At 38.6% G+C, this 121,896-nt stretch overlaps 2 protein-coding genes and 1 long non-coding RNA gene across 5 annotated transcripts; 2 read left to right on the top strand and 1 right to left on the bottom strand.

The window, feature by feature from the left end:
* Window positions 1–1,162: 1,162 nt before the first annotated feature.
* LOC117234347 (transmembrane 7 superfamily member 3-like) lies at window positions 1,163–20,295 on the bottom strand. 2 transcript variants are annotated; one of them, XM_033495455.1, is made up of 8 exons: window positions 19,997–20,295; window positions 7,420–7,758; window positions 5,408–5,676; window positions 4,186–4,357; window positions 3,817–3,957; window positions 3,217–3,366; window positions 2,056–2,316; window positions 1,163–1,725 (listed from the first exon to the last, which is right to left on the bottom strand). In XM_033495455.1, exons 2-8 carry the CDS (start codon window positions 7,712–7,714, stop codon window positions 1,616–1,618), a joined length of 1,398 nt encoding a protein of 465 aa, XP_033351346.1. In that variant the 5' UTR covers window positions 7,715–7,758; window positions 19,997–20,295; the 3' UTR covers window positions 1,163–1,615. The 2 variants fall into 2 exon arrangements, with proteins under 2 accessions (XP_033351346.1, XP_033351345.1); XM_033495454.1 differs by lacking the exon at window positions 19,997–20,295 and adding an exon at window positions 8,843–9,065 and having other exon boundaries at window positions 1,472–1,725.
* On the top strand, window positions 9,117–85,667 carry LOC117234346 (ankyrin repeat and SAM domain-containing protein 1A-like). 2 transcript variants are annotated; one of them, XM_033495452.1, is made up of 18 exons: window positions 9,117–9,244; window positions 9,310–9,425; window positions 21,641–21,721; window positions 22,192–22,348; window positions 23,259–23,404; window positions 23,703–23,825; window positions 31,569–31,795; window positions 32,508–32,724; window positions 36,546–36,822; window positions 38,725–39,408; window positions 44,852–45,026; window positions 74,561–74,875; window positions 75,145–75,272; window positions 75,541–75,918; window positions 78,746–79,057; window positions 80,110–80,268; window positions 80,643–80,780; window positions 81,141–85,667. In XM_033495452.1, exons 2-18 carry the CDS (start codon window positions 9,322–9,324, stop codon window positions 81,741–81,743), a joined length of 4,224 nt encoding a protein of 1,407 aa, XP_033351343.1. In that variant the 5' UTR covers window positions 9,117–9,244; window positions 9,310–9,321; the 3' UTR covers window positions 81,744–85,667. The 2 variants fall into 2 exon arrangements, with proteins under 2 accessions (XP_033351343.1, XP_033351344.1); XM_033495453.1 differs by lacking the exon at window positions 9,117–9,244 and having other exon boundaries at window positions 9,287–9,425; window positions 78,749–79,057.
* On the top strand, window positions 24,168–26,959 carry LOC117234348. The gene is made up of 2 exons (XR_004493504.1): window positions 24,168–25,920; window positions 26,569–26,959. It is a non-coding gene; the product is annotated as an uncharacterized LOC117234348 (long non-coding RNA).
* Window positions 85,668–121,896: the final 36,229 nt, after the last annotated feature.

The raw sequence follows: 121,896 nt of genomic DNA, 5'->3' as shown, positions 1-121,896 counted from the left end.
CGCCACTCCTCGTGATTATTATTTGCAGGTTTTATAAAATGATCGGTGTCTATGATGAACTTTTTCTTTTTTGCTACGATGATGATTTATCTTTCCTTTTTCTTTTTTCTTTTTCCCGTTTTTACACTATGTCAGAGCGATGCCTCTATTTTGACGAACAACAGCGTGTGTTTCGAAAGACTCTCGCGAGATTTGTATGGACACAGTGGACGACAAGAAACAGTACCACAGAATAGCTTCTTTGAGATACGACGACTTCATTGCTCCAGCAGATTGGTTCGTTAAACGTTTTTCTGTTGTTCCTTCGAAAAGAAAAAAGAAACGTTTGGTGAACGATATTACGTAACACGAGGATAACGTTAATGCTTTTTAAGAACGCGGATCGCGTGGATGCAACGAAATGGAATTTTGCGCAAATTCTTAACACCACTTTGTTCGTTGTTTTAATAAACTGCATGTTTGAAGAAGCAAGTTGCATTTCGTTGGAGTTACTTTAAAATTACGATGTGATCGAGCTTCGATGATTCTTTCGATACCGAAACTTCGTAGTCCGAGCAGTGACGCGGAAGTGGCCACGCAGTTTTCTTATTATCTGTAATAATAATACTGATAACGAATACAGTGTATGAGTATTAACAAATTTATTAACGAGAATAATATATTATTGCGACAGTAATCTACGTAAGTGTTGTGAATAATGGAGATAATATTGTTGCTGTGATTACCTTTAAGATTGTAAGTAGTAGGATATAGAACCACTGTTAGGTGTCACTGTCTCGATTCAATAAATGTTATTTCATTTTAATGACAACGCAAGTCATCTGCATTCGTTCAGTAACACCATAAACCTTCCACTGTTGTCCTTTGAACCTGATCCTTCCTAGTGTTTGTACTCTGAGTGTATGAATTATGTCTTAGAGCTTGAAGATTTTAGAGAGCAATTTTAAAATTCAAAATTATATCATATTGCAAAAAATTGCTTTCTTATCTGCATTTTTACCGTTTCCTTGAACATTTTAAGAATAAAAGTTGCCACAGTTATTCGTTATATCACGTGTTTTTAAATAAACTTCTGATTTCTGATAAATTTCTTTCTAAATTTCCGATAAACTTCTGAGTTGACTTCTGATAAAGCAAAACAATTGTTATTTATTTGTTATTTATATAAATGCCATTCTTCGTCACTCGTAATAAATAACATTTTATTTATTAAGGGCTATAATAACATTTATTTGACAGATGAAGGAAACAAAGGGTGTAAGTGTTACTTCAGAACGTTCATTTTGTCTGAATGTTTAAGTATGTATTGTACGTCGTATTTACTCTTCAAAATAAATATATGGTTATATTGTTAATAAAACAAACACCAAGTATATTTATATAAACGTACTTATTATTATATACCATTATTTAGTAATGATTATATCACATAAGCTATTAACAGTAAGTTACATTTCATTTAAATCACAATAACGCGATATAAAAATTCGTTTGAAATTTATTTCGTATATAAATTTTGTATATGGAACATTGCAAAGTTGATTGGCCTTGTTACATTATATATGTATATATATGTCTATGGCTATAAACCTAATTTTCGGTTTTTTTTAAATGTTCAGCGAAGTAATGGAGTTCTTTCCGCCAGATCTAGTACACCTAGTTTGCACCATTGCTTCCAGATGCGATATAGCACCAAACATGACCAGAATATGATCAGGGCTATATCTGAAACGGTAGCATATTGCTTGAAAAATTTCTATGAAATAACTACTATTTTCACTAATTTAAAGATCAGTTTAAGTATCTCAGTTAAGTATCTCAAATTTCTATTGATTGCTCAACATTTCTAAAAGAATATATAATATCGAGTGTGGCAAGTTGCAAATGGTTAACGATTAAAGCATAATATAATATATAAGTATACTTTTCAAAAGTTAACAAGTTATTTGCGATATTGATAATCGAAAGTGATATTGAGCAAACAATAGAATTTGAACAGAGTGTAATTACTCTCAAGTAATGAACAGTAAGGTATAAATATATAAAACGTGATACCATTAGCTTCAGATGGTGGTCGGACTGCGGCTGAATTGAAACCCTCGACGGTTATCCTTCTTATGATATTTATTACAATATATTTCAGAGCAGAGCCAGTCCAATAATCAAATGGCAGGATTACCATGAAGGACGCGATTATGGAACACGTGATGACAAAGCCAAATTGAAATATTATAGTCATGATCAAACTCACACTAAGGGCCAAGGTCATGAACAGCGACCAAAATATCCAGTCGTTTTGCAGAATTATAAACGAATCTGGAAAAGCATCGAAACGTAAACATCATTATATAACTCACCTATTTTTGCAAAAGTAGTTCACGAATCCCATTTCCAAACGCCTATCGTTATCGTTATTATATAGAAACACTTCAAAAGATAAAAAAAACAAGACCTTTACCGTTGTAACCATATCTTCACGCTAATTACATAAACCACGGAGAATGTAATCAAACTATGCCAAAGACGAACACGGTGAACAGAGAGAGGGTGACCAAGTCGATCATCTGTCGACAGGGTAAATCGGGACCGATGCTCCGTGCAGTTACGCATGCATAGACCGTGTAATCTAAATAGGTCCCGGAGCTAAATAAATACAAGGGACACAATTAGGTAAATGCGAATCTTTCAAGCTGGTTAGATCGGTTCGTGGGAGTTCGCGCAGGGAGTTGGTCTATGTGTGAGCTTTTCTCTACGTGATGATTTTTATCGTGTAAGTGTCTATGCGTGTGTATGCGATAGTGATGGAGGATGGTTATGGTGAGAAAGGTAGGAGGTAACGCGAATGCCCGCCACTGCTGCATAGGGGGATTCGGCAGACGAAGTTTCCACATGAGCGAACAACATTGATAAAAGCTACAGGGGGACTCTCTGACTATGCTTCATCCCTTCGCCAAACTCCAACTAACTTCGGGGGCGGTGAGCTCTCCCTTTCTCTCTCTCCCTCTCTCTCTCCATCTCTCTTTCAGCCTCTCACCCCCTTTTCTTTTCGCGTTACTCCTCTCGCCCGCTTTTAAGCCGGCGATTCATTATTTTCCTATAATTTACTACACTCCTTGTGATCTTTCCTCGAACGGCGTGCACGGATACGGCATTTATTTCCGGATACGTTTACCGGCCTTTCGTTTGGAAATGGATTTCCGGGAACCTCTTCCGTACCCGGGGACAGAAAGTAAGCGATACACGCGAAGAGGAAGCCCAGCGTCATGTTAAACATTAACCCGCTAAAGACAATTGGGAGGTACGACAGGCACAGCAACCAGAATATCGTGAAACACAGGCCTATTCCCATGGCGATTAAAATATCCCCTGCAACATACGGAATACGATCGTTACATATTAGATGAACTTGTTACATTTGGATATTGATTATTGTAGAATGCAATTCTCTGTATCGCAGAATCGGATTGTGGACAAAGGAATTTCGTTACGTAAATTTAATAAGAGAAAAACCTTATACTTTCGTCATTTCTGACGGCGTATTATTTTTAGTTTTCCCTGTACTTAATCGACATAAAAATATAGTAGATGTGTAACTAATATTGTTTATAATCCTTGTATTTTTTATTGTCATCTTTTACTGAATTTTTTAAGATCTTTATTACTTTGTGAAGCGATGTATGTATAATTATTAACATGGTAGTTCTGCAAAGTTTTCATCAAACAAAAATAATAATATCATTTGCTTATCGTTGGAAAATAGAAAGCAGGAGTTCGAAGGAAAGTCGAATGATGTATTATGTTATTGTTAATACATACCCACTGCAGCGTAACCAATCACGGTTCCAGTGAAAAATACCGGCAGTGCCATATCGGCTTTAAGGTGATGGTGCCCGAAGCATATCGATAACAATCCGACGAAGAAACAGAAAGCGCAGACGATCTTGGAAAGTAAATTGGCTGGAAGAAAGCATCAAATATAATGATTATTTCTCGCGATATTAACAATAATCTTTATATGTGAAAAGCACAAAAGAAAACATGACAAGTTAAACGATTTTCTTCGTAAAACTACTATTTGATTAATTACAAAATACACCTTTTTAGGCATCAAGTGACATTAATATTAAAACATAGACTTATCATGTTTTATTCATGTGACTTTTGTATGCGTAATAAAATACGTACGTAAAACGTCACAGGAGGCCGGATCGATTGTGGGATGACAGGCGTATGAAAATGATGGCACGTAGGCCGCGGAATATTTCCCATAAGTAGCCAGTGCGACGTAAACGGAGCCAACTCCGGTGTACGCGCTGAACACTCGCCTTATCGGAGAGGAAATCACCGGATTCACTACCTATTGGACAAAATTTTTTTCACATTAGAATTGTAAGCCTCGATTTACATGCATTCATTTGATATCTGAAAATGTTTGAATATATTACGCGAGTGCACGTTTGATTAATTATGTACATGAAATTGTTATCAATAATAATAATTTAATATCATGTTTCATTGTTACTTTTGGCATACAATGTTGGATTAATCAACTAATTAATGATTAATCAAAAGTATACTTTATTTGTAAGTGTAATTACAACAGTATTATAATAAAATTGTATAATTCTGTTTAACGATTTAATAAAACTATTTTGAACCTTTAATTGTACTTCGTCCTTTAAATCGACTAACTTTTGCATACATGTTTTGCGTGGATAGTTAAAGTAATTGTTAAAAATTAAAGTGTTCAGTTAATCAAAACGAATACCGTTCATCGAAGGAAAAATTATTTTTCTTCCTAATCTAGTATTCAAGATGGCAGTTATTTACAATTCGACCAGTGGAATAAACATGTTTTCGAAGGTTTGAAAGTAAATTTCGCTCAAACATATTACAGCAACCGAATGAATTAATCGGATCGTTAAATTGACAGTTGGGCATGAATTTTTGCTGTTGCTGTGTCGTTAATCATAAAAAAGTCCAGATTCTTCTTGCACATAATTTTTATGCAGTTAACCGTCATTATCCTCTTAGAAGAAAAGTACATCACTAAACTTTTCTCTATGAATAAATTAAAGAATGAATAAAAAGGAAACATTGAAAAAATAAGAATCAAAAAGAGATTTCTGAAAACTAACAACTTTCATATGTAAGTCACAAAAATGTTGGCAATAAATAAACCCTTGACACCACTGATAATATCGAATATGCTACATAGAATTAATTTCCAATCTGATTACAACTTAAACATAATTTATTCCTGATTAAATATTATTTATTCCATCAATACAATATAACCAAACCCTAGAATCAAATTGAACAACACTTCCATATTTGCAGTTTCAGAAATATATGCAATATAATAAATAAATCACTGAATAGAAGTTGAAAATCTTCCAGTAAGTACCTTTACTCCGTTTTCCTTAATATCCGTAACAGTCAGCATGCGTGTGATAGCCGTAAAATAACTATTGATACTGAAGTCCTGCTCATTCAGGAATATCTGATACATCTCGACTTCCACAGGATTTTTTTCGCAAGTGAGCTTTGCGCTGTCGTTCAACGGTACCGAGGCGGGTTGCACGTCGACGATCACCATCGTGTCGAGTGTCTGCACGCTCGCGTACGGCGCGATCTCTGTATTGAATTCCATGTTGCATCCACCCGGTATGGGTGCTGCGGAGAGAACAATGAACTGATGGACAGGATTGATCGTTCTTTGCAATGGGAAATTTATTATCGAACCCGCTTCGTGTCTGTATACGAAACGGAACAGACGACGATATACAGGCTGGGCCGTTAACTATTATCACTTTAGAGGTCGCGATTGCAGGAAATACGTTCCACCAACTTTAGATCATGCCATATCAGATAGTTGGAGTTGTTAGAAATGGTATTCAAAATGTTTTAAGTGTAGGAAAAATCGGTGCATCTGGTTTTAACGATTCTAATTACATCTTTTAATTTTTGTGTATGTAAAGTCTATGAAGATAAATATGTTTTATATTCATATATTTAATATATTAATTTTCCTTAGATGCCACTTAATTTTACTAAAGTATTTTATCTTCGATATGCGAAGAAACATTATTTCTATTAATATGTACTATGTTATTTGTAGTATCTGGGTCTCGCATATAATTTTCAATTCATGTGGAGATGTTAAGGAGTAACAAAGATTACACAGGTGTTCTCACATGCTATAATCCGATCTTTTTTAATAAGGTGAATATCATTTCATCATATTATGCAAGTAAACCTATAGGAATTTCATGAGAGAAATTTCTTTATACATTGGCTACGAGAAAAATATATCAGATAATAAAATTAGGATAAATTTCACAGCCCGTATAATATTAAATGCTGAAACATGAAAATATCACAAAGTAGTCAACAATTAATAAAAAGAAAATGCCAAATTGGAATCTACTTAATACAACTGTACTACATAGGATATCAAGTACATCAGGATAAAATAACGCGAGGTGTGAGGGTCGCTTTTATCGAATACGTTCCTTTCTTTGTGACGTGATACTCTATAGACGAGTACGAGGACTAAGGAGTGTAGAGTCATTGAAAGCCATTTTTAATCTCTTTGTATCGCACCAGTGTGGTGCACGTACTGATGATGTGCGAATTGTGACCACTCGCGAAGAAAATAATGGGTATGATGCTAACAATAAGGATCATAGGACATCGACAGGTCGCTATTTCGACAAGAGCAGATTTTTAAGTATATTTACATGGAATTCGGAGTTGTAAATATAACATACAAGGATTAACAAATGTTATTATTTGGATATTTTGTAAAATAGGATTAATAATCAGGCATGCAGCGAGAGTATAAAAGAATTTTAAAGCAGAATTGACGTTTCTTTTGAAAAAAGTCTTTATTAATGAATATTGAAATTTTTCTTCCTTTGATTTGTTGAATTAATTTTTAATATTTTATACAAATATTTCTAGGTAAAGGTGTTTTAATGTTACGACAATAGTAAATTGGTCACCCTGTATATCGTTTTATATTGCTCGAAACGTCGAGTTTACAGTGTTATATCTGAACCAGTAGTTTATAACATGATCCCTACTACGTATTATCGATTCTCGTTCAGTTCTATGTTATAAATGTATATTAGGTTGTCCCAAAAGTTTATTTCGTTTTATAAGGAAATAATTGACGCACGATATTTTTAATTTTATGTAATTTTATTGAATTATATATGACCTATTTTGTTTTACTACTATATCTATTATTTCCTTATAAAACGAAAGAAACTTTTGGAACAACCTAATACTTGAAATTTGATTTGCGTAACAATGAATATTACGTATGTTAAGCTTTAAGGATTTGTAATATAGGGAACAATAGAACAATAGTTCTTATCGACAAGTTTATGCGTTACAAGCGATGGTACTCACCTTTATTGTGGTAAGCAACAACAGCGAGTAGACCATTAACGTCGTGGACATTATCGTTTTTCACGAATAGTTGCGTTACTATGTTCTTGGTTAGCCTAGAGAAAAGGCCAATGTTTGATCCAAATACGCTTTTGTTTGAAATTTTATTAAGATAATCTTTATCATAAGACAGCGTGACATTGTGTTGGTAGGTATGAATTTGAAAGATAACGAAAGAAGCGTTGGAGGAAATGTTGATTATATTAAATGTTGCATTGCTACTGGCTTTGATAGATACTTGTCTCATGTATGGCATAGAATCATGAAGATTAGTTAAATTCACCTGTAACACACTTCCATCTGTAAAATGTATCATACATTATATTTACATTTCTTCACTAGTTCTTCGTAGCAATGATTTGTTATGTTACGTTGAAACAATTCTATAGAATCCTATTTCCAAGAGAAACAAATTATAATATTATTCTGATTTAGATTTTGTTTCTACATACGATGAATAGAAGCTCATTTCTCTTGCAATAGTTTTGATATTCTTACGTGTTTTGCTTATATCAGATAGCAATTGGGATGACAAAAACTTTTGTGTATATCTATTAGTGAAATTAGTACAATATCATATAAATGCTAAACAAGCTTATTGGTCATATCGATATATGTGTGTGTGTGTGTTTGATTATTAAGCAAATGTTTTTTCAAAAACTATAATGGTTTGATTATCTCTAAGTATAACTGTATTTATCACTTTCTAAACATAAGTATACTTAGTTTCTTATCGCATTGTATTGATGAAAGATGATAAATATATCTAAAATATTCAGCTACATTTAAAAATAAACATGATAGTATAAAAATTAGAGTAAATGTATGTAAAAAGTATCTCCAAGTAAAAATACTTTTATTACAATCTCACTTTCATTCTTCTTTCTTACTTCAACTCTTTTATCTTATCTTACATTTACAATTTCTATTCTTTTATTTCTATATACTATTATTCATATATTGTTCTATCTTATTGTTCTATTTAAATAATTTTTCACAATAAATAGAAAGTACAATTAAAAAACAATCTTTAACAACTTAATCTATACACACAACATACTTTTTAACTAACTTAACTTATTCCATTATAGTTTCGTATCTCCCCCCGACAACAAAAAATTTAATATTCCAGATAAGTATTATTAATAACCCCGTATTTACATCAACATAAAAGGTTATGCTGTACGAAAACAATCTAAAATTCCTTTATCTCTAAATGTCCTGTTTACCGAAGAATATAAACACGATCGACGAAATTAATTCGTTTCATGTTTGAAATCGTTTTAACAGCGTTTAACGATGAAAGTTTTCAGCCAGCTGAAGAATTACGTACGAAAAAGATCATCAAGACGCGCTATTGTACTTTGAGGTTATGTGTGCTTACCAGTGAGAGATAGTGTATCTGATGGTTTTTCCCTAGCTAAGCTGCCAATGGTGAGTAACAGAAAGATTAACAGCTCTCCGACAAAAGTGCGGTTCATGTCGATCAGAGTTACGAGCCGCGTGACACACTTATTCGATTAAATTGCCGCAAAGCCGAGTCGGCGTGAAGCCACGGAAAATCAGTACGGCGCAACAGCTGGTACTTGACAGTCGGCTACATGCCTGAGCACGGTATACTTCGAGTCTCGGCTACCGTCGTTCTATCTTGCTCTCGAATAGCCAATCATAGTCTGCCCGAGTACTTTCTTCTCTCTCGCGCTACCGTGTGTCGCGGTTATTTCGCGAAGTGACCGCAAGGTGGCGACACAGTCGGCCCAAGATGGCCACGCTGGATCAATGAAACGCGAGTAATCATAGTAAAAACAGAAATTGACAAGTGTGCAAGTGAACACCAGACTTTGATTACAGTGTAAATGGACCATGGGGAAGGACCAGGAGCTGCTGGAGGCAGCGAGAAGCGGAAATGTCACCGTGGTCGAGAAGATTTTGGGTCAACGAGCGAAGAGGAGTGGTCCACTGGCAAGGTGGGTGTCACCGTACCAGACTTTGCTTTTCCTTGCTTCTTTTCCCGTTTATGCATTCTATAACGTGTTTTACGCGATACCTTTGATTTCGTATACACCGTATTGCCTCAATTATATGAAAAATTGCCCCGATGTCTGTCAATTCATCGAGAGATTAGTGTTACGTGTCCACGTTCTTTTCGAATTGCAGCTACTGATCATTCGTGCTTCGATGATAAAGTGTTTATACGGTATTGACTGTACATCCGATTGTTTCCTTTCATCTGATCCTTCGAGCACTTCCGTGTTTGCTCAATTAATTGAGTACAGATAACTGTGTTTTGGGCATAAACGGATGTGGACGAGTCATTACTCGTACCGGTACCTGCGTTAAATTACCTACGCTCGATTGATCGCTGCATTTTTCCAATTAATTCCGACAGTTTGCCAGAGAGAAACTCGTGGAGCGTGTCCCGCCGTTTGTACCGTTAATACCGGGAATCTGTTCCGTTCGATAGTTTTCATATTAATTAAGCGAACGAACCTTATTGCAACCAACGGTGCTGTATTGTTATTATTATCTTTTTCCCCTTCCTCTTTTTTCATTTTTTTTAACATTGTAATTATCTTCTACACGTCTTTCACCGATAGTGTGATATATTTTTAATAGACGACCAATTTCGTGTCTCATGGTCCGTAATTGGAATCACTGTGCGTGTTTTATAAAAACTGCAATAGCCGTCGTTCGAATACGAATTCCCGTATCCTCCGGGCTACCTTTTTACCGCGCAACGCTTAATAATCCAGCATTTTCCCTGTAACATATTATACAATCGCCGCGTGGAACTAAACGCGGGCATCATAATTTTACCGAGCGTAATCAGTTTTGCTCTGAATATCTGTAGAGTAGAATAATGCTCCCGTATGCGCGTGTTACCCACGTTATTGTCCAGTGATTATTCATGATTTCACCGTGACCATGAATCACCCTGCCGACGCGTTTGCTGTGTGTACGACGATACATGCCAAGATGCGTTACGATATGGACGCACAACCCTGAGTTCACTAACAATTATTAAAATTCGTATCGAACGTTTTAGCGGCTAGATGCGCAATTCCTTTAACGTTCCATTTAAGGAGAGCTTGTTGTTACTTTACGCGGTAACAGTTAATTAAATTAACGAGTTAAAACCGACGAGAAAACGAAAGATCGATCTGTGTTTCTGAGTCTGGAAGTACGTGACTACGTTTCCTCGCGACTTATCGGATCCTGCTACTTTCTATTTATGGGAGCAGATAAACAGGCTTATTTGGGTACTCATTTATTTTCAAGGGTCAATGATAACCTCGTCGCGATAGATCGGTGAAGATGGCGCGACTGAGCTCGAATATTTTTGTCCTTATTCTGTGATGTCTAAGGAAATAACCTTTGTGAACCTTGCTCCGTGGTTGCGTTAATTGGATTTAGAAATTAATAGGAGATATACTGAAAAAGTAACATGGAAAACTGCTTTTCTAATATTAGACAGTTATGTTAGATAAATATTCGAAAAAACAATCTGTGCAGTCGATAGTAGATAAAATAAAGCAAAAAAGAGCTTATATTAGATAAACAAGTACAGATAATGGTATATATGGTATATATGTGTTTGTGAAGGAATGTGGACGTTTAAAAAATTAATAATTTGAACTAGTAATATTATTTTGAATTATACTTCTTTAAATAGAACAGGTTGTAATATACTATATCAAATATATAATTCTATTTACACAAAATTTCCTAAACTCAAATAAATTTAATTTCTTTTATTATCGGTTTTGAAAAATATATATACGATTTTTCTACAATATAACGTTGGCAAGCATTTCTCTAAGAGACTAATGCGTTCCATGTACGTAATAACTGCTGCACGAGAACAGTGAGTCCCATGTTCATCTCGTTTCAGTGTAAAAAACAGTCGGTCTAATAACTTAGTCATCCTTCCTAGTTAGTCTGTCTCGGCTTAAAAAACCGGCAACTAAATAACCGTGCACGTGCTCGTAACTGCTAACAAACCAGTTCCACGTAACTCGCGAATTAATTCACCCAGGAATGTAATCGACTCGCTCGACAAATCACTGTCAACTTCTCTAATCGCGAGCTCTCCGTACTCAATCGAATTTGGAATCGTAATAGATTCCTTTGCTCGACCCGATACCCGATCGACGGGTCGAAGCAGATCAATGAGTAGGGGGCGCGATTAATCGAAACGATCGGTCGGCGCGGCGGTCTGTATTGACCCAGTGCCGCGAACTTCTCGACAAAGACGACTTTGTCGATGCTTCTCGCGCACGCTTTCATTAATTAAGTCACGTTGGCTACGGGACGAGAGAAACCACCGTTTGTTTTCGAGAGGTCTCTGCCGCGTGCTCCTGTAGAAGCAGGCGTGCGTGTTTCGAGTGCATTCACGCATTTTAACACCGATTGTCACGGAGCAAAAACCTTCCGGGGCGAAAGAGAAAGAGAAGGGTGTCGGTTCAGAGAGGGGATAGAGTGGAAAGGAATAGAAGGGAAGAAGCACTTCTCCCACTCTTTTTCTCTACGAGAGAAGACGCGGCGAATCGGACGAGAAAAGGACAGAATGTCGGGATCAAGCTCAGAGTCCTAAATGTATCACGACGAAAGCGCTTCTCGGCTCCTCTTCTAACAAATTGCCCCTTTTGCTCGTCACCAGTCGCAGTCGTGCAACTTGTCCATAACTACAAAGCTCGCCCACGGCAACTTTCTCCACCAAAGCTCTTTACCCTTTCTCTCCTATAGTTTCTGTTCTCCTGCTTCATTTCGCCTCTCTTGTCTTCTTTTATCTTTTGTTCCCTCTCTGACGCTTCAAGAGATCACAGGAAAGCAATATAAAACGCGCTTGTGCATCCCGCGCGCGCGCTACTCCGCGATACCAGCGACACTCACGGGACAAACGAGAAACATTTTGCGATGCTAATCGTACCATTTATAGTGTACCGGTACCCGCGAATATGTTTATCCTTTGTTTGCACGGCGTGTTGGCTTTGGGTCGGGCAATAATTTTAATCACGGCCCCCGGAGGCCATGGGAAGGGCTTCCCTTCGATAGAAACATCGCCTTCGGCGACTTGGTCTCCCGCGAACCAGAACTTTTAACGTCATCGCCCGGCCGCGATAACTTCGCTTCTCTTTGATGTCTCTTGGGCACACCGTTGGCCCGCCTCGGAATCCCTGCCACCGAGAAACTTGCTTTTCAATTTATGACCGTGGATCTGATAAAGCCCCTTCGACGATTTCAAGGTAATAAAGATTTCAACGGTCTTGTTTTCATTTATTTCATCCCCAGGATGAATGTTAAGGTATGGAATTTAGACTGAATTTTTAGCCATGCGTTTATGCTTCAAAAAACTCGTGCGATATAAAATATGAAAAATTTACATTCAAACGATATTGTGTCTTTGTCATGAGATTAACTTACTGAAATGTGATCTTTGAAAATCACCAATCAATCGAGGTTATTTTATTAAAATGTACTGAAACTCTATTTTCTAACTTTCCAACCTTCGAAAATTCCACTTCAAACTAATATCCATGTTATCTACTCTCTCTCTCTCTCTCTCTCGACTCATCATATAGGTCAATTTCTCAATTTTCTTGTACGTCGAACCTTGTAACTAGGTTATCCACGTCACGACATAAGGGCGGTTAATTCAAATTCGTCTAAGATCGTCTAAAATCTTCGTCTCTATTCATATCAGATTCGTTGTTGTCTTTCTAAAATCGTATCAAATTTTCGAATTACTGAAGAGAGAGTACTCGATTCTGTTATACTCGACCGATATCGTTGTAATGTTTTGTTCGTTCTCCACTCCTCCGGAAGGAGGAATCGGTGCGTTAAACGATCGACGAGGGGATAATTAGTCGACAGACAAGGCAGTCTCTCACGACGAGGATATCTCCCTTGTATATTCGTTTCTATTATGGATCGATGGACGATCCTCCCTTTAAGAGACAGAGAAAGATATATAGAGAGACAGAGATCTACCGTTTTTCCCTTGAGGGGTGCGAAACTGCATAAAGTGCAAGTAGAAGAGAGTTTCCCCTCCCCGCTCTTTTTCTCTCACCTTTCCGGAGTGACACTTGGAGTGTTTGCGAGGAAGGACCTTTTCGCGACATCAGCACGTATCGTGGCCCCTCTTCCACGTCGGAGGAATTTATCGATTGACGCTCTAACAGCCCTCGCGTGTCTTCACCCTCGCTACATTTTGGCCCCTGTGTCTACTGTTTCTCTCTTTGTCGTCTGGCTTCTCTTCTTATTTCCTCTTCTGTGTCACGTATGTGCTCTTTTTCTTGTTTTCGATTATTCCCTGTTCAACACTGTCTCACATATGTACGGGCATTCCCTTTTACATTATTGCACCCTCGTTGTCTTGTCCATTGAATTCTTTTGTAATTCTCATTTCTTTTTCCTTAGTTTGGTGCGATCTATTTTTTTGCACTCGGTGTTCTTTTTCTTTATTATCGTGTCTCTTTGAAATTTTATTCTATGATACCTTCTTTGTGAAAGAATTTCTTTCTTTCTTTCTTATTTTATGATTTTTGTCAAGTGTCTTCTTTTCCCTTTTTCTTCTGTTCGTATATTTATTCTTTTTCTTTTTAGTTCGTACTTTTCGTTCATGTTTCAATCAGCCTCGGTCGATTCCCCCAGACTTCCTCCTCTGTATTCTCTTCTTCCGACTTGAAGGCGCGTTCACAGTCCCATCCGTGGAACCGAAAGGTAATAGAAGTTCACTTATCCCTTGATATTACTCGGTCTCTGATTGTCGATTAGCGGGGAAAACTGCATAATTCAATGATATCGACCGTTCTTTCGTTTTAGCTGTTACTGTTCTTGTTCATTAATTTTTTATAATCCCAGTTAATACAATCGTAATGATCCTATTATTAATGCCTATCAATATTTTTTAAAAGTGAGTGCTACATTAGAAAAATTATCCTAATATCTTTTGTTTCTGATATCCTAAAATATTATTTACATTTTTTATGATAGCATTTTGTATTTTCAATCGCATAACAATTAACCTGTTCTTGATAATAATAAATAAATGTTGCTGGTCCAAGACAATATGAATTGATTTTGCGGTAGAGATAAATTAAAAAACTATGAAATAAAATTTCTGCTTAAAAATTCAAATGGTACATTTCGTTACTTATTTATGTTACATGAAACGTGTTTGTCTTATGAATGAAAAAAGATTGTCGAATGATAAAATTATATCTCGACAAAAGTTATTTTAATGTTTAACATGTATTGTATGTTACATTCCTACGCTACAAATTCTGCTCGCTTTGCATCCAAATACAATGGAAGTCTCGAGGGACATTCATAAGGTCGTGGTTTATTGTAAGTCAAGTGCGCATCTCAACGTATATTCAAACTCGACTTTCTTGGAAACAAAGACCGCGCATAGAAAAATATTATTTCACGTTACGTACACTTGCTGCGGAATCATCTTTTCAATTGTAGGACTTATTATGCAATTGTGATATCCCGTATTTCACATTTTGTCATTTCGCATTGTGAGAATGAGACGTTAACAAACAGAAAAAAGAAAAGAATGACTAGAAGAATGGGGACATTTACCACTACGGATATTGAATAAATTACAAAATGAGTTAAACATTTAAACATTCAACTGAAAGCAAATCTCTGCTACAATACGATACCCTACTGCAATCATGAAACTTTAAATCGTTTATCTTCAATATTCTTCCTAGTACAGGTCATCTAGTTCCAACTGCAGTGACCACTTAAGCTTCGTTAACACTGTGACGATCAATGATGCGACACTAGCGCCGCATGAGTGCTAACTACATATTAGCACACAGTATACACATTTACTTATCCATTTATGCACTTTTTCATTTTCACCTTTACACTGATCAAATATTCATAGTTACCCATATTTCCTACAGACATAAGAATCACTTCGTTAATCATTTTGTTAACTTTTGACGTCAATGTGAATAGAAACTAGCGATCATAGCGTTAACGCGATATTAGCGTTTGTTAGCCATTGTTCCACGTTAGTAACTCATACACACAGACTTATCAGCACCCTTTTCCAACCTTTCTATAACGATTATAAGTAGCTTAATATATAATTGGTGTGCTAAAGATCTTCGGCTAAAAATAACTATAGCAATCTGTCAGAAAATAATTTGATCCCAAGAAGGTCCACAGTCTAGTCTATGGGATTCCCACGTCCTTCGATCGGCATTTACGATTCTCCGACACGTGTTCCATTTGTCTGGGGTCGCCGGGCAAAAACGTCCACTACAATTATCCCAGGAAACGGGCCATTTTTGTCGTTGATCGTTCGGCGTCTTGATTAAAACCGGCAAGAAATTGCCATTATAGATGCTTGACAGACGGTGCAACGGTGCTTTCATTCGAGGTTCCGCACTCCCCTGCTACCTATCTGTATCTTTCATGTCCCCTCGTTGTCCAATTCGTAATGTTCATAGACGTCGAGGGCACTGGGCGATGTCCTTTTTGCAGACAATCTTCAGGGTTTAATTAAGGAACTTGGGCAAGCGGATAAACTCGATGAATGGGGCAAGCGAGTCGGCGTCGAGGGTGCGACAGACGAGGAAGAACGGAGTTGGTGGCTCGCTGAAGCAACTAGAGAGAGTTCGAGAAAGAGAGAAGGGGCTGGCTAAAAGAAAGGAAGAGTCAAACGTTCCCGGCTGGTCTAACATGAGAGAGACACGGGAAGACGAGCGTGGCCATTCCGACAGTGCTTGCGTATACATTTGTATAGGGTGTTTCTAAAGCTAGATGTTATTTAAGCTTAGAATAGTAAGGATCTAAGATTCGTTTCTCCAAGCGAATTATCTTTAATAGTTTGCGCTTAAATTTAATTTCATTCTTCGTAGTTATTATATTTTGAAAGCTCATGGTATACATGGTATATAAGAAAATATGTAAGCACCGTGTCTAGTAACGAGCAAATTTCTACGCAAAAGCTTCGCAAAGCGTTAGGTAATTATAATTTATTCGAAGCAACCTACGTCTTACAATTTATTCGATTGCCTAATGCACATTATTCTTTACTGTGATAGAAGAGATTCAACAACAAACTGTTCGTAGCAATCAATATTTGAGTATCTTAGAATCTAATCTGATCAATATGACTTCTGTATGGCTCATTTAATTGTTTATTTAGATTTTTATTGAAATTTCATAAAAATGGCAACAGTCAATTCCATACATTATAAATCGCTCGTCTTTATGTCTCTTTGACATCAAGAAATCTTAGAAAGAACAAAAATTATTTCTTTCATCATTCTTATTCACTTTATGCCGGCCGCTACAACTGAAACGTCCTCTACCATGTACACGCACGCTGATGTATACACATGAGTACAAGCTACGGCTGAGTTGGTATTCCGGCGTGCATACACACGCGTTCGTCGGGGTTACGTCGTTTCTCCGTGTGTACTCGGCTTGAAGAGAGCCGGCTACCACCCCCGTTCCGTTGTTAGGGCGCGGAAAATAAATACGCGCGGCTCTGTCCGCAGAAGAGAGCGAGAAAGGCGCAAGCGAGAGGACTCAGTCGTCGGCGGTAGCGGAGGCGGACACGGGGACAGAGAGGTGGGGAGGGGGAGGGGTGAGAAACGGACGGAATGAAAAAGGGGGTGGCAAGAAAGAAAGAGGGAAATTCAACACGTGCCGTCCTCCTCTCTGCGTTAGCTCTTTCCTATTCTTCTGGTTCGGCCAAAAGCTCCTCGAACTTCCAAGCGTTGCGAGGCGCACTCGCGTAACCCTTGAGTGTTCGTTTCTTTTTCTTGCCGCCCCACCGGAATCCTGGTGGCCACCCCCGCCACTTGACTCTCTCGGTTTTGCTTGCGAGTCGTCAGAACAAACGAGTCCCGACTCTGACTCTGTCGAGAGCGAGTTTGCGTTAGGCAAAATCGACAGTTTCTCTCGTTTTTGATCTTTAGATACAATGGATTAGAGGCCTCTCGTCGAGTGGCGGGTAAGCTGCCTGCCCTTGCCGAGTGGCGAATGCCTTGAACGATCCTCCTATGAACATAAGCGTCGCGTGCCGATGATTTAAAGTGCCGCTATCCCGAAAGCTTAATGACGTCTCGCTGCTTAATGACGACCACGACGACGACGGCGGCGGCCAGGAGGCTGCCTTTGATCTGCCCCGCGCGCCTCCGCAGAGAAAAGGCCTTCGGCCCGCGGTAATTGTTTTGGGTAAACTGAATGCGATGCTTTGATCCAGCCTCGGCGACGTAAGCGTCGATTCAGAACGCGCGTCCCTGTTAATGAGGCAAATCCAACTGGAAGTTTTCCTGCGATGCCTTGTCGCAGGGAATCGGAATGAAATTGTTCGGAGGCGAGGAAAACGATGACAATAATGACCGGTTCTTTTGTTTTTGTCGCTGCTCTGTCTTGTTCAGGTTGAATATCGTTTAATCATGAACTGGTATCGTTGGATCATGGGTAACGACAGCAGACTGTATTGGATTTCGATCACGTCACGTTCAATTTAACCGTGCTTATTCCTGATTTGAATTCTATATCTGATATAAATATCATTAATGATTTGTGCAAAATATAGAATATACCAATGTGAATATATACAAATATTGATAGCTGTTGTTAATAGGTGATAAAACTAGTTGGCGATTGTTATCCTATTTTTGATTTTTAATTGTATTCTGTAACTATGTTAAACTATATGTATACACGTGAATTTAGGGTCGGGAACAGATTAAGTGAGATAGGCAGATTAAGCACACATTAAAATGTTATTCATCAGCTCCAGTTTACTCCGTTTTTTGCGTATTAAGGAATTCATATATTAAGGTTACTTTTTGGAAATCTTTATTCTGGTTAGAGGTTATGTCCTTAAGACAGTATCGTACTATTGTTTGTTCTTACTACTGTAATTGAAAGATCTCTTATCTTCTGCGCCTTGTCACAGATTTCAATCATCGCATTAAAAAGGAAAAGAAGCTTTCTATCATTATGTAATTCCAGATAGAAGTATAAGATAAGAAATAGAGTATACGTACCTATCTATTCAGAACCGTTACTTCTCTTCTATCTCAAATAAAAATAAATTCTATATCTAAATCTAATTCTATATTTATTAAACTTGTTCGTATTTCAATTTTATCTACATTCAATCCGTTTTTTTTATCCATCTATAATATTCAAAATATACGAAATTGAAATTAATAGGTACATTTTTCAAGTACTTTTACACCACTGATTTTAATATATTTTTTTTTTTTTTTGAATATATGTAACTGTTTGCACCGCCAAGAGTAAAATCGTCACCGGTGACGGCTGTTTTCGCGCATTTATTCGTGCAATTTTTATCGTGTTGTAAACACGCCTGTTGACGTTCTATCGCTTCGATAAACATCGCTGAGCTTACTGAATATTTGCGAAGGACAATTTCCAACAAACCCTCGATATCGGTTTACATCGCTCGCTAAGAACCGTTATTAGCCATTGTTTATTGTTACAACACTCGACTTTTGCTCTGATTTGCAAATCAGATAATCAGTTCATCGAAAGTTTAACCGAACCGCTTAACCTCCGTTCGGCAGAGACCGAGTCATTATCGCCACGAGCATCGACTATTTCATTTTATAACGATAAAGCGAATAACTGACAGAAAAGACTTTTCAACTGTATGGAATATATGAAATTTAAAAGTATATAAAACGCATAATACATTCGTAAAAGATTTTTGCAAGCGTTCGAATATTTTCGTACGAGCTACTGTAAATGTAATTGACCTAGAATTAACCGAGTCTTTGTCATCTGAGTTTTAATTCGTTTGTCCAATTTATAAGGTCGTTGAATTATTTGGAATATAAACTAGAAGCTGAAAAATCGTCGGAAGTTATGGTCATTGTTGAATGGATATTACGTAACGTGATTCTCAATTTTATTCGCGTTTTATTTGTGCGGCAAAAACGTCATTTAATATCGATAGTGACGTAGAGAGGTTCTAATATCGATACAAGAGTTATGTGTGCGACAGTTCGAAGGACGAGGGTAAACATACATATTTTTACGAGTCTATCTTCATATCGGAATTACACGAGAACTGAGCAAATACGGTTGCTCGCGTTTATGATGTGTATTAATCGAGCTAGATAAATATTGCGTTCCCTTACGTTGTCTTTCCGTAGCGCTGATTCTCTCGAAATCCCACAAATAGTATATTTTTCAACGTTTGCTGAAATCCACTGATTTGATTTTATTTATATATATTTTTTGAAAATAATGCTGCGAGGTTGTTTAGTTAATGGGTAAACATTTTTTAGAGTTATCTACCTGATTATTAACTGCGTAAAAAATATAGAATTATCAGTACTATTAACAGATTGTATATATATCTGTCAAATCTCAACCGTGATCCACGTAGCGTTAATTAATACCTTAGATACTTATTAGAAATTTAACATCAAGATTTCCTAATACTCAATGAAAAATAATTTCATACATGTAAAATTTATAATACCGTAATACTTAAAACCGTAATAATTAAAATACTTACAAAAAGTAGCAAATACTATGCTCAAGCTACAAATGTTCTAAGATCATTCGTAATTAGAAACATACGTATAACAACTTCCAAGCTGTCACTGACAACTGTCACTGTCTCGCGAATCCCTCCGGACACGAAAAAAAGTCAGAGATCAAACGACAATGAACAATTCTTCCCTTTCTTATCCCGATCGCCGTTTTGCGGCTGGTCTCGTCACAACCGTTCATCCAATCCGGCCAATTCGATCGGCTTTGATCGTACGGCTCTCATCGCTTCGAAGGGGGCGCGGTGACTGAATGATCAAGCCTGCAGCGGCGCTAATCAAATCCACTTAAGAGAAGAGAACACGGGATAACGAGAAACTGCTCGACTATCTTCTTCTCGCGATCGTACCATGCTAACAACAAAAAATCAGCGATCCAGAAAAGTGAACGCAGGGAAGAAAAGTGCGAAAAAGAAGGTGTCGCACTGGTCCCAAGGGGATCCAAAGACGCGTTTACATTGTGTTTGCGCCAGGGCAGAACGTGGCGGACGTTTATCTCACCACGAACGCAACAAAGGCCAGTAATGAGAACATGTGTTGGATGCAGGAAGCTTCATTAGCGAACCTGTTCCTGTCCGCGAGGCCCATTGTGCGACCTAACTCTGTCTGCGCTCTGCGATACGGTGACTCGTTGGCGCGGAGTGCTCGATTCTTTGCCTCTGCGAGCTCGTATCGCCGCCGGGTATTAGTTACCGGCAGTAAACATGAATTCCTAATTGCGGAAATGGGTCCCGGCCGCTGCTCGATGATCGTTATCCTGGCGCTTGCCACCGTACCCTGACAATCGGGGTTGCTTCGAACAGTCGCGCCAAATAACGCAATATCGAGACTTGTTTTCGGATAACGTCCCCCGAAAGGCTCGTATAGTGTTGTTAGTGTTGTTAAATTTCGGTGGGGATTCTGGGATAAAAGAGTTTCTAGGTTAGATCTTGGATGTCAGCCTGGTTCTTATGTCAGTCTGCTGGGACTTAGAGATTTCACTGAGACTTTGGTATTTGCAATGTGATGTCTTGTGAGAGGATTTGTGAGGTAGAATTAGAATAATGTGGTAGCACGCGAGTTGCTTTTCAGGATAACTGGTGAACTATCGACGACGAGTTTTAAGGAATAGAATGATAAATTATGGTGTTTATGTTGTTATTGTGACAATCTTTTGTGATAATAGGTGTCCGAAAAGTTTTGAGATACTTAAGTTAGCTTCAACAAGAAGTCTAGTGCGTGGTGTGTGGTTGATGGATTTTGAGGCACATTTATTTTTTAGATCAAAATTTTATATGAGGAGACATTTACTTTTCCATGAAATCTAGAAATAATCTTTAGTTTTAGTACTGACATATGAATAATAGGAATCAAATATGAACACAGTCTTTGAATGACAATAATCTGAATGACTGTATAATCTTTTAATAATGAATCATTACGTATCTGTCACAACTTCCTGTGAGTCGATAAGAACATATTATTAATAACGTTGATAATAATATCAAATTATTCAACGTCAATGTTTTTCTAATTTATATATGTCAATTCGAAATCATTATAAACTGTTACGTTGCGTAAAGCAAAGAAATTACTACGTTTCATAACAAAACTGTTTCATTTATTTACAGTTTACGACGGGGTCCGGGGGCTAACGTGCAAGACGCCAGTGGATATTCTGCTCTTCACCATGCAGCTTTGAACGGACACAAGTATGTTTCAATAATGTTTCAAAAAAATTTGATTTGGCAAAATTAAAATTAAAATTAATTTCATGAAAATTCCATCGACATACAATATCGACTAAAAATTTGAAGTAACTTCTCCAATTGTGTCTACATTGAATCATCTACTAATTTCATTATCAATTCAAAAGTAATTTTACAAAATATTAATACGTAATATCTTTTGCTTAATAACAGTTTTTACCAAATTATTTTCCAAAATAGAAGAATTGTAAGATAACATTTAAAACATTTTTTTGAGTTTCTGGAACTTATTATACATGATTCCAAACTTTTGACTGATAATATACGGGTATAATTTACACATACGTATATAATTATATACATACTTATATGTTGTGTTAGCTCGTGTTTCTAATTAATACTCCTTTCGATCGGCAATTAATCGATGTCACATACATTCTAACGATAATTCGGGGAAACGCTTTTATCTTTAGGGAGGTGGTAAAATTATTGCTCCAATATGAGGCTTCCACTAACGTCGTCGACGCTAAAGGCTCTTCGCCGCTTCATTTGGCAGCTTGGGCGGGCGACGCTGAAATCGTGCGGTTAATTCTTACCCAAGGACCCTCGGTACCTAAAGTAAATCTTACGGTCAGTAAATTTATTCTTCTGCTATTTCTTTTAATTTTTTTTATCTAATTTCATTCGGCAATCATGCTACGATATCTTATTTCGTATGAATTATAATACTATGGTATTATTATAATATATGATATAGGTAAATTATTGGTTTATGTTATATCGATCACGGAAGAGGATGGAATTTTATGTCTCTTTTATTGAAGTATTCAACTGCGGAATTTATGTAGTTTCTTTTAGAAATTAATTTTCGTTCGTTGTTCAGTGAATAGCGCAGAAATTCTGTGCGTTCCCGAGACATTTTGAATTCCTTGAATAAGCCTTTGACGTTAGTTCTGCGAAACGAAATTTTCTTTTATTTGAATATACTGAAAAATTTTGTAGCAAAAATCACTTGTTCGTGTGTTTTATAAAGTAATTTTGATTAACCATTTCTTCGCAGTATAACGAAATTATAGTTTGAATTTACATACATCATGCTTTAAATTCACCCACATGGTCTCAGTTACTTGTTTACTTTACTGTATCTGAGAATTGCAGGGAATTTATTTCCCCATTTTACCAGAAATATAATTTCTTTCTTATTACACTGATATTTTACTACTGTTTCGCTATTTATTTCAAAAAACGCTTTTTAAACGTATCAAACAGATTCTTGTACTTTCCGAAATAATAAATTTCTAATAGCATATTAATTCCATTCATACCGATCACGAAATCGTATGCAATCTAATATCTGTGTGAAGCTTCGTTTTGTCCGATAAAAATCTGATCGCTCGTTCCAATACAAATAGATCTACCTTTCCTTCTGTTCGTCAGTAATTTCACGTAACCGTGCTGTTTTGAGTTGGAACGTTCTAATGCCAGCAATCGAAACAAAGTGTATCCGTTAACTCGAAATACCGGCTTTGTATGATCGCAGACGAAGGACAACGAGACGGCGTTGCACTGTGCTGCACAGTATGGGCACACGGAAGTGGTGGCACAGCTGTTGCAATACGGATGCGACCCCAGCATCCGCAACAGCCGGGGAGAATCCGCGCTGGATCTCGCCGCGCAATATGGCAGGTAAATTGCACGTACGATTTTTTCCTCCTTTTTCCCCTTCTCTTCTTTTATCTGCACATATTTTTGTTCCCTTTATTTTTATTTCCATGTATTCTTTCCACTTATTTTGTATTTTTGTCTATGTTAGAAGTTGCTTTGTAATTTTGACTCTATCAAATGGTAGTTCGCTTCAAAATCGAGCAGTTTTGGAACTGGTTTTCAGAAACTGCTCGCATATTATCGATCGTCCCGAATGAATAATCGATGACGCTGCTAATTGGCTTTGTGCTTCTTCTGTAAAATTAATTATCTTTTATAGATTGGAAACCGTGCAATTGCTCGTTAGTACGTATCCAGAGCTGATCGTGCCCCTTCGGAATTCTTCCTCATCGGTGATTTTTCCTCACACCCCGCTGCATCTAGCCTCGCGAAATGGCCATAGGTGAGTCTTTGTGAACATGTATCTTTTTATGTTTCCTATAGTCATGATATTTGCTGAAATTACATAATTTTCATAAATAAATTCCAATTCAATTTCTTTATAATGATTCCCTAATAGTTTTGAGCAGTGTAATAATACGAAACATAAATAACGTATATGGAATAGAATAATTGAAAGAAAAGAATATGTACGTAGAATACATATGCGTATAGAAAATATACATAATATATAGAAAAGTATAAATTATTAAAAAAGGAAGAAAAATTCAATATAGGTATTTGTTCCTATTAAAAACTTCACACTATATCTCATCATTGGAATTGTTGCGTTTATTTTATAAAAACATCAGCTAAAATTCTATTTGATGTTGCCAGTCTCAAGTTGACCTGTGAATGGTAACTCATCCAATAACTAAACAGAATCGTTCAAAAGTAACATGCTCTCTTTATTTAATCAAGCTGAGTCGATGATCGTCGCACGACGTTTGATCAACATGCGAGGGTAGCAAGCGTGAGTGCAAGCGTGGACAGCCGCTGTCCATGAAATCTATTTTATATTGCATTGCAGATCAGGATCGTTACTAGATTATTCATGATTCGTGGAACCCTGCCGGACCTCGTGCACATGTTCAGTTTCTGAACGCGTACACGCATCGCACGATTAATTTGCGCCTGATGTATGACATCCAAAGAAAGAACTCTCAGTTGTAATCGTTCGTACACGTTTCTACTTTAGACAATACTATATGAGCGACAAAACATCATAAACTTTTTAACCACTGTGTGTATACCTTGGGATAGACGACTATTATCGTCAATTAATTATTATTTTTTATTAGTTTTATAGTTTATTAATATCAAAGTCATTATTTTTAGAAAATACTGATTGTATGTTCTAGATAATATCGTATAAATTGGTCGTAACTAGTTGTCTGTGATTAATCTTGTTAAAGTATCTCCAATAAATTAAGTTTATTTTGATGGAAACAATGGACATATCTGAAATTGGAACACGTATCTGGTAATTGCGAATATGTCATCGCTCCTATTATATGATCAATTTATCTAAAACAGTTATCAAATATTTCGCAGGTCATTAAGTATCGACCCAAACTACTCGATATGAACGAAACACAGTTCTTAATCGGAAGTTTTCATACAAATCGATCCATAATATTATAATCACTCATGTTCCTTACGAAACTCTCTATTTACGAATTTTTATATTCTTCAAACAATTTTTATAATATTTCTCGAAATGTACTCACCAATGAAGAACGAACCAATGCATCTCTCAACTCCAAGAACTAAAAAAAGGCTCAAAATAACCAACAAAACTTGTGAAAGTGTAACATTAGCGGAGAAGAAATCGACTAAAGACTTCCTCCTAGTATGATCACGCCGTTTCTTCCAACTCTGAAACGTAACGTTCCACCTTCTAGAATTCCATTCGCGAGAACGCTTTTCCCCTGAAATCGTTCGCGCTAATTACCGAGTAATGTAGCCCTTGCATTGTATCTAGGAACAACAATGGACTCGTTTCAGCTAACCATAACGATGTCGAGCCATTTGCAGCGTTGCCCATTAGAGCCAATCAGAGAGCACCGCGTTGCGTAATCCCGTCGAATACGATATGTATGTACGTCCTCCAACTGCCATGATCCGTCGCAACCCTCTCCTGGTTACACACGTCCTATATTACCACCCTACCGATCGGTCTCTCGTTCCTCGTTCGAGCGAATCTCCGATCGAATACATTCGCGGAGACCGATAGCACTCTGCCTGTCCGTGAGCGTTGCTGACCGCCCTCTCGATTACGAGGATCGTATTAATCATTACCTTCGAAACGTATCGACCTAGATCGTTCGACGTTTGCGCGGCTGAACCGCGATTGCTCGCCTCTCCCCCTCCGGACCGACTCGATCGCGGTATGTTTAATGCCCCTTTATGCGCCAAGGTGTTCTGACGCTTCGATAACCGCACCAACACTCACGCGTTGTTCCCTTTTGAAGGGATATATCGTGGCTTCATAGCGCTCGCACGATGAACAATGAGAGAGAACGTTGATGGATAGTAATTGGTGCGTGATTTAGTATGTAAGTGGAAATTTAGATGTTTTGATCACTTTTTAGGCGTAATATAGTATATAGGAGTAATGTGAAATTTACAAGAATGTATAAGTTTAGGTGATAAAATCGTTTGAGTGTGATATAGTAGGATTTGTTATTACGAGTCTGAGCGTTAAAATTATATGTGCGAGTAATATAGTGATGCTTTTTTTGCATGGGTTGGAAAATTATTATACGTGGACTGTGGAAAAACATTATACATAAACATAATATGAGAAACAAATTATCGGGCAATATGATAAACAAATTGGTATCTGTTTCTGATATAACATGGGTCAATTGTGATGTTAATACAAATAGGTCATTGATTATAACAATAAGAAAAGCAAATGATTAAACAATATAATAAACAAATTATTATTCGCTTTTAATAATACAGATTAATCGAGGTAAAATATATTCGACTCGATTCGCAAAGAATTAAACGTATTTGTTATATACAAAAAAAAGAAAAACGAATAGACGCGTATATTCAGAGCGATATTAAAAACGAAAAAATTGTGTTTCAATTTTACTGCACGTGAGATAGGAAAAAAGGAAAGAAAACAATATCAAATATTCCCTTATACGACCAATTTTCCATAAATACTACTGTCTCTCTCCTTCACTTTGCAGTCCCATGTGTTGGCATTTCCAGAGCAAATTTCGAAAGGGTACACATGGGACAGGTATTTTTGACAAAGCGTGAATTTCGAAACCGTAAATTGTGTGACAGCGAGCGATTTATTGGAGCGAGAGAAAGAGAGAGGGATGTCAAAAATAAGCGATAGGGGATGGCGTGTGACGGTGAAACGTGGTTCCGCGAACGAGACCGGAGGATTCGCGTTATATTTCGCAATGGCGTACAATGGCGGCCGCTATAAAGAAAAATAGTGGCCGAAATATTCGACGAGAGAGCTTCCCGTGCCAACGTCCGATCGATTTACTAGCATTTACACAAATAATTGGTGATTGTTGCTTCGCACGGCAAAAATGTTGAGTTAAATAAACGATATTGTAAGCACGAGCCTTCGTTATTTGATTAATCGAATCGTTCAATCGGATGATGCAAGATTAACCGGATAATCGGTTACACCGATGCTGTACAATTAAATAACGAAAATGAATTTCGGCACAGGCTCGAAACAATTCTTCGAATTCTGGCTATTTGCACGTGTTTAACCATATACATTCATTTATAGTATATATATATATAAATTTATATAGTTTTTTTTTCTTGTTATATTCCGCGTTATATTTCGAAGAGCTGGATGCGATGCACCTGGTTTATTATTTCCAGTCTGTCGGCGAACCGTTCGTTGATTTAAAATATCCAAGCAGTTGTAAATAACGTTTGGTGGAGGTATCAAGGGAAATATTTGTGTAAAATTGACATGGTAGTAATCGGTAAAAAATTACAAAAAAATTGAAGTGTGAACGTTATTTTTTTTTTTTTTTTACATATTTCTCTGAATATTTACGTATTTTTAATATTGCGTTCAGATACATTTGGGGTAAAAAGGTTTTTGATTTGAAGCGAAGAATAATATTATAGTTCTTAAATAATACTGTGTATTTCAGAAATTATGTATCATATTTTACAGGTATCTTGACACGAGTCACTTCATTTCTAATTATTTAATCATCTGGTTTATTTCATATTGAACTAGAAAGTTGAAACACCTTTCTACCCCTTTCCATCCTTCATCCACAATTTTACTTTCTAGAGTTTTACTTCTCAATATGTATCACCGGCTTAAAGCAGTCACAGCGAAACCTCTTACAATCAACACGACTTCTCTCTACAATTTCTTTAAATCGTTTCAAAATACACCTACGTCTTCAACCCCCTCAAACACCCAAAGAACCATTGTTGCGTCGTTCGTTTCCAGCATCGGGAAACAGAGGACTGCAAGAGCGGGGAAGGGAATGGTATTTAACGCTTTGCTCGGCCAATTCATTCTCATTTAACATAGCGGCGTCACGTCCATAATCCGGCTGGTAAGCCTTTAAAATAATCGACGTTGTTGGACGAGCGTAGGATGGAACGGCTGGGTACGGGTGCACGCGTGGCTCGATCGAAAATCGTTCGTTCGCCGATCGTGAATCGCCGCGAAACGGCAGTCATATTGTAATCGGGTATAACGTCGGTTTTTCTATGCAGCCTTGCTGCCGGTAATCGCTTTAACTGGCGCTAGCCGCTTATAATGCGATCGCGTCGCGATACACAGTCCGATGAATGCATTTTCCGTCGCTAGCGATGCGCCATCCTCCTCTTTTCTACCCTTTCCCTCATTCTCTGGTGGAAACCGCTCAATCTGTGCCCCTCTGGCCATTCTCGACTCCTGTTGTCCATGCAGATTCCGCGATATCGAAACCGAAATATGTATATATCGAATGATTCGTTAGACGAACTTTATTGGCCTTATTTTCATGGAAAGCACGTGACAGGTTTCTAAAGATATATATTATTCTGTATATTAATTTTAAGGTCTTATTTAAATTAGTGAAATCACTTGGACTTAACGATAGAATTACTTATCAGATTAGTCAAAGTTATGAGAAATTTTATAGACTTATAACGAGGTTGTTTGTGGAAATTTAACTTTTTGTACAACATGTTATTATATAATTACTTTAACATGTTCACAGAATATTACCAGCTACAGTGATATCGTTTCTGATTAAATACGTCAGATGAACGAACTATAAAATATATGTTAAATGATCAGCTTATATTTTACATGAAATGATCAGTTTATACGAAATGTTGATCTCCTTCGTAACTATGGAATAATAGGAATTTTTGTTTGGAACACTGCAATCGATAAACTTCTGTTGACTGCGTCATAAGGCTATTGGAATTCCATTAATTTTAACATTAATAGAAGGAAGAATATATTAATTTGTAACTAAAGTTATAACTGTATTAATTTTCTTCTTCAAAACTTAAAAAGATAATTAATCGATACCATATACTAGCATACTACCAATTATTGAAACCGTATGACGCATATTTCTCAAAAATAAAAAATAATAGGAAGAAATGAACACGATATATCTTGAAAATTCCAACATCTTCTTTCTATCGTCTATTTTACTTTGTTCCGAAAGTTTCCCTACGAAATCTCATTCACGTAAACAGTTTGTCAAAACCAAGCAATATTCGTTGTTCACACGTCCCTTGATATTCTGTTTCTGATCGCACTTGCCATAGTGGAATACAGCCGCGTGATAAATACAGCATAGTGTATACAGCGCGCGTGGCACGCGCTCGCGAGTCGCACGCGCTGTACAGTTTCACAACGAGTGTTCGTGTGTACGTACACGCGTGGTGTTCACGCGACTATTCACGCACTCCAAGTGCCGCGATCGTGTGTCAACGAGACACCGTGTTCAAGTATATTCCACTATTTAACATTTTAACGTTGTCACGTATGCGTGACTTCGCTGGCGCGAGCGGTCATCAGCTGTCACTAGGTAGACGTGACGTCGCCCTGGCTACCATTAGATAAATGTTTCTTTTCCCGCTTTTGATATCCACGTTTTGAATATTTATTCATACACAATTATGCACCCTGTATGTAAGAGAAGCTGAGTGTAAATTTATCATACCAGCGAAAATAATATTTCATTTGTTTTAATTTTCCATGCTAAATATTAAAAAAAAAGAAAAAATAATTTTGCTATACATAATTTAAATAAAAGTATTTTAGTTGAAAAGTCATTTTATGACAATGTTGCTAAGTCTCGTGCAGATTGGTCACGTTGCTTGAATTTAAGTAACCTGCGACACCGTTATTAGTTATTAATCGATGTCTACAATGACTGGTCGAGTTAGTTGCTGCAAGTCCCATTAACGGACGAATGGATCTGTTATCTTACGCTACGCGACATAAAATATTCTTTCAATTTCCAAGTGATATCGAAGTATCGTACTTTATTATATTATATGTAATATAATATTGTACTTTTTCTTTTCAACCACTTTGTCGCTTTATTTCTTATTCTTCCCCTTTATTCTATCACCTACATAAAATACCAAGAATATTAACTTGCGAGAACACTCTATTTATCGAATTAAAGTCTAAAAACTACCTAATCTACAATAGTAGTTAACCCCAAATACCAAATTCATCGCTCAAACGAAATCCATCTGACTGAGAAGAACCAGCTAGCTCTACAGCCACGTTCCCGTGTCAGTACCCCGAATAAAGTTTCACGCGATTCGATCGGATCTCGTCGCGCTGATTAGGTTGGAAAATCTGGCTGGTCTCCGGTGAACAATCTCCACGGTCAAACAGCATACCGGGTCTTCGGGTGTGTGTACCGGCATTTTGACTGTTTGGACAGGCGCGAAACTACGGTATCCCGATGTGCGGAACTCGATCGTGTACGCTCGTTCCCGGCGTTGTGTACGCGCGCAAGACCAAAGTGTACACACGTAGCTAGCCGGTCACGTCGGAACGTAGGCCAGGATTCGCTTGTGTACTCGATGCACACTGCGATGATTGCGTTCACGCACGCGTTTCACGCGCCCCGCCGCGATATTTGGTGGATCTGTTGGATGCGTGGGCGGCGATAGACAGAGCCAGAGCCCATAGCGGGACCAAAAGGGAGAGGACGTGTGTAGGCGAAAGAGAAACACAACCAGGGGGAGGTTTTCGGTGTGGAAGGGACGAGGGATGGATTCCGGGGGCTGGGAGTAATGTCTATTATCGGATTCAATATCGGTGCTCTTGGTAAGCCAGTATACAAATACCCCTATGGCACGGTAATAACAACATAGGTGCACGTGAATCCGATTCCCAGCCACGAATCCTATATGCGACGGATGGCTGCGGTCACTGCAGTCGGTGCACACCAGCCGACAGATACAAAACGAAATCTGGGTTTCGTGCTACATGCTGCTGCTGGTATCGCGTCGAAATGGGAAATGCGTGCAAGCGGGCCACTTTCAGCTGACACCGGTGATCCGCGGAGCCACGGATCCTCTCTCTGCCCTCGAGAACCGCTCCTCGATCACCGGTTTCCATCCGGTGCCGCTTCAGCAAATTTCAACGGCCGATGATATATTCGCGGCTAAAGGGAATTCGAGGATAGCTTCTACTAATTTGGTTTGTTAATTTTAGGGGAGGTTCTGCGTGAAAGATTTAAGCTACTAACGGAATGACGTTTATGGAGGAGCGTGCCATTGGCTCGTGTATGATTAATGGATGAAGAGATCGATAATATTTCTGGAGAATTTGTTGAAATAAGATAGAGTCGATTCATTTATATGAAAGTAAATGTCACATTTGTGGTACACGTATTGATTCATTCGATGGAAACGAACATCGAAATAGAATTAGATTAATTCAATTAGGTTTTCCAAGGGTTGATGCAAATTAGTGATGCACAGTATTATTTTATCATTTATTTGAATATCTCGTGACTTATGGAGGGGATATAAATACGTTATATCCAGTCTTATATCATGTTATACAATTACATTTATCTACAATGCTCACAAACTTTGATCATTTTTTTCATATTTTATTCCAAGAAAACAGTCATCTACCAATTTGATTGTTTTACAAAAACAGACTGTAATTGAGCCTAGAAATAAAAGAAAAGTACTTAAATGTTGGTTTTAGAGCTGTGGTGGAAGTGTTGCTGGCAGCAGGCGTGGACGTAAACACGAGGACGTCCGCTGGGACCGCGATGCACGAGGCGGCGCTGTGCGGCAAAATGGAAGTCGTGCGAGCGCTCCTGGACCGAGGTGTAGACCTGGGCATCCGGGACTCGCGACAGAACACGGTGCTCGATCTTCTGGGACAGTTCCCACCACACGTCACTCAGGACATCACCGCGGTGATAAAAAGTGCGTATCCGCTGCGACGCTGGTTTTTTTTCTCCCGCCTCGACGCGACATCCCGAGTAAACGAGCTGTGCAATTAACGAGACATGTCTCGGGAGAAAAAAAGCGCTTTTTCTTGCCGTTGTCAATCATTGCTTACAAGTAGGCAGCGATAAACTGGCTCCGATAAGCCTGTTCCCGTCGATTTTCAAAATATTTGCATGATCGAACTTCGCGTGACAAGATTTAACGCGATAGCACGTTAAATCTTGTTAACGATGATCCTCTGATGAAAGTTTGATATTGTTCTGTTTGCAATATCCGCGATTCCAGTTTGATTTTGTATCGTTGATCGACGATTGTTTGTTAAGCGGTAATTCGCGTTGTGTTTGGTTAATGATTAAAGCGATGGTTCTTAATTGCGTATTGATAGCGAAATTGTATTGTAAATATTGGCGACGTAAAAGGATGCGAATATAGGTTGGACAAATTACGATGAATTGGACGAAATGATTCAAGTGGTCCGTATTAGATACATATTTGTCAATTTGATATAAGGACTCTTGGCTATTATACGATATAAAATTAGATATTATACGAAAATGATTTGTTAGCGTATAACAAAGATTAGTTGGGTCATTTTGACTCATTAGTAAATTGTTTCTGTAACTCATAAAGTTTTAACTAAAGCGTACTGTAAAATGAATGAAATTCACTGATGAAACTTTGGGAACAGGGCACAGGTCTTCCTCTGGTGTGGAAAGCGACGCAGACAGCGAGAACTTGCCACCCATTCCGGTCCAGGGAAACGATTCATTGGGTAGCCCTTACGAAAACGTTCGCCCAGGGGATGATCTTTCTCCGGCGGAAGGGACATCGCCCACTCAATGGCAGTTCTATCATAAGCCTCGAGACGACGATCGTCGCGTTTCCGGCACTTCCGTTATGTCTTTGTGAGTATCCAATCTTTTTTCCCCTATTTTCACACTGGTTCGTGCCTGTCGTCGCTTTCGATGTTTCATTTTTTTTCCTGACCCTTTTACGATCGTAAAACTTTCTTGTGACTCTACATGTTATGCGTTACTGCGCTCTGCGCTTCAAGCTACGATAAGCATTGCCAATGGAACGAGTCGTCGTGTTGATTTATAGTTAAGGGCATTTAAACGATTCTCGGGTTCGGAGAATGTAAAGAGAAGAAATTGAGATGTGCATAAGGAGATTTAAAGAAGACTTGATAATATCGTAATTTTCAAGATTTATATTATATCAGATCGTTAGATAGAATATTTTATGCTTTATTGTACTTTATAATTGTTTCAATTTCAAACGAATAAGAACTATAGGAAAACGTCGAGAATTTCACTGAACAACTTCACTTGACTCAACGATAGACTTGCTCGTAAAATTATCATTTTTAAGATAACTACAACAAGAAAACGACAAACAAACGCAACTTATCTCGCGAATATTCATTCCGACAAAAAGAGATGACTAACAATAACCAACCAAGCTCCGTTCCACTGATGCGAAACACCGGCTTGTTCGATCGTGACGAGCCATCGCCATCTCCGACAAGAACGCATCGGTACACGCTATTCGCATTTTGCGTTCCATGCAACGATCTCCTCTTCCAGCGAGGAAAAGCAGCCTAGAAAAGAAAAGAAACAACCCAACAAACAAACAGAAAAAAAAAAAAGAAAAAAACCCGGAGGAAAAGAACAATTCTACTGAGCTCTACCTGTTCCCCGAGTATTTGTGTTCATCCGGCGTCATCTTGGTCGGGGAGAGAGAAAAGAATATCGCGTCGGTGCATCGGATAAGAGCGGAGAGGCCCCGGTAATATTTTCTAAAAAGGGCAGATATTTAGTATAGATGGGCGCATAGCCGTGGCTGCTTTAATATAGGAGATGTCGTGTAAACAAAAGCATAGACGTGGACCTGGGCACACGGAGTGAATGAACGAGTGGCGAGCAGCGAGTGCTCGGATGATGGTTAACAGCGTCGCTGGTATCGTTTTAGTACCGATGCTGGTTGCACCGAGCACAGGCATACGAGAAAGGAAGGAGAGGGTTAGGTTGTGAGGGTGGTCAGGAAGAGAGGACGTTGGATGGGGTAGGAGAGCAGAGGAGGAAAGGTTCTCGGACCGAAAAGGGAAGCTGAAAGTAGAGGTGGAGGAGAAGAGGTTGGAGGAGGTGGCGCGGCCGCGTGTAGCCCCAGCGCGTTAAGCACCGCTTGGCTTGGTTTAATTTTCCTGATGTAGGCAGGCGATGGTGAGTCCGACCGCCTCGTTCACCCCTGGGTCACCCCCGCCGTATACCCCATTGGTACTCTCGTTCCCACTTTCTTTCTCTTCTGCTCTCTCTCTCTCTTTCTCTCTCCTCTCTCTGTTGGTGCTACTGGCAGCTGCTAAACGCGGTTGGCCTGACTAGGCAGAGAAAGAGGACCGAGGTCGACCGAGAAACTGTCAGAGGGAAAAAGGGAGACGGCGAGTGGAGAAACGAAAGACGAGAAGAGGAGCAAGGGGAAAACGAGCGGTACCAGAGCTTTCCGCACCTCCACCGTCAATGTTTGACGTCGGCAGCCGTGGCTCGGCCGCCTCGAGATGAATCCATCACGTTAAACAATGTAAATGTTAGCCCGTCTCAGCATAAAACTAATAACCATTGCTCTCTCCCTCGTCCTATGAGCATGGCCTCCAACCGCGGTTCGCCGGCTCTTCATTCACCTCTGGCTTCGCTTGCTTCCACTCCTCTGTTCCCCTGTTCTGCCTAGCGGCGCGCCACACCGGTGTGGTCCTCCTGCTTCTCTCTTACTCGTTTCTCTGCTCGCCTCCGACCTCGCCTACGTGGCCTCATTAAAAAGTCGACACTCGCCCGCGGACGTCTCCGCTTCAACTTACGCATTGTCGAGAGGAGAGATGATGATACTCGGAGTCGTGTGCCATTCGTTAGTTTGACCAATGAACGAGCACTGGCCATTGTATCCGCGCCTCTTCGCGTCTAGTACGCTTAATTGTGGAAGATCGCCGTAACGAAGGTTTTCTGGGCGATTCTTCGATAGCATAGTTTCTTTGAGAAAATTGAAGATGGAGAAAAAGAGGCGTGTCGTATTCGTATCGAAGACGTATTTTTAAAAAGATGTTAATTAGGAAGACAAATGTCATTGATGGAAATGTTTGGCGTTATTAGCGATTTATGAATGGTGCAAGTAGATCTGAGCCTTTCTTTGGTTAAACATCCATTGAACTCAACCGAAAAACTCGAATCATAATTAAAACCTTCAAACGTGTGGTACACCTTCTTCAGAACATAATAAAGAATTAATTGAATCGTTGTATGCAACAAACATATTATTGATTTAGCTATTTGAAACATATGAACTATTTAAATAACGATATATTGACCATTTGATACAGCAATATTTTACAATTATCTCAGCTAGCCCATCAAGTTATCTTTAATGTACGTACTAACATTCAATCGTAATATTAAATTTGAAAAGATAAAAACAATCAAAAACTTCCCATACTTAATTACAATCTTCAAGTAAAGAAATATACAACGATAAAACTAATAATGTGCAATTCGAAAGAATAAAAATTCGAAAGCGACGTATTTATAAAATGGCTGTTTTGCGCTGTATTCGCTTGATCGGTGGAACGCCGGCTGCACTGCTTCGCTTTTCAGTATGCTACGATAGTGGAGTCGTTGTAAACCGCGTTCAAATCTTACGATACCGGATGGATTGCGAAATTTCAGTGAAAACGAGGAATATGGGGGACCTGTGAACGGAGTATGGAGGACCCTCCAGCAGACAGAGGACTCCGACCCCAGTTCCGTCTTCGACAGCGTCTTTATGTCCATGTCCGACACTCTGAACTCGATAAATACTCTCGAAAGTTCCGATCAAACTCCCGACGACAAACCACAAAACACTATCACCGACAGAATACCATTAGCACAGCGCGACATCACACGGTAATGACATGCAAACGTTCTCCAGCACAATGCTAGCGCTTTCGATTCTCCTGCACTGAAATCGATTCTCTATTCGATTGTCTGTCGAAGATACACTGCGGTGAATTTTACGACGCTGCAACCTGTTGCGTTTTTGTAATTCATATTGGATATTCGTGACGCGTAAATAGGCAAAGTATAGGGAAAATTGGAATTGGAAAATCTTGGAAAAGTTGTTGTGGAGAGTGATAAACTTATTGTATGTTTGCTTGGAAATTGATCTCATGGTGATGGGTTTTTCGTAATTTTACAGCGTTATGTGTATTTTCTGGATTATTTGCTGTTTGATTTTAAATATAATTAATTTAGTTTAATGTTTGAATTTCATATTAAATATGAAGTTCAAAGCATCGATAAAAACATGTTCACGCGTAAATCTCTAAAGAGTAGAATAATTTCCAAACGAATTAACATATAAATAATGCTGTTTTCAATTGTATCTAATCAAACTGCACCATACAACAAGAATCATAAGAATCATCTTCTATCATCGAGAAATTAAACAAAATCTTCATCGTCAAATATTTCATAATCCAAAGAACAGTCCTTTAAATCCATAATATATTACAGTGTCAATCGTCCAAAGCGCTACTGCATGATATTTATCCTAATTTACTTTGTCATCATACACGAACAAACAAACAAAGAACGAAACAAATTAAAAAACAAAAAGTGAATTTGTTCGATGAAGTAAACCATTAGCAATTCCAAGTTAATGGTGAGTTGGTCCCGCTGAGACGTTGAGTTTGGTTGCGCAGGGGTTCCGACAACGGATTGTACCAAACGCCACCGGTACCTCGTGGAACAATGGAGGGTAGCTTCGTGTCGGAGGATCTGTCCTTGACATTACCCACGGGATACGGGGGTGGCAGGGAGTCGGATCAATTGAGCGTTTCCTCGTCCTCGAGCGTCGGTGGACCGAGCCCACGGGACCGGCGTTGTTTGCCCAACGATTCCAGCGCTGCCGGGATTTACTTGCCAATGGCACCCTTGTCCAGTTCTCTTCACAGCCCCGCCTCCAACAGTAAAGTCTCGGTAAGAATACCCCGATTCCCCTTTTCGTCTCGACATCTCGTCTATGACTCGGCGAAGAGTTGTACTATGTCGCAAAAAGTATACTCGTTCGAAGCGAAATCTTTCATTCTAGTAACTGATCCGACGTATTGTGTCTTTGTTGATGAAATGTACGAAGTATTTAATAACATTTTTACTTTCATTTTTGGTGATATTATTGGTATTCTTGATGATATATATATATATATATATATATATATATATATATACAAGATGTAAGCAAAATAGGTGATATTGAACTTTGGTATTGTATTTTGTTTTTAACTTTGATGTGGTTCTTTAATTTTTATGTGCAAATCTTAATCTTTGTTAAACAACCTAGAAGATTCTAAATGGTTTAAGAAAAACTGTAACATATATTTAAGAAAGAGATTCTTCCTCAGATATAAGAAATTTTGTTGTTTGCATTGGAATTTCGTAAGAGTAACGATCACGTCTGAAGATTACAGGAGCAAAAATAAGATAAGACTATTTCCGTTGGTTTTCTGATTTTTGTGTTACGTGATAGTCAAGGGTCAGTATTTTATTTGAAAAGGGAAAGAACTTGTCAGTTTAGAGATATAAGCTTCATAAGAATAAATATGAGAATTCTTTGCCTATCGAACTTTCAGGCAGAGATTAATTTATCATAATATACGCTATTATTCTATCTCAAATACTACAATTACTTATTTCTAATTAAAAAAAGAATAATTGTTTGGAGAAGGAGAAATGAACGTATCTTTAGTAGAACACGATACCAAAGTCGCTTATTTTCATTATATCCTGTATAAATAATTTTATAATAAAATTGTTGTTGTACTATACGTAATGGTATTACGTAACTTACGTAGATTTAAAAATTATGTAAATCAGTATCAATTTCTTATGCTTCCATTGCCATGTCGTATTATGAAATTGTATCGTATTTGGAATTTTTATAAGCTTCATATTGACATTTTCTTGTTTTCCTTCCCTTTCTTTAAATACCGGTCGATTGTTAATTTCAAGCAGAATCTCAATTTGTACAGTGAATTGTTTTTTTCTCAAGCATCCTTCTTCCCTATTTTTTTCCCACTTGTTCGAGATTGAAGCTTTTTTTACTGAGCGAAGAACCGGCAATGAATCATCTCTGCGTCTTACAGTTCGTTAACGTGGACAAATTGATCGCAAGTTAATTGGCCCGGCATGACAGCTTGACGCTGGCTACACATTTTTCCTTCGAACGAGGTTACTTCGCGAAAAAAAATGCCTATCGAATATTACTTTCGAAAGATATGCGAACGATTGTTATTAATCGAACTTCATTAACATTGAACTGTTTTTATAGATGGAGAAGGCTCCATTTTCATTGTTGTTAATCGCAATTCTTAATTGATACTGTATTCTTTATTTCCGTATTTTGCGTCAGTTGTTGTCTAAGTGCCAATATTTTATATTTAACTAAGATATAGTTATCAATATTATCAGTTAAGATTTAAGTAGCTACTATATCTAAATTGCGGTCAAAAACTATTCTTTTAGAGCTACTTTAATATTTCGTTGTTTTGGAATATATCAAACTTGTATTTAATCTATCTAACTGATTATTTATTCTCCACATACGATAATTACTATTTCTCCATAACATCGTCTGATTCATGCTGTCTGCATCCTCTGACTGTTCTCTAATTCATCAAATTCTCCAATACATATTTTTATAAACGTTATTTAAACAGGCAATTAGACACAACAAGACTGAAATATGCAGAATTTTACATTTGTCTCGTTCTACTACAATTTTCCAACTTTCGTTCAAAATTTCCTGAAACATCTATTTTCTCAGCGCGAAATATATTAACAGGTCCTCAAGCGTAAAATTAGTAGCAATGTATCTTATTCCAGCCAACTCCACCGAAAAAGCCACCCAGACGCAATCTCTCCGTCTCACCGACGCACTTGCAGACCCAGATGTCTTTATCAGCGGACTGTTCTCTGGGCCCGAGCAACTACGAGTATTTATTCATGGCGCGCAGCGGCGCCCGCAGCCATATCGACTTGGAGCAGTTACAAAAACGCCGTGAACAATTGCGTCACGTGACCAGAAGCGTGGACCAATACGTGGAAATGAAGTCTCGCGTGCCGGATGGCGAAGAAAGACGCGAAACTAACGTAGAACCGGTTGCCATAACTTCCATCTACGAGAACAGACCGATCAAGACGTTGAACCCTCGACGAAAATTACGTAGACACGCGTTCGAGAATTATGAACCGGAGAGTAGCCCTTGCGCAGACAAATCGCCGTGCAGCGAGACCGATTCGTTCGTCCAGGAACCGATGTTCGTGTCGAACGCGTTCCTCACGCTCAAGTCTTCCCAGGAGAGTCTTCTGGACGACAAGCGCGACGCTATCGACGAGCATTCTACGCCAGAAGGTCGCGAAGCAACTGACAAGCGCCTGAAACGAGTACAAATGATGCTGCCCACCAGTCCAACGCACTATGTTCAGCCACCGACGCCTGATCATCCGCCACCTTCTGCAATGCAGGCTGAGAAGTCGATTCACGAAAGGATTCGTCCTTTGAGTCAGGTGAGTTGGACTTATTTCGTAGACTTATTGGTGGGTGATTTTGGGTGGTTTGCTTCTGTTGGTTTAACTTTCAAGCTTCTCATTTGGAGGCTTTGGTCGGTTTGTCGCTTATGTTTATGTACTGCAGAGTCAAAAAGAAGCGAAGAGAATACTCTCTTTCCTTGTTCACTGTCACACGATGAGGTCTCATTTGTAGATGCGACGTTCTTGGTTAAAAGTTTACGATTGTGTTGGATCTATCGGAAATAACCAATTAGACCCACTTTCCTTCGAAGGCGCTTCTTTCTAGCTCTGTGCAGTATTTGTGTGACGTGCGAATTTTTGGTGAGGTGGAATTCTTGGTAAGTAACTTTTGCCATTAGCAAATTAGCAAACATCGTTCGTAGCCTAAAGGTTCTCATAAACACAATGTCAAGATTAATATCAAACATTAGCCTTACCAAAGCTAATCTAACGTCCAATGTAAAAACCCGTAAAAGATGCAGAATTCGCGTATCTACGTTATTACATTTATCAAACCATTTCGATCACGCCAACTCTCACGAAACATTCCTAGAATTATCGATCCATAACATCTCAAAAACCCACGTTATCTGCCAAGCCTTTGCCTCAACAGCGATACATTTATCTCTGGAATCGCATGCAAATCGCAGTCTCCCAGTAGATCTTAAGCGGCTGACGCGGTACAAACGTCTTCGCGATTCGCCACACGATCTCCACTGGAGCGTGCGTTCGCGGGCGTTCAATCTTGCATCCTTGGCTGCGACTAAGGACTGGCGCGTGTATGTACCTTGTAACACATGTCGGGATGTCAAACGTAGCCAACGTATCTGGTCGCGAAAGTACTGGTCCGCAATGCTGGTCTCGTAAACGGTAGCATATTTAAAATCATTTATCATTCATCGAGACAGACGAATAACGATGTCACAGCGATTGCATCGTGTCAATTGTTGGAAGGATATCGTGAAAAATACCGCTCAGTAAGTGTTCTTAAGATCGAGAGACGGTCCTGGAACGTGGACAGTAGATAAGCAGTTGGCAGGACGCTTTATAGCAGGTTACGTTTAATATACAAGCCGTGTTTGATCTGTGATGCGATTTGCAAGGAGGCCGACTTCTCTGTCGCTCTATGCTGCCTGTATCGCTCGTTTCTCGCCGTTTGCCGCGTCATCCTGTGATCGTTCTGCTGTGAGACTGACTACGTTCGCTTCCCATCCGCCGCGAATGGATATCCACACAACATCCACCGTGTGCCTCTATTTCTCCCTCGTTTCTCATCTATCTCGTACCCTCTGCAGGTGCGCCATCTCGTGATTCGAACCATCGTATTTTCTGTGTAGCACACGCGTCCTCTCTTCCCATACCATCTACCAACTATGTGTTCCTTGCATCCTTCTTCAGCACCCACTCCAATTCGCTCTCGCTACCCCAACGCCTGTCCTTTCTCGCTAGTTCCTTTCCGCTGACTGCTATGTGCGTTCGCAATCCGTGTCTTTCAGCGGTTATACATGCTTCACGAAATATCGTACAGTGAATATATCCTTCAGCGAAAGGAGCCGGATGAAGGCAAGACGCTTTGGCTGCCGGCATGTACGGTTACCTCCGCTTCAAGGATATCGAGTAGTTAGTGCTTCAGGATCTTCACGGATACGATGTCGCGTATGGTTTTTACCAGATTTTCTCCTCTCTGTCGTGTGTGTACAGACGCCTGGTTCTTTCCGTGGATCGATTCGAGGAACATTTGGATAAGTAATCAGTTATATCGACAAGCGTAGGTATATTTAAGATACGTAAGTTTGTTAAGGTTCTGTTGAATTGTTTAAGAGTTTATTGTAAAAGTTAGACTCGAGTTTAGGATTACAAGTTGCTCTGGTGCGTATAAAGGTATTAATATAAATAAAGGAAGAGGAATAAGTATTTAAACTTCAACTGGTATTATTAAGCTATAAGCGATTTGCAGTTTTAGTAAATTACCTATGTTTAGAGTACTACGTGTCAATTTGCATTTTTTCTATGGTTTAGTGCTATATTTATATATGAAATAGGTATAAATCAATCTTATAGATTGTAAAATTAGATGACCTAAGTCAAACGAGTGATCATCTATTATATAACAATATTAATCAAGAGTTAAGTATTACCAGGATCAATTTGGTAAAAGGAAAATGGGATATTTTTTAGCACTCTCTCTCTCTTTTAAGAGAAATTATTCTAGATAATTTTATGATTTGTTAAGATACATTTACGTTATAAAAAATATTTTTTTTGTAGATATGTATAAAACGTGAGAAAATAAAGACTTTGTTGGAGAATTTATTTGTAGATCCATTTGTAGAACTAAATATAAGAAAAGGGGTTAGGGGCTTGGATTAGGTTACATGCGAAACGGGGAAACGAAGTTACAATGTGCAATTTCGTTGAACGAGATGTCTGTATGTGTATAGATCTGGCAATCTAGCGGGACGGTAATTGGCAAGTCACGGAGTCGCGACTGGCGATAACGAGTCAACCTCGATTTCGATTGACGCTCGTAAATCTCATCAACCCGGACGAGACACAGCCGATGTTTCGGCACAATTTACTCGTCTCCTCGAGCGGTATAGTGGTAAAGGTACCTTGGTTATACAGGAAACAGAAACTGTCTAGTGCATGTAATGTTTACTCGGTTTCGTATTCCTTTAATGATCAATCCATGGCGAAAGAAATTGGTCACTCGAAGATCAAATTTTTACTCACTTTATGTATCGGATCTTCTCTTTTCCAATAAGGGAAAATACATTATATCGACGATTTAAAGGTTCTTTACGTTAAAACATCTTTAAAATAAATAAATAAAAGTGAATAAAATGAAAGTACAATAAAAAATCGACCACGTGAAGGTCGTCCACAAACGAACATACCAGTGTTTTAAGAGTTAACATTTCCTATAAATAACACCTCTAAAAAAGAGAAAAAGTGTGTAAAAAAATGGATCGCGTCAAAGTCGTTCGCAAACGAAAATCTCAACGATTTGTTAAAATCGTACATCGAAATAAACCTTTAAAATAAAAATATGAAATAAATAAGAAATAAAAGGAATATATAAAGTCGGACTTCGTTGGACTTGTTCACGAACGAATGTCAACGATTCGAAGATTAAAATTGCCTACACCGGAATTTAACTAAATAAAAGATAGAAGAGATAAAAAGAACGTAAAATATATGGGCTACGTCAAAGTTGTTCAGGAACGAATGTCAGCGATCTTTTCGGTGTGAATCAATGGCATATCGAGTCGAGGAGGAATCATGGAAAAGAGGAAGCGTGTGGCGGCGCGCCTGAAGCTTGGCGAAGGAAGAGAAGGAGGTGGAGGAACTGCTCACGGATGGTTGCTTCACACCCGTCAACTTCCGCGGATCCAGCAGAGCGGCAGAATGCAAGACGCCGACACCCTTTGAATAATGAAGCCCTCAGCTTCTATGCCTGTCTGACTTCTCCTCGCGAACGCTCGTTCTCTCCTTGCGTCATGACGACGACGAGAAATCTACGAATTTGTAGCGACGCTTTCCGCATGTATACCATGCGTACACCGCGAGATGCGACCGCCCGTGTCTGTCTGCTTGCCTGTCTGTCTGTCTGACCGTCTGTCGTCTCTGCTGGCGTCAAATTTTAATTGCGTTAAAACGGCGATCCATGACGCGAGGGAATCTTATCTCGTTCGCGCTTACCACCTTTGAGTTTCTTTATGGATGAACTGCTCGCGATACGTGCACCTTCTTCATGGTAAAACTATTTCTCTCAAGAGTTTGTATTTACATCTGTATTTACAGTATATCGTGGCAGTATTTGCACGTTTGGTTGCTGTAAAAATATCTTACGTCTGTATTATTTGTATTACATTTATTATTATTATTATTTATGAAATATAACAGACATGATTACGATATTTAAAGATTGAAACAAATTTGAGGGTGAACGTAGAGGATACAAAGTATTTATCGCAATCAAAAGGTATTGGAACAATCAATTATCAATCGTTTATATTAATAAATCTCAATATTGTATTCAACAAGACCATCTTAAGCACTGTTTGTAATATGTAAACGATGATTAGTATTTTTAGTTGATATTTCAGTTTTTCCAAAAAGGGAAAGAAACGCTCCATTGAAGATGTAAAAACAGAGTTTTTTTATGTGTATATTTTGTAATACAGTTTTATTTCAACAGTTTTCGCTGGACCAAGTTCCCCACTAATTTGAAAGTTATAAAATTGGACGACATATTTACACGAACTCGATGACTTTTATTATTGTTATAACATTCAACATTTATTCAGAGCGTTAATTCGGGGCAAATGACGACGATATATTTTTGATTCGGTAAATCGAAATTTTAATAACCGTACACGTGTGGCAATGGTTTAAATTACGGGTCGAAGCTTTATGGATACAAATACATCCCTGGCGAGATTTATTTACCCGATTCATATTTTATAACGTTTATTGTGTATAATCGTATCAAGTGATCCGTCCCAATAGATTTCTATCGGATTGGAATCGTTTTTTATTTGGTCTGCATCAGCATGTTTTCGACGCGTGTGCAACGCTCAGAGATGAATCTGGGCACCTGCTCGTAAACGTTACCGCACGAAATGTCATTTCTAATCCTTTTTTTTTTTTTTTTTTTTTTTTTAGTAATTCAAGTCTGTATTACTAGTAAAAAAAGCGGGCGTGCTTGGAAATAGGCGGAAAAATTGGAAAAACTAAATATAATCTAAATATTTGACAATCACGTTTTTACCATAAATAGTTAACTTTCGGTGTATATATTATTAAATTTCAATTGTATGGAGCAATTTCCCTATTCAACGCTTTTATGTAAATATTAAACAAACAAAAAAAAAAAGAAGAAATTAAACTACTTGGATAAACCAGTTTGTCAGAATTATTTGGTTAGAACTAAACTGTTTTTTTTTTAAACTGAAATCTTAATGAGAAGTGATTATTCATTTGCTCAAAGTATTTTTCTTACGTTATAGTTTTAGATTTCCGCTTACTTTATTATTTAAAGTATTAAATTACAAAATGCGGAAGAATGGAACATCAACGATCTTGTAATCTTATAATAAATGTAACATTTGCTCCAAAAGTAACAAGAAGCTATAAATAATAAAACGACGTATTTCGATCTCTTAATACAATATCAATTCCTAATTGCATTTGGATATCTTGGATAAACATCCGTAGACTATTTTATCCATATGATTGTCCACATTCTAAAACCAAAAGAAATTGGATAAACTACTAAACTCAGAAGTTGTAAAAATATTAATATCGGACACCCAATAAAATCCGGCCATCGATTAAAATGTGTCCGTAATGGATTTCATCAGGAGTCATCTTTGAAGAAAAAAAGAGGAAAAACAGCAATGAAAAATGCATATACCTGGGTGTTATTTGTTGGCAGGTATACAAACGGCGGTCCCGCGACATGGAAACGGAAACCGACGAGGATTTATTGCAGTTTCCGGCCGGCGGCTCCCTGGACGCTAGCAGCGGATCGTTATCGAGCGTTTCTCTGTCCGACAAGAGCATGTCGACGGACAATGTCGAGGAATACTTCGGGGATGTGCCGTTCGCAGGTAAACAGCATCGCACGCTTGGCTGCACCGCATGACGCTTCTTTCTGCCCACGTGTACATGCATAATCGTTGTGTTACGTCTTTGTTTCTTCTTATTTTGACCGTCTGCCTGACGATGATCGCCATTCCGGCAATCGTCATCCCCGGGGGAAACTAGTGAAATATCACTAACCAATATATAAATATATACATACATATAAATATATAAACACAAAAACCATCGAAATGCGTATTTCGATTCACGAAAGTTAGTAGCTCATTGGCTCTCCTGCAGAATAATTCAATAATTAATCCTCCATAAACAAGCTGATCTTTTATATCCAATTCTTTTAGCGTTGTACACGGACTTATGAAAAATTTGAAATTACAGTCAGTTTTTCAGTGCAAAATGTTCAACCGTAGTATGGGCAATCTTCGGTTACTTGGATATACTTCTCTATTTTATTATTTCAATAATTTTCTACCTTCCAGCAAAGGTATTATAAAATGCTGCATATCTCCATTCTTTGGTTATTTCTATGCAAAAATGTCGAAATTTATGGGAAAGTTTTAAGTTGATTAATCACAATATTTTGATCGTCTACGTAAGAGTTAAAGGATATTTGAAAAAAATAAGGCTTAGAAGGGAAATATCGCTGAGAGCACAAGCGAACCAGCTTGTCTACGAAGGGTTAATGACATCAGCGAGTCGACAAACAAGTTTAGATTAGATTTAGATTATTGATTACTTTGTTCGCGTTGCACAAAGCAATTTTTATAATTTTAACTTATAAAATTCATATAAAATGGAACTTTATCTATTTTATTATCAAATTTGTCATTGCGATGCAAGAGAATCTATTAACATTAATAATTTACATTTATAACTTGTAGCTTGTAAAGTTTCGCTGATAATATTAGCTTAATTGCGTAAGAGAGTCATGACGATGATTTTCGTACGAAATATTTTGTAACATTTGATTCGTCGAAACGTTCTACGTATCAGAACAACATCGTTCGCGATTGTTGTTTCACGTCGATGGATCGATTATATTTACATCGTGCTTTTGTTTCTACGATTTCGTGTACTGTAGGTGGAACAACAACAGGACTTTTCGACTGTCATGGCTTTTTTTCTTTTAATATAACATGGCGATCCGAAAGGTTCAATCTTTAGTATTATACCAGTTTTGTGAGCCACCAATTGTATAGTTTTTACCTTTCTCCGTCTTTCTTTCCATTTCCTTTTTTTCTGGCTCGTATTTTTGCATTGTCGCGAATATATGGTTGTCGTATTTTCGTATTTTATACCGGTTTATCGAACGCTGAGCCAATATTTCCATTTGGTGGTTGTTTGCGATGCGCCGGGAACACGATGACGTCACCCTGAGTAAATGTGTCAACGTGTAAAGATACACCGTGAAAGAAGATTTGTATCCACGCGTAGAGATATATCGTTTACGTAAATATTTCGAAACGTTCGCAAGAAAATCGATCGTTCCGATTTTGATTTCAATTCTTGAATCACGATGAGATTTCTTTTGAAAATTCGTTTCTCGACTTACGATTTTTGTAACTTCTCCGTCTCAAACACGGTTACACGATGATTCCAGAGTCATTGTAACACTTTTGTTGCTATCAGAATTTCATTTTTCCTTCTCGGGAGAGATTTACTCTTTTTTTTCTTTTTTTTTTTAACCGGGATATTACTACATCGACTGAGTATAATCGTGTTCAATAATCTTCTCTTAAATGTGAAGATGCAACAACAATGATCTTCAATGAAAAGAGAAACGCAATAGTTGCAGTATTATTAGTACCAGTATTATTGAAGCAATTAACAAAACGCAGAGCTTGTTAGTAGCAGTGAAAATGTCAAACGTCCGTATTACTAAATGTACATACCTAATCTATAAATGTATTGCTAAACCCACATTACCCTCTCCCAATTAACAAACTAAAATGCAAATTAATAATAATAATAATAATAATAATATTTAAGAACGAACCTTCCGGATCCCATGGCAAAAAGGGACAAACAGATTTCGACTAAGCCGGGGGAAGAAAGATAGGCAAAGAGTTATAGAAGGCGAAGGTTTCACGGGTCACAGAATGCCGTAAAGCACGTACAGCCCGTCGCTCTCGACTTCTGAAAAAACATAAATGAACGTGCTTTAGTATTAAGAGCTCGATCCTCAACAAGGACGAAAAAAAAGAAATAAGAAAGAACAAAGATATAGGAAGGAAGGAAAATACCACTTTATAACGAGACTGCTACTAACTTCGATTGAAATACTCGAACGGGGTGCTGAAGATATATAGAAATCTCTTTGGGCGAGGATAAAACGCGTGAAGCGAAGGAATTAATTCCGTCGACTACAGGTTTCGATATTTTAAATAAAACGAGACAAAAAATGTGTCGCTGGACGAAGTAATCATGATAAATATAACCAGTATCCGCGTTAAATGTTTTTTTTGTACAGCGGTTTCGCGCAGATTATTTCCGCGAGACGAATCAGCAGCCGATACCGGAAGTCGTCATCCTTTCCGGCCGCTAGACGTTCGCCCACGGTGGACAAGAAACGCGATCGATAACGTAGAAAGTGCTAGACACGCTCTTGCAATGTGCTACGTACGATTAGTATTCGAATAGTTCCTTAGATTATTTTACATTTGTTCGTTTACTGTGATGTATACACGGGTATATAGAGGGTGTCGCGAGAGAAGATTGCAGAATTTGGAAGCGTGCTAAATATATCGTAATGGGATGGAAATGTTTCGTATTAGGTATAGAAAAAACGACAGGAGATTTTTTTGATTTAGTATGATTAGATTATTGAACTTTTATTGCGTTTAATAGAATTAAGAAGAACTATCGAGGAGGGAAAGAACGTTTATTTGTTTGTTTCCTTTTTCATAGAGTATTTCTTAGGAAATGTATTATTATGAGTTTGGGTAATTTTGAAACGTAGTTTTAATACGTAGTTCATAGTTACGTTTGTTTCACTATTTAGTTTTTATTATTATTATGTTTGGTCGAGTATTTTGTTTTCCTTTATTAGTTATGTAAAATATGTTTTACGTAGCATCCTTTCAGTTTTGTTGAAATTAGCGGATTAGCTTTTTCATCGAAATAGAACGTCGCATTTTGCTTTGACAGAGTTTGAGGACACTGTTGTGTTCTCTGAAGCAAGGTTCGTAACGTAAGATGTAGTTTTACGTAATTTTTATTCTAATTACACAAATAAAAGACAGCGTGTTACTGTATCAACGACTGTCGATATTTATAACGTTCGAAACAATCGCTATGAATAATCACTACCAAATCACTATGATTCTTATTATAAGCCAGAACTCGACGAGTTTTATGTGTGCCAATAAATATGAAAAACTCTTTTTATTTACATTTAAAGAAGAAGAAGTTCCTTTTTCATATTATTTTACGATGGTAATTTTTTTTTTGTTTTAGGAAGTAGCATAACATTTTTTAATGTTTTCTAAAAGAATACATTCTGTAAACCTTCGTTTCTTACTACTACCCTCTATATACAAACCGTTGTGCGTATTATGTATATGACATATTTGTAAAAAACATTTATAGAGGTTATTATGTCGAATGTTTTATTGATTGTTTTTTTCAATAGAGTATACGTTACACATCCTATACATTTATCGAAATACATCGGTGTTACTGTTATGTAAATACCCTTCTCGGACGGATTCCGATGTATTAGAAAGATACGAATCTTTAATCGTAAAATTGTAGTTCAGTACTTTCAATCGTAGTTATACATTATGCTATAAATCGTACGTATACTCTGTAGTGGCTATTTGTCGTTTTTCTTTCACCTTTTAATTGCACACTGTAACAAAGTACATACTTTAATGAGAGTAAAGTTAGAACGACGAATCGAATTCACTTGAGATATGTGCAACAGCGATGAAAGATATCGTTCGAAGTATCGGAAAGAGGTTTTAAGCCTGAAAACGTTAGTGGAATTTCAATTCCTTTATGTGAAAGAGAAATATCGTCGTTGTAGATCGTAAAGTTTATACCTAAGTGAAAGTATTTCATCGACATATGGGCGCTGTGATGGGTGCAATTGGCGATATCAGAGAACTTGTCACATTCGTTGGTTAGAAAGTCGTGGATAGATTTCTTCCCGATGTTTCTTTTTTGTTCCTTTTCGACGTTGGTGCTAGATGTTTTTTTCTTAGCGTAAGCATACGATATACTGCCGAGTTTCGAAAGTCAAATTAATATTTGAACGTCCATAGATAAATATTTTTCCATTACTAATTAATGAAAAAAACAAGCCAATCAATTAGCAATTTACTGCCACGCATCAAATGCAAAGAATATTAAGTGACGAATTTTTAGTAACAAAGATATCGAAGTAAGAGAGGCTCGATATTTTTCTGTATAGTTATTATACTCGTCGAGAATGAAAATTACCCACGACTTCTAAAGACGCTCCATATATTGTCGAGACTCGTAGGTTAAGCACTTTGATTTGTTACACAGAATTCTATTTCCTGGTATATAAGTACATAGTTTATTTTGTGATTGTTTTTCATATTTTATTTTATGTTAAATATGCTTTCGTCTAGTTATTGTAATCGCTCAATGAGTATTCACGAGTAACAGAGAGAGAGAAGTACATATATATATATATATATATACATATTCTTAGTTAGATATAAAAACCTAGGCGTAGGGTGGTACTACACTTAGAAAAGTATAACCTAAATATGCGATTATAGTGCGTTATATCGATATCGTTGGTGTGCTATAATAAACGTTATGCTGCTGTGTAATGCGATGTCTTGAATTATTTTTTTGTCGCTTTCGTACGTCCACCGAGCTTTCGTCACTTATCTCTTCTTGGTCCCTATTATCTCTCTTCGCCGCGCCCAATCCCGTTGATGAGCTTGCTTTTCCGGCTCGTTGTCGTTTCCACCTCGTGAAAATGCCTTGTTCTTTAACGTTAATCGAGTTACGCTTTGATTAAAATTCGAGTCGACTATCTCGCGAAACAATGTCGCGACTAAGTGTTCCGTGACAAGTGAAATTATCTTCGTTCAAGTTTTCGTTTCTCTTAACGAACAAATTTTGATTGATGAAAAGGAAAAGTGAGCAAATATAATGACTATTTATTTATATTTCAAATTAATTGTTTTAATTAATTTAATTAGACGAAAAACGACTCGGTTTGGATAGAGACGCGACGCTTTCGAGATGTGTACAGTAAATATTCACAACATGTGACGTTCCTGCTGTGATATTGTTATTTTATTGTGTACGTGAAACTGCATGCGAGTGAAACAAATTGTCGACGAGATTGCGTTCCAAACGTTTTCCTTGGTTTTTTCTCCTTGAGTAAGAGATTAATAATGAAAGATGGCCGAACACGATCGATCGTACAACGATCACGATTATTTTCGATCGAGTCTTTCAAATGGTCCACGGTAAGTTACATAAATAATTTGTACATAAATAATTACATTTACCTTTATTATTATTATTATTATTATTATTATTATTGTTATTATTATTATTATTATTTCGATCTAATTGCAACCGCTTCAAATCTTCATGTATATTTTTTCTATATTTCTTCTATCTCATTGTACATATACGCTCTCTGTAAATATTGCAGTGCATTCATTTCCATCGAAGATTTTCGTTTCGAGATTGCTGTTAAAGAGGAAGAATGGAACGTCGAATTTGTCTGCGAACGAAAAGACGATGCATCGATTTATCATTGCACTTGTTTGCATGCATGCTCATTACTGCCATTTTTATCATCGACCCGGTAATTATGCAATCGTGATTGCTACAATCGTGTTAGGTTTATCGAAATATTCTGTCTATTTCGTATCACGCGATACACCGAATCCTGTGTTACGCGTTAATATCGAACTAAGTTGACGAGCCTAGATCTAATATTAGTTGTAACATTATTTTCAATTTTCGTTGATAATTCTTAGCAAGTAATATCTATATCTTCTAATATCCGTAAAGTTATCCTTAAAATTCAAATTACAATTGAAAAATCATTTACCACATTTGCAAAAAGTCATCGAAAGATACAAGCGTTGTTTATCGTAACTTCTGTAGACATTTTTAGATTGGCTTCAAACTTTATCAATCTAATCATGACGGATAGACGAGTCCCGTTACTAGACTGTGCATACTTATGCAAATTCATACTTTTACGAATATCATTAAAGAAATGGTACTTGGGTAAGAAATTGTTTTACTCAGTAAATATTGTAACAAGCGCTTTACTTTGGATATTTTATATGCATACGTGTATCATATGCATCTTGCGCATTTTTTCATTTTAAAATTTTCCATAAACGCACAAAAATCCAATCTAATCGTTATAGTGTTTATACAATTTCAAAAATTGTGTCGTAGAAGACACAAGATAGATTTATAAAAAATTTCCACGAGTGTTTGAACACTTTTGTCAATAGTTACATGCGAGCGATTGATAAAAAGAGTAGCAACGAAATTTTCCGATAGATGCAGCGCTTTCTCTGGTTGTTACGTAATGCGATTTCCGTGGATGCTCGCTCGTCCAGGGGGCGGTGTTCCCGCGCGTACGCCCGACGAGAGAGCGGGCACACTGTTGTAATCTAATTGCACGCGTCGCTTTCCGAGTGACGAACGAATGGAAAGTGGAGCAAGGTGAGATTTAACCAACGACACGCGTTCTTTTATATTATTAGCCTCTTAATTATTTTCATCCGTGCGCGCCCCCTTACGCGTTGCATAACCCCATACTGCTATGTAAAACACCGATTTACAATGAATTAGGTGGCTGCTATTCGAATCCTCTTGAACAAGCCCGCTTCCGGTCAATGGACATCATCGTCGGTGTTTTCTTTGTTTGAAGATGAGTTTCTTAATCAATGCGTCATTGCACTGTGGGCTCAGTTGTGGGTTTAAATTGATGGCTATACGTATAAATGACTTAAGGGTGGGCTTATATTGTGTCCTCGGAGGAAGTTTTATTCTTGCGTTGTAATTTATTCTTGAGTTTATTTTTTATGGAAATTGATGCATTTATCTATTGATTGAATTATATTATATATTATAGACACGCTTTCCTCTAAACACTTTCGTTGTCGTATCATTCTTTCAGACAAGGCAAATATCTGTCATTGACTGATCTGCTAACAAGCAGAATAAACTGTAAGATTGCATATTAAACAAGTGATTGCAGCACTTTGAAGCGATTGTAGAATCTTACAGAAAGGATTATAGACCATCTAATATCATCGATTATCACGAAGATCTTGCTGAATTGTATTATTCATGATAAAGCAAACATTTCGATCAGATTCGATATTTCTTAACTTCTTAAGGAAGTCATAACAGCGATGCTTAAAAAATATCTGTTCCACGCTGTTAAATCATTCGAATCTGAATTATTTTGAACAAAATTAAGCTTAATGTCTTTTATTTATTATTTATTTTAAATTAAATTTAGCATAAATTAAAGAAGGGATTTCTACTTCTATTTATTTTTCATTTACTACACTTTCGTAATCACCAGAACATGATTATCGTGTACTGGCAACCATTCTATAACGTTTCTGGGGCAATAATTCATCGCCGCCAGAGAAACTACCGGTCTGTACATTAACGTGATATCTGCAGATAGCCGGCGTGTCGCGTTAAATCAACAAACGAACCAGTCTGCCTTATCGACGCGACGGCGTGAGTTACGCGGCTTGCTCGTTTTCAGTGATAACAGATGCACGCGTGCATCTACTGCGCTCTTCCCTGTGCTATCACGTACTCGAAGGGGTCCGCTTGTCGTAGGTTGAGGATTTTCGATAATAACTACCTTTATCTACTTAAGCTTTACTTACAAAATCTTTCATCCTAAACTGTTTCGCATCAACTCTTTTTTTAGATGTTTAAGCACATCGTTAGCGAAACAGATGTTAATAGGAAACATAACATCTACATTAGTCAGCCGAGAAACGTATGTTAAATGGCAGAGAAAATATTTTGTAGAATATGTTTTAACAAGGAGTATTTATTCATTGTACAAAGTAATATCTGAGGACTATTGTCTAAGGCATCTGGGCGTAGAATGACATAACTGGTTTTAGGCAGAGTCTAAAGATCAGTTAGTTGTATCACGAATTAAAGATATTATAAAATATGCAAAGGAATTTGAGCAGCCATAGTTAAAAATGACATTTAAATTTCACGGCTGCTTCACTTGTAACTATTCATTATGAAGCAGAAACTGTGTTTAAAATATTAGAGAGGTAGCACGAACGTTGAAAGTAAGATTCCTCATATTTAATCTTAATCCAAGTAAATCTAACTTTATGGGAAGAAATAAAAATGTTGAAACGGGAGATGAAGGCAGAAATGAATAGTACATATTTTAGGATAAAACTGTTGGAGGGAAGTTATCAGCCGAGGTTGCGTGTTGACTTAGGACTAACGACCTCCTCATCCAATATTAGGTCAATTTTGTATACAATGATGTAAGTCAATCTTGGTGAATTCCTTATATCCTAGTACTAAAGATAAGTACTTTAATTAATTGACTTGATATGTAGCTACACGATTATTATAATATAACACGCAAGCAGGAAAACTTTGAAAATTGATAGAATTACTAAATAGTCATTTACATTTTCGTTTTATAAAAATGTTATTTGATTGAAAGGCTAGAATTAATATTCAACGTTCCTTGATTATAGTCTATAGTTATCGTAGAATGTCGAAAGCAAGGAAAGTCCACGTTCTATATTTAGATCATCTATTTGCAACACGAAAGCCCCGTACGGTTAACCTAATATTCAAAGTGGTTTCTAATTACAGTTACATAGTACGCAATGCGAACAAAAAAGGAGCAATCAAATGTCGAGACCAGTTGTTCATGTAGATCAGATTTTATACTCGTATCTTCGATTTGCAGAACGATCATTCTGGTGTATGGACTTGATGTTATAACATCAAATAACTGTTGTTCACGGTTATGCAGCATTTTGCACCGAGAAAAAACGAAATCTCTATTGCTTGACCGGGATCTAAATCCGGGCCTTCCGTTTCCCGGATGACTGCTCTATCAATTGAGCTGTGCTACACGTTGCTGATAGATTCTTCCTTCCTAATTCGAAGCTGTTAGAATGCGATATCATTTATATCTAACTTTAACTACTATGAATTAAAAATTCATGCCAATCCACACAATATAAATTTTCTTTTACATCACGTTTAGCGGAAGCTCTAGAAACCTCGTTGAAAAATCTATTTCCAATCTATGCTATTCATTTATTTAGTATACATTATTTCGACGTTATAGTATATCTAGAGATATCTTCATCTCAATGAAAAATAATTGTCATTTATTGGAAGCTCTCGAAATATTAATTCCTCTATAGCATAGAATATCTCTGGAAACTCTCGAAACCTCGTTTAAAGACATACTCCAATTTATATTATTTATTTATTGTACGCTATTCAGAGATTATACACATATCTAGAAGTCTGTTTATTTCAGTGAAATGTAATCGTTATTTAATTAAAATTCTATATGACGCTAGATGATAATGTACTACACTCAATGTCACTCATGATTGAGAATAAACTGGCTGTCTGTATTAAACCAAACTACTCTATCTGCAGCAGGTACTGCTTCGACATACTACAATCTCTCCACCTGCAAGGTAGAATCAAAGCAAAATTCATTAACAACTCTGTAATACACAGTGAAACGTTTAAATAGCCGCGAACGAGCGGGCAAACGAGGTGATCCGAGATGAATTTTCTAGTCCGTAGCTAGTGGACGCTGCAGTTACACATTGTCGCATAATTCGGCTCGGTTAACGTCACTCGTCCGATTTGGCAGCAGCATCCGTATGAACGTTAATATACCGGCTACAATAAGGCAAACCGCATCATGACATCCGGTGGAATACGGTACATGTTACGGCACAAGCACGCGTTCCCAAAGGGATAACAGCTCGACGCAACTCGACCATTCGTCGTTACACGCCTGTTCCATACGGGAGAAAAACCGTGGTCGAACGAACGCAATCGAGTTTCTAATCACCGAGCCGCGTTTTTTTCCTGCTGGAATTTCGGGCCATCGCTTCAACGTTCGTTTATTGAAACCGTTGGCACCCATTGTTGCGACACGGATCGCTTCTGACGAGGAGAAATTTTTGTGTGATGGTACATACCGGTATAAAATAGTTTTCCTATTTTTTCCATTCCCGTTAGTTCTCTCTTTTAGGAGAATTAAATAAAACTTTAGTTGATCGAGTTTGATATGGTGTTTATGGGTTGGATAGTTTGTCCACCGAGAGTTTATGAATAAATTAATTAGACGAAAAGAAGAAATTAAGCTTAAAGCTTTAAAGGTTAGCTTCGAAGAATAAGATTCAATAGAGTGAATATAGCGTGTAGAAGCTGAATCATAATCTTTTAAATCTTCTCTTTCTTCCTGCCGATAATGTAGTCAAATATTAAAATACAAATTTTAGAAAAGTTGATTGAAAAATAAGAGTACCGTTTTCACTAGTTATGCGTTACACATTTCCTGCAGCGAAAGGACAAAGTTCAACTATTAGTTTTTGCAGTAATTTTGCGCTATCTGATACATCACACGCTTCAGGAGAGTAATATCCTGTTTTCCATTATCACTCACTGTAACTAGTTTTACACGAGAAAAAGAAATACATAGTGTATGCAAGTAGACATTTCAACACGTACAGCAGTGAATGCATCGAAAACACATTTCGAAGCACGTAGCAAGACTTGTCAGAGGGAAGACGCGTACATAGAGAACAGGACAACGTCTCGTTTGACAAATGATACGTTATATCTTATCGCTGTTTATCTCTTCGCCCGTACCCAACAATCTCTTACCATCTTCGAATAAATCAGTATTCAGTCTCCGTTCTGGCATCTCGCTGGAAAGCTTTTGACAACATAGAATTTTTTTCAATTTGTTCATTCTCCACCGGGTCATTCTCTTCTTCTCATATTTCTCGAATTCGTAGAAATCTCGATAAGTGGAAAGAACCTTCTTTCGTAAACTATTGCCGTTAACTTACTCGTTAGATATTAATTTATTCTATGGAAATTCAAAGAAAAATCTATTTCTTAAAACGCGTGTTCTCTTATCGTATGAGAAATATGAAGACTAATAATTATGATGAAATATGATGTCCTTGAATGACTTTAAGCCTCTTATCTTTCAATTCAATTTATTCTTATCTCTTAATAGGAATAAGTCAAATGTATCTTATTAATATGCTTTATTTGTGAATGAAATTTAAATAAAGTAAGGTAAATATTGGAACAGGAATTAATAATGGAACAGAAGAAATGAGCAATGCAAAATTTTGTAAAATAATTGCTATTATAAGAAGAAACTATCTAGTTGAATGGAGTATTGACTGAATGGTGACAGAAGTTTCGTTCGTGTAACGATTTCGTTCAGGAGAAAAAATACGAGGTTCGTCGAACGACAAGTTGCAACGTAGGGAACCGGAACTCACTTTCAGTGGGCTGGTTAACTCCTCATTGTGTTCCGTTTATGACCGTGACGAAAAAGTACGTACCTCTTTGTCGTCAACCGGAAGAACGCGGAAATCCGTGCTCGAAATCGACAATTGTTAAAACCGCAATTATAATGGAGCCTTGTTTAACTATTCTTCGTACTCTGTAAATGCATCATCAATTTTTAATCCGTGATATTTAGGCGTTCTGAACGTAAAACGCTATAGAAGTAATAGATTCTCCGTGTTTTTCAGAATTTTTCTTTTTTATTAAAATTTTAAAATTCAAGAATTAGAGAAATTTTATAGAGGAATTTATCACAGATCATTCCATCTGTTTGGCGTTTCAATGTCTAAATTTGTCTACATTCCAGGTTGCCTCGCAACTAAGGGCTAAAGTTGTCTTCACTAAATAGTGTTCGGAAACCACTTTCTTAGTACATAGTTTGTCACAGTCACTAGCAATTTACGTTGCTTGACGCTAAACTAGCAGTTCATTCTTCTTTACATATTTTCATTGTCAGGTATTATTAGACACATTTGGACTTGTTCAGATATTTATGTATACGTTTTAGTCGAATTAAAAAGCCTAATTATCCAAATATAAATTCGATCTATTTCCAATCATCTATTAGTCATCCGCTAATAAAAAATAATGATTCACAATTAAATTATTTGTTCAGAAGGCTATTCAATTTCCAATGATCTACAATGATAATTAAAATATCACTTGAAGCATTATTATCTTTCTGTATCACCAACACGTGGCTTCAGTAATCAACATTGATTCACACGTTATCACACGTGTTCTCTTCTAAAGACATAAATCTGAACAAAAGCAAAACAAGAATACAAATCACGTAATCCCTGACTTCCAAAATATTATTCAGCCTATCATTTGGTTGTGCCCCTTTTCCCTGAGTATTTAGGGAAATTTCTAATCAATGACCAAAGCTCGTTACGAAATTAATTTCGAACATCGATAAACGAGCTCTTCCCAGCGAGTAACCGCACCGCAGTTCGCTTATCGCGTCACATGTTCGAATTATCTATGAGTTTGCTGGTAGCTGGCCAAACGCGAGGAAAAGTCGCTGGAAACAGTCGTGCCGCCGAAAGAATACAACGACGGTATTGCGTGACTCATGCATCGCGGGTTTTATGCATTCCTCCGTGATGTCATAATCTCTCTCTCTCTCTTTCTCTCTCTCTCTCTCTCTCTCTCTCTCTCGCGAGAGTTTCTTCCCTGTTGTGGGAAATCTTCGATCTCGTTTTACGTATCTTATATCGCGAATCTCGTTTGCGTTCGTTCCGCTCCATTAATCGTGTCTTGGCTCTAAAAACGAGAAAAAGCAAAAAAAAATGTATCGTGATTTATCGCGCATAGTCGTTGAAGGATTGCAGAGGAAAAAAGTAAGGAGAAAATGGCCCTAGGTTGATTCTGTTACGGGAAACTCGTTTGATCGATGTTAGCTTGATTGCTGGGTGAAAGAGTATATAATTGTAGGTAATTTGTGACACGAAAGATTTTATTGAATTCCTATATATCTATATTCGTTCCTTCTATATCACACAAATGAAAGATGTATTTACGACTTGATTTCGTAACATCGATGTATGGCGCATTATTGGGTAACAATGTAATACTTGAAGGGGGAACTGATTAGTAACAGAAGTATGGCAAAATTAAGTATATGATCTTCTCCAGATGTTCAGATAGATGAACTTGTTGTAGGTGCACTAGCTGTTAGGAAATAACGACTAAATATTTTTAAGACAAAGGAAGCTTAATAAAAGAAGAAATACAATATTACAAAATGAATGTATCATTTTTTCGATGAATTCAGATAAATGGATTTCTACCTGTTATACCCGGCTGATTTTGAGATATACATGCTGTCTTACTTTAATCTATCTACGTAATTATCTCCTAAACTCCTGTGTTCTAAACTATTCATTATTCGAAGCATGTCTTAGAGCATTACATTTTTCACGTAAAACTTACTTTGTTGTAAAACTTATCGTCTAAAAGAGAAGGTAAGACAACGTGGTGCTTTCTTGCTTATGTTTTCCTTATATTCCATACGATAAGTTTTGCGATGTTACAGTTAAAATGACTTTTAAACTAATCATTTATCGATCCAAGTATTTTAATATTTTCTTGTAAAGAATTAAAACGTGCATCAAATGGCGTACGAAACATGTATAGGTCTATTTAAAAAAGAACGAAAGTCTCTTTGAAATCTCAAAGGCACGTCCACCTAGATAAATCTTGTGATCGTCACAAGATGTTCCCCGCGGAACAAAGTAAGTTTCACGTAAAATACTTTTTCGAATAATGAATAGTTTGGAACTAGGAAGATAATATAATTGCACGAATAGATTAAAATGAGATACCTCGTATTTTTCTCGAAAATAACATCTTCAACGCGATTTCGTTACTCTCCAATTTCTACTTATCTTCACCTATAGAACCTTCCTCGCTGCAATTTACAGCAATTTACGACATACGAAGTATACACAATCGCCTCGGAAAGTAAGTTAACGGTCTTACATTTAAACTTTTAGCGGGAGCGTTAACTTATTTCCCAAGGCGACTGTATATTCTCTTAAATCGTACGTCTTCATAATCGTCGTTCGTAGAGACATCAACGCCTGAAACACGGCGATAAATCGTAATTCCAGGCGAATCTACGGTCGAATTCGAGGAAGAGGTGCGATTCGTGCGAGCATAAAACGTATCGCGAAAGGATGTTCTCGCTTTCGCGGACTCAGTCATGGCTTTTATCGACGTAATTACTCGTTGCTCACGCGCGTCTATTGATCTTAAACGGAAGCAACCGGAGCCTTCGCTCGCACGCAGCGCGCATTTTAATGGGAGACGTACCGTTTCCTCCGCCGCAGAATGGATTAGTCATGACCTCCAAGAAGTTTCCCAGAAAGCCAGAGTAACGAACCGTCGTCGTCGCCTCTTCTAGATGAGTGACGTGTTCTTACAAGTTATATCTTGCACGAGAGTGTCGTGTGTTGCTCGGGTTCCTCTTCATCTTGTTAACCGGTTCGATGGTTAATAATTTGCTTCGATCGTGAGAATAAGCAACGGATTTTTCTTTGGGGTCGTTGATCGATAGTTGCGGATCAATTTAGTGTTTTTCGAATACTACTTGCTGCTCCGAATGCTTCGAGGATGTTTTTGTGGGATATTTCTTGGTTAATTCTCGGTATGTATATTGTTGAGATAATTATTACACTTTTCTTCAGTATGAAATGGAGGTTATAGGAGATTATAGATTATAGATTATAAGAAATCTTTGTCGTTAAAAAGCTTGAATCTGTTGAAAGGGATAATTGTTTGCAGCGATTCTTGTTTCCTGTGTATTTAAGGCAACCATTGGATTCTAACAATTGTAACTCAGTACTGATGCGCTATACCTATCGCAAATACCGTATCGATATACGAGTATTCAGTTGTTGGCTTTAATTTTGCATCATTTACTTCCTGTCTCTTCAATATTCCATTAAAATACATTAGGATGAATCATCCAAAAATGTAAATTATTTAGAGACATTGGACTGTATAGTATATCTACTTTTCCGAATTTGTGTTATGCCAAAGCACAAGAAGGCTAATGGCTAATGGATTAGTTGATTCAACCTTCAGTCGAATGTACATTTCAAAATCAAGTTCGACGTGAAATTGCGTCTTCCTCTGTTATCTCATCATCTTCGTGTCAGCTTACATTATACGCGACTTTGTTCAGGTATAAGGTAATTACGTAGCATGCAATCCACGAACAAGCGCAAGTTTTGCCTTGAAAATGTGTCTTCTATTCATTAACATGACAATGTCCGACCCTGGTCAGCTGAAACGAACCTTCACCATATGCAAGCGCGTTCCACGCAAGTGTAGATTCATTGTCTGTTTTGTGCCATTCAATTCTTTCTCAGGGTCGTCTGCGTGTTTTCGAGGACCTGGAACATTACAGGCTCCGTAAACTGACTGATAAGCCGTTCTGCGAAACAAAGTTCACGCGAATGCGGTCTCAAGATCACATTTTACGATGCAAACCAACAATTGGCATTACGTTAATAGAATCCACAAAAATACCAAATAAATTTAACGTTTGTTTTATAGAAGTTTAATTATTCTCTAATCTGTAACACAAAATTGGATCATGTCGACACAGCTAACACAAAGAACCTATACTCTGTGAAAGATAATACGGTAATAAGTCAATACTTTATACCTACACGACTGTAAAAGAAACCATTGTTCCTTTGTGTAACTAGAACAAACCATCTACATACCCATAATCGTCACAAAACTACGAAACTATGCAACTATGAAAATTTCACCATCTCCAAAAGCTCATTGCATTAGCATCTAACTATGATCACTAATTCTCAAGAATTCTATCTCAAAACCATCTTTTCCATCCTCATAAATTCCTCAATCCAAAACTAGGTTACTCCGCATACCAAAACTCAAGTAACTAGCAAAAAAAAAAAAAAAAAGCAGATTAATATACCGATGACGAAACATTCTCGACATCCTCTCATCTTTCTCCTTCGCACCATCCTAACCAACAGTAGCATAATTCGGCCTGGGGTCCCAGCAAACTCTAGTCCCATCTCTGGGGTCATCTTTCCACGCGACCAACACACACTACATAGTCCTATACGAGTCGGGTAACTTTTTACGCGTCTCTGTTCCTCCTTACCGGCCGTTCGCCTCTCCCTTCCCTTTCTTTGCTGTCCGGCTGCTAAGTGCGGGTGGCAAGGACCGGACCTCCTCCCCCCTCTCCTCAAGCTACTCCTACTCGAACACGTTGCCACCACCACCACTACCACCGTTGCAACCGCTCCTCGTGGATCTAACACGTTCGAATTAGTCGTCTCGTTAAGCAGCCTCGTGGCGCGTCGTCGATCAACTCCGTCGTTTGTGTTTGCCTCTCTTGGATCACCAAATCTTTAGTCGTTTGGCGAACGACAACGAGAAACAGCGATTCAACGCCGCGGACCGGTTCGTCGCGTGTTCCTCTGACCGATGCACGCCACAACCACGGATCCTCCGGTGCTGAAATCGAACTGGAACTACCTGCGCCAACCTCGATCGCTTTGTAGACCGGTTTCGTTCTTCCATCGGGCTTCCAACTGGAATCCCTAGTCTACACGAGTTTGCTCAGAGAAGCTTTATTCGAGGTTAGGTTAGACAAAAGTTGGGGATATTTTGCGAAATAGAGACTTGTATTTGAGTGTTGGGTTATGCTAGGTCGTGTGATAATACAGGAGAATTTGTGAGGTGACCGAGATATAAGCCTTTCGGTAGTTTGTGAAGAAACGTGTATGTTCTTGTATAATCGTTTCTCTTTCTCTTTTTTTTTTTTTTATTTCTTTCGACTGTTCCAAACTTCATCAGTTATTCATTAGAGATTTTTTTATTATTGCATAATTGTAGGAGTATCAAGTTTCAAGTTGATGAACAGCTGATACTTTTTTTGTGAGATTGACAATATTATTGGGACTAAAGAAGAGACGATTAATAAATCAATAGGAAACGAATTTTCATCTTCAACCTGAATTATTAACAGTCGATATACGAAAACAAATATGTTTAATCACTAAAAAAAATCACGTTTAAATTATCTCACAAAAGACTCGGACATCAAAATTACTCGTGTCCAATAAATCCCCGGACAAGAATCTGTAATTGTAGAGAAAGAAGTCATTATTTATCGGCAGAAGTCCAATCAAGTTGTAAATTAGTATTCGTCGACTGATAATCAAACAGCTGATTATCGAAAACATCAGTAAACAGATATCTGATCGAAAAGGAAGGGACATTCGTCGAAAGCACGGTGCTTGAATCACGCACAGGTAGACTGGAGGAGGCAGCGTAAGGTCACGTGTCTTCAGTCGAAGGAGGATCGATAGAACCGCTGGAATCAGCCGCCAGTGTACAGTGGGACGAAGATCGATCGAGGCAGGTGGATCATCGTGCGCGGCTCGTAGTCAGGGCGTGTCGCTCGAGTTCAGAAAACTTGGTTTCGTTACTGAGCAGCTGAGAACCGCTCTAGTGGAATTACAGTGCGAGCACCAGTCTACCATTTAATACTGGCGCGTCAAATGTGTGGCGCTAAAATTGTGATCTACACTCAAGTGCAATTGTCATTCGTGTCTCTGAAACTTGTATTATTACATTGAATTTTTATTTACCGTACGATGAAAAGTGTGTAAGAGAAAAGTGCAAAAGTTGGATAGTGTACAAACAAGTGAACACACGAAGAAATTTTGGAAAATTATTATATGGTATTATAGTGTTTGGTTCCTTAGAATTGAAAAGAGGGGACGTACTGGTAATTGATAATACACAGGATTCTTCAGCAACTTGTGAGAAAAACTGATTCATCCACAGGGTGTGTATTTTTGTTCCTTGTTTCAAAGTAAATGTTAATCAAGATATAGTATCTCTTTTTAATGAAATAACGAAAGTATTAGCTACTTAATGTCGTGATTATGTGAACAATTCCCTGAACAATTAACAGTTAGAGCACGATATTAGATCTACGACGCTCCCGTTAAATATTTCGAAAACAAAATTACCGAAAGCTATACGCAAATGAGCGAACATCGCACATAAAACTGCTGGCAGCGGTAAACATCGAAATTACGTCTCGCTAAATGCCGGCACTCGTTGCGTTATCTCGCAGCAGACGGTCGAAATCGAGCGTGTGTACGTACGGGTGCAACAGCTGCGTAGAAATTTTTACGAAACGATACACACGCGTCGACGGTGCGGAGTCCGGTTTTCCAAAAGTCAGCGATTTGTCGACCGGTCGCGGTCGTGTAACCGTGCGGTCATTGTTCGTAGTTTGTGAACTCGGAAGGCGCGCGTATCGTATCCTGCGAGGAGGAAAAAGGACATCTGGCAAACCGATGGAAAGAGAAGAAAAGGTGGGGGGACGGGTGTCGCGTCGGTAATGGGCGAACGTTGGACTTTCTGCGCTTTCCTCGGTCTTGTTACGTACCCTCCCTTGTTTCTACGTGTTCGTGCACACACGCACGCGCGCGCGCGCTCAACCGTGCATTAGTGTCACGTGCAGTCAACGAGGGAATCCTGCGTGACCGAAGTTCCTGGCGTGCCTCGCAAAAACCGTGATACTTGTTGCTCGTCGCGTGGCTCGATGTAATAATAGTTTGTCCATTCGTTGCGTCATTATTTGAGGACGCGTCGCGAGTCGAGAAATCGCGCCGTCTCGATATCGTTCGTGGGGACAGTGCGGGCACATCGTTCGAGAGAGACAGAGAAACGTTATTGAGTTTGCGTAACGAATTAACGAGCGCCGAGACGACCAGGTAAATATATTAAGACGTTTGCGAAGATATACGTTTTGGGTTGGATTTAGGTTATTCAAATGACATGAAAGATGCAAATAGGAATATTGACTTTTTTACACTTTAGAAAGAGCCAGATAATGATATAAATATTTACTGTCAGCAATAAATATCAGAAGAATTATCATTGGTTACTTTTATTGAGAAAGTGTAGAATACTTTGTTTTATTTAATGTTAATAAAAAGGGGAGGTTAGCTTGACTTCGGAGAGGCACAAAGAACAAAGTTTTAATAAAATAACTGGAAAATATTCATTCGGTTTGTACTACATAAATATCATCGAGCATTCTAATACTTATGGTTGGATTTCCGATACCTATAAATTTGAAGGAAATTCTTTCGTAAGAATGTTGATGATAAAAAGACGCTTTAAAAATGAGTAATACCCTCATATTTAAAAGTCATAAAAAGATAAATTGATAAAGTAAAATGTGATCATAAAAAGATGGATAGAGATTATAGAAATCATGTTGACCTTTAATTAAAGATCAGGTTCTTTTAAAATTAGATTAAACACAATTGCATCCTTTAAACACGAGTATACTCGTTAATTGCTTGATTGAAACCTGTTATATCATTCTCGTGGCGCTCGTTGGTACAATTTACACGAGTTTCTTGCTCGGTTTTTGTAGCTTCTACCTGTCTTGCTTTTCTACGTTCCGTCTTACAACAAAAAAGGATAGCTATCTCGAACGTAGTTAACCCAGCGCAGGTACAATCAGGTACATGCGTTCTTCTACCTGCGGAACCACGTTCTTTCGTTGAAACGCATTCTTTCAGAGAAAACATTGACAAGGTGAGCTAGAGATATTTCCTTCGTGTTGAGTTATATCCAGAGCACTAAAACGGTGTTCAGCTACTTCTAGTACTACTCTACTACCTTGTGAGCAAGGCTAATTTCTAAACTAAAATATTCTATCGCCTAACAGCATCCATAACACTGACAGCGCTGGTAATCAGGAAATATCAATCCGTGTAATACAAATCATGACATAGCAAGGCTGTAAATTCAAACATCAAAAAGCAGTACCGACTGATGTCTTAGAACTGTAGACTCACTTAAAGCCGTATACTGCAGTCTGTTTTAGCGTTCTACTTTTGTCTAATTATCATTTATAACCAGAAGAATTGCAAGTATTAATCTGTTAATCGAGGAAAATGAGTTCACTCGGATTCTTTATATCTTAGACATAGCAATTTTTTTGCGTGTGGATTCCTATATTTTAATATATCGTTCTGTGTCCGTTGAAAATAACCTGTATCATATTTATGTTTGGAAAAATAAAAATCGACCTATTTGATTATATTTATGATTACAGCACGACTCGGTTAAAAGACTGAAAAATTGCGAGGAAAAATTGTTACAAAAATACGCACAAATTTTTATTCCGCTATAAAGTACATCGACTTCGTATTAAAATTTCGTTTATACAACCTTGGCCGAAGTTTCGGGTTTTTATGTGCCCATATTTCTGTCAATTTTTTGTCCCGGTATCTTAAAACTTGGTTACCTTGACTACTCTGACGATCTCGTATATCGTGATCATTACTATATTACCGTTCTATTCTATTTATTCTATTATCCTGGTACCGCAGATTAACTAAGAACATTAGAAACTCATTAAGAACACGGCGTAGGGTCATCTTTTTCGTAGAATTCGTGTTGTCCGGCCAGGTTATTTCCGGCTCGCAATTCCGATATTTTTAGGGGCGATTCTATGTTTGGCCGTGGCACGGCTCTTGCCTCGTGTGTTATGTTATAATCCAGCCCCGAAATATAGCGGACATCTGGGCAAATATACAGTTCGATTTCACGAGCGCGGCAGACGAACAACAATTGACTAGCGATCGAAATCGCGGTCCGCTTTGTTCCGTTTTTAAACATTTCGAACCAGGAAAGAAAACATCCTTTCGAGGCAACGTGTTTATAACATTTCCTTTGTTCAGCAACCCCAGTTTGGAATATCTTCCTTCCAATTGAGTTTTCATTAGTTTGGTGTATTTGGACTTACTGGATTTAAATCGCGCGCGTTTTTGGCGAATACAGGAGGAATGGAGAAAGGGAAGACTGGTTCGTGATCGAGCTACGGGGTTTATATTTATTACTATGTAGAAAATGAATATATATGTTTCTAGATGTGTCAGCAGAGAATTTTAAACTGTTCGAGGAACAGATATTCTTCTTGGTTAAAAAGTATTGCGAAAGATAAGGAAAGTTCCGCTTGAATATTATTCATATATTATAATATTTTAATACAAATTACTATATAATTGACATGGTCGAAAGAAACTAGAGGTAATAAAAAAATGTCTACACTTATACCAAGTAATATCGAAATTCTTAAAAATCAGACATCCATCATTAACCGTAATCACATATTATTAAAATCACGCGTTGGAAAAAAATTGAGAGAAAGATCACGAAACTTTGACAAAAACTTTACGTATAAAGCGTATATATAAAATCTTGCAATATAGAAACAAAAAGTTTTATCCGAAAGTTGTTTAGTAGAATTTAATATCGAAAAACGAAAGGCAGATTTCGATGAATAAGTTAAGTAAATAAACAAGGAATTAAACGAACCGCAGTGTCTACGAAAAGTATAATTGTATAAATATAGTTTGCTAGACTAGTCAACGATTACCGCGGTGAATTTGTTTTGTATCAACGCAAATATGACGAGTACACCGTGCGATAAGCGAACAGAACTGTTCAAGGTTTCAGTTAAATACATTGCCGCGTCGATCGTTCGACTGGTTGTAATTCTGCTCGCGTATTCGCTGGTTAGAGCCAGCTATTTCCTCGGGACGATGCGACGGTCTTCTCCGAAGCGATTTCGTACGATTATACTTTTCAATGCTGGCAGTATTTAATTATGCGCTCGAGCGACCAATTCGTCGAAAGGTTGAGGCGCACGCTGCTCGCATTGCCGCGCAAATGTAAATGACCGTGAATGTGAATTCCCGGCATGTTAATATACCTTGCTCGATAAACGCTTTTAGTTCCTACCGCGATAAACGACTGTTTCACAGAGATAAACTGAGATAAACTGTGAATTCCGTTGCAACAGGGATTGAAACGTTAGATTACTAGATGCGATAAGAAGAGCAGAAATCTCTGTCTCACGTGCATTTAAACTCATGTTGCTTTGCAAACTAAATATTTATTATTGTAGGTACATTGAGACTTCATTAAATGAACAGCTTTATATAAATTATTAATTCCTTTACTCTGAAGTTTTCCAACGATGTATCACAAATCTTCAATAAACCGTGCTCCTATTATGTGCTACAGTATTGACTCACAGTATTGACAGTATTGACAGTATTAAAATATTAACTCATTAAATTATATATTGTATATTATAATATATACGTATATATATTAGATTATATATTAGATGAAACGGTATATATTGAAACTTATCAATGTTAATCCATATTCTATTTTGCAACTTAATCGCGTTTAAATGATCGGGTATAGATATGCTAATATAGACGTTCTCGTGTGCTTCAATACACGTGACCTAGAGACCTGGAATATCGATGTACAAGGATATTGAGACGTATAATTATCCATGTAATTAAGTACATGAATTTTTAATTCTTTAGAACTCGTTACACGCGTTTTGAGTGTACAGGATCTCTTTAATACGAATCCAAAACCGTGATCTTTAGAAATTACCAAGTTTTTGTAATGAATATTTATTTTCTTTTGTCGGTCGATGAATTTGATTTATTCGATGGAGATGCCTGACGTTAATTGCTAGCGATTTAATGCGTTATCGAGGATTCCTTTCAGCGGCCTGGTTGGAAGCATTTTAAACGGGACCCTGTTTCCTGACCCATTGAGCGCTACAATCAAGTTTAATTAGCGGTATTATGAGTCAGCTAGGGTCATTAGCGTGTCCAAATACGTCGCAGTTTGTGCGGTTATTTAGAAATCGTTGACCCGAAAGCTTTGTTTCCTAAACTAAGCCGCATTGTCGTCGCCGATGAAGTATCTTAACATATTGTTATATAATTGGCTGCCTCTTACGCAAACTCTATCACGCGTAAGCAGCTACTTTCATAACTGGATAATTTTCGCTCACTTTATTTCTACACAAGTTAATAAATACTATCCAACGTAGTGAATAACTTACACGATATGATATTTTAATAATTGTTTAACAGCTCTGGCCAGTCAATAATGTGTTAATATAGTGTACATTACGTGAAAGTGACTAATGATTTCAAAGTTTATAGAGATGCAGTAGTTAACCTGGTAGTCGTTGGAATATCAAACTGAATTACATACAGAACCATAGATCTGTCACCTTGCTATCAAAAGTACGTATGCTATCATAAAATACGTATACGTGTCACAGTGAAAGCGTAAAATTTAGTAAATGTAGTATATGGCGACTAGTTAAATTGCTATATCACAAAACTACGAAGTATCATAAAATGGTAAAACTGTCTACTCTATCCAGTAAATATAGGTGTTCATCTATTGACAACACAGTATGCTGCTGTCAGTAAAATTTTTAATTTCATTGTTCGTGAATATATTTACTTACCAAATTAGCATCTGTATACATTGGCCGGTAAGCATATATCTTTACCAAATTAATACATTCAGTGTAACGTATCCATATTTTAAAACGAACCATTTATCTCTCTCAGTCTCCTTTCTCCACCACAAAACCGCACCCAGATACCAAAAATATTGACCCATTTTCACTTTACGTGTAACAATCGACTACCTAAAAATAGCCACTCTATTCACTAGAACGTCCATATCTCCTACTTGTGTCACGATTCAACGAAATATCACAAAGGCTGCAACGAATTCCAGTCACATACGCCCACGACGTACGATATATGTGTACAACGTTACTTAAGTCCCTTTTCAACGAATGAATAGATCGCCAGACGTAAGTAGCCACTGGTCTACAAATTACGCGGGCATTTGTCGTTCAATCGTTGTTCAATCTACAGCTTGTACCAGCAGCTTATTTATCTTGTTAAGCGACGAATGCTCTTTCATGGGACCACCGTAGTGTTTCAACAATGGGTTTACGATAAGAAACGCGGGAAAAGACGGTTTCTATGATCGCGATACGTTGCGTGAATTCATCGCGTGTCGAAAGTCGTGCTCGGTTCGTCAATTAGGTTCAATTGATCGTAGGTGCGATGCATTCTTGGACGAATTATGTGGTCGTCGTTTGATTGTCGTTCGTGGTGAATGCAATAATTATATGGGTGATGCAATGATTCCTATTGTGGAGATGGTAATTCGCTTGCGATTATTACGTGGAAAAGATAATAAGGTTTGACTAACGCTGGTCGAGAACTTCTGATAATTAAAGTGTTTCCTCGTTTTTTTCACATCTGTAGATCTGTGAAATGAAAAAGAAGATTTTACAGTTAATTTTTTATGTTAACTGCATTATATACGTTTGATCGTTTCCCATGTTCGGTTTGTTCATCGTATCATAATATGATACCTGCCGAGTAATTTTAGTCGTTGCTTAAATACTTTTCCAAATGAGCGAGGCGATATTTAAATCGTAATTGATTCCTCATCAATCATCTTACGACATTTGGTCGTCATTCCTGAAATCGTTATCAACTATCCTGGAATTTGTATGACTTTGTCAGATCTTGCCCATGGAAATCTCGGTAACAGTTTGAGAACAGATTCGAAAAGAGCGCCGTTTACGAGCGACTTAATGGCCGTTCGTTTTTAATATACAGCGAAATCCGGCGTTTTCCAGGCGCATGCAGTTATTTACGCAAGAATTACTTTAATGTTTACGAGCATCGAGGAGCGTGGCATCGTCGCGAATTTTCCAGATTTAATGGACCGCGGTCGGGAATCTAGAAATAGGGAGTTAAGACGAGCGGAAGTTACGCCTTGGTTGCGAGTTAGGCTACCGCGAGTAACAGTCGTTCTGAACATTTTAAGCACTTTTTTTCTTTAAATCTTCGCGTTCCTACGGTTGTACGTGGTCCTCCTCGCAGATGTACGAAGATCGAAGCAACGAGCTTGAAAGAACGTATACTCTTCGTTTTTACAATGAAATTATTCGCCGATCTGTACTTTAGAAGTATTTTCTGACCAGAGAAAGAAATACGAAGTTAGGATAAAATTTCTCAGGATATTTACATTTTACGGGATATTTTGTTTAAATTATTTTAAATTATTAAAAGGATATTATTTTATGTAAATGACTCAAAATATCCCTTGGACCATTGGTACGGTAAGAATATTACAACTAGAAATTGAAATGCCTCGTTTATAGAATACTAAGAGAAAGATTTATGAATTTAAAAAGTTGGCAATCCTCAATGTTTGTGACTCAAATAACTCCGTTGTGCGACTCTCCACACGAAAGCAACCGTTGACGTATCAATTCCGAAAAAAGCACTCTCTTTATACGAATGTCGATAGAGACTCGGAATATTTTTGTTGGAGCACATGTACCTACGATTTCACGTTCATTTACACAGATAACACGGTATTGACGAACTTCAAAAGATAGTAGCTCGGTTTTACGATTAATCCTTGAATCTTTTACCCCTTTCAAACCGCATTACAGAATACCAGAATATCACTCTTAATTTGAAAAAGTGTTCGCTTTACTCACTGACGATTCCTCGAATCGACAAACACACTGTGAAACCGATTGAACGACGGAAAAAAAACCAGGCCATAGAACATTCGATACAGAACGAATCCAATCGCGCCATACACACGGACATGCAGCCTACACGCACACAATATCATCGCAAGAAATGAATTCTCTGTTAGAGAGCATCCCGGTTCGTTCTGAAAGAGCGAAATAAAAATTCCCTTTCGAAAAAGCGGTAACAAAAAAAAAGGGAAAGGACAGAAACAAAAAAAGAAGGGGAAGAAAGGAAGAAGAAGAGAGAAAGAGGGGGAAAAAAGAAACAAGCAAGTGGGTAACAAGAGGAGGCAAAAAGGAGACGCGAGAGAGGATGCGAGAGGAGGAGAGAAAGGAATAAAGAGAACACATTCGACGCGGTAGTTTCTCACGGCGGTGAGAGTGTCGCAAACTGGCGACGAAATAAAGGCGAAAGAAAAAGCGCATAATGTTGCAGCTCTTCCCAATTACTGCGATTAAACGGATTCCCTTGCTAGGGAAACTATTACGCCGTGAAAGCCAGCGGTCGCTCGTGCGATGGCGGGAAGAATGGCAACGAGAGAAGAAATCCCTCGGGAGAGTCGCGTCGGTGAGACAGAGAAGGAGATAATGGGAACCGGGGGGGAAAGGAAAAAAGGAAGGAAAGGAAGAGAAAAATTTAGTAGGAGAAGGTGTACGAAAAGAGGGTGGTTGAGGTTGATGGAAGGAAAGGGAAAGGCAGATAGAAGGCGGAGAAACGGGAGAAAGGGACGACGATGAGGATTTATGTAATTTGTGTATATGACTTGAATAACTGCCTACATAATATAACGCTGGTGGCTGGAGTGCGCGCGAGCAGGCGACGCCCTTCATCATGGAGCTTTAATTAAAATTACGTACGTTTGCTGCTTGTAACGTGCGCTCGCGACTTCTCTCTCCTTCTCTTGCTGCAACCCTCTCTCTGGTCTACCGCTGCTACCTCTTCCTGTTCCTTTCTTTTTCCCTTTTTATCACTCTCCGTCTCCGTCTGTTTAATATTTTTATGAGCTTTTCACGACGCCTGGACGTACACTTGCACGTACAGGGTCTCTCGAATGTACTCGTACCGGAGAGGATACACACAGTGTCTTTGAAAGGCGTTCATAGCCGCTGCTTAAAGTGGTACTTTTTTCGTTTCTTTCTCTCTCCTCCCTCTTCCTCGTTCCCGCGTTCTCTTCCTTTCGTTCCCTTTTCTTCGACCGTCTATGCGGCCTCGCACGAGCCTCTCCCGGGCCCATTCGTACGTGCGTAGGTGGCGCGAATTCTCATTTGTGAAATTCGAATGAAAGAATTTCCATGGTTAGTCCCGCGACGCTCCCGAGACGTCGATTGTAACAGCGTCCGCTGAAAACCACCGTGGATTGTCCTTAATGTCGAAGTGACGCGGCCCCCGTGAGAGTTCACTCTCGAGACGCGAGCTGACACCGCCGCGCCGACACCATGAAAAGAGCGAACACAACCGCGAGAACGTGGATGGGGGAATTATTTGCACCTGTCGAAGCGGAATTGTGCGACCAGTTAAGTTCTAGAGAGGCGTCGTAAGGCGTTATAAGACGTCGTAAGAAGTCTACGTTAACTGAACGCGCTTCGTAATTATAGATTTACGTGGCAGGCTTGATGATACGAATATATAGGGTGGTGTTATTCAGAGATTTAATTGGGTTGAGATTTTGTTCTCCGGCTATGCAGTATTTAACAGTTGTTTTCTTGTTGATTATTGTGGAAGGGTTAGGTTACTATTGCACAATTTTGATTCGGATAATTTGATTCGGGAAGTTTTGTTCTCCGACTATGAAGTACTTAACAGTTGTTTTGTTGGTTGATTATTGTGGAAGGTTTAGGTTATTATTGCACAATTTTGATTCAGATAATTTGATTCGAGAAGCTTAGGAAGAATTTGAAGGAATTTTAACGTTTTATCGAATATTATATACTGCCTGGTATAAACGTTGGGAATTTACTCGTTACCTATATTTATTGGAAAATTCTACCAGATCTTACTTTATTTGATATTTTATCGGTATAAAAGCAGCGATAATCGTTGAATTTGTACTCAACATCAGCTGGTGTTCTGATACTTATGGTTGGTAGTGTACATCTTGTTTTTTTCTTCGGGGCCATCTTATAAACTTTGCAAAGATAGCTGGAACTCTTTCTCCTGAAAAGTCTTTCATCCTTTTTGTTAATGGCGTAATAAAAATAGCTTCTACAAAATTCTATATTTAGTTGTCATTGAATAAATTTTGTGAATAATTAATAACTTTCAGTGAATTTGGCAATTCGTGTATGATGATATTTCTGGATTTATTTTACTCTAGGCAAATTTTCTCAAATCCCGAAAAATTTAATGCGGAGAATCGTTTTTTCAGCCACCGTTCGTGACAGGAAACATCGATTTTGCAATAATCTTCGCCGATCTGAATGTGTTTGTTCCGTTGGCGGTGTGTTGTGCACGGTCGAACCGCGATGTCCACTGTTTGTCTGTTCTCTTCAATCACGGCGAATGTAACGCTCGCAACAAGTGCACGCGCAAATGATTTTTTTATGGTACTTTGACCCCCAAACGTTTTATCCGCGTTCTTTATTTACTCGAAACCTGAATTTATTTGCGAGCAACCGTACGTCGCGACGTTGAACGCACGAACGGACGCGTTTCGAATATCTAACGCGTTTTTATCGTTTTCTCTCCTTTTTTCTGGATTCTCTCTATGTGAGGATAGACTAACCAACCAAAATATTTTTTTACGATCGTACCGAACGTTTTTGAAAAACAATAACTTTCTTAAAAGAAATTGGAGTGCAACGAAAAATTGGACTGAGGGTTTTTCTATGATAAACTTTCTAGAAGATATAATTTTCTAGGAAGTATCTAATTTAGTTGGAACTGCGATAAAATTTAAAACGCTCCGCTCTTGTATTTGTCTGAATTCTTTCGAACAACTTGAATAAACGTTGTGTGGTTAAACCTGAATTTAAACTGCAGGAAACCGCAAATGTAAACTAATCCCGGAATATTAACCGCAGATTCTGTGAAACGCAGTTTTATGAAACTATGTTTTTTCTTATTATATTAGTCAATTCTTCTATGATCGTAAAACGGTTTAATACTGCGTACAAATAAAAGGTTTCAAAATAACAGTAAAAGTTTCGTTTTGCTAAACTCTAAAGAGTTTCCTTAACACTAGAGGAACTTAAGAAATTTCGTTTCTTTTTCCTTCGAATTCTTAAAATTATACATTTAAATACATTCGTTCTTGAATCTCGTAATTTTCAAGAAGAACGAATTTGTCAATTCTGTATATATCATCGAGCCACGAGGGCGCAATTTACAGTAATTGTTTAACTACATCTGTGCCGAGAGTCGGTTTTGATTATCTTCCGCGAACTAATCTCGTGAAGGCATCGAACAATGACGAATCTGTAATGAATATTCAACGTATCCGTGAATTCGTTCGTACGCGGCTGCTATCCATTATGGATATCCGTTGGCTGATCCCAGACAGGCTCGACGTGTTTGCGTTGAAAACTGTTCGAAATTGCTGGTCAGCTAAGTTTCAGGAATACAACATTGATAGAGGGAGGATGGATTTATACGTTTGACTATATGGCTACTAAAATCTAGTTTTCATAAATTTAGTCACTGAGTTAGGAAATTTATATTTTCATGACGATATTCAAAGAGATGGAATCACTTTCTACATGTAATTATTGTAAGAATAAAATCTAATCTCATAAAAATTCACAATCACAGATCATATCTCCAGTTTATTCATAAGTCATCAAACAAATATCATCAAAATCTTCTTTAATTAAATTTCAAATAATCTATATTTTTCTAACAATACGATAATATCTAAAGACTCTTTGATCGACAAATATTTCTTATTATTATAGACATCGTCGTAATTCACACGAAATAATCGAGTCATATCGTAATCTCAACAGGTTTGTTGAAAGGATCCGTGACGGCTGAACGGCCGCGCACGCTGCGTCGCTTGCGGAACGTTTACGGGCCATCCGCATGCGGAATGGGAACCGGAGGTGATGGTGGTGGCGGAGAACGTCTCGAAGACGGAGAGGTCTCGTTCCGGTCGGACCGCGATCGCGAGAGGGACGAGAAAACCCTCAGCATAATGAGCCCGTTCGACGAGCAGGAGGAATGGGCCAAAATTTCAGAGATCATGGCGTCGTTTGGCACGGGTCTCGTCAGAGAATCTGTCTTCGTCACAGAATTGGAGAAGGAATTCCAGACGAGACTAGGTATATGTCAAGATTTATAAATTGAAATATCGAAATATCAAAGTGTATCGCTGTTGGTTATAATCTAATAAATAAATAATAGTTCGAAAGAAACCTGCCATAAGTGAGAAAATTTGTAATAAAAAAAGAAAAGAAAAAAGAAGAGGGAATAAAATTTAATTTTTAATAGAAAATTCCGTATGTTCTTAAATATCTTAAAAAAAGACAACACGATCATTTCTCGAAAAATATTTGCTATTAATTGGTGATTTCGTGTGATTTGTACGCAGGTCTGAGTTCAGACACCAGCAGCAGCCCTATTGTCTCTACTTCCGTTGGTCAGTGGTTGTCAACGTTGGGCCTGGCTGATTACGAGAACCTCTTCATCAACTATGGATTTGATGATCTGGACTTCATAGTACGTGCTTGTATATTATATCTTCTTTGTTTTCTAAAGATGTAACCCAATACCAATTTTGTTATTGATAAACTTTGTGCAATTCTGTTAAATATTTGTACAAATATGAATAGAATAAAAAGTAAGCTGTTTTAGCCAAACTTTAAATTCCAACGAAGAAATTATATTAGAATATCTGATTAGAGATTTATCAAATTTATTACAGTCTTTATATTGATTTGAATAATACTTCTCCTAAAAACCTTGAAAACTCTGCTTTTTCTAACAGAATGGAGTTTTGGACGAGACCGACCTGAAGGACATGGAGATCACCAGCGATCAAGAGCGTGCCGTGATAATGGACGCGGTCGATTTACTGAAAAAACGCGTAGACAAACGATCCGGCGGGAACAGTCAATCCGTGGACGAATGGTTGAAGAGTATTCACCTGGAAAATTACGCAGAGACTTTCAAGAAAAACTTGTACACGGACATGGAACGTGTGAGATGCGTGTGGGAGGTCGAATTGGCGACCGTCTTAGAGATCCAGAAGCCAGCTCATCGTAAGAGGATCCTCGCGTCGGTCAGCGGATCGAGCGCGCGTGCGCAGAATCGCAACTGCACCGGGCCCAACTTGGAGGATCTCAATAAGGATCTGAACACCTTGGTGAGTGAAACCGCATGTTCTGTCTGAATACGAATCGGCATGTTGCCGGCTGACGATTCGTATGGAATCGATAATGGAGAGGAGAGGAGGGGCGTCTGTAAAAATCGCAGAAATATTTGAACCGTAGACGTTGAGTTGAATTTAGACTTTGATATTTTTAGTTTTGTATGCGGTAGCTGTGTTAGGTGTTGGAGATTCTCTATGGAATTTTGGGGTGTGTTGAGAATTAAGGAATTTCTATAGGTTCACGTTGAGTTGTGGATTATTGTTTTTTCTTGAAATTGGCTTTCGTCGCTTATAATCGATTATAAATTTATTTTCCAATTAATTCGAGTATCTAAACAAGCGTAGTGCTTGATACAGATAAATGAACATTAAATGTTCGGCAAAAAATAGCAAATACTTTAAGAAACTATCGCACGATATCAATGAGTATTATACGATTACATCACAAACACTTACACTACGCCACTGTTACGTCGATCTACTGCTCATCTTCACAAAATTTTACTTCATCTTTCAAAAAATGTACAAACTTCCTAAGATATATACTCAAAACAGCATACGCGGATTTCACAACTCTAAAGGCAACGATCAATCCCAGCAAAACGAGTAAAACGACTGGACCGATTGAAGCGAGAAAACTGGAAAGGGTTAACGAGGTTCATCGCAGCGATCGACCTACGTGACGCTCTTGTTCCGCCGATTGTGTCACCTGTCGCGTGATAGGGAGCGCGTCACATCGCGAAGATCATTTTAAGAGCGTATCGGAATCAGACAGAGAGGGAACGTGCTAAAAGAGACAAAATGAAAAAGAAAGAGCGAGAAGTTGAGTGAGTGTCGCGAGTGAAGGGATCCTGTTAAGAATTCCGTTGACACGGGGTGTCTGACGAGGGCCATGGAGCACTTGGGCAAAAAGAGGGTGGCAGCGACACACACCGAAGCAAGCTCGATCGCTCGCATCGGCTTTCAGCCGATCGCGTCATAATGTAAATATCGTGGCTAATTGGAGAGGCGTTATTGTAACAGGCGTATCATCACGGCTCCAGCTAGCTACCTGTTCGCTACTGACTCACCTCACGAGACGACACTCGAACAAGCTTTCAGGCTGATCGCTCGAGCGGACGCTAATAGTTTTTGTTCGGGCGCCTCGAGCGCGATACGTGCATCCGTTAACGAGCTACTCTACCACCTCGCGTCTCTACGCCTGGTCTTTTCGCCGGTGCTCCCTTAATTAGCTAATTAAATTCGATTAATGGCCGTCGGTCGACGCGCACACGTCCAAATTGCTCTCTTTGTTCCTCCGTTTCTCTGCTTCTTACGTCCATTCTTTTCTCGTAATCGAATTTCACGATTGCCGGCCCGTGCAGAGAGTTCCATCTCTCGTATGCGAGCCATCCATCTGTTCCGTCTGCGGATTAATCCTCGAACGCCGAATGCTCGAGAATCATTTTCGCCCACTATTCAAGTTCCAATAGATGCATCGTGGGAGGTGAATTTTTATGCTAGATTTTGAGTTTACTATATTTCCAAATATTTTTGTCGTGATAATTAATTTATTCTTCCAACAACACGTGAATATTTGTTACCATTAATTGCTACTAGACTAAGGGTGATAATGCATTAGTAGAAAACCTAAAGATGCAAACATTGTGCAAATTTTACGACTGTTCCCGAATTGTTTTCCTGTCTATATTATAGGCAGGGGGAAGCCTCTGTGTTCTTCATTTTTCTATGCACGTGTTTGTTAGTATTAGTTTTTTGTAGTTTCTACTTTTCCGTAGGTCTTTTTCTAGGTTTCTTTTTTTGGAGTTGCGAAGGCAAATTATACAAGAGAGGTAGATGTAACAAACGATACGCGAGATGTAATCCGAACAGCGAGCGATACGCTTGTGTGGTTTGAATCTGGTTTGATCGTAATTCCCGGAACGGCGCGAAACGATTCATTCACGGAGATTGCAAAAAGTTTCCTTTTTTTCTCTCTCCCCATTTTTTTTTCCGGGGATGGGACGAGTGGCGAGTTCGAAACGCGACGCTTTCACAGGTGTAATTGCACGTTCTGTAACGCGAGCCCGGCTTTCGTGCGCGGCTTTTGTAACGCTGCGCGAAAATTTTTTTCGCACCGGCATGTCCATTTTTATTTTTGGCCCGCTGACGTATCGGAAATTTGCTTGTAACGCGGCCGGGAACGCGACGTCGGAATGTAAAAAGGTATTTGCCTCGGTCGTCCGTTCGTTCGTTCAAATAAATCTATTGGAAGGTTTTACGTTCGGTGAAAATTAATGGAATGTACTCGTGTTCTATGGGGTTAATATTGACGTTACTGATAAAACGCCGGTCCCTTCCATCAGATCTAAATTCGTTTTTTACTACAATCCCGGTGAAACATGCATACATACTTCATTTATATTGTTATAGGTTTTCGAATCATTAGCTTTGAATCTGCTTGAAGTTTTTCAATTTTTACAGTATAATAACAACGTTGAGATTCATTGAAGATTACTTGCTCTTAAGATCTTTCCATCTCACTGCCAATAGAAACTTCAATCACCAATATCTTGAAAAACATTCAATATTTTTCCCTGTACGTATTTGTACCTTTAAATTTCTCGCAGATGCATAGACATTCGCAGTATTCTAGCCATCTTATTCTTCATTAAATATTTCTAACATAAAAAATTCCTAACATAGTCTTCCGTATTACACCACCGAAATATTAAAAAACAAAAATGAAAGGAAAAAAAAGTACAACCAGCGGACTTATATAAGATCAAGAACGAAGAGACTTTCATTGCTCAAAAACTCGACGGTATCTCGTTTCTCGCAGAAGACGAACATACAGCAGCTGAAAGAGGAGATACGGGAGAAGCTGCCGGAAACAACGACGGAGGGTAATGGCGGTACGTCGATAACCGGAACGAATTCGACCGGCACGAGCACATTAAGGCACCGCAAAAACAGGCCGGCCCCGCAGCCACCCCAGCGACCCAGTTCGCATAATGGGGCGATCTCGGCACCGGAACAACTCGAGATCAGGGCACCGTCGGAGCTGCTGCTCGGCGTTCCGTCCACCCTGAAGACGCAGTGGAGGCACCAGCCAAAAGCTCTAGTCACCGGCTGCGTCACGTACGTCGCCAACGTAAGTCTAATTGCTTCCGTGTTCCATTCCCTTCTTCTGCTTTTTCTCTTTTACTTTGGCATCTTACTAAGTATTTTACATACCCTTGCTACGTCTATCGTGAATAGAACTGTTCTTTACAGAGAGCCAAATGTTCTTAATGTGGATCTACATAGTGGATCTATTCATAGTTTCTATCGATTGTTTATTCTTTGGGATATTTATTACGTAAATGTATCTTAAGGATCTGTTTTTTTTTTTTTTTTTTTTTTTATTAAAGTTTCGAACGAGTTTCTTTATATTGGCGTATCGAAAATATTGGGATTCTTGGTTGATTGTATTTGATTAATTGCTTTTTGGTCTTGTTAAGATTTTGGAGCAAAGAATAATTTTACATTAGTTTTTATATGGACTTTAATCATAAAAGTGACTGTCACGATTCAAATTCATTTTCATTCAGAAATTCTAGAACCGCTTGTGGCAAAAATCTGTTTATACAATTGCGCTTTCCACGATATTGGACAAAAAAAGACATTGTAATAGCTATGAAAACGAGAACACGTCATGTTGGTATAGTAATTGGACTCCATAATTCTATCCTCTCGTTCAAACGCACTGCACGGTTCTTGAATAACGAGTACGTCGTATGATGTCAGTCGGATACTCTTGACAACGCCTCAAGGTGAAGGCTATTACCATAATTACCGCGTGGGTGTAACTAACATTTCATTCAGAGCATTATCTTGCATGGCGTAACCCGCAACACAATGAACGAGCATTTAACGCTTTCTTCCTTCGGGGAATCATGTTGTCCAGCGTAATAGATTTCTATTTCCTTCGATATACGAAGTTGCAAATATTACGTAAAAATCTGACGCTATTTAAGTTATTAGTAACACTTTTCTAAGTAACTCTATGATTCGTAAACATAAAAGATATTGGTAAATAATAAATGTTGAAAAATGGTGAACGCAGGCAGAGATTTTGAAGTTGAGCGACGTTTTAAAGGAAGCAGCTTTTAAATATTTGCGGTTCTAGACATACGATCTTCTTTCTGTTCTAAAATCGTACAGTATCTGGGTTCCACCGTGGTGAAGGAGTTACGTGGTACCGAATCAACAAAGAAGTCGATACAGAAGCTAAAGAAAACGTGTCGCGAACCAAGAGTCACCCCTGACATTACTTTGGCGATTTCTTTTCGTGGCGTGCGGTTCCTCAACACGGTGACCAATGTAAGATATTTTTAAAAACGAAAGAAAAGACTTCGAACGTTAATCCTTTGTAATGCATAATATCTTACGGTAATTTTGATGTCGATCATTTGATTACAAATTGATAATCATGTTTTTTCAACTTCACTTTTTAAAATTAAGCTTTCTAACTCTTCCTTAAATACTTAATAACTTTCGTAACTTTCTATTGATTATTCTTTGAAATAAAGTTAACCGAATTTCGATTAATCGAGAAGCTGTAATACGGCGAGGTATAAGTAAGGAAGACAATCTCGTGCATTTATGGAATTTGTGTCGCGTTGAAAGGGATTAACGTTGAACCGTAATACGATTACCGTGTCTACATTTGTATTTGGAATGATGGGAATCGATAGGAGCCGATTTGCGAGCACGAAATTCGCAACATTCACTGCGCCTGCCAGGATGCCGACGATCTCACGCATTTCGCCTACATCACCAAGGACCACGCCAGCCGTACGCATTTCTGCCACGTTTTCTGCGTGCCAACGATGGTAAGTTTATTTTCTTTCTTGTTTCTATTATAGATATCTATATGAAACTTTATTATAGTGAGAATTGGTATTCAAGGAACATTAAATTTCATAGTTTTATATCTTGACTAAAATCAAAAGATTTAATATAAAAGATTTAATAATAAAAGAAATAACGTGCACTATAATATACCGCTATAAGATACTAGGAAAATTAAGAGTCAACAGGAACATCTAATCCCAAATTCTTTTACGTCATTCTCTTACCACGTTGACTAGGTGAATAATGTGATCATTCACCTCCATCTACCAACTCCATTGTTCCTAAATCTCTTTCCTTCACCCAAAAAGAATCTACGAAGCGAGGAATGCGTGTTTCAGGACCAAGCAACGGAGGTGATCCTAACCCTAGGCCAGGCGTTCGAGGTAGCCTACCAAATGGCCTTGCGTGACAAACTTGGTAGTCACACGGTGCGATCTCAATCGGCCAATCAACTGACGACTTTCTCAAAATCTGCATCGAAAATGCCAATGTCTCCAGATTCTGCGCTGGACACCGGCCGTGAATCGCACAACCAACCTTCGGCCGCTATCCCCATCGTGAATTCAATGAACCCAAAACCAAAACCCCGCTCTAAGTCGTCCATCCCTAACCCTATAGTGCAGTCCACAATGACCAATCCGATGCAAGACTCAAACTCGAACTCGAGTTCTTTCTCTAGCGGCACCGTGAACTATAGTTCCAGCTCGAACTCAGCGACCAGTCCCAGCACGAACTCCGTGAGCAGCTCGAATTCGAACACGAACACGAACCAAAGTGCAAAGCCGCTAGTCACGCACGGTAGGTCCCATTCGGTGAACGACATCAAAGTGAACGGGAACCAGTTGAAATTGGCGCCAGCGCCGGTCGATGACATCGGAATAGGCGTGAAAGACCTGAAGCCAGGTTCCAGGGCGCCTATAGCTCTGTCAGAAGAACTATAAGGGGAATAAGGTTCTCCGTTACTATTTCGATACTCATTACTGTTCGTCCGAGAGATTAGATCGAAACGCTTGACGATCTTTGACCTCGTGGGAAAAGTGTAGGGATGTCGCTTTCGAGACGCGAGTTTGATACAAGGGGTTGTTCTTTAATACGACGGACACAAGGGTGTATGGTGGACTTTAAGGAATTTGAGAAGCGTTTTAGAGTTTTTTTGGGACATTAGAACGATTGTTCTTCTTAATGAAGAACTGAAGATTGTTAATTGTGAATGTGAAACAGATCATCGTACGGATTGACCCTTGCATCAGAATACTATATGAAATTTTGTAAGATCATTAGGACTAATATCGTAAAATCCATTTGGGACTTTGATATTCGACTGAGAGGTCGGATTATACTTGAATTGTTCGATTAACCTTCGTAGACATTATATGACACACGCGAAATAGGACTCGACTAGGCGTTCGCGGTGTCTTTTTATCTCTCGAATTTTTGTAGTAGCATTCTAGACAGACGTTATGACGGGTATCGACAATTTGAATGGTTGTGTCATTCGGAAGAGAATGATAGAGGGGTTTGATGACAGCTCAGGTAAGTAGGAGACGATTGTCGAATTATTTTGCCAAATTCTTGATCGACCATGAAACGGCGATGCTGTGATTTTCTACATCGAGGGCATTAACGAACCGACGAAACACGTTTAGAAGACAACCGTGTGCTCATCTTTTACATATTTTATTCACGTCCATACAACGACAAAATTGAAAAAAGGAAAAGAAGATACAAAGCAACGAATTGAGAAGATTGTTACATTGTATCTGGTTGGACGGAACGTGTATATCGTCAACAGTATTATTTGATTAAAACGAAGCTCTTCGTTACAAAATAGACGTTTTCTAGGTCTTACACTCGATGTTTTGTCAATGAGGAAGAGCGCGACTAACGTTACATCGACGTCTCGCCTAAAATAATTTTAAACGAACTAGAAAAACCGAAAAAAATGTTGACAAAAGGACGTGATTTTTTTAAAGATTTCATTTTAAAGATTCCTCCTGCACATGAAACATTATATTGCATTTAAAAATGGCACATTTACACACATGTAAACATTCCCATGTCGAAAGGACGTACAGGTGAGTTAACAAATTTGCGAATGCTCAATTTTGATCGCGTACAATCAAATTAAAAAAAGAAAAATCGACTGATGAGACTCAGAGGCTGAATCGTTTTCACTTTGAACTGTGGCTGATTGACGTCACGATGGATTCGTTTCTTCCATGAAATCGTCACCCTCGTTCGAGGTGCCACCGTTTTTTCGACGTTCTCATCACCCAAGACTGACAGTCCTTATTTCGTTTCGCATTTTTCACGTTTCTCAGCATTTACGTATAGAGTATGAACAATGTACACACATGCATGTACACAACAACATAAATTGCACGTATTAATTATCGTAAAACAAAGAAGAAGTAAAAAAGAAAGGACGAAGAGGAGGAAAAACGAAAAGAAAACCGAAGAGAAAATTCACTCCGTGCGAATTAACGTGTATCTATCGAGTGCTAATTGGACGAACCTCGCGATTAAGAAACGAATATTATACCACGAAACGGTACCAAATATCTATCTATTGTATATTTAAATACTCCACGGAGTTCCCTCGAAAACCCTACATTTAATATAAGTCGATTTTCAAGTTTCCAAGTTGCTACGATTGTAAGGAACGTACTACAATCATATTCGAGCGTAGCTGACCAATTCAGCTTTGAGCACTAAAGACGACTCGAATTGATTCAAAGATGTGTCAATAGTAGAGTACTAATATCGATTGAACAGCAAGTAGCATCTCACGTATGTGGGCTCCGTCCCTGAAACGGAGCAGGCCTAACTGACCTCGTATGTAGTTGTCGAATCGTAGTGATAAATCGTGAGCGTATAATTGCCCATCACGAACCGTCTCTGGGAAGTCGGGAAAGATAAAAGCGTGCGGTAGCTCGAGAAAATTGTCGAGACGTCAAACAAATGACGTCTGGTTGTGTACACAACGGGTAGATTGATTCGTAGCGAAAACCAAAGATTGCATGTTTGTATATAAAGCACGCGCGATATTAATCGAACGGGAACGTGGCGATATTAATCGCGATATTAAGCTGGAGAGCAAAGAGAGACGGAGCAAAGTGGAGTGAAATCCATTTTAGGGTGATACGAAGAGAATATATTATACACGGTCACAGACAAGTGGAACACGAGAAACTGCCAAATAACACACCACCATAAACACGTGGCTATACGCACACTTTGTATTCATCACATTTAAAATGATAGTTAGCTCTATTCATAATGTATATGTATATATATTAACGCTTAATCCTGCATGTATATATATATATATACACACATATATACGTGCAGGATTAAGCGTTTAAGGTGTTGCGATAGAGGTGAACGAGGTTCGTGGACGACGTGATACAGTAATTTCAACGTGGAGTAAAATTAGGTGGATGCTCCACCTTTCGTAAGTTCGTACATTCGCGAACTGTAGCGCAGCTATTGTAGAATTGTAGAAAATCGAAATAGAGAGCATGCTTCGTCGATGTGTGTGTCGATAAATTCGAGAAAATCTCGAGAAGAAGCATTATTGGAAAAAAGTCGATATGAAATCGATCAGAGGGGTTATTCGTGTTGGCTTTGGTTATTAGTGTTGTTCGATTGTAATAAAATGAGCGGTAAGTCGGATATTAAGATTCGATAATTGGTAATTGTTTGGATAATATGGTTATGTGAAAAAAATACATAAATGAAACGAAAGAAGGAAAAAATAATATGTACGTACTTAGACTATTATCGATGGCACTATTATTTGATAACGAAATCAATAAATTTTGTAGCGTCGTAAATTACAACAGAATAGTTGACGAAAACGTAGTACTGCGTTAGAGTGCAGTATTTAATACAGGACAATTTGAATGCTACGTAGTTGATAGTCGTATTATCGATCGATAGAGTGTTTCTCGACCAAGTTTTGACGTTTATGAGTAAAACGTACGTACTACGCGTTTCGAACATTTTAACGAAGTATCTTTATCGACAAGCGTACCAAAATGTCCTTTCGTAGATTTGTACTTTCGTAAGATTTTCCTTGCTTTCTTTTTTTCTTCTTTATAAAAATTGCGTACAGTGATTCGTATAAAGTAACATGGAAGATTATTTTCTACATGATGCCATTTAAGACGTTTTACACAGAATTCTCTTTCTGTTGTTCCTATGGATTCCTCGTAATATACGCTCAAACGTTCGATATCGTATTTGCCAACGAAAAGTGTTTTAAACACTTTCTTATGCATTTATCAGATCGTAGAAATAACAACCATTTACTGATTCAAAAAGGCGCGAAAAAAGACCAGTCCATTCTTAACTTTACACGAATCACTACATACATCTCAAATTTCTCGTCAAGAATTTTCTTCATCGCACAATCACATGACTCGCGACTTGAAACAACACTCATTTCGTCCATCAACGAACAATACAGTTTGTAGCCGATGCAATCTTTCAAGTGCCAACAATGGAGCCCCATTTGTATTCAATAAACCCAACGTCGATGTAACTTCGGGATTCCGAAGTTAGACCGGCCTGGTGTCAGCCGAAGAGAAAAAATTCCGACGGACGCATACGCGCGTTCGACAAGGTGTACATAACATACATCGAACACTTGGTAGCTATCTTGTTTTTTGCTATACTGTAAATTTAACCTATCCACACGTGTTCAAAGGGGAATCTTTCGTTCCGTTCCGCCGTGAACACGGACGCAATAGATAGTCGCACGAGATAATTTATTTCCTTCTTGCGCAGAGGACGGACCGGCAATCTCCTACGAAAGAGGCATCTATCATAGCGTAAACTTTTAAGTATTTATATATATATATATTATATATATATTAAAAAAACAAAAAAACAGTAATAAAACATTAAACGAGTAAACGTTAGCTGTATACACTATATACGACTATACATAGGACGAGTGGTATCGGCAATGAGTTTTTTTTAAGGAACTCAGACTCATGCCAATCGCGCGAAGAAAACTCATTCACGGACCAAGAAACGATAAAAACGGGAGAGAAAAACAGGAGAGAAAAAAAAGTAAATGATTAATTGACAAGGGGAGACGATATGTATTTGCTCGTAAACTATTAATAGTATTTCAGGAAAAATAAAAGGAAATATTAGACACAGCTGTCGAGAGAGGAATTTTTAGGTCGTCTTTCTTTCTCGTGAATGACGTGGTGCGACGATTATTTCGTCGTGTCGATTATTTAGATCGAATTTCAGGTATCAGGTGTACGTGTACATAGGTGTATGGTAAAACTAGAGCGTGCTACAGCGATCACCGTGAATCAGTTCAGTGACTCAACGATACCAAAGAGACAGTCGAAGCAATTTCCTAATTGTACATTAGACGACTATGTGTGATTAAAGTGACATACTGATTATTCCTGTGAACTTTTGTTGTTTCTGTCGCTCACTTCCGTTTGATTGACCTACGCCTTGGCATCCTACGGGGTTTCCGCGGGATGGGTTCTTGCGGTTTTCACCGTTCGAAGTTTTTAGACGTGAACAAATTGTTGAAGTTGTGAAAAATTTAATATCACAACTTGGTATCTGTTTATTATCAAAGATCGTTCGAATAGTCGACTGAAATTTGAAAATCAATCGGCAAAATCTTGAAGGATCTCAGAATGATTCATTGCAAAGATACTTCACAGGGACGTTCTAACGATAGTTTTATAAATTAGCAATAAAGTGCAATACAAATATTGGGAGCACAGAGTGTACATATCGATTACCTAGTCAGAAACTCTCAGAAGGGTATTTCAAGGCACAAATAAAGTAATCCAATATTCGTCGAGATTCTGTAAATACACTAAATTTGTCATTCGTCGGACTACCTCTTACTCATAGGTATAATACTTATTTGATTTAAACATCTTCGCAATATGAATTCTGAACTTGAAGAATTTGAAATTTCTACATATTTTGCTTACGCTTAAAAACTTCAAACGATACGCAAGGTGGTGCATTGATTAATCGCTTCGGTATCTTTTATCGAATTTACGCTCCAAAAAATATAACGATAGTGTTGTCAAGAAAATGTTAAGATAGTCGAGCTAAATATACTTTACGTCCTTTTCTCTTCACTTTTATAAACCACGTAATAATACATACAGGGTGATCGAAAGGATGAAACAATTTAGAAGCGTATAGTATTTGTTAGAACGGTTAAGATACGTTTAATCAGTTTAGGTCTACATGTTTGTTTCTTAATAACAGTTTAATCATTCTACGTTGTTTGTATTGATGTTTAATCATTCTATTAATACTAGCAATATTTTGTTGTTAGTAGTAGTAATACGTAATACGTTCACAAGGCTAATTTTACGAGACATGTGACAGCTAACAAAGACAGAAATAAGACGCATTAGCTAATCTTTTTCACACTAAAGTACCCACTTTGATTACATCCTATTTTAATCTATTTAAATTTCATAAATACAATACAAACGATATTTTCCATATGACAACCCTTTTACATTTAATATTAAAGGGTTTGACAATTATTTTGTCGAAATAAGTGGATAATTAATTTACTTACTTATTTAGATGTTTAAATAAAAACTCCAACGAAGTCATCACGATTTTCATTAAATTAAAGCAAATACCATATGCCCAAAAATTGTTCGATCCTGTTTATCACTCAGTCCATATAACTCATCTTACTTATCCATCACTTAACTTTTGCATATGTTGAATTACTCCCATAGAGGAAGGTGTTTGCATTTTTCACCTTAATACAGAGTTTCGAGCGTGAGAGAACACACGTGTGTCGAGCAGGATCGCGTTGATTAAGCACGCGAAAACGCGATGTCATTAACGTGGCGCTTATCTCAAATCGCATCAATTTGCGAGGTGAATCTGCGCGATTCGCCTCAGCTTGGAGGTTTCACGCGAGAAAAACATGAGCCTTGAAACGTCTCGTTAACACCCTCCTCCTTGCGTTAATTATGCGAACGTCATGGCGCTTCGAATTTATAATATCCGCCACATTATTTCGCTAGTCTATCGATCGCATAATAATTATTATTACAATGATTTTGTTAAATAAGCGAGCTTAGATCTTATTTATGAACTTTTAGCTAGTTAATAATAGGTTCGAATATTGTAAATAGTTGTAACGTAATGCGATTGGAATTTTGAATGAAATTTTATTCAATCATGTATTATCTTTGAAATGAGCTTTCGAATGAAGTTTTAGTCAATTATGTATTGTATTATTTTTGAAATGAATTTTTGAATGAAGCTTTAGTCGAGCATGTATCATATTATCTTTGAAATTAATGTTTGAATGAAGTTTTAGTCAATGGTGTGTCTATTTTCAAAATGGGTATTTAGGATTTGTTGATAGGAAAGGGAAGATATTGTTATATTTATTTTTTAGTCGTATCATGAATTTAGTAATAATTATATAATAATTATAATAATATTTTACATATACATATATATATATATATATATAAGTACATATATAAGCTTGAATACGCAGATATACTTTCCTATATTTATTGTCTTCCTTTCTACCAATGATATTTCACTCCCAACGTAAAAATAAGTACTTTAGAATAGAATTTACAAACGCTTTTGTGTCTTTCATGAGATCTTTCAACTATACATATAATAACTTTTTCATTAGATCAACTCGTGAACTGATTCCGGTGAAAGCTTCCATATGTTTCCTAGGACCCTTGTATAGTTATCATATTAAAGGCTCGAATGAAATTCTTCAAATCTTGCTCCGTGCACACTGCAATTTAAATATTTTCTTCGCACGATTAACAAAGCGTATTCGTAAGATTCGTGCTTCTATTTTCAAGATTTCGAAGATATTGTGCGATTGGCCACTTTTTAACGTGATCCTGTTTATTGTTGCAGAAAATCGTCGAATGAAACTTGAATCTTTGATTCTTGGACGCTTTTCTTCCGTTCATTGACCGTAGCACGTAATACTTTTAATATTTCGAAGTCACCAATGCATCGAATCTTCTGTGCTCAATGCTTTTACGAATGCATAATTATCTTCGTTCTCATAGTAACGTTGTTCGGTAGCAGCTTAAGCATCTTTCGATTTTTGATTATCCAATTAAAAATTCTGAGCTTTATTTTTGGAAGTGTCTATTGACTGGTCGCTATAACAACATCATTATCAACATCGTTATTGGTAAAATTAACGTTGCATCGATCGCCATTGATAGAATCTACGTTACATTCATCATTATCGGTGGAATCAATGGTACATCGATCATTATTGGTAAGATCAGCGTTGCATTCATAATTATCGATAGAATTAATGGCTGCAACCATCGCCATTTGTAGAATCAACATTGCATCCATCATCATTGATAGAACGAGTGATGTATCGATCGTCATTGGTAGAGTCGACGATGCGTCCATCGTTATCTATAGAACGAACAAATATTATCATCGATCATCATTGATGATATCGATATTGCATCTCTCATTGGAATTCATCAGTAGAATCTACGATGTATTAACCATCGTTGGTAGAACCAACATCGCATCTATTATTGTCGGTAGAGTTAATGGTATATTGACCATTATTCGTAGAATCAACGTTGTCGTCATTACCGAAATACGTTGATAGAATCAGCGATGTAATCGATCGTCATTGGTAGAAACTTTGATGGATCGCTTGATTAAAATCCACTAACCATTCTTGCGATAACATGTCGATGGTTATCCGAGTTCCTCCATTTCTAAAGTAATAATTTCAACTCAAATACACTCTTCAGATCGCATTATTATTTTATGATAACAGGAATCAAACTGCGTTCATTTCGACTTTCTGATCGATCCACAAAATGCAAATTCATTATGAAATAATCTATAAATAATTAATAAGCTATAAAATAAAATATGACACTTGCAACGATACGATGATCGAGGTCAATTTTGATCGCCATTTTCGTAACGCATTTCGCGTGCTCGTTGTTCTAGCAGCTTCTGATGGACTTTGTATCCATAGGATCCCTATCCTCAGAGAATTTTCATCTTCCAATCGAGTTCCAGAATGTCTTTGCGTTTCGCTTTCATAGCAGAATAATAGAAACGAGCATTTCGAACGATGTCTGTACATATAACCGGATAACGAGAGTGTGTAAAATAAAGACATAGTAGAGTTTAGATGTGTGTAACGGTAGAATTATTGGCGATGAAATAGGACAGACATGAAAACGAAAGGTTGTCGATAGAACGATCATGGATCGTTCTTTCTATAGATATTGTACTCTTTAACTCTTTTTGCGTCGATGTTTCTCTCCTAGTTCTTGCAATTTCTTCTCTTATTGTGATTAGCCTTCATCGAGAGATTCGATCTTTACTTTGCACAGAATATATTTGTCGCGTTGACTGTCTCGTCGAATTAAATATCAATAAAATATATCCAGAAGATCGATGTATTTAAAGCAATTGAGAAATTGTTTGGTAAATTATGGTACGATTACGTAGTCTTATATACATTGTACCAAAGAATTATATGAAAATATATAAGTGTAAAAATTGAAATTTGTGTAGCATACGATAGATGTAGCGATTAACTGTGAAATGACGTGGCAGTCAACGTGTCAATGATATAATATATGCACAAGATATCTATTAAATATGATTGTAGATATTGCGACGATCGAATGAAACTTCGTATCGCCACGCGATGCAATAAAATTGCGTTAAATCAAAGATTTTGTACGAGCTTCTTTAACGTTCTTTCAATTAAGAATTAATATTGCAACAAATACAATTTATATTAAATTAAATTAGGCTGGATCGATAAAGTATACGTTTTCAATTTGATATCGATGCGATATTCGAATTTTAATGTTACTTTGAATTTTTCGTACTATGTACCTTCGTTTTAATAAACGTTACTTTCAGTAGATATTAAGTGTAACTACCAATTAAGGATTGATACATACGCGTGGCAGCGTTTCCCTGTTACCTCACGAATCGATTGTAAACGATTGTCCTCGCTACTTTGTATACTGTGCTGTACCTTTTATTCTAGTTACCGATCCAATCCACAAACTCGTTTAGCGCCTCTACTACTCGAGACACTTTTCAATTCTGACACGTCTTTCTGTATATCTATTATATAATCGTATAATTGTTCACACGTCACGCAATTCGATTTCAATTTCATCGAAACATATTCGTATATGTACACTCTCGTTCACAAGTATCACGACATTCATTGGTCTCATACAAAGGACTTTTATTTGTTTTCCAGTTCGTTGATTCAAATTTTGTATTCGTTGTTTTCGAGAAAATCAGATTTCAAAATGTCGAGTACATATGCACTTGGCGAACTCGCGACTCAATACGAATAAGGAAGTGATTCTTAAAATAAATATAAGTTGAGGATGTGAAGCAAAATTTTGTTCGCTCGAGGGATCGAGAAAATCGACTTTGAGATAAGACTCGTTGAGACATCCTGGACAGCCATATCGGGTCAAGGATCGTGCGCACTTCAATTTTCGAACTCGATTTTCTCGGAAACTAAGCATCGAATGAAAACACATTACTCCTTTTTGCATGCAGAATAATTTATTCTCTAATCGAGAAGGAAGTTTGCTGAGACAATGTGTATATAAAAAGCTATTATATTATGTATACACATTCTTATTAAATATTAAATATCAAACGTGCTGGATTCTGTACGCAATCTAAGATTTCAAAGATGATAACTTCTAAAGGTTTTAGTAACTTCTTCTGTGTTTTGTAAGTATCGCGGATTTTACTGCAAGTGTGTTCTTATACTTATAAACGAGGGCGTACATGAAAGACAACCACTTTCGAACGTTTCGGTAGACGGAGAACCGGAATCCGTGGATATTCGAATTTTTTCACGGTTCAACCGACGGAACGATTCTCGAAAAACGAAAGGCAGTTCGACTATGTATTCCGGTCCAGCTATTCGATGGATCCTTTTTCTCCCTTCTACACGCGTTCGCATGGCTGTCGATTTCGAAACAATGCCACTGTTGAGCGACGCGAACGAATTACTATTTCGGAGACGTTACTATCAATTTTCCCCGCGTTACTCTGTCCCTTTCTCCCTCGCTCTATGGACAAAACAAAAACAGAACAAAGAAAAAAATTGTTGAAAAAATGAATAAAAAGAGAGAAGACAAGAAAAAATATGGGACAGCGCTTGATCGTCGTGCAATTCGAGAGGATGACTCGTAGTGATAATAAAAGAGATAGATGTATTTGCTGATGAATCGCGCGCCACGAGTTTTTCTCTCTCGTCGTCGATGCCTTTCTTGGTTCTTTCTTTTTTTTCCGTTTTAAAATGATGCGATGGAAGAAGGAGAATTTTAAAAGGAAAGGTTTCCTTTTGTGTCCTTCTTTCTTGAGATTTCTGCGGTTGGAAAGAAGTTTGAAACGCGTGGACGACGAGGATAAATGCTCGAGGTGCGTGACGACTGTGCAAGAGAACGTACAAATTGAAAAGAAGAAGGGTAGTGGTGAATGATCAGTGTCTTTTGAAATCAAAAGAGTACTTGTACGGAAGCTATTTGCCGAGAATGCCATAATATAAACGCGCTATTTTGTACCGAGCAGCCTGATTAGACGCAAGAAAAAAAAAACTTCCTACGTTCTTGGACACATTATATTTATTATTGTTCATGTTTATTAGAATGATATATATATGAGACAGAGATTATTCCCTGGATATCTATATATATATAACGCCTTGAAGGAATAAAACGGATAATTTACGGGAGAACTGTGTGTCATTCCTTCAATCACCCATCTCTGTTTTGTTCTTCAATGCTTCAATTATTATTAAATTATTATTTAATATCGATATCTTGCACATCGTGACGGTAAGTATATTCCAACTTGAACCAGTAAACGTATTAAGAAATTCAGTATCAGTTTCTTCAAAAGTTCCTATGTAGCTAATAAAATTAAATCAGTATAAACATTTTTAACTAATAAATTCAATATAAATTTGGAATGCATTAACAAAGAAAATATTAGAAGTGATCGAACAAATTTACGTAGAGAAAATTACACTGTTGGTTTAATTCTATCCTATTGGCTACTCGAATCAATCGGTTACATCGATTCTTTCTTAATGAATTGTAATTCTTGGAAAATAATTCATGGTAACATTACAATTAAAAGTCCAATCGCCCCAACTCTTGAATACCAAGCGATGGTAATGAATTACAATTGCTTGCGACAAATCAAGCTATGACTTGCATAAAAATGGTTTTGCGTAAAATGGATGAGCGCGATTTAAATACTTTTTAATTCGAGAAAATCTACGATCAGGAGTAAAGTTTTGTTTCCAAGCAAAAATCGTTCTTCAATAAATAATCTCACGCGTTAAATCATTTCAATTCTAATATCTTCTTATTACCGATTTATTTATATTATATTTATCCATTGTTTGTCATCGTTAACTTATAGCTGTACATCAACTACTTTTTATGTTTTGAACATCTGCTATTGATCTTACGAAACATTCACATGCGTAAGTGTTTGAACAACCAATTATCTGTTACTTTAATGATCCTCATTATATGTATTTAGATGAGTGTCCTGATTTTTTCATGATTCATTTTACATATTCTTAAGAATATAAATCCTGTGCTGGCACACAAAGTATTGAAGCAAATTGAAAATATTATTATCAAACTTGATATGCAAGTCTCTTAACGACAAACATATCACAACATAAGTAAGTTCACATTGTATCGTCAGCAGTCATTAACGTAGAAGTAACCAGATCCAAGAAAATAAAAGGTCGTTGGTATCCGGTATCAAATAGTTAGTCTGGCAAGTCGAATCGATAGCGAAACCGCAAATACTCTGCACGTTGTATAATTTCTTCAGTTCGGTGTTCCGGTCTATGGTTGCACGGTGGCCACAAGATAAGCATCCAGTCCGCTAAAGATGCTAATTAAGCAAGTTTCAATCTTAACAAAGTTTTTCGATTAGCCGGTAAATTGTTATACGACGATCCGCCGGGCTTGTTATTATCTTCCCAAACAAGCCAGGCAATCGTACACGGTGAAACGCGGTAAAATAATGGAAAGCTCGGAGCAAGTTTCGTCGTTAAAATTGATAGCCACCGCACCGATTGTTACTTCATAGTTCCTCTTCTCCCTAATTCCTTCCATAGTTTCTATCTTCTAGGAAGTACTCGCCAAAAGAACCAGTTGGAACGACGACAACGTTTTTTTCTTTTTTTGTTTGGTTTTGACAACAAGACACGAATACTAGATTGGGGATGATTCTTTAAATTTAGTTGCGATTTTGAATACTTTTTATATTATACCATATGGAGGGTTTTTACTATGTTGGTAAATGGAACAAATAAAAATGTCTTTATTAGTATTCAGTAGTTTAGTACTCAACCCCTTATTTCATAACATTGAGTCACTAAAAATTTCTAAGCGTCTAGATACTTTGACGCATCACTCAGTTCTTCTAACTTTACTTCGATATTGATTGTACAAAGTCACGTTACAGTATGTACAACTTATAATTATACAAACGTACAACTTATAATCTTCAATAATTACACCGTTTCAAACTTCAATACCTAATTATATAACTCTATGGCAAAAAACCTTAAAGAGCCAATCATCAAACAGGAAGTTGCATCTTTGTATCGCAATATCTTTCTAACCCAAGCTACTTCGCCAATCCAGGGGAAGAATAAGAAAAAGATGAAATACCTTCACTGATCAAGAACACCCTCGACTCAATGCCTCCCGCAACCAGGACCCGCCATTACGTTAAGCCCTCATCCGCGGCGTTGGAATCATTCGACAAAAGAGAACTGGGAGGTACGTATCTATTTTTTCTTTTTTTGGTTCTCTTGACCTCTTTCATAGGAGTATCAGCCGCGGTACGGTTTCGGTCTACCGGATTTTGATACGTCTCGCGCGTTTATCGTCCTGATCTGGCACGTCCGTTCGATTGTCGAAAGCAGGCTGGGTCGCCGATCGGAACCCCTCGCTGCGACGCGGAACAAAAGAAATAAACGAGAGCGTGGTGTGTGCGTGACATTGTTATATATGTACGTACATACAGGTGCCTGTAAACAATGACGCGACACCCTCGCCTAGAAACAACGAAGGTGGAGAAAGGACGAGAGAGAATCCCGAAAAATCCTGGATTCGTGGGGGATGACGAAACGACGTGCCTGGCAATAGTAAAATCATCGACTTCTGTAAGAGGAAGAAAGAGGAAGAGAGAGAAAGGAAATGTGAACACGGCTGTCGACAGGCGCGTTTCTTCGACAAATTGTACCACCTTCTACCCTACGCGTCGTCGTTCGCAGTGTTCGTGCCCTTTTTTCTTTAGGAACGATCCAATTTGTTCGTGGGCACATCGGTGCGTCATCGGCCCATCAATCATATCGACGTTCTACGTGCGTGGCAAGAACGGTTCCGTTAGTTTGTTTCTTTTATTGCGACGTTTGTAGCGTTCGAGGGTTTCATCGTGGTTTTGGCAATTAGTAAAGTTATCGTGTTGAAAGTTGTATTTTAGTGTTGAACTATAGGAGATTTATTATACACATGGATACGTTACAAATGAATTCATACGCTTCTGATTGGAAATTAAAAATCTACTGGAGATGATACGTCTACAGAGGATACGTGGCATTGGTAATTAAGAAACTGCTGGGGAGCGTCATATTGTCAAAAATAATAGTTAGAGGGTGAAAGCTAGAGCAGGTATTTCCAGATCTGTGAACGTCACCCTGGGTGATTTACGGGTCGCTTGAAGTTCACTTGAACGTATTTAGAGAAGATACTTGAAAGTTATAGAAAGGTTACCGGAGATCATGTCTTTCAGAAGCAATCGTTTTAAAAAAGCATTTGAAAATTCACAATCGATATTCAGATAGGAATCCCATTGTTTTACTTACAGCATCCGCGTTTCATTATTCATGATCGAAGACGCAAGTACCCGTAAGAGGAAGTCGAAGAGCAAACGACTCGTGGAGCGGCGCGAATTAATTAACGCGCCCGGCGTGCTTGTTTCTCTCGATGAACCGTAAGGGTCATTACGAATGGGTTGTATATCAATCGACGCGTGGCAAGGCGTAATATACGCGGGCGTACGGTTAAAACGAATGGCCGCCTCGGCGATGGCGCGAGCCTCGATACGTTATCTGGCCTGAGAGGAGGGCTGGGCGTTTCCGTGGACCCGGGTCAACGCGAGGGGTATATATCCAGGAGGTCAGATAAATTTGGCCCGGATTACGCGGCCGTCACTTTCATATTCATTGAAATACTTCACCCGAACGACCAGCCGTATTTTTCTATCGGGGGTCGGAAGGACTTTGCCTCTGCTACTGTCTTCGTCCTGCTTCGTCCTGCTTCGTTCTGCCGATCTTCTCTCCTTCCTTTCGACGAATCCGACCGTGCGATAAGGGTGCGCGCGACAGTTAAACGATCCCCTAGATCTGGACACGAGGATGGCGATCGGCTGAAGGAAATTAGGGTGAACGGAGAAATTGGTTGGACAGGGAAATTAGGAGTTGTTGATGCCAGGTGTAAGATTACGTAAATGGCTAGAAGAGGAAAGAAATGCCAAAATGAAGTTGAGTCGTGTTTTGTTTCTAACAGTTATAAGATCATGTTCTGTGCCATTTTGATTTTTACATTTGACTCTTGTGTTTGTAAATTTAATAATAAATGTCTTAAAGCCAATCTTTATTACAATACCATATAGACGATAGTGTCGATCTATGAAGCTTGTAGGATGTTTTTTTCATTTATTCATTGATGTATCCAAGTGTTATGTTCAGTTTTTATTCAGTAAGAATTGTCTAATTGTTTTGAATCGTGTATATTCTATGTAATTTTATTTCGTAGAATTATGATGTTATTTTTATTCTATCATTTAAACTTCAAGTTCGCTTCAGTGAGTAAAATAAATCGTAAAAGCAATTAGGAACAAAGACAGCAATATACTAACGAGATAAAGAAACATAATAATACGTTGTTGGTAAGTTGAATACAATTTTAACCTATTGTATACCTGCGTAATTATTATTACACACGTGGCGCTCTTTCCTACGTGTTCAGCGCGTCAACATTGTGGGAAGAAAACTTGAACGCCGACCACCACGGAGATAGACCCATTAAATTGTCTTTATATGCCTAGAGCATCCTACAATGATACGTGCCCTGTTTCCCTACGGGCGAGCCAAAGTATCTCTACAGAAACATCTGTTTATCTCACTATTACACTGCCCGAGGAGCTACCACATGATGGCTGCGATGATGTTTGCCCAGGATCGTTCTCGATGCCGCTGGCAACGCTCCTTAAATATCCATTACTATTTTTTGTTTGCGAGAATTTGGGATCGCCGGTTACAAAACAGGGCAATTGGATAAAAATGTATCTTCCTTGGCATCTGTAGATATCCTCGAACTTTAAATGCTAATAAAAAATAGGAAGGAAATCAGAACGAAGGATACGTAAAAATATAAAATACTAGGAGAAAAAGGGACGGATTGATCATTTTGACTACTCTAGTAGTTATAGCGTTAAAAATATGTAACCTTTTCAATTTTATATTGACATTTGAACTATTGTATATCGATCGATAATAAAACGATAATCTTGAAATGGTACAATGTGTACCGAAATGTGTACAAATATTTCTTAGTTAATAAATAATTAGGTGTTCGACTTCATTGATTCTGTATTAACATTAACTTGATTATTAATAACAAGCCTCGAGTATATTAATTTAGTATCAATTATCTAGTATCAAATTTTACCCTCTCGAAACAACTGTCGCGCACGGTCCACGGAACTTTTCAACGGCTCCGGATGCAAAGCGCGACGCCGCCAAAACGCAACACCGACGTGCCCAATGTACCATCGATATCTTCACACTCTTTCCGCCGAATTCTCGGAAGAGCATACACGTGCCAGCACTGGCGGCACATCTAATGAATGCACGCTAGTGGGGGATATCGATGGGCTACGAAGGGAAGAATCTGCGCGATCCGAAACAAAAGGGCAGTCAGTCTGTCTTACGCTATTAAATGTGTAACTTCTCGGTACTATTTGCATAGCAACGCGTCGAATGATCTCTCAGTGTCTATCGTTATTTGTTAGTTGTTACCAGTTGTCTGTTAAGTGTAATTGTTAATTGTTAATTGTTAATTGTTAACTCTGATCGTTGATTAGTTCTAAATAAACTGTTGTTTGTTAAAAACACCAAGAGTAGTTCCTTACGCACCTATCACCATACCACCTCACAACCTTCCGTCTTGAAGATTTCTCCAAAAACATAGTCACTGGTATATCCAACTACTTGTAAAATTAACAAACCTAGAATTCATCATTTTTAAGGCCACGACAACTCCATTATTAACCAGCCATCGATTAAACGCCAATTAAATCTTGCCTTCCCAAAAATGTCCCTCCTCCTATCTACGATTCTCTTACAGTGTATCTTTTACGATGTTCAGCCCGCGGGGGCTTAGTTTCACCGAAGCGTGACAAATGCTTGTACAAACTCGGGACGAACGGTGCGTGGCCAGATCTGTTACGTGTCGCCGTGATGAATCTGCGTCTCCGCATTGTCGCGGGGCCACGTGGCCGAAAAACGAGGCGAATTGTGTTTTTCCTGTGCTGATGCAACGGGTGACACAAGGGGAAAAGAGCGGTGGCAAAGATTTTTCGAAAGAAAAGGAGGGTTGTACACGGGGCGTTCGACGAGAAAATACCCTCCGCAGGATGGGTTCTTTGGGTGAGACCACTCGATGACGAGGACAGAAGGTCTCAGGCCCGCACAGAAACGTCAGTCAGGCTTACGCGAAGCGGGATCTAGATGTTATCTTCGATTTGGGACAGCGTACGGGTCGATGCGTCCCCGTTGTTGTATACCGTTAACTAATTATTCCATGGACCCTCGCTTCTCCACGATGCACATGGAATACCGCGTACGTCGAACTGCCGCTGACTTTTAACCGCCCCAAATCGAGGTCGCAGAGCAAACTATATACATAGAATGGGATGAAGTTTCGTAGATGAGGTGGTTATATGGAGCCACGATGGGATGCATCATTTATATAAGCGAGATGGAGGTTATCGTTTGGCCATGTTATGGAGTAATAGAATTTGGAAAATTCATTTTCTGGATGGTTTTAGACGAGGTGAATTTGGAATTTTTCTTTCGAGCTAATTGTAAACTGATTTCTGTAGTGTTTCAGTTAGTTAAAATATTCTATCTGGTATTCTTTCATTTTTCAACATACGTTGAGATACTTACAGCTCTTTGTGTCCTGTGCTTTCTTATATTTGAGTAAAGTTATAGTATACAGGCTGTTACGATACAGCAATGATTAAATATTTATAATTGAATGAAGAAGAACAAACATGATACAACGAAAATGGTAAAATTCTTTTTTTTTTTTCAGTTTCTGGTTGTTAGATAGGACGTTTGAATTAAAGGAGGAGATTTCATTGTAACAAAAATTAACAAAGTAAAAAAAGAAAACACAGACAGAAAACACACTTGAGGAAAGCAAGAAGTTAATTACGTGTATCATTATTACCAGAAACATAATTACCCGATTACCTGAAATAAGGTCATTAATCGAACTCCAGGGAGTTGGATGGAACGTTGCGGTGATGCTAAATTCATCGTCGAATACTATACACAGCATCGTGTTTATCCCAAACACGAGAATTTCAATTAGCTCATGCTGGGCGGGTGTAAAATCACACGTGATTTCGCGGTCAGCGATCGACAAATAATTTCGCTATATGTTGTTATATACTTTCCGATGGTCTGGGTCTCTGCCATATTAAACGCTATTAGGTAATGATCCTGCAGAACGCGATTAAGTGAGTAACAATATTGGACATGGCAATTATTATAAAAGGATTACTGAATAGATTTCTCTGTTTCAATCGTTTCCTGTAGAACGATGAAGATTTCAATGTTGAAGAATTTTTTGTCGTTTCTCCAAGACCTAGAGATTTCGTTACTTTTCGATAAAACCTCCAAATTCCTTTGCTGCTTGCTTTTGGTACTATTTCAAATTGTATTTTTTTCTAAGTTTCCTCAAACTCATTTTCAATTTCTACGATGAATTTTTTTTTCCATTCTCTTCCAAATGTATAACATTTTCGTGTCATTGAGAAAAATATCTCAATCATCGCTCCACATATCCACGCAAACAATCAAATAACTCTCGAAATCGGTCAAACGCCCCCAAAAAGTACTCAAATTATCAGCAGCGTTGAAGAGACGCAGCTAGACGTAACCGAGTCGTCGTCGTTATATAGCATCCTCGATATTGACATTCGCCATTGGGATTGATACCAGGAACCCTGTCGAACGATAGACGGAAACAGGTAGAATATCAAGCATAGAGGGAACATAATAGAGAAAGATGGATACCAGAAGAGGCCATATACGAATGACAAAGCTCGACAGAGGAATCGAGTGACAGAGCGAGACGAGAACTGCTCGTTCCATGGAATCCGGCGATATTCGCCATATTGGCAGTATTCCTCTCCGCTTTGCTCCCGTTCCTCGCTTCGCCTCCCTTTGGCAGCCCTGTACTCCGTCTCTCGATCCGTACGGGCACACGAGAGCACGGCTGTGGCTGACGCCGGGCATCGAGGCAGAGCTCCCGGGTATCTATCGGATAATTAGCCGGTGATTACGTGGCAGTCATTCGGGCGGATATCAGTGCCCTCGACCCTCGGCCTCGCCCTCGCCCAAGTCCTCGCCCTCGGGCAAGAGGGTACCTACCATACAGCCGTGCTTGCAACCTGCATTTCTCTCTACCTCGCTCGCTCACCCTATTTCCCTATCCTTCTTCAACGTTTCCCTCAGTATCCGTCTCCTTCCATCTTCCGTCTATCTGCCTATCCATCTATCCATCTGTCCATCCATCGGTCTTCCTCAGCCTAACCTCCCATCCAGCCCTCTCTACGCCTAATTCTCTCTATTTCTCGCTTCCATCCACTCCGTTCTCTGTCTCTCTGGTAGCTACCAAACGTCCACGACCTCTCCCTAGAGAAGCTCACCCGCACTTCCTGCATCTCATTATTGACGCCCAATGCACTGCTGGCTCGCATTATACACCGCGCGCTGGATACCATAGTTTCGAGTCGCGCTTCTGTGTGAGGCCACGATGCCCTCCACCAAGGTGTTCGTACATTCGAATACCCGCACGTGCACACGTTCGCTGGTCTGACGGAGGATCGCTCCAGGCGGTGACCAACCGGCCCATCGACCAACACCGTCAAACAATCTCATTATCATTCGATTCACGGGTAACAGAGAGGACCAACGGTGTTTGGCCGACCAAAGGGAAACCCTTACATATCGGGAAATCGTGCCCTCTTTATTGCCCGCGAATCATCGGATCCAATTCGCCCGTGAAATTAATCGGGAATCTTGAATTGTTTTACCAACTATTCATTTCGATAGGTACTTCGTACTTGGAATACGGGAGACGGAGGTTTGGTTATAAGAGTTTGCGATTTTCTCGGTAACCGAGAATGGTGATGTTAGGTAGTCGATGATACATGTGATCGTGATTTTCGAAGCTTCAGACAAACACGCTTTTGTGTCTTAGATTTTAGAATTTTCTTCTGAAAATTGGGAAGTTTCATAAATTCGAAAGATCAGTTTTTTAAAGTTTGAAAAATCACTGAAAATTAGAATATTAACCCATCAAAGGCCAACGTTACGTTGACGCAAAGCTTAATTTGCAATCCTTTTCCAACCAACACAAACAGCACCTAGTGCTGTTACTCGTACCAAGTTTCACCAAGCTTAGAAGCTTCTTGCCAAACAGCACGGAGCGGCATCCGGAAACAGCGGCAAGAAATCAGCAAAGGGTTAGAGAGGACAAAAAAGAGACTGAGTCCTGACCTACTCTATCAGAAAAGCATGGAGGACCGGTTAAGCGTGTTGGATCGTCGGAACTTTTCACCCTCGATCCTCCTGTATCCCTTTCACGGGGAAAAAGAACCAACCAGCGAGAGCCGACGGTTAACAGGGATCCCATGTATACCTCTTAAAAGCCCGAAAGAAAGAAAGAAAGAAAGGAAGAAAGGGAAAAAAGGTAATGCGACGCAATTAAACAATTTGGACGGGCGCACGCGACGCGAGAGACTTCAAAAGTGCCACCACATGTGGGCACGAGATGTAATCAGGAAAGTTAATTGAAGGCCCCACCCCAGGACTCGTTCGTCTATTTCCTTCTCTGTTTCGTGTATATATGTGTGCCATGAAGCTCGAGTGCTTTCCCATTGGGGCCACGCGTGCTTATGCCGCCGGATGCAAAGGCCGAAGCGATTGACTCATTCAACGGGAATAAAAACACAACAAACTTCTGGCGAGAAAGAACGACGACGACGTTGAGCGCGTTCGGGGGCGTCGGTGGTTTGGAAAAGGAGAGAAGACGGGACGGGAGGGTGAAATCACAGGGAGGGTGGTGTACAGGGTGCTGAGGTAACGAAGAAAAGAGAAAAGCCGCGCGGGCTCGCGCGCGTGACGTCACGAGCAGAAGGCATTCAGATTGAAGAGCGCTCGATGACTCTCGAGATTTGTATTGCCATTAATAACGAGGCGGGGGTGCGTTCCCCTTCCTATCGAGCCAGCAATTGCACCGCGGTACAAGCGTTCACAATGTGTACAACTTGTACCGGCTGTGTACGCACGCCTGCTATACGCGCCACTTATGCTCGACACGACCGACACGCGTGTATCGTGCGCGTCGTAAAGCAATGTGACGTACTCCTTTGACGGCATGGAACTCCCGGAAGTTTCTGTGGTACTCGCGAGAACGAGTGGGAGGACGCGCGGGTTGACGCTACTCGCGTGTGCACGAGCTACGGAAGAGACTAGTCGATCTTTTGCCTGTTTTGGATATTCGTACGGGTTTTTTAAAGGAGTGGTTAACTTTTGTGGTGGGTTAAGTTTGTCGGAGGTAAAAGCGGAAGATTATGGATGTCGATGTATGAAGATGGGCATCACGTTTGGATTATGACACAAGGTGGATGATTACAACAGTTTAGGTGGAATTGGAAGAAAGAAATTCATAGAAACATAATTCTTATAAAAATTAAGCAATCTTTGTGAAGATATATATACCAATTTGATATGGATATTGCCTTTAGTTTAAATAAATTACATTTGATATGTACCGTAGCTTTATGTTCAATTATTACTTCAGATTAATTCTCCTTTAACTTTGGAAGATATTTCCTTTCCTTATATCAATTACGTTTCCACGAACAAAGGATTTGAACAGAGAAACAATGCTGATATTGATAAGAGAAAATATCAGATAAAACATCAAATCAATAAATCGAAAAAAGATCGAAATCTACAGATTTCAGAGACAAATCTACAGATTCACCTGACGTACCAGGTGCACCTTTAACAACAAACTTACAGGTTAATCTCTACTGCAATGAAACTACAGGTCCACCAATCATCTCCTTTAAACTTCAACCTACACGAGATCGTACGAACAAACTACCGCAGCAGTACGAACCCCAACCTATGTTTCAGCAAGAACCTGAACCATCCGTTCGACACTCGGCCGCAAATATAATTACCGGCGTTTAAGCCGCTTCTATTGTGCGTGGAACGCTTGACTTGGCGAGCGTTGCGCAGAACCGCCGTAGGATGCACGAAAATCCAAAGAGGAACGAGAGAGCTCGTGAACGTGGACGTCGAAGGGGTTCCTGGCCACTTCTGGTCACGTGCGTCGTTCTGTCGAGTTGAAATCGATGCCGTCAGAAACCCACGGTCGGTTCTCACGTCGGCCTTTCTTTCCACCGTTCGATGGTCCGTGGCTTCCATCGTGTAATTCCTCGATCTTTAATCTCCTTTTAACACTTCGGCTCAGGGATCTTCGGATGAGGGAGAAAATTGATACAATAGAGCGAAGCACCTTTTTCTAATAACGATCGTGGAATGCGATACTATTTTAAAGAAGTGGTTTATTATATATGATAATCAGACTGCGGATGTTTATGCAAATCCATGCTTTATTGAATTTAATTGAAGAAGTAAAATCTAAGTCTAATTACATAATTCCAAATCTTCATCCATCGATAAAATTCCATGCCATCCATAGATATATGTATTTATTATATGTAATAAAACAGTAGAAGGGTTGTGTTTATACATTGAATAAAGAAAGTAAAACAGTCATTCAGAAACAGCTGATAAGGTAAGGAGCGCAAAAAATTAATTTTCGGAATTATTGACTGTCTGCTTGTTTGTCTTTGATGGGGTTTTCTCTGTCGTATAAGTTAGTATCCGGGGAAGAAAATAGAGTATATTTCATCTTGATCCGTTTGGCAGAGAACGAGCCACGATGATTATTGTCTATGTCGTGTATATTCTGGAATCGAACTGTTTTATAATTTAATATTTTTTACTGTGGAGAATAAACTAATTGTTGGTATAAAAAATATGTATAATTTCATTCATATAAAGCATCACACCATGGATAACAAATTCAAGCTGCCAACAGTTAGATCACTCGAAAATTGAAGACAATATTCAATTTTACTTAAACCTAAAAATTTTCATACGATCGACAATGCTCGAGTAACTATAAATTGCCGCTGGAATCGGCTGTTCCTTTCTCCAGCTTATTAACAAGTCTCTCCGCAGGCACAGCGGACAATTTAATTTCGAATCGATGAACGAACGACAACCCACGGAACCAGGTCGCGGTGCGTGCAAGCGTCACGCCGTATCGCCAGACGGCCGGCATCCATCCTCTCGCTGAACGCCTACGCGTTTCCTGGCGCCGCGTGAACACACGTATAACATGGTTTGCGACATGTGGCTTCGCCCCGAGAAATACCGTTGCCACGGTGTCACAGTAATTAATTTCCCTCAAATTACTCGAGAAACAGCGGAGGAGGAACTTCACTCGTTGCACCGCACGCGCCACCTGCGAGTCAAATTACAATGCGAGAATGCCGGTTAAATGATGAAGCTTAATTGAATTGTAGTTCGCTCCGAACTAATTTGCATCTGCTTTCTGACACGAAACTCGACAGAGGGAGATGAAGCGGTCTAAGCCTTCGAATCGAAGGAATCGTAGAATCAAGACTGCGAATGCTTGCGTAAATGCGCGATTACATGCTGTACCGAGTCGTGAAAAGAAACTTTTGAGTTTGCGCTGAAAAGAAAGGATCAAAGGGATGAAAGGGATAGGAGAATGGACGAGGGATGAGACTGCAGAAGGATAGGAATGGTAATACCGGTAAGAAGACGGAGAAACTGAAACAGGTTCCCAGTGTACCTATATACTGACCATCGTAAATGTTAGGATTTCTACTCATTAAACACATTTATTGGGAAATCCTAACAAATTTTTGTTTCCTTAGTATTACGTATTATAAGTCATATATGATTGGAATGGAATGACAGATTTGAATAAAATAATTAGAAGCATTTTTGGTAATACTAATGTTTACTGTATTAATGTATATAGTTATTTATTTTCATTCACTGGCTGTTTATAACATATTCAGGTATTTGAAGAATTTGGAGACTTCCATAATATACGTTAAAGAAGAATAATAATAAAACGACTGCCTGGTCGAACGTCAAAAATATTGTCTGTTTTTTCGTGGTTAACAGGTTCATCGACAGATTTAACCCATTAACCGATAAAAGTCGGTTTCGAAAAGCAATCCCGCGGCCTGTCGCCAGCGAATTAACGACAGTTCGACAGTTTCACGCGTGGACGATGACGTATTCCTTTCTGCCGCGTGACGTTGCATCTGTATGCCCGCCCTCGTCGATCGTTCCACACGTTCAGCCAGCTTGCGAAATGACGCACGATATTCAAGCATGCGTCGATACGCGGGGTGTATGCGCGATATCCGTCACGCGGAAACGTGTGAAACGACGGCTGCGAGTTTCCACGAAAACAAGCTACCCCGCCTATGAGACGAATCCGCGCCCTTCTTTTTAACGCCAACTTCGTAATGGAATCTCGCGGTTGATCCATGGTCCGTTTGTTCCAAAGATGTCGTCAATGTGATTGATCGCTCAGAAATAAAAAATGAAATGGTGGAATGATATCTTTGTAAAAAAATAATCTGAGATTTTGTAGCACGAGTTACCTTAATTAATTTTCGACATTTTTATAGATAAAAAATTTGTGAGAAGATCGTACGAAGTACATACAATGGCGAGCATATAAGTGGAGAAATTCTTTCGGATAAATTCTTACGAAAAAATATATTGTATAAAAATGTATTACGATAAGTTTTATTTCTCATATCAAAGTTAAGTTTTATAACTAAATGGATAAGTTTTATAACTCATATCAAAACAAATTTCGAGCTAAATATTGAGATGTACATTTTTCCACCCTTTCCTCCCCATTTTCTCGCTTCCCTTTTCACCCAAAATTCGCACAAATTCGCCTGAAATGTCTCTAAATCCACTCTCACCCAATATTTTTTAAAACCTTGTTCCTCTATCAAATCACCAACCCTCCCTTTATCCTCTATTCCCAGGCACTAATAACTTCACGGTTCTCAAAAGACACATCACGATATTCACGTGCCATCGAGTGCAAGTCTCTCGCGAAATAAAAACGAAAAAGCAAAAATGTAAAAACAGAAGAGAAAGAAATATCAGAGTCGATGTATGTTCGAGAGAGCCGGATCGCCGGAAGAGGAGTGAAAACGTAGAGTAAGGGGGCGGGGGTGGTTGTCCACGAGGAACGGGGGTCGATTCGGCACGGACGTGTTCCGATCGAAAAGTCAGGGTGGTCGGTCAGGTGAACGATATCCGTGTATATAGTTATATTGCAGGAACCCTAGGAAACGAGCTTACTGGTGCATTCCGGGTTCAGCTCTCCGGCGAAGGCTCCTCGCGCGCGTGCAGGAGCACCCGCGCGTTCGTTCGTCTGACGCTTAATACCAGTTTCACGGCTTGATAAGCCGAAGCGTGTAATTTTGCAGCGGCTCCGGAGTCGGATAAGCACCAGGTTTTCTAGTTAAGTGGACCACAAAATTCGGGGAAGCCTATATAAGGCTTTTCGAGGTAGAAGGCGATCAGTCGAGCCACAGAGCTCTCCGGCACACCATCCGCGATCGAATTGTTCCTCGTTTCTCTGTAGTTTCTTTATCGTTTCTCCGGCTCCATTCAGTTTCCGGTCATTCCTTCTTTTTTTTATCCTTGTGCGATTTGTATTTGGCGTAGGTATCTCTGGAATGTATCTGGAATTTTTAGTTGTTCTTGGCTGATGTAGACGCGTGGAAAATTGTATGCTAGATGGCGCGAGATGGAACTTTCTTCGCAAACGGTGGGTGTGAGTGTGCACGTTTAAGTGTGAGTGTGCACGTAGAAGTTTAAGGTGGATGGATATGAGGTGAGTGATACTTGTTGTCGGAAGAGAGGATTTGCGGTGATTATTTATGTGAGTTGAATGATAATGGTACCTTTCGATTAGGATATCGAGTGATGATGAAAATCTTACTAGGTTTCGATTTGTAGGAATATTTCGTTCTACGGTCGAATAACTCAGAAAGCGTCTACTATTGCTAATATTAAATAGCAGATATTGTTATATACTTTATGTATTTTTGTATTCTTATAAAGAAGAAGGATTACACTAACCGTTTTGATGGATTTTCTTGCTTTATTCTTATTCTCCAAACTTTAGTTAATGCAAATTTTCATTTTAGTGTACTGAATAATTCTGATGTTAATAGAATATAAACAACCTTCAAGACAAATATTTTTATTTTTATTCAATACACTATTTCGCTATCATCTTCGCTCTGATTATTTGATTAAATATAACATATTATGTTATGTATTTTCTAAATCCAATTCAAAATTTTGAATTCCAAATTCGCAATTCCAACTTCGTAGTCTTTGAGCCATTTACAAAACAACAATCCAATATTCTCTTACTTTGATAAATCAAATAATTTCATCGTCAGTAAAATAAAAATAGACATCCTGCAATTCGAAAGCTGCGCGCTATAAAATTTCTGAATAGTAACCAACGCTTTGTCTTCTGAATATTATGCATCGTGTAGAATTCATTAAACGCATATTCACGGATATAATATCATTTATCGAACAGCAATTTGTTCTGTGGTATCGTTGCTGCGCAAACAAAGTGTCGGGCTCGCTCGATGGAAAAAGTATTTACTCGCTAAAGACAAGCAAATTTAGTTGAGGCTTTTTTGCGTTTTGCCATCGTCGGTGATTTGTCAGCGGACGATTTTCAGCTTGCTACATAGGCCAGGCCAAATATCCCTGTTTACGCACGCTCGACGCGATAATGCTTGTAAATAATGGTGGAAGTTTGTTGACTTCCCATTTGCCGATCGACGCTCGACGCGCGAATAACTTTGTCCGTCGCTACGCTGTTCTCCCCCAATTTGAAAAGCTGAAATTCAGACCGGGGTTAAAATGTTTACGCGGCCAAGGGAGAATTTGGATGCTCGAAATAAACATTTTTTAAGGTTAAGGGTAGTAAATACACCTTCTAGAAGATCAATGATTGTTTCCAATAATATACTTGTTAAAGCCTTGAACATTTTTATGACGGCCCTTTAACATGTGTATTACTTACACTAAATATTTTGCAATTGCTATATCCATTTTCAGATTGTTTTCAAATTTTATCAATATATTCGAAACAGTCGAGTGCCGTTAAAATGCTAATAAAATTTCTAATTGAGATATTTCAATGTATACATTTCCTAGTAAAGATCAATCCGATCAACCCCACTTTTCATTAATTTCTTAATTTCACTACACAAGTACATGATTAATAATCATTTCTGAAAACAAATAATTCACTTCCACAAATTCATTCGCATGCACAACACGAATACGACAGAAATACAATAATTATATATAAATATAAAAAAAAATTGTAGCCTTTCCAGTCGAAAACCTGACTCTCAAAACTCAGTCAGACAACCAATTAGCAAAGAGAGGATCCTAACCTTACAGAGGGCTGAAAGCTCGCTTACAACTCAGTTCGAGCTCCAAAAACGGAAAATCGCGAGCGAGACGGTGAAAGATAAAAACGAAGACGCTTGGTCGACGGCAAAAGGAATGCCGAGGAGAGGCACCGAAGAGAGGAGAGACGGAACAGACGGCGAGAGAGCAACCTCGCCATACACTCGTATAAAGAAGAAGGGCAAAACGAGAGGAGCATCATATGGAAAAGAGGGAGGACGGGTTAAGGAGGTAGCGCGGGAAGAAGGTTCGTACAGCCGAATCGAGGATGTAGACAGGAAGGATGTTCGTCGAGTGCCATCGACTTAACTCGTGGTATGGCACAGCGAGCACGAGCCCATCCTCTTCGGGGCTCTGAAGAGAGCCAAGCCGGCATAATAAGCTTTGTGCGCCGACTGTCGACGTCGGATTCCCACTCACGAAGGGCTGAAGAGGCCAGCCGGAAGCGGCTGCATCGGCAGCAGTAGCGACAACGCCGAGGAGCACCGGTAACAGAAACCTTTGCCTGCGCGGGAGTTTGCCCATACGCGAGAACATCCGAAGAATCGAGCATCTGCTTGTGAAACCAGTCCACCTCTCACGGCGAATGCTCCCGCCCTACGTAGGTATGTACATGTTCCGCTGAAAAATCTAGAATGTTAATTACCAGCCTACATTCTGCTCCGACGATCTTTACGTTCAGTAAGACTCTTAGCTGGTGGAGATCGTGTACTGTCAGCCCTTTGCCTGGCCCACTTTCTCCCTCTTGGAAACACCATCTCTTGAAAGTGGAAATTGTTCTTCTCTCTTCCGGGATCTTGAGTCAAGTTTGGAAACTTGATAGGTTCGATTTAGGACAGCGAGGACTTGGATCGAGGTCTGATTGATTCTCGGGGTAGAATGGTTTGCTTTATGCGAGAATGGGGTTAAAGGATTGGTGTAATCGCGGTAGGTAATGATTCTGAATCGACGAGAGAGAAGCAGAAGATCATATATATTATATATTATAACTAGTGGATTTTACTTTGGATATTTTATATACTTTTGTACATTATCCAATATAAATTTCTCAGTAATGCGTAAATAGCTGCAGTCTGATCGGACACAAGTCCAATCTAATCTCATCTAATCCTATTAATGCGACACAAAACCTGTCAGTGTTATAATTAAATTTTTAACTTTAATACAATCCTTCGTTCACTCAAGAATTTCACGTAAGAAATTTTACTTGATTTCACATCAGAAGAAAAAGTATCTTATCGTGTTAACGATAAAATAGTAGTAATCTCGTAACACGAATAAAACTACGTGCGCCGACTTTGGCCGTGAATATGTGTCTACGGCACGTTAGGGTTGTAAGTGGGTTAAAGGTACTGGTTGTTTAGAGGGTAAAGTGCATAGTTTGCCAGCGCTCGGAAACAACGGAGAGTGGATCGCCTAACGAAGTGTGTTTGCCGGCGGAGACCACGGGAACGAAATATGGTGGGGATGATCCGGGCCAAAGAAAACACAATCCACACGAAATCGTTAACAGTTCGTCCGTTCTTCTTCTCTCTCTTGTTCGTTCGATTTTGAAACCCACCCTCCACGATGATTAAGAGCAATAGCGTTGTATAAATCGCGGCTGGAGTACGAAAAAGGTTGTCGACCAACCCTTCACGATTGCGCTCCCTTTTCGTTAGAAAAAGGATTTTCTAGAGGCTGTTTTTTTATTTCTGATTGGTTTCTCAAAATATTTGGTTATATCTTATTTATAGTTACTGCGAATGTTTATGAATTTCTAAGAAATTACTTACTTCTATGACGTTTTACAAATAATATTGAATTTCAATATAATCCAATTCTCCGTTAGTCGATAAATTCCGTAAGAAAGTATTTCTAAGTTACATAATCAAAAACCTCGTCAAATCTCATCATCCTAATCCAAACTTTTTCTTAAACCTCTCCACGATCTCAAAAATCCACCAACCTATTCTCAGCACGATACTTCCAGCGACATCCATGAGACAATTCAAGAAAGTCCTAAGCCGATCTAAGGGAAAAAGCCAACGAGCCTTAGTTAGACAGCGCGCGCTTTTCTACGATCCGGGTTAACCAGGAAAGCAGCAGGGCCGACCGCTAATCCGACGTGCAACGATTAAAGCTGCGTTGGTGGTATCGCTGTCGGTGATTTTCACGGAGCCCAATGCTCGGACACGATATCATTCCCACCCCCCATCCTCCACCCCCGCCTCTCTCCTCTTGTACCCTTCTTTCTCGTATCTCTTTGACTCGGTTCGACAAAGCGGAGCCCATGGATATCCCGCCTCGGGGGCTCGTTGTTGCAAGGACAGAGTCGGATAGATCCGCAAGAAGGGTGAAAGAGACGAAGCAAAGGGTGGAACGAAGAAGAAAGAGGAAGACGAGGAAGAGATAGAGGAGTAGAGACGGTGAAACGTTATAGAGAGGGAAGGCACTCGTTGATTTCCCGTTTTCATATTCAATATGATCTGCCCCGGCATTGTATTCATTGAAAACGAGTCAACCGCACGCAAGATCAGGAGCCGGGCGCCAGAAACGAGAGTGGATCATGGAAGCCTGGCCTCGTCGGTGATGATGGCAGAGCTGGTAGTGGTGGGTAGGTCGTTGCGGTGGTTGGATGGATGGTTAGTTGGTAGGTAGGTTGGTTGGTTGGCTGACTGGCTGGTTTCCTACTCCAACTAATGAAAGGAGACTCCGCGCCAGGGTCTGGAGGTTGCCTGTCTGCCTGAGGTTTAAAGTCGATGTGTCCTCTTCACCCGTGAATCACGACGGGGAGCGGTAACGTTCTAAGAGGGGATGGATGCTGGAGATGCTTCTCGATCATTCCAACCGGGTAGGAGGGAGGAGGTATCTTTTAAGGCGACCTGCACTCGTTCAGATGCGAATCCATCGGTTCGCGCGAATTGAGACGTCCGGCTCAGACGTGGACAACTTCCGTGACTAACCAAACGTTGCAACTTATTTTTGGAAAATCCTTGCTTCTGCTGTACTTAAGTTTGCTTCGCTTTTGAAGGATATTCACAGCGTTGCTTTGATAACTGGCGTGTTTAAATGGTAAAACTAGTCGTGTAGTTGGTAATGGAGTGTTATATACAGAGTGAGCCACGTAAGAATGAAATCTGACATATTTTCGAAACTGTTCGTGCCTTTTTGGAATGTTTCTTCTTTAATGACATATAGATAGTATTCTATCGTACAAAATGATAGAAGTTAATGAGTCATTTTTTGTGCAATTTCATGTGCGATTATAATACTCTGATTTGTGAAGTTATCTTCTAAACAAAATAATCTACGTTGAAATCGTTTAATTTCGTATAGTATTTCTCAATACACTTACCGATATAGATAATATTTTTAACAGTATTTTGTGTTCTAGTTTTACGACTCACCGTGTATATTTGTATGACGAGTTGAGACTGATCTTGTGTATGTATGTTTGAATGAGTTCTACTTTTGAGTTCGCCTCTTTGAGATAATGAAGAAAATTGGATATTTAGAAGTTAAAATGTATGTCTTTTAGTAATTAATTTAGGAAATATAGAAGTTAATTTGTGAAGATTTACTAAAACTTATGGAATTATGTTTGTGGAATGCTTCTTATTAAAAGAGAAATGTTTATATCAGATCGAACAAATTTTTGTAACGTTGAATGAATAATGGTTCAACATGGAGATTTTTATACGTGGAAAATTAGTGGGTCCATCGTCGAGTGTGCCGAATAGCGAATCGTAACGTGGAAGCTCAAAGCGTAGAAATCCACCTCAGCAATATTCAAATTAACGATCCGCCAACGTTTTCGTTCAGTAGACTATTTGGCCTACAAAAACCAGGATCGCTATTTATTCCCTAATGTATTGGATATCCTGTATATCTTGCTATAATAAAAAAAATGAGTTACCAACCAAACGCCCAAACGAGTTTTATTTTTACATAGTTCTCTAGAAATTCCGATATCCTTCTACTATTAATAATATCTTAAGAAGAAAACTTGAAAATGATAATCCCATTATTATATTTTTATACGAAAATATGAATTCTAAGAAAAAATTTGTTTAAATTTTGACCAAGAAATAAATAAACCCTTGATAAAAATATTATTTACAATCTACATTTATTTATTTTACTAAAGTCCTTAACATTTTAATTATATTTTAAAAAAGAGAATATTTATCAACGTTAATTCTTTTCCTTATAAACTAAATTTTTACCTTTGTAATAATTCAATAATATCTAATAAAGGCTGACCACTAGCAATGGTACCAAAGAATCTCACCCAAAAAGTCGATCTATTCCACCTACTAAAACTCTTCATAAATGCAATAACAAACTCATCTTTTTCAAAGAAACGTCGTTGATCAAAGATGCCCCGTAAAAGCGAGACGTTTAATCACGATAAGCGCGACTTCAACGGTTGCCAGTCTCTTGTTTCATAATAATAATAACGACGGACCATCCATAAGAATCTCGTCTCATCTCCACCTTCTCTTTCTTGCAGACATCGCTGTGCTCCCTCACGGCACATACGCGTGGCAAAAGAGGCAGCGAAGAAGCGGGTAACGCCATTGTGGCAGAAAAATGGAAGTTCCTAATAGAGATTTCCATGCACTCGGCATTCCATGCAGGGGTAGTAGGAGGGTTGAGAACACTGCAAAAGAGCGATAGAGAGAGAAGGAAAGAAGAAACATCGAGGAGGAGACACGTGTGTGCTAGACAGAGACGAGCAACAGGGAGATAAAAAGAAAAAGCAGCAGTGGAAGGGGTGGTTCGAGGCGAGGAAGGCTGCTCGAAAGGAGAAATATCCGCGAGTAGTTAACAGCAACGACATTCGAGTCCGCAGCTGGCTCGCACCGCGAATGAGATGGATGGCGCGTAGAATGCAGATCGTTGGAAGGGATGCGGATGGACAGACGGACGGATGGACCAGCGAAGGGTTGCGAGCGCGAAAGGGACGTGGCGGTGCATCGACGTGCTCGGTGCAGCCCTATAGGCGACTATACGCGGACGCGCCACTATTGGGGTGCAGCCAGAGTGGTGGCACGGGGCGGAGCGATGCCGATAGGAGGGTTGCAGCCGGCCTCTTGCCGGCTGCTTTTTCGGAGGGTTGGATCAGCGCGACGCTCGATGCGCGTTGCGAACCACAGACTCGACGACGTGCAACCACCAGCACCTACGAATAGCCAGCCGTGGATCGAGCTCGATGCACGCAGCTCCTTTGATTTCTTCGTCTTTATCGAGATCGTACTATGATCTTTCTCCGCTTTGAGATGGGAAGATAAAGAGTTATGAGATTTGGGTTAAGGGTAGTAGGGTGCATGCAGTTTGGTGCGCGACTATACTCACGCACTTATTGTGAAATTTTATTTGTTTATTTTTGTTGTGAGTAAGAGTCTATGAATAACTTGGTGATACGAGAACTTCACTTGGGTAATAAAAAGAAAAAAGTAATTGAATAGTGTAGATTTAAGGGGTGCATAGATGATTCTGAGAATTTTTTTGTTTGATTAAGATTGCGATTTAGAAATTTGAGATGGTATAAATTCAGAGATTATGAACTTATGGACATGGAGGAATGTTTGAAAACTGTTTAACTTTGTTGTATCATAAGAAACAATCACCTTGTTCAATTTTTCTATCTTGGGACCGTGTCGAAATATTCCATCACACTTTGTGAGGCTAACAATTTTACTAGTAATTAATCCATGATACTAAGTTGTTTAAACTCTTTTTCTCTCTCTATAGATTCAATTTCTTTTCTGTATACCGATCATAAAATTAAATATCGTATCAGTATTATGTATAATTTTAAATAACCTTGAAATTCTCTAGAATTCCGTTCACCAAGTCACCGACAGCGGAGAAATTTTCTGAAATAAGCACGTTATATGCTCATAGAGGATCGATTTAAACGGGCGTTCGCGTTCATTGAAAATGTAAATTGGGCGCGCGGCGATTGACGAAATAATCGCCCAAAGGAATTTAATTACATCGACGTTTCGCGGCTGCTCGTGTCGGAAGGACGCGTCGTTTATTTTATATTTATTTTTCCTTCGCTTTTTTCTTTTTTTTTTCGATGCTTCGTACCAACAAGCAAAGGTTATAGGTGGTGCACACGCACACGTTAATGAGAAAACGGGGCGCGCGTAATTTACTGGCGAGGAGAACAGCCAAAGAGGGAGGACAGAGGAAAGACGTGTAATAGACATATTACTCTCAATATAGCCTAGGGTTACTTGGCGTGGGTTAATTCGATGTTTAAGTGCGTGTATAGTGATATTATAACCCATCGTAATTATTACTATTATTCCGTGCTGTGAGTGCTGGCATTTTCGATACTCGACATCGTTGCTTTCGACGGAAGGGTTGAAAGTGTCGTGATTCCAACGTGTTTTCGATTTTTGTGTATATTATTAAAAAGAGGACTGCGCTGATCTTCCGTATTATGGGAGGAGAGGATTAATTTACGTTTTTATCATCCCCTGTTTTCCGTGCTGTATTTTCCAATGATTTGGTAGATGTATTATATGTGTATGATGAGCTTCGGTGCGTGTATTTGACACGAAATTCTGGATACTGATTGTATTATATTTATTCTACTTATTATGACAAGATGAATGAAGACTAGGATTGAAGAGATTCGTGAATGTCATTATACCTTATGAGCTCACTGAAATTCTTGAATAGTTTTTAAGGCGCGTTACATTTTAGTTATGAAAGATCAATCTGAATTAATCATATAGCAAAGTATTAAGAATAGCAAATATAATTGATGAAATACGTAATTTATAGTATCATAGAAACTTTATTCGTTACCTGATTCTTGCTACAACATGAATCTGAAACTATCCAAATATTATCTTTTACCCTGTTCAAACTAATCTCAGATATTATATTTGTGTATGGTATTGTTATACGATAAAATTTCATTTAAAAACGAACAATAAAATTATTTGCAATCAATCCTTTAACCCCTTTGAACGATAGATGTTTCAAAAATATCTGTAGATAATAAGACACGTGTTCAACGAAATTCGCGAAACATGCATCTTGATCCTCGTTCCACGAACGCATTCACGGTTCCTACAGTTAAATCGGGTTTCAATCTTAAACGGCATAGTCGGCAATCCGACCGCGAGGCTGACACGTGCGACTCTATCCATCTAGAAAAAATTCGATTCGACGCAAGAACGTTTTTTGGATTAGCCCGATACCAGGCGATCCGGTCAGAGAGTCGTAATTTTAAACATCTGACATCGCCACGCGTGTCAAATCACAAAGGCGCCTTTCCAAATGGTTGCGTAAATTCGCGTGGCGAACATGACCGTGTAAACGACAACGATCCGTTCGTGGTGGATGGTTCACTCGTAGAACGCTTTTAAAAAGAAGACAATAAAAGGAAGAAAAGGAGTTTCGTTTGTCAGAAAAAGTTCTGTAGTTTCAATTTAACGCAAAATTTATCTCTCATTCAACGTCATTTTTTTATTTCAGATATATTTTTGATCACCATACACGAACGCCTTTACAAATTCGGAATTCTTTATCTCTAATGACTGTTAAAAGAAGAACGAATTGCATTTAAAGTATGTAAGGAATAAGAGGGATAAAAATGAGATCAGTTTATTCTTTCATCTATTCTATTATCCACGATAGCTGCCAATGATAAACAATGCTTAATAAAACGAGGTAATCCAAAAAACAAAATCAAAGTGCTTAGAATTCAGTATAGCCACTATCTTCCTGTAATCAAACATTTCAATATATGTATAACCGCTCAAGTTTATTTTGAACCTTTACCTAAAATCCTTAATTTTCCAACAACACAAAACACGTATCTAAACACATCGCTACTTTCTTACAACGAGCATCTTCATTGCCCAAAATCATCTCATACACGTACATAGCCCTGTATCCTAAGTACTTCGTCCCATTACCTCACTCTTACCATTTTCTTTCCAATCTCGGCGTCGGACTTTTTATCACGACGTCGCGCTTCATTCTTCCACAAGCACTCGACTTGCAAGACGAAATCCCTGGAAAAGAGGGTGTCGAGAAGAATGTTAGAAAAACGAGTGGAAACGGACTCATCCCGACACGTCTAGGCGGTTGGTTACGCGCTCGTACCACGTGCACGCATGTAAATGACAGGGGAGGGTGTGCGAATTGCGGCGGCCAAGGGAGTGAGAATGGAAGAACGAGAAACACGGCTAGGCGAGAGAAACAAGATACAACGGATGCAACATTGTTAAACAGAGATGGGATGATGGGACGAATGATAGATGAGGGGAGAGGAGAGAAACAAAGAGAGAAACTGAGACGGCGATAGCAGGAGGGAACGAGGGAGAGCGAGAAAGGGAGAAAACGTTGGGTCGGAGAGACGGAGACGCATAGTAGGCAGTAGTCGCGTTACTTCCGGTCGAGCGATCGCTGTGCCTGGCAGCTGCGGAGTTTGCAGGACGGGGGTTGTTGTTGCACATCCATGCGCCCCCTTTTGCGTATCCATCCACCCCCCATCCAAGCTTCCACTTCCTCCGCCCTCGCCTATCCCTTCACCACGCTTTCACCCCTCCTCCTCAGCCCCCCTATCACCCTCTTTTATCGTTCCGTATCGTCACATTGATTCATTCTCTAATTCGATTAGTTTAAATGGCATTAAAACAATCCTGTTGCCAGTGCGTGGTAACGCGACTCGCCGAGGCGAGCTTCGCGAACGTGCCAACGCCAACACGGCTCTCCACGCAGCTGTTCGCTTCTCTCATCGCCAACCCCGTCGAGATTCTGGTTTCCACGGATTTTTACTGTGGTTTAAGGGTGCTTTCGGGATGGGCCGATGTTGGCTTGAGGGGCGAGCAATATTTGGATGAGACCGTGTGGAAATGTTTGGAAGTGTTTTGAAAATTTACTCGTGTTGTTATATAATAAACTGATTGTTAGTATATGTCGTATTAAGAAAGATCTTGTTTCATTAAATTATATTCACGGATTGATTTATACGAACCACTCAGTGTTAGAAGTCGATCAGATTAGCTGAAAATTCTCTGGGAATCTTATTATTTCGTATCAGAGTAATCATTTTTCGGAGAGTATACCAACAACTTCGATAAAGTCTTCTCAGATTCACGTATCTATAGATACAGCTTTATTCGAAAGTCTTATTATTATCGTTTCGTATCTAATCATTAAAGCTTTATTTCGAATATGAAGAAATGTTATATCGTTTGATATGTTATAATGTAACAAAAGAAATATAAGAGTCCGCAGTCCGAAGCACACATAAAATCAAGGTAAAACAGAGATATCGAACAAGTTTATTCCCTCGACGATTACTCGATCGTAAAAGCTACACAACTTTCACATCCAATCGAAACAAAAAGGCAAAAATAAAGAAGAGAAAGAGACATTGGGCAAGGAAAACGCACATATATCGTGGATTGCGTCAAAGGCAATACGGAACGCCCGGGAGATCGTCGTGCCGACCAGGTCAAAGACCATTAGGCTCGTGAGTTATGAGACAAGTTCTAATACTCTAATAATCTGGCTGTTGATCGGTTAGGCGAGTGTGTGCGTGGAGAAACGCTTAGAGCCTCGTGCTTAGGACGCGAGACTTTATTCTGGCCGATCACTCGCACGCCTTCCTTTCCCATTTCGTTGTTCAACCCCCGATTCTTCTCTCCCTTCCTCGTGCAACATCCTCTCTCACCCCTTCTGCACCGCCCCTCCTGCTATCCAGTGGATCCAACTCTCCCTTCCCTTTGGATCCGTGGCGAGCCAAGTCAGTGTGAAATTCAGCAGCCCTTATTAAAGCTTACACCCTTGCGATGCCACCGCTCAGAAGAGCGTCAGCGTTTCTCAAATTCTCAACCATAGTCGGTTCTTTGATTTTGCTTGCCGCGTCGGACGTTGTAGACTCTTTGTTGTTTCTTGGGTTTGAAGCTGGTTTTGGCTAAATTGTTTGCCGTGTTTGCACTTAATAGTGGAGCTACCAAGGACTATAATATTGGATCGCGTAATGAATTCGGCCGCCTTTCGCTGAGAATTGTCATAGCAATTGTTCAACACGTTGACTGTCATGCAAATTTTATATACCTTGCCCAAACATTCGCGGTAGACTGAAATATACTACACCGTAATATTTCATTTTTTAATTTTGATTATCTAAGTTATTCACATTGTTGAAACCGTTGAACCGGTCAACGTGTTAAAGAATGTAAAAAGATATATGTGGTTGAATTTTTTGATAAAAGATTTTATAGAAAAGGAAGATAAATAAGTTATTTCTACTCGTACTTTTAAGTGAAAATTTTGATTAAAATGAAATAGGAGGAATTTTGTTATCGAGATATTTTCTTGTTAAACAAGAGTTTCAGTGTGTTGGACTTATTTTCCGTGAGCGATGACCGCGTGACCTAGGTAGAATTGCAAAGTACGAAGGGCAAACAGGATAATCTAAATATAAGAGTTTCTGCTGTTCTACATTTATGTCGACGTATATTGCCGGCGGTCCGAGGTCGGACGATAAACGAGCCTGGCTACTCGCGTCTAATTCCACTTGTGCTGTGGCTGCTCGTTGCCTCTGACTCCGAAATGCTTGATCTAATTTGCTGAGATTACAACCGAGGGAAACGGGAATTTTACGCGGATCCTGTTACGATTTTAGAACAGAATTCGCTTCTGTTCCTGCTGATTGAATGAATGCGACTATCTAATTTTAACATAGTTAATATCCAAGTCGAAATACTTCTGTGACATTATAGCGTTAACGTCCTTTAATTACAGTTTATTTATATGATATAATATATAATACAATTTAAACGTAATTATTGAATAGAGTTTTACAATTTTTTCAATTTTTTATAGCTTAACTACCGTTTTAAAACCAAAGGTTATAAAATGTAGACAGAGACTGGGAAAAGCTATTCCACTTTCAAGAAAATGAGAATGCGATCAACTGAATTGTTCCCTAATCTATTTCATCTAGAAATAATTAACAGTCAGAGTTGGCGCATTATACTGACAATACAATACTACAGGCTATAGGATTTCAAATATTAAAAACCAAGAGCACACACAAATATCCTGATTTTTTAATCCTTCTTCTGCCTTAAAATATATTAATCTCCACTTCTACCTACATAGAACCTGGTCTACGTTTAGTTGAACTATTGAGGGTTGCGGAAAAGTTTGAGAAACGCTGTTCCGCGGGATCTGGTGTTTCCCCGCCGCCTCCTGGTTGCTGGTTGCACGCGCGCTGACTCATCCTGTCCCACATCCGCGGCATTCGCAAACCGTCGGACGCACGCGAGCGGTAACTAAATTTTAAATTTTTACTTACTTCCAGGCTACTGCTCACCCCTGAGCCCCCGTCATTACCCGCTGCAATCAGCGGCTCGCTATCCGCGCGGACGCCCCTATCCTCGCCGCCTCCCTTTCGACGTCGTCCTCTTTACAATCCACCAGCGTCGTGCTACCGGATTGCTCGTAACTGGATTAACTGCGGATATTTGATAAACGGCCGATGGTCTTCGATCGCTGGGGCCCGTAGTCTCGTGTTCTTTGGATTTCGTGGATTTCTAGTTGGACAAGTTATTGCTGAGACGAATTTTGCGGCACTCGAGAATCAAGACGCGGTTTGACTAGCAATACATTTGATGATGTCTGTAACGAACGTCTAGGTTTGATTGTTTCGACGCTTGATGTATTTGTTAACTAACCACGGGGTGAGATTTTATTTGGTGAGTTGTTGAGCGTGATATATCTTCTCTAGGAAGTCACAAGTAACTGTCTTTTCCTCTTCTCTTTTTCTTATTGAATGTGAGGATAATAGGAATATCTAACACATTTATTTAAATTGACATATTTAGTGACGCATTATGTTTCAATAACTGGTGGAGATAGCAGTGCTATCTGTATTACTTCAACGGTATACTAATTTATAGTTGGAGTCTTGGTTATCCGAGTTCCGTTTAATCGAAATTTCGCATTATCCAAGGTGCTTTGAACATTTCCATAACTTCATTTTCTTTTCGAAATTGTGACGCGAAGAGTACGAAAGTGTAAATAGTCAGATACCGTAAAAGCAGTTAATCAAACTTGCAATCAATTAAGTAATCAATTAAATCTGGACACATTTACAACATTATACTATCAAAGATTTCTGTTTTTACTATACGATTTATGCACAGTAATAGACCTTTCCGTATCATCTAAGTCTTCGACTATCCTAGACTTATCTAGTATCCCAGACCACATCACTTCGTATAGCCGAGGTTCTACTTCTGCTTACTTGCTACTTTTGGTTCTTGGTTCAATGATAATTTAATTTTGGATTGTTTGATTGCTGTGTGAGTATCGAATTGGCGAATATGTTGTATTGAGAGGGAAGTGAAAGATTTTGAACGGCTCTCGTCATTATTAATACAATACTTTAATAACATAGTTTTTATAAAATTTCTCCTTTTCATCATTTTTAAGAGAATTATCTTTTATCATTGATACATATTATACACTTTGTTACACGAAATTGTATATTGTTAATAACTGGCAAATATACACTTACAATTAGTGAGCAAAATAGTGTAACACGATGTTGAATAACATGGAATCAATTAATCGTGTCATTAAAGAGACATGTACACATCTGCATATGTATATTATCAATTATAATGGTTTGATGTAGAATATGACGGTTGATACATAACGTTAATTATTCGTGATGCATTATCTAATATACGCTTTAAAGGATTAGTTTTAGTTAGTTAGAAGTTTGCCGCAATGTCCAAAATTTTAATTAAATAGCTAACTATCTTCACCTTACTCATATTAACTGATGATGTATTATCATGGAATTTCCCCATTCTACTGTTCAAAAAACTCATTCAATCCAAAGAAAGATCATCGTATCAATTTCTAAAAGGTTCAATCAATAAATCTCATCGTGGCTCTCATAAAAAGAAAAGGGCGAACGCAGAGAAATTCATATCCAAAGGTGAAACGAAGATTCAACGGTTTTACGATGGTTCGTCAATTCTCGATGCGAATAACAA

The sequence above is a fragment of the Bombus vosnesenskii genome, unplaced genomic scaffold (genome assembly GCF_011952255.1).
Source record: "Bombus vosnesenskii isolate JDL3184/JDL3185 unplaced genomic scaffold, Bvos_JDL3184-5_v1.1 scf7180000013304, whole genome shotgun sequence".
Taxonomy (NCBI): Eukaryota; Metazoa; Arthropoda; class Insecta; order Hymenoptera; family Apidae; genus Bombus; species Bombus vosnesenskii.
The sequence above is the reverse complement of the archived record's forward strand: the minus strand, read 5'-3'. Positions and strand labels throughout refer to the sequence as shown.

Coding starts and splice junctions, on each gene's coding strand:
- LOC117234347 (XM_033495454.1), bottom strand. CDS start 8,939: ATGAACCGCACTTTTGTCGGAGAGCTGTTAATCTTTCTGTTACTCACC. Junction 5,677..7,419: donor TGTTGCTTACCACAATAAAG/GTGAGTACCATC, acceptor TTCTCTCCGCAG/CACCCATACCGGGTGGATGC. Junction 2,317..3,216: donor CGCTTACTTTCTGTCCCCGG/GTACGGAAGAGG, acceptor ATGCTTTTCCAG/ATTCGTTTATAATTCTGCAA.
- LOC117234346 (XM_033495452.1), top strand. CDS start 9,322: ATGGGGAAGGACCAGGAGCTGCTGGAGGCAGCGAGAAGCGGAAATGTC. Junction 32,725..36,545: donor GGCACTTCCGTTATGTCTTT/GTGAGTATCCAA, acceptor TTGGTTGCGCAG/GGGTTCCGACAACGGATTGT. Junction 36,823..38,724: donor CCTCCAACAGTAAAGTCTCG/GTAAGAATACCC, acceptor ATCTTATTCCAG/CCAACTCCACCGAAAAAGCC.